At 42.2% G+C, this 144,179-nt stretch overlaps 1 protein-coding gene across 1 annotated transcript; it reads right to left on the reverse strand.

Annotated features, from left to right (window-relative positions):
* Positions 1-23,314: 23,314 nt before the first annotated feature.
* Positions 23,315-94,628, reverse strand: mapk8ip1b (mitogen-activated protein kinase 8 interacting protein 1b). Its single transcript, XM_060940705.1, has 13 exons — positions 94,383-94,628; positions 74,802-74,884; positions 63,228-63,339; positions 53,242-53,472; positions 42,413-42,494; positions 39,719-40,564; positions 36,203-36,278; positions 34,593-34,768; positions 34,315-34,418; positions 31,111-31,227; positions 28,752-28,822; positions 28,569-28,667; positions 23,315-23,463 (listed from the first exon to the last, which is right to left on the reverse strand). The coding sequence occupies exons 1-13, from the start codon at positions 94,626-94,628 to the stop codon at positions 23,391-23,393; spliced, it is 2,316 nt and encodes a 771-aa protein (XP_060796688.1). The 3' UTR covers positions 23,315-23,390.
* Positions 94,629-144,179: the final 49,551 nt, after the last annotated feature.

Below are 144,179 nucleotides of genomic sequence, written 5' to 3' on the forward strand. Positions count from 1 at the left end.
TTTTCTGTTTGAGAGGGACTGTACCGTATGTGTGTCTGAGATGCAGGATATCCTAATGCAAGTGCGTATTAAAGATTACAAAATACCAACAAAAGATTCATCCAGGAAAGACAGCAGAATCTACATCAGCTGGAGCAGTCTAATTAAATGACGAGTGATGGGACGAGGGACAGTGGTGAGATGAAGGCAGATGCTGGTGTGTGGTAACCCAAGTGAGCGACTGACTACATGTTTATGTTGTTACAGGTGGCGTGGTGGTGTAGTGGTTGGCACGGTCGCCTCACGGCGGGGTGGTTCCGGGTTTGAGCCCGGCGGCCGGCGGGGGCCTTTCTGTGTGGAGTTTGCATGTTCTCCCCATGTCTGCGTGGGTTTCCTCCGGGTGCTCCGGTTTCCCCCACAGTCCAAAGACATGCAGTTAGGTTAACATGGGGCGGCCTTGGGCTTAGGTGCCCTTGAGCGAGGTACCGAACCCCTGACTGCTCCCCGGGCGCTCTGGTGTGGCTGCCCACTGCTCTGAGTGTGTGCGTGTGTTCACTGCTTCAGATGGGTTAAATGCAGAGGATGAATTTCACTGTGCTTGAAGTGTGCATGTGACGAATAAAGGTTTCTTCTTCTTGTGCAGTAAAAAATGTGAAAAGTGAATGCTTGCCAAGGAGCTGCATATGAAAATGATTTATAATTGTCATAAGAGGTGACATCAGTCATGATTGTAGCTTCAGTATAATAAAGCTACTTTGCCATGGAGCTTGTTTTGTAGCGACAGATAGCTACACGCTTGTGTACAAACAGTAAAAACGTGTAAACTTCATAGAAATCCATTTACAAGCAACAGGAAGGTAAAGTTTGTTTGAGATTAGGGGCTAACTACAGGATTAAGCTGTTTAAGAGCATATTTTCTTTCTAGCAACCAAAAAAGCTCTTTTTTCATATCAAATAAGCTGTATACCTTTATAAGACATTAAGAGTGAAATTTCCCATTACCCAGACACGACTTGAAGTAACTAAACGTGCATAATTACAAACGTACTCTGCGGTATAATTAAAGGTCTAACAGTTCAATCTTTTGCATCTGTCTTAATGGAGACATGATCCGAACCCAAGCAGCAAGCAGAGGACCAGTCTGATATTACAAACAGGCTTTCTGTTCCTCGTAATGATGTGTTAGTGAAATGAAACAGATGTTATGGCTTTGAATTAAAACTTCTGCCCACATCCAGCATGCTTCCATAAAGGAGGACAAATGATCGCATGGCATTTCACTGGAACACTGTACACCAGAGAAAGTGGAAAAAGTCGCCTTGTTAAACATTTCACCCCCAAAATATTGTAATACACACAATGCTCCACTTATCCCTGAACTTTCTTCAGCTTCACACTGACAAAACAGAAATTTTAGTAATTGGCCCACAACAACACGGCAGCTCATGTGAAGCAGATCTTGGGCTCATTTTCACATCATATTAAACCTGTATCTAGGAGTTTAGGGGTGCTCTTTGACTCCAGCTTAAACTCTGAAACTCATGTTAATAAACTGGTGTTAATTGGGCTTTTATCAAAGAAGGTTAGAGCATCGTTAGATGTTAAAGGCCGACTTACAGAACAAGTCATACATGCTTTTATTACTTCACGCCTGGACTATTGTGACGCTTTATTTGCTACACTGAACAGCACTTCCATTGCTCGCCTCCAGTGGGTACAAAATGTTGCAGCCAGACTAATTATGAGATCAAGAATCCGTGAGAACATTACCCCAATCTTGGCTTCCCTTCACTGGCTACCAGTCAAATTCAGAATTCATTTAAATATTTTAATGATTACTTTTAAAGCTTTACATGGTTTGGCTCCAGAGTATCTGGCAGAATTATTAGTACCCTACCAAACAGCTAGACCCTGACAATCATCTGACCGAGGCTCATTTGCTGTTCCAAAGTCCAGACTAAAGACCAAAAGTGATGAAGCTTTCTCTGTAATGGCACCTAGACTTTGGAACAGCTTACCTCCAAGCATTAAATCAGCTGACATCAGGTGAAGCTTCAGACTCAGGTGAAGATTTAAAGGATGATACTTTAGTTCATGTTTGATTTGTATTCACAGATGTGTGATTTATTTTATAGACTTCACAATATTTCTGCTTTTCTTCTGTAACAATGCTAAACAGAAGAAGAAGAACAACTTTATTCATCACATGTACACTTGTGAAATTCCTCTCTGCATTTAACCCATCTGAAGCAGTGAACACACGCATGCACAGTGAGCACAGAGCAGTAGGCAGCCACGCTACAGCACCCGGGGAGTAGTTGGGGGTTAGGTGCCTTGCTCAAGGGCACTTCAACCCAAGGCCGCCCCATGTTAACCTAACCACATGTCTTTGGAGCGTGGGGGAAACCGGAGCACCCAGAAGAAACCCATGCAGACACGGGGAGAACATGCAAACTCCACACAGAAAGGCCCCCGTCAACCGCTGGGCTCAAACCCAGAACCTTCTTGCTGTGAGGCTAACCACTACATCACCGTACTGCCCAGTGTCTTGTTTACTTGTTAGCTACTTTACCTTGCAGCTCTAGCGTAAAAATAATAGAAGCAGTCCTCGGATACCAAAGATGCCTTGACTAATTGCATACAGTTGCAGTAATGAGAACAACGTGTAGGTTTCATTTGTGGCTGAACATTTATTTATTTATCTCTGTTCTGGTGAGGGTCAGGGAGCCTATCTACGGAACACTGGGCATGAGGTGAGAACACACCCTGGATAAGACACCAGTCCTTCACAAACACTCATTCAACCCTAGAGGGGATTTAGTGTAGCGAATCCACCTACTGGGATGTGGGAGGAAACCAGAGAACCTGATTGAACCCCACATGGACACGGAGAAGGAACATGAGAACTTATCACGGTGATGGTAACCTGAGCTCAGGATGGAACTGAGGACCCTGGAGCTGTAAGGCTGCAGCACTACCTGCTGACTTCATTCATGTGATAGCATATAAGGGGGCGTGGCCAGCATCAAATAGGAAGCTGACCCCAAATATTTTGCATTTTTTTCCTCCATAAAGTAATAAAATTGCTATGTTTTATATATTCCATATACTTATGATGCAAATATACAGAAAATATATCAAAATCAGCTCAAAGTTCAAATCTTGTGTGTCCACAGGAAGCGAATGGTCCGCAGTACACTAAGGAGTTGGCGTGTAATGATTTATCATGCATGTGATGCAAATTTGTGACGATTCAAATCTCATCTCATCTCATTATCTCTAGCCGCTTTATCCTTCTACAGGGTCGCAGGCAAGCTGGAGCCCATCCCAGCTGACTATGGGCGAAAGGCGGGGTACACCCTGGACAAGTCGCCAGGTCACCACAGGGCTGACACATAGACACAGACAACCATTCACACCTACGGTCAATTTTAGAGTCACCAGTTAACCTAACCTGCATGTCTTTGGACTGTGGGGGAAACCGGAGCACCCGGAGGAAACCCACGCGGACACGGGGAGAACATGCAAACTCCGCACAGAAAGGCCCTCGCCGGCCCTGGGGCTCGAACCCAGGACCTTCTTGCTGTGAGGCGACAGCGCTAACCACTACACCACCGTGCCGCCCCACGATTCAAATCGGTTAAATAATTAAAAAAAGTATCATGATGATTATCAGGCTGCATAATCTCTTAGTTTATGAGCTGTAATTGCATTGTTTAGGCAGCAGAAGGCACAATAACATACAACAGTGTGAATACACGTGACTTCACCAAAGGTGGAAGTAACACAGCTCTAATGCTACATAAATATACAAGAAAACAGATCTAAAATGGGAAAGAGCTGTTGTGTGATTGTGTACAAATAGATTTACCAAGAAATCTGAGCTCTCTCTCTTTTTACAGACTGCTGAAAGATAAAAAAGAGAAGCAAATAGAGGTAGAGCAAACGTTCAGAAAAGTTTATTAAGAAAAGGCCGATTTGTAATTAACTTTTTCATTTTTAATAAAAGGAATAATTTAGTTAATAGGATATTATATTTTCCTCCAACTTTACAAATGTGGGTAAATAACTATCATTGGTTATTAAGAAAATTAAACAGAAGTTTTATTTTTTTATTTAACAAAAGGAATATTTAAGTTGATAAAGAATAGAAGAATAAAATGTTGCATTTTTTGGGAATAAAATTTTCTTTATTTGATTTTTTTCTTCAAAAATCGAATCATAAACCCAATTTTGTGACACAAGTCAAATCATGAATTGGATGAATCATTACATGCCTTCTAGGGAGTATACAAAGCATGGGAACTTGAGACATACCTCCTTTTATACAGTGATGTTCTTAATAGAATGGCTGGTCTTATTTGTCTTAATTTTTGCATTTACACTCAGGAAAACAGTCGTTTGAAATGACAGAATTTTCTTGAATACTTAATTTCTCCTGTGCGTGCTCATTCAAACAATTTACAAACGTGTTCAATCCAGCCTGATAAACGAGGCCCATGGTTTGAATGGAATACTGTTGATGATTTGGAAGAATTTTCAAGGTTTGCTAATAAAATTTGATTTATTGATGCCACAAATAAATATGCAGTAAATAAAACATGTCAATGAGGATGAAAGTGGAAGTCTGAAGCCAATGAACAAAACATCCTGTTTCAAATTACCAAACATGCCATTAAAATAGTTTCAGTAATGTATCACAGGTTCTGTATTTTGTCTTATTAATGGGAAGAAAGCTTGGACAAAATGGAAGTTCAAAAACTAAGCCCCAGTGTACAGTATGTGCGTTAACTCTACGTGCCCTTTGTGTCCCATCCCTTTGGTCTGTGTGCTGTTTCAGCTTTTCATTTTTTTCAGCATATTTGTATGGCTGTACACTGGGTGATACATTTCAGGATTTTGAGTCAATCGCTGAATCACACTAAAGGCCACCTGATGTGTTTCTGACTCACAATAAACATAGCAAAGAACATGATGGCAGATTTTCTTTCTCATGATTTCATACAGCACGAACCTCTTCGACAGGGTTTTAGATGGTACTGATGGTACTGATGGTACTCTTAGCCCCTGACCAAGTGAACCAGTATGAGGATCGAGACCTCAAAACCCTTCCCTGATTCGCTCTGGATGAAGGCGTCTGCAAAATACCATAAAGTGTAGATGTAAATGTCTTGACTCTGATGAGTGTTTCAACACTATGAGATGTGATGCAGGTCTGTATTACGGTTCTGGTGTGAACTGTAGTTATGAGGTAGTCGATATTTATCCGTTTCATAATTATTCTTAACAAAGGCCGAATAAAGCGAGGTACAGCAGGCCCTCTGAGGCTCCTGAGTGACACCACTGACCTCTAGTGGCCAAGTAGGGACTAAATTTTTCTCCACAGTCGCACAACAAATTGTGTTGTAGCCACAATTTGAGCAAAAAGGATTTGCATTCCGTAAGATTACTATTCTTTTTTTTCATGATTATTTCTCAAGTCGTTAAGTAGGTCTGAATTTTTACTTCTTGTGCTCACCTGCCCATGTTCGCAAAGCTCCATCCCCAGGATCTAAAGTGGCTCCTAAAATAGAGTCTGCAAATTGACTGACAGGAGGCCTATATATATATATATATATACACACACACACACACACTGTACTGTGCAAGTCTTAGGCACCCTTTTTCCCATCCAAACTTTGTTATAGATTTCTATTGTATGACTTCTACTTTGGGGCGGCACGGTGGTGTAGTGGTTAGCGCTGTCGCCTCACAGCAAGAAGGTCCGGGTTCGAGCCCCGGGGCCGGCGAGGGCCTTTCTGTGCGGAGTTTGCATGTTCTCCCCGTGTCCGCGTGGGTTTCCTCCGGGTGCTCCGGTTTCCCCCACAGTCCAAAGACATGCAGGTTAGGTTAACTGGTGACTCTAAATTGAGCGTAGGTGTGAATGTGAGTGTGAATGGTTGTCTGTGTCTATGTGTCAGCCCTGTGATGACCTGGCGACTTGTCCAGGGTGTACCCCGCCTTTTGCCCGTAGTCAGCTGGGATAGGCTCCAGCTCGCCTGCGACCCTGTAGAACAGGATAAAGCGGCTAGAGATAATGAGATGAGATGAGATGAGACTTCTACATTATCTAGTCAATACAAAAACATTTTAGAGTCCAAAGGTTTGTTTTCCAGCACAAAATTAAATGTTACAGAAAAAAGAGTTTGTATCTGAGCAGCATATTCCATAAGAGAGCACTTTTCAGATTAAAAAAGAAAACCTAATGAAGGCTAGTGGAAATTTTTTGGTGCAAAATGAAGAAGCGAGTGTGACAGTCAAAGTGTCCAGAAGAACTGTGGCTGGTTCTGGAAGATGCTCAGGAAAACCTACAGATCATTTCCACATAAAACTGCACTCACTGGACCTGAGACGGATTTTTTTTTTTTTTAAAGCAGAGTCGTCTCACACCAAATATTGACTTTGCATTTATTCATTTATGATGCCTTATTGTTTATAGTATTGCTTTTTAATGTTGAAACATTAAATTTCATTTATTTTAAGCTGTTTTTGTTCTACATCATTTCTTTACATGTCCCTAAGACTTTTGCACAGGACCATATATGTCATGTTCTATATACCTTCAAGTACTTTGTACAAGTAAGAAATAAAAAAAAAAAAATCTGCTATTGCACCTTTAAAGTATTTCTTGCATTCCAAGTGTGCTGAAATAATAATCATAACATTACAGGCATTTAGCAGACGCTTTTATCCAGAGCGATGTACACCATACCCAGAGCAGCTTGGGGAGCACTAAGGGTTAGGTGCCTTGCTCAAGGGCACTACAGCCATTCCGGCTGGTCCAGGGATTTAAACCGGTGACCTTCTGGTCCCAAAACTGCTTCTCTAACCTTTATGTCATGGCTAAATGTATAATCATTATATGTTATATGTAACATGTACGTATGTATAATCATTCATTCATCAAAAACAAAAATGAATGGCTTTATGCTTTAAAAAAATGCAATGTATAATCAGTGAGTTCATGAATAATTGTTCCTTTTTTCAAAATACTTGGAAATGTCCATGCAGTGTGATTTGTTTTCTCCTTGTGCTGAATGTGTGAATGAATGTGCTGAAATAATAAAATAAGGATGTAATAATATCTATTATCTTTTTCGTGGGGGTAGCACGGTGGTGTAGTGGTTAGCGCTGTCGCCTCACAGCAAGAAGGTCCGGGTTCGAGCCCCGTGGCCGGCGAGGGCCTTTCTGTGCGGAGTTTGCATGTTCTCCCCGTGTCCGCGTGGGTTTCCTCCGGGTGCTCCGGTTTCCCCCACAGTCCAAAGACATGCAGGTTAGGTTAACTGGTGACTCTAAATTGAGCGTAGGTGTGAATGTGAGTGTGAATGGTTGTCTGTGTCTATGTGTCAGCCCTGTGATGACCTGGCGACTTGTCCAGGGTGAACCCCGCCTTTCGCCTGTAGTCAGCTGGGATAGGCTCCAGCTTGCCTGCGACCCTGTAGAACAGGATAAAGCGGCTAGAGATAATGAGATGAGATGAGATCTTTTTTGTGGTCCGATTTCCATCAAATCCTGAGCTCTGAGCGAGCGGGTCCGTATCCTATGGTATGGACCCCAGTTACGGACCTCTGGCGACTTGCTCGTTCACAACAACAACAAACGTAGCAATTTTTCTCAACATTTATTTTCGCATTTCTCAGGAGAATAGCATTAATTTTATAGCATGGATAGCGATAACGACAGTGTTCACAGCGAAAGCGAGTTTTACTACCCTGAGGAAGAAGAAATAAAAGAAAACATTTCAGGGGAAAGCTAAAAACCTGTAACTTGCTAACGCTGAGCAAAAACATGGCTAAATCCTGAATGACTCAATTTTGTATAAATGGGGACGACATAGGCAGCAAAATGTAGTTTTTTTTCCTGCTGTGGAAGTGCACTTGTATACCGAGGAGGAAGCAATTTGCATCACAGCCGTGAATAAGGATTCAAAATGGAGGCTCGGCTCAGTTTTCCCTTTTGGCCGCTCTCGTTTTCTGTTAGAATTTGGTAAAGAAAAAAAAAATATATTATTTACCGGGGCGGCACGGTGGTGTAGTGGTTAGCGCTGTCGCCTCACAGCAAGAAGGTTCGAGCCCCGTGGCCGGCGAGGGCCTTTCTGTGTGGAGTTTGCATGTTCTCCCCGTGTCCGCGTGGGTTTCCTCCGGGTGCTCCGTTTTCCCCCACAGTCCAAAGACATGCAGGTTAGGTTAACTGGTGACTCTAAATTGAGCGTAGGTGTGAATGTGAGTGTGAATGGTTGTCTGTGTCTATGTGTCAGCCCTGTGATGACCTGGCGACTTGTCCAGGGCAAGGACGCGTTATGCTAATGGGCTTCATGGGCAGCTGCCCAGGGCCTCGGCCAACTAGGGGGCCTCGGAGGTAGCGAGATCGGAAAATATGAAACTATATTTTCAGAAGTTTTGATCATATTGATAACATTTTTGATGCATTTCGCCACCCGTAAGGAAGCCCACCTTGTCCCGTCACATCAATCACCCGTCATTGTCAATATGATCACTGTCCACCATGTCTTCACACGCTACGCCAGCTTGAGTTCAATGATTTAATTAATGACTTTGCTTTCCAGAAAAGTAGGAAAGTGCCCTTGTAAGTTGACCCATGGCTGTCAAACTGAATGTGCAAAGCTGTGTGCCACTGCTGTTTGGGACATTACGTGTGTGAAAGGATGAAATGTTTCACACAGCCTAACATTTTGAGATTTATTTCTGAGAAGCAAGATATTTTTCTTTCTTTGTTATCGCTCTTTGTTTTCACAAGTTAAAAGTCACCTGGATTCCAAAGTGAAACGAACAGTTATATACCAAATGAATGTTCTTGTTCTGAATACTAAAGAAACTGTTGTAGGCCTCGGTTATGTTCTTGACATGTTGTTCATTGACTCACTCATTCAAAGGCTTCTTGAGGCTAAACTTTAGTTACCCAGGCTTGTTAACCGTGATGTCTGATGGATTTTTTCACCATGCAGTTGCCTGTTTCACCATTGCTTTTTCTCGATTAAATAGGTGTTGATGGATATAAAGTTTTATCGTTCAATAGCATTTCTAATTGTGCCACTGTCATTATTTAAGTTTCTGTGTCTAGTTAGACAGGCACGCCTGAGGGGGTGAATTTGCTGAGCGCAGTTGACAACAGGCGGGGGTGGGGCCTCGGGGGTGTGTCTGCCCAGGGCCTCGGCAAGGGTTAATGCGGCCCTGGTCCAGGGTGTACCCCGCCTGTTGCCCGTAGTCAGCTGGGATAGGCTCCAGCTTGCCTGTGACCCTGTAGAACAGGATAAAGTGGCTAGAGATAATGAGATGAGATGAGATATTATTTACCAGCTTAAGGTTGGTCCGTATGGTGAAATACCATGACCTCGGCCTTGAATACTGACCGAGGCCCAGAGGGCCTCGTTCAGTACTTTCAGGACCTTGGTCACGGTATTTCACCATACGGACCGACCTTAAGCTGGTAAATAACATATATTTCTCATGAGTGCATGTCTGGGCTCAGCTGTCTGTAGCCTGGAAGTAATTTAGCACTTTAGCTTTGGCAAGACTTTTCCTGTGAAAGATTTGATGATGTGTTGTTTTCTCGACATCACAATGTCTTTTTCTCATGATATCGAAATGCATCATGTGTGTTATCTGTTTTTATTTTCATCAGGGGCTGGGATCAGAGTTAGAATAACAGTGGGGCAGGTACTGTATTCAGCTCTCAGAGCCTGAACTCACATGACTGTGTTTGATGATGTTTTACCCCAGTGGCGTGCACAGATAGACACGAGGTGGTGCTCAAGCACCTGCCCCTCTGCCCTCTGTCCAAAAAAGTGCCCTTTTGAAATTTTTTTTTTACAGTTTACTGAGGCCAATGTCGACATGATCTTTTAGAAAAGCCGCGGCATTAAAAGCGTGTGTGAAAATAATGTCCCGATGTGTGCCCCCTCCGCACACACACCGGACCTCTGTCTCTCTTGCTCTGTCACGTGAACAAGCGTGCAGTGCATTCAATGTGAGGTTGCAGCAGCATAGCGTCCTGGAAGCCACGGCCTTGTCGTAGCGCAGACAACACATCGGGCAGTCAGTCAGTCAGCTCTTCCCCTGCCCCACCAGCCAGCTAACACATGAGTCGAGTGAAAATGTATTGTTTGCCCTCTAAGCCCAAGCTGTAATTATTTTGTCGTGAAGTAGCCCATCGCATACAGAAACAACTGCACATAAGTATTATATTTTTTGCTAGACCATTTTCAGATTTAGGAAAACAAAAATTTCTTTTTCTATTTTGTTCAACTAGAGATTCCTGGCAAAGTCAAACAGCCTTAATTTATTACATCAACATTAAGTGGTTGTTTTACACCTTTAAAAACTAAAACGGGTCAGTGGCGACCCGAACACAAGAGGAGGGTTAAATCTCAGACTTTTATAATAAGGTGTTCCACATGCGAAAAAGAGTGCCCTTTCCCCCCCAGAGCACTCCCCCCCCCAAAAAAAAAAAAAAATGTCTGTGCACGCCACTGCTTTACCCAAACTTTCCCCTTTCAGGATCAGTAAAGTGTGTGTGTGTGTGTGTGTGTTTCAGTGCTAGACAGTGTTCAGATTAGTGTCCACACTTGAGAAGACTCAGAAATCTACAGCTTGTCCATCATGGATACTGCAGTGAACCTGAACAGGTGAGCTGTTTCACTGCCAGCCAATCAGAAGGGCCGGGCCGTCTCCATGGTTACCGCGTGATGCTTGAGGCACGTGGCCTCAACGCTTTGGCTCACAAGACAAAAGCTGATGAAAGTTTTTTGGGGAAAAAAACAAACAAACCCAAACCCCGCCCTCACTGCGTGATCTCGGGAAAATCACGCGAGATCTCGAGAGAGAAAAGAAGCCTTTGTTCTGTTGAGATTACGCACGCGCACAAACAATAACAAACCGTCACATCTGGACTTCCGGAAATCCGGTGCTGTTTCCATAGTAACAGCGTCTCCTCAGGAAGTGTGGTGTCGCTGACGTGCTGAAGTTTTGTGTAAGGAAACGTTTATTTCACTTTTACAGAGAGTCTCAGGTGAAGGTTTTTCTACGCGGAAGCGGTTCATGATGGCGTTACAGGAGCTTTACAGCCCTCACTGCACAAACGGAAACGCCTCTAAATACACGCATCGGCCACGCCCTCAGAGGAACGCCAGAGCCGCGGATACAATTATCGACACCTTAGGCCCCGGTCACACCGCCCGAACTTTGCTGGAGCGTTCCTTGAACGGTAGGGAGGGGAGGGGAGGGGAGGGGAGGGGAGGGCCGAATTTCGACAACGCTCGTCACCGCGCACAAAATGGGGAAAAAAATCGAAAACACTGGCGTTGCTTTAGCGTTGGTTTAGCGGTGACGCGAGCGTTGGTATAGCGGCGTTCTGCGCATGCGGGCTTTGGCCCGGCGGGGGTATAAAGTTGGTTTAGCGGCATACCGCTTGTGACTCCGGAGCTGAACGGATCGTTTTGATACAAGTTCTGATAGATTTTTGATAGAAGCTCCACCATCAGCTTGTCATACAGTCCATGTTCAGGCCTTCTCAGTATCCACTGTCTGACCCACACAACTCTGTCTCTCCTTCTTCTCTCTCTTCTCCTTCTGTCAACAGCTTGTTGCAATCTGAGGAGGTTCTGATTCTGCTGCTGGACTAGTGCACCAATCATAGCAAGTCTCTCAGCATCCATGGTGATACAGTTTTACTGTAACTTTGAGCAAATTCGATATAGATGAGGTCTGAACTCAACGGCAGCTCGATTCCAAATGAGCTCCTGGTCCATTTCTCCCCGTATTTATAGCCAAATTCTGGTCCCGCTCCGACACCTCTATACCAACGCCAAACCAAAGTTCATCGCCGCCATGGATAGCTGCTTCAACGCCCGACACCGTTCCAGCAACCCCGTGTCCGCTCGTAAAACGCTTACAACCGCTCCACCGAAGTTTGTGCAACGTTTAATCGCCGCCCGGGCAACGCTGGCAAAGCAGCGGTGGTCCAGCGTTCAAGATTTCTGCGTTGGCCTAGCGGACCCAAGCGTCCATGAACTTGCGTCTAGCAGTGCCAAACTTTGACTGGGCGTTGGTGGAGCAGGGGTGAACTTTGCCGGGGTGGAAAATTGCCCCCTCCTCGCCGCTCGCAATATTTTGTGCAGCTCAAAACTTTCGGAGCGGTAGGAGGGCCCCTCGAGAAACATCAGCGGTGGCCGAGCGTATACGGCGTTGCTTTAACAGGGGCCAACTTTTGTTAAACGGTGGTGAATGGTTACGAGCGGTGATGAATTTTTTTCACCGCTCCAGCAAAGTTCGGGTGGTGTGACCGGGGCCTTAACGAGCTTTTGGCCGTTGCAAAAGTAGAAAAGACTTTCAATATGTAAATTGTGCCTGAATAATTACTCAAACTTCCACTGGGGGAAAAATGAGCTGATTCCTGATTACTTGGTGTATCAGATCACGTGACACCGTTCCACAATTATCAACACCTTTGTCCACAGTTATCCACACCGGTCTACAATTATCTACACCTTTGTCCACAGTTATTGACACCATTCCACAATTATCGACACCTTTGTCCACAGTTATCAACACCGTTCCACAATTATCGACACCTTAACGAGCTTTTGGCCGTTGCAAAAGTAGAAAAGACTTTCAGTATGTAAATTGTGCCTGAATAATTACTCAAACTTCCACTGGGGGAAAAAATGAGCTGATTCCTGATTACTTGGTGTATCAGATCACGTGACACTGTTCCACAATTATCAACACCTTTGTCCACAGTTATCGCCACCTTTGTCCACAGTTATCGACACCGTTCCACAATTATCGACACCCAAATGATTATTTATATAAAAAATAATAATAATTGGTATGTGGTGTTAATTTAACAAAACATAGTTTTTATTTAAAATTTGTTTTGCATAGTCATATTTAGTACAAAATATCTTTTATATACACTACCGTTCAAAAGTTTGGGGTCACCCAGACAATTTTGTGTTTTCCATGAAAAGTCACACTTTTATTTCCCACCATAAGTTGTAAAATGAATAGAAAATATAGTCGAGACATTTTTCTGGCCATTTTGAGCATTTAATCGACCCCACAAATGTGATGCTCCAGAAACTCAATCTGCTCAAAGGAAGGTCAGTTTTATAGCTTCTCTAAAGAGCTCAACTGTTTTCAGCTGTGCTAACATGATTGTACAAGGGTTTTCTAATCATCCATTAGCCTTCTGAGGCAATGAGCAAACACATTGTACCATTAGAACACTGGAGTGAGAGTTGCTGGAAATGGGCCTCTATACACCTATGGAGATATTGCACCAAAAACCACACATTTGCAGCTAGAATAGTCATTTACCACATTAGCAATGTATAGAGTGGATTTCTGATTAGTTTAAAGTGATCTTCATTGAAAAGAACAGTGCTTTTCTTTCAAAAATAAGGACATTTCAAAGTGACCCCAAACTTTTGAACGGTAGTGTAAATATATCGATGTCATTGTTTACATAAATGAGGAAGTAATTCTAATGTTTGTAAACAAATGAACTGATAATGTTTAACCTGCGTCAGAAAATCTTTTTGTTCCACTTTCTAAGTATTTTTGTCGATCACATTTTGTTAATCATTCATTGTTGTTGTACAACAACGAATGATTAACAAAATGATGAATTTCTAGTTTTGTAGTTTACCAATAAATATCAACAGGGAATTGACATTAAAACCACATGAACATCCAGGTCAAAGGTCACATCATTCCTCAAACCAGAATATAAAATGTCTACTGATATTGTAATATGTGGTAGAGATTTACAACAAACTGCAAAACAATATTTCAAACATGTAATTTTTTTTATATGTTAGGAATTTAATTCTGGTCGAATTCTGTTTATTGCAATCGGATTCCAAATACTCTATAAACATTCCATTCTGTTATGAATCAGAAAAAAATTATTACAAATCACAGCACTTTAATTTTTTTAAAGTACTTCGTCTACTTCAACAATGTTACACAGAGATCGATCCATAACAGTTGTAAATGTCCCTTAATCCCACAGGGTGTCGATAATGGTGGACACCGGTGAAAGTGATCACTATTATCGACACCTCACGTGATTCTCAAACGCACGTTTAGATACATAATGGTGGCTGTCAAATGAAAGAGTAAGAAACAAAGTAGGTTTTGATGAGGAGATCATGAAATATTGGTGAATTTGATCAGTAAAAACATGTCCATGATCTTTCCACCATGCTCACCTGCGATGATAACATCTGGGTTTTCCAAAAAATTGCTGATCGTGCTAAAAAAAATTCCATCTCAGGTAACGAGCTGCGTCACCCCCCGTTACCAACCGGGGTCTTCCAGTTGATTAATTAAGCAATAATAACTGCTGTAACTGAAACTCACCTTTGTAAAATTGTTTTTTATTGGTCAATCTGAAAAGGTGTCAATAATTATTATAATTCGATAGTTGTAGCCACCACTCTACTACAATTATTTATTTACTTATTTATTTAGGCTATTATTATTATTATTATTATCATCATCATCCATCCAGCCATCCATTATCTGTAGCCGCTTTATCCTTCTACAGGGTCGCAGGCGAGCTGGAGCCTATCCCAGCTGACTACGGGCGAAAGGCGGGGTACACCCTGGACAAGTCGCCAGGTCATCACAGGGCTGACACATAGACACAGACAACCATTCACACTCACATTCACACCTACGCTCAATTTAGAGTCACCAGTTAACCTAACCTGCATGTCTTTGGACTGTGGGGGAAACCGGAGCACCCGGAGGAAACCCACGCGGACACGGGGAGAACATGCAAACTCCGCACAGAAAGGCCCTCGCCGGCCACGGGGCTCGAACCCAGGACCTTCTTGCTGTGAGGCAACAGCGCTAACCACTACACCACCGTGCCACCTGTTATTATTATTATTATTGTTGTTATTGTTTTTGGTGGTTGTGGTATTATTGTTATTGTTGTTTTCACTATTGTTGTTGTTGTTGTTGTGTTCTGCTCACTCAGCTCCTCTACTGCCTCCTTCGAGCAGGTCAATACACGTGTCATAAAATTAAACTAATACTGAACGTGAAATGACGCTTTCTCCTGAATTTAATTTGAGATTTAAAAACAGAGAAGGGCGGCACGGTGGTGTAGTGGTTAGCGCTGTCGCCTCACAGCAAGAAGGTCCGGGTTCGAGCCCCGGGGCCGGCGAGGGCCTTTCTGTGCGGAGTTTGCATGTTCTCCCCGTGTCCGCGTGGGTTTCCTCCGGGTGCTCCGGTTTCCCCCACAGTCCAAAGACATGCAGGTTAGGTTAACTGGTGACTCTAAATTGAGCGTAGGTGTGAATGTGAGTGTGAATGGTTGTCTGTGTCTATGTGTCAGCCCTGTGATGACCTGGCGACTTGTCCAGGGTGTACCCCGCCTTTCGCCCGTAGTCAGCTGGGATAGGCTCCAGCTCGCCTGCGACCCTGTAGAAGGATAAAGCGGCTAGAGATAATGAGAGATGAGTAAAGTCACACAGACCTGTCTGAGGGTCTCTGTGTGCTTCAGTAAAAACAAACAAACAAAAAACATGATATTTACATGCCATGAAGATGTAATTATTGTTAAAGTTGAAAGTTTGATCTGAATGAGTTTCAGGGATATGAAATATGTTAAAATCACAGAACGGTCGGATTCAGTGTTCTAATCCCAAGCTCTTTTTGTGCTGATCGTGTTCGTTATATTGCTTATTATATAGGAATCATCCTGTCCGTCCATCTGTCCGTCCGTCTGTCCATCTGTCTTGTAAGCGCAACGCCTCCTAAACGGTTTGATGGATTTTGATGAAACTTTAAACAGTTGCAGTGTACCACCTGAAGATGTGCACGAAGGAGAATAATCCCGGTCTGATGTTTCAAAGGGGAGATAATTCATCTAGTTCCCTTACATATGGCAATATATATTGACAGGCTCATAAGCGGGGGGTATTCTATAGTGAGTTTACTCACAGTTCTAATTAAAGACAGGGTTTTGCTTTAAGAAATCTATTTAGCTATCAATCATTTATGAAATGTTCACGTACCAGTAAAGTGATCATTAGGAGTTTTATTCACATTTATTTTGCATATTAGTTATTAAAATTAGATGTTTGATGTGTAATGTATAATCCTAAAGCAGAAAATCCCAGTCGATCATTATTTATGGCGTTTTTTTTTTAACTCTGCCTTTCTGTGACATTGTGCTGCTGTAACATTCTCAAAATGATCACAGTTAGGTTTGGCGTGAGAACCACAGAACCACATCTTCATCGCACTGAAGTTCCTGGGCCATCATGTTGCTCAGAAGCAGCGCTTTTATCGGGTTGTTCCTGATCTTGGTTCTGATTGGAGGATCTCTGACTGCACCTGTTATAGAAAGGTAGGAGCTAATGACCATGTGGATTTACAGAGCAGTCAGGTGGAGTTAATGAATTTATTCTGTCAACGTGGGACAGAAACACACACACACACACACACACACACACACACACACTCACTCTGTCTACACTTATGGTACACATGGATAAAGTGTGTGATGTTCCTCTGTGTTGTAGAGAGATGGCTAATGAAACACCTCTGGACTTGTTGTTTGACCCAGAGCCTGTTAAGAATCATTTTACTCTGATGGACGGTGAGAATTTTCATCCATTTAATCCCTAATTACTTCTTTTTAGATGGACATACAGTGCCTTGCAAAAGTATTCACCCCCTTGGTGTTTGTCCTGTTTTGTCACATTACAAGCTGGAATTAAAATGGATTTTTGGAGGGTTAGCACCATTTGATTTACACAACATGCCGACCACTTTAAAGGTGCACATTGTTTTATTGTGACACAAACAATAATTAAGATGAAAAAAAACCCCAGAAATCTGGAGTGTGCATAGGTATTCACCCCCATAAAGTCAATACTTTGTAGAGCCACCTTTTGCTGCAATCACAGCTGCAAGTCTCTTGGGGTATGTCTCTGTTAGCTCAGCACATCTAGCCACTGGGATTGTTGCCCATTCCTCAAGGCAAAACTGCTCCAACTCCTTCAAGTTAGATGGGTTGCGTTGGTGTACAGCAATCTTCAAGTTATGCCACAGATTCTCAATTGGATTGAGGTCTGGGCTTTGATTAGGCCATTCCAAGACATTTAAATGTTTCCCTTTAAACCACTCCAGTGTAGCTTTAGCAGTATGTTTAGGGTCATTGTCCTGCTGGACCCTGAACCTTCATCCCAGTCTGAAACCTCTGGCTGACTCAAACAGGTTTTCCTCCAGAACTGCCCTGTATTTAGTGCCATCCATCTTTCCTTCAGTCCTGACCAGCTTTCCTCTCCCTGCAGATGAAAAACATCCCCACAGCATGATGCTGCCACCACCATGCTTCACTGTAGGAATGGTGTTCTCAGGGTGTTGGGTTTGTGCCACACATGGCGTTTCCCATGATGGCCAAAAAGTTCAGTTTTAGTCTCATCTGACCAGAGAATCTTCTTCCATGTGTTTGGGGAGTCTGCCACATGTGATTTCTTAGGCAATGCCTTTTTTTCTGGCCACTCTTCCATAAATCCCCACTCCGTGGAGTGTCCAGCTTAAAGTGGTCCTATGGACAGATACTCTCATCTCCGCTGTGGATCTTTGCAGCTCCTTCAGTGTTATCTTTGGTGTCTTTGTTGCGTCTCTGATTAATGCCCTCCTTGCCCGGTCTGTGAGTTTTGGTGGGCGGGGCCTTCTCTTGTCAGGTTTGTAGTGACGCCATATTCTTTCCATTTTGCTATAATGGATTTAATGGAGCTCCGTGGGATATTCAAAGTTTGGGATATTTTTTATAACCCAACCCTGATCTATACTTCTCCACAACTTTGTCTCTGACCTGTTTGGAGGTTCCTTGGTTTTCATGTTGCTTGCTTAGTAGTGTTGCAGAGTCAGGGTCCTTCCAGAACAGGTTGCTTTATACAGACATCATGTGACAGATCATGTGACACTTTGATTGCACACAGGTGGATCTTAATCAACTAATTATGTGACTTATGAAGTGAATTGGTTGGAGCAGCTCTTATTTAGGGGTTTCATACGAAAGGGGGTGAATACTTATGCACGCTCCAGATTTCTGTTTCTTCATCTTAATTATTGTTTGATTCATGTGTAAATAATGTTTAAGAAGTAAATGGTACCAACTTAAATGCTACAGCAGGCCATCACCTCTTTTTAGCGTGCATTCTCTTTTTCGTTGTTTTTCTGTTATTAGAACATATACACCAGTCCTTCAGTCCAAACTTTCTTTTTTCCTTATTTTATGGTCCATTTTCATTCTTATTTTTGTTTGATCACTTTAATGATTACACCCTGTGACTATGAAGGGTCCATGAGATTTGGAATGTAGCACAATTTTTTTTTTATATTATTAGTAGTGGTAGCAGTAGGTGGTGAAAGAGGAGAAGCAGTAACTGGAAAAGGAGGAGGAGATGTTGTAGGAGCAAGAGAAGTAGTAGTAGTCATAGTAGTAGGATGAGGACAAAGAGTAATACTTGTAGTCAGGGCTTTGAACCGGTTCAAGGAACGAAAACGAAAACCGGGAACTTTTTCTATTTCACATGGAACAGAAACGAAACCAGAAACTTTATTATTTTTTATGTTCCGGAACAGAAACGCTTATTAAAAATAATGGTAACCGGTTAATACCGGTTTTTATTTCGTTCCTCAAAGTTTCCGTAGCCTACAAATAAAAAAGTCATTCTTCTCCTGCGCAAGTTTCTATGACCCGCTGGGGTTCACTTCCTGTGTGACGTTCGCTGACTGAATGGAGAGAGCGGGAGGGTGGACTGCTATCACGTCTCCACGTCTTAAATAAGAGGTAAATATTGCAGTCTATCGTTATTCGAAAACGTCAATTTCAAACACGATATCAATATATTTGTCCACGTTAATGAGAGGCTCGCGAACATTAAATGACGTTAACCTCTGTTAGCCTATCAATGCATAGGGCCTGACTTGCCTTTGGTAACACACTAAACGAATTATTTCATTTTTGGCACTTTTTCTGTTTGTGTAGATGGGAAGACATACTGAGAATCCAAATCGCCAACATTTGAAATAATAATTGTTTTGAATTATTTCTTGTCTTATTTAATGAAGGTTGTAATAGAATTAGCCTACATTTGGCTTAAGCTGGATGAGACAGAGACATAATTTTATAGCCATTTGTTAAACAGCTGACAGGGAACGTAATTAACCGTTCCAGGAACGAAATTTTTTTGTTCTAACCGGTTCGGGAACGTCTATTTAATGGTGGAACCCAAAACCGGAAACGTTAAAATTCTGTTTCTGTTCGGAACGAACCAATAGGAAAAATTTCTGGTTCAAAGCCCTGCTTGTAGTAGTAGGTGAAAGAGAAGTAGCAGAAATAGGAATAGGAGGAGATGTAATATAAGTAGTAGTAGTAGTAGGAGGAGGAGAAGCAAGAGGAGTAGTAGTAGTAGGAGAGTAACCACTCAGTAATGGATGATAAACATATTGACAGCCTTTGATTGAGTTTTTATGTGTTCCAGATTATGGAGTGAGACCAGTTCCACCTCGTGTGCCATCGTACCTCCTCAGGGCGTGAGCTCGGCCTCGTCCAGCTTGGAGAGAAGATTAATTCTAGCGACAAAACCAGTTTCTCAAAAATGAGTCCTGATTACAGTACCACTCTCCATCAGAGGCAAAGCTTGACTCAGAACATGATATTAGAAATAAATGATAAATAACTAGTGTTCTGACTCTCACTTTTAACAGGCACACATTTCTTAACTGAATTAAAACACGTTCTGGTATGAATTTGAAATAATACCAGATTTAACTGAAAATTGTTTCGACCTCTTGTGTAAAAACTAAGAAAATGTACAATCTAAAATAAGCTATTACACTACCGTTCAAAAGTTTGGGGTCACTTTGAAATGTCCTTATTTTTGAAAGAAAAGCACTGTTCTTTTCAATGAAGATCACTTTAAACTAATCAGAAATCCACTCTATACATTGCTAATGTGGTAAATGACTATTCTAGCTGCAAATGTCTGGTTTTTGGTGCAATATCTCCATAGGTGTATAGAGGCCCATTTCCAGCAACTCTCACTCCAGTGTTCTAATGGTACAATGTGTTTGCTCATTGCCTCAGAAGGCTAATGGATGATTAGAAAACCCTTGTACAATCATGTTAGCACAGCTGAAAACAGTTGAGCTCTTTAGAGAAGCTATAAAACTGACCTTCCTTTGAGCAGATTGAGTTTCTGGAGCATCACATTTGTGGGGTCGATTAAATGCTCAAAATGGCCAGAAAAATGTCTCGACTAGATTTTCTATTCATTTTACAACTTATGGTGGTAAATAAAAGTGTGACTTTCCATGGAAAACACAAAATTGTCTGGGTGACCCCAAACTTTTGAACGGTAGTGTATGTAAAAGTGATTGGAGGGGCAGGAAAGTGAGGGTTTGGATCAGTCCACTGGCGCTGCTTTCACTGGCATAATAAATTCTGAAGGTGAAGGTAAGGATGAAGATGAGGGTTGGTGATTTTAGTCGTAGTCACAATTTAATTTGTTTTATACACAGCAGTCACCACAGAATGTTGTTTGAGATCAGTTGTAAATGTTGCTTTACATCAATGGGAGATTTTTAGGAGAACATTAAGAGAACAGAGAAAGCTTTGACTTGGTATTGTTTAATTCCAGAATAGAATTTACATTTCAGAAAGTATATTCAACTTTTACAAAACAACTAATTAATTCAGGAGTTCAAAGCTCTTACAGGTTTGGAGGACTTGCACGAAGCAGGCTTAAAATGAAAAACACCACTTTCTGAACTGAAAAGTCTCAAAGCAAATTTTTTAACGCAGATTAAATTATTTCAGAAAACTTTAGCGAACAATACACTGTGCAACAGATTATTACAGTGACACTGTGAGCATCATCATGTCAGTCTGATATATTCTCTTAGCCCTTGTAAAATCAGTGACAGATTTTATAGCTGTCCTAAAACACTCTTGTCTGACACTGCATGCAACGAGCCATCAGTCAATTAAACACACATTCGTCACCAGAAACATGATTAGGAAATCAAAAATGAAAAAGGCACTGTAGGAAATAAACCGATGACTCCTTATTGTGAAATGTGCTTCCTAGATCAGAGTTAATTCCCTTTAAACAGGAAGTTATTCATTTAATCAATTAAATATCACTCATTCGGCTCTACAAGCTCCTGCTCCGATTTAATATTCAATCAGGGCAACGTTCAGCCAAAAATAGCCACCAGTTTAGCCTTGTGTAAGCTTCATAGCTCGTTCATAAAACACCCACCTCCACTTTACAGGACATTTAAAATCACGAGTACCATTAGTCCATGAAACAGAGCCATCGAATTGCAGATAAACATCTTTATTGAAAGACATGAAATTAAAAGTTCCTTTCCGTTCTTAACTCACACAAGATGTGCACGACTCACCTGTATGAATTAAGAAAGGATAAAACTCGACGTGGTCTGGGTTTGGATGTGAAAACTAGAGAGACACTTTAACCCAAACCCTAATCATAACCCTTTGTACGGTACGTCATAGCCCTATATATGGTAAGTGTGCGACATCTCTGTCCGCTCACATCCAATCCCACAGGCTGCAGCGAGGCGTACTTTCTGGGACAAATTTTCCTTTTCGTCCATCTCCACCTCCTGCGCTAGAAGGACCTCATCTGCCTGACCTCTGCTAAACCTACAACTGACTGCAGGCTTGTGTCTAGATCTGTTCTGGAAGAAAACATGTTCAAATTCCCATTTCACACTTTGGAAATCTGAAAGCCATGCCTCACTTCATCTGCAGGTTGGTTTCTACTGCTGGTTCTTAGTTCTGTGACCCCTACTTTTAATCGATTTATAAATGTCATACAGCATCCGAAACAAGAACGAAGTGCGTCTGCAGTAATGATCACCTTGACAAAGCAGTCTGAGGTGTGATGATACAGACATGAGGTTTACACGCTGCTGAACTTCCTTTACTTGTTAGCTACAGTTGACCGACCACAACAGAAACCCTTAAGAATAAATGGACAAATTCATCATTAAATATCAAATTAAATAAAAAAAGCAGTCTATAGTTCAGAACAGCATCGCTATCTCTTACTGAACTTCTCGAATGCCAAGCAGGAGATGAGACGTCCGAGTCTGTAAGCAAGAACTGCTTTCAGTTATTAATCAGTAAATGTGATCTTTGTTTAAAATTGTACAAGTTTACAGAAAGTTTCGGGGTTTTTTTTCTCTCTAGATCATTGCGACATGTGATATCCACTGTGTCAGTGCGCTTCTGTATATTAAATCAATGAAGCTTAGTGTTGGCATCTGGAACACGGAAATACTGCAGAGGATGTGAAAGTTTGAGTTAATTCTGTGACGTACTTCATCATCGTTGACTTTTGTCCGATTAGCAGTGCATTTCAGACTAAAGTACCATATTTTCTGTGCAGCAGGCAGTTTTTCCTCAAAACCAGCACTTCAGTGCCCCCCGACTGTTCAAGTCCAGTGTAGTATTTGTCCCGTTAGTGTTGCTGTAGCGCAGTGCTGTGGTTTTCCTGGAAAACATCTGTAGCTCCATCTTTTCTAAGATGTCTTTACACTTCCTTGTTCACATCTGCGATCAGCCCAGTGCCAGCTGCAATTTCTGATAATGTTTCGATGGGGTTCTTTTGAATATTATTAGCACCAAACTAGTCTCAGTAGCCAGAATTTTTTTGTGGCTAAGAAACGCCTGCTTTCCAGAAGAGAAGTTTTGACATTATGAATAACTTGCCTTAATTATTCACCACTGTTTCAAACAAAACAGTAAGAACTTCAACCAGACACGAGCTGCGATTCTGTATTTTTCCTTTTTCAATTTGGTGATTATTTTGTATAAAGTTTTCCCATCTTTAACCAGTATCTGATAAGCCAATCAGACTTCATCCTTCAATATTCTGAAGCTTGTGGCCAAGAAAAAAAAGTATATAATAGTGTACTACAAGTTGCTTTCTTGTATAAACAACCGCCACTAAAAACCGTCTCATTACCTGGAGATTATGGTATGCTTTATATTCTGTAGGGGAAAAACTTCTGCACAGAACTACTGAGGTTTTCATTTTGTGAAATAAATGATCTTCGTGGAGTTTCTGTGACATTATTAATAGCAGTGAGGTACAAAATAATGTGTTTTACTCCAAGGTTAGCTCCATGTGATGATCGTGTTCTTCTAAAGCTCAGAGGCTATGGTTAAGATTCAGTCTCCACGAGCCTCCTCTGTGTTAGTGTTTCAGTTACGTTACTGCTTCATCCGTCATGCAAAATAATCCTCCTGTATATCTGTACACGGATCTGCAAGCAGAATTGTGTTTATTCCAGATAGATGTCTTCTGTAGGGCACGAAAACTCCACAAACTCTTTATAATACAGCTGGAACGCTTTCCTGTCAGACAAGAGAAAATCAGTGTTATGTATGCTGTAAAACACAGTGTATTCTGGGAATAATACTGTAATGGCAGTTAGTTACTGTATTCGGCCTCTTGGTAGCAAAGATGAACAGTCCAGTCAACATCGCAAAGAAGAAACTCCTAACAGGCAGCGAAAGGAAAAACGCAACTGTACCAGAATTGGTGGACGAGACGGAGCTACGCTAACAGCATAAATGCTAAAACAATTTAAAGGATATTTAAATGTAATCAGCAGAAATGGCTGGATTTATAAGCAACAGTCTGAATGGATAACTTTGTAAAGTTAATAACCGCGTGTCCTATCCTCAGTCCAGTTCATGTATGATAATAATAAACTGAAGTGAAATATACTGTATAACTATTGATTTTCTGACTTTTTATAGAGCTGAGCACTTTTATCTAAATATACCTTTATTACAGACAAAACCAAACAACAGGTTTGCCCAAATACTTACATGCAAATTGTGATGTCAATGTATGAATATGAAAGTCTACATCAGGGGTCGGGAACCTTTTTGGCTGAGAGAGCCATGAACGCCACATATTTTAAAATGCAATTCCGTGAGAGCCATACAATATGTTTAACACTAAATACAAGTAAATGTATGCATTTTATGTAAGACCAACACTTTTAAAGTACAATAAGTCTCTGAATTCTTTTTAATAACGTTGTTATGCTGTTGCTAACCAATGATAAATAAAGTACTTCTTACCATTAATGCGACTTCTGGTGCTGCATGGTTTTGCTGATGGCTTTGTAGTCTGGTTGATGCGTGGTGAGGTTAAGCTTCATGCAGGCGTTGAGACTTCCATCCGTTAAATGTGATCGTAGGTTGATCTTAATGTCCTTTAGATGTGAGAAAGACTGCTCACATGCATACATAGAGCCAAACATTGTCAGTACAGCAATACTCACACGCTGCAGTGACGGGAAGCGCGTTCCAAGTTTTGACAATCAGCTGGTTCGCGGGTTGAAGTTTTTTCATTTCTCCCCACTTGTGTTTGCTCGCCAACTCTGCTTGCTGTTGTGCAAGTCTTTCCAAATCTTCATTCAGTGACTTGAACTTATTCACCCACATGTGTGAGGCCTTCAGGTCAGCAGCTTGTAGCTCAAAATCTCTGACGGAGACACCGGGGATGTAACTCAGGTCGGTGCTGTCCACTGCACACTCGTGTGGATGGGTGATGAACTTAAAAAGACGAGTGCGCTCACGAAATTCTCCAAAGCGTGCTCTGAATGACTGCAGGAGATTAGAAGTGAAGCCCGCTAGCTGCAGGAGATCAAGATGTTGAGCAGGGTCACTTGCTGTGCATGCATCTTTAAACTCTCCCAGTTTTTCAAAGTGTAGTAAACGACCTGTTTCAATGTCGGCGATGAAGAGTTCCAGCTTGTTTTCAAATGCAAACACTGCTTGTTGAAGGGATAAGACTGTATTTCCAACGCCTTGCATTTTCACATTGAGCTGGTTCAGATGTTCAGTCATGTCCACGAGATAGTAGAACTTCAGGAGCCACTCAGTGTTAGCTAACTCAGGATGCTCGACGTTTTTCATTTCAAGAAAAGTCCGGATTTCGCTCAGACAAGCCGCGAAACGGCTGAGCACCTTCCCTCTTGACAACCAACGCACATTGCTGTGCAGAAGCAGACCAGGATAATTATTCCCAACTTCATCCAGCAGTGTTTTAAACTGGCGATCATTTAAAGCTCGGGCAACGATAAACTTGACCACCCGAATGACCAGCGACATCACTTCACCAAGCTGCTCGCCACACATCTGAGCACAAAGCGCCTCCTGATGTAGGATGCAGCGAAAACTTAGGATGGGTCTCTTTTCATGTTCACGACGAAGCGCTACGAATCCTCTGTTTTTCCCCACCATGCACGGAGCACCATCAGTACACACCGAAATAAGTTTATCCATCGGTAGATTTTTTTCTTTAGCGAACTCAGTGAAAGACTTGAATAAATCCTCCCCTCTTGTCCCTTTCATAGGCAAAACAGCAAGACTTTCCTCACGTAGTGTGTCACCGACAGCATACCTTGCAATCACACCGAACTGGGATAAATGGCTTACGTCTGTTGACTCATCCAAAGCGAGAGAAAAGAATGGTGCTGCATTTATGTCCTTCACTTGTGTTGCCTCAACTTGATTCGTCATCATGATGGTACGATCGTGAACAGTTCTTGCCGACAGAGGCATGTCTTTTATTCGTTTGATTATTTTGTCTTTATCCAAAAAGTCGTCAAAAAGTTCACTGGCAACATCAAGCATGAATGTTTTGGCATACTCCCCATCTGTGAATGGCTTTCTGTTTCTCACAATTGCTAAAGCACCAGCAAAGCTAGCCGAATTCCAGTCACCTTGTTGGGTCCAGACACGGAGTTGCTGCTGACTAGCTTGCACTCTGCACAGTAGCTCTTGACATGATTTCTTCCTGCTGTCCCCCGCTGGATATTTCTATGCAAATGTAATATGGCGTGTGTCGAAGTGCCGCTTTATATTCGACCGTTTCATCGATGCAATTTTATCATTGCGTATTAGACACACTGCAGAACCTGCTCTCTCCACAAAGGCGAATTCCTCTGTCCATTCCTGCTGAAAAGTACGATACTCCTCATCTTTTTTTCTTTTAGCCATCTTCTTCGTCAAAAGGGTTTCTGCAATTAGCTAGCTGACTACTTGAAAAGGAGGGAAGTTTACTTCCTGACCTCACAACGACCCATACGCATTATCCAATAAAAATAGAAATTTGGTGTTGTCCCGGAGGAGAGCTGTGATTGGCTCCAGCCACCCGCAACCATGAACATGAGCGGTAGAAAATGAATGGATTGAAATACATGAGAATGTTTTAAATTTTTTACGTTATTAAAGATTTGTCTGCGAGCATCAAAAGAGCCACATCTGGCTCGCGAGCCATAGGTTCCCGACCCCTGGTCAATATTCATTTTTTAATATAAAAGTTCACCGATTTAAATTTCCCCCTGTCAGGCTCATGAGTTCACCTTTCCCTGTCCTTTCCCTTTCAGTAAATGAGCTTCTCTAAAACAGGAGATCATCTTTACTGATTACGACTACTTACCCCATTTCTAGAAAAGTGGAGAGATTTTCCAAAATACAATAAAAGCAAAAATCTGTGATTTGTTAATTCACATGAACCTTTATTTAACTGACAAAAGAACAAAGAAAAGATTTTCAATAGTTTTACCGACCAACTTAATTATATTTTGTAAATGTAAATGAAGTTAGAATTTGATGCCTGCAACACACAAGAAAAAGTTGGGACAGAGGCATCATTACCGTTGTGTTACATCACCTTTGCTTTAATAACACTTTTTAAATCATATGGGATCTGAGGATACTAATTATTGCAGTTTTGCAATTGGAATTTTTGTCCATTTTTTCTTGATAAAGGACTTCAGCTGCTCGACAGCCCGTGGCCTCCGTTGTCGGATTCTCCTCTTCATGGTGCTCCATACATTCTCAATAGGAGACAGATCTGGACTGGCAGCAGGCCAGTCATGCACACGCACTCTATCTATGAAGCCACACTGTTGTAGCCCATGGAGAATGAGGCCTGGCACTGTCCTGCTCAAATAAGCATGAACTTCCCAGGAAGAGACATTGCCTTGATGAATGCATGTCGAAAAATCCTGGATCGATGGTACCTTCACACACTTTCTCACCCATGCTGATGCCTGGGTGCACTGATGCTCCCATACCATCACAGATGCTGGATTTTGCACCTTTCTCTGATAACAAACTGGATGATCATGTTCACATTTGGTACGGAGAGCTCAGCGTCGGGTTTTCCCAAAAACAAGCTGAAATGTGGACTCATCTGACCACAGTGCACATTTCCACTGTCTTTCAGTCCATCCGAGATGAGTTCATCTGGATGCAGCGGCAGACTGCGTGAAGTGACAATGGTTTTCTGAAGTCCTTCTGAAGCCATGTGGCTATATTTATCACATTAGCATGGCAGTTTCTCAGGCGGCGCCGCCTGAGCGCTCAAAAGGTCACACGCACGCAACAATAGTTTCCAACCTCGCCCTTTACGCACTGAGATGTCTCCGAATTCCCTGAATCTTTTCACAATATTATGTACTGTAGATTCTGAAATACCTCAAATCTTTCATTGAGAAATGTTCTTTTTGATTTGACTAACAATTCTCTCATGAATTTTGGCACAATGGGGTGAGCCTCGCCCCATCCTTGCTTGCAAAGACTGAGCCTTTGGTGCTGCTCCTTTTATACCCAGTCATGACACCCTCACCTGTTACTAATTAATGTGCTTATTGTGGAATCTTCCAAAATGGTGTTAGTTGAACATCCTATAAACGTTTCAGTCTTATTTTGCCTCTGTCCCAACTCCGTCCAGAGTGTGTTGCAGCATCAAATTCTAACTTCATTTATATTTACAAAATACAATTAAATTGGTCAGTAAAACTATTGAATTTTTCTTCTTTGTACTTTTGCCAGTTAAATTAAGGTTCACATGAATTAACAAATCCCAGATTTTTGTTTTTATTGCATTTTGGAAAATATTCCAACTTTTCTTGGGGAAAGCCATGCCTAATGGTTAGAGAAGCAGCTTTGGGATCATAAGGTGACTGGTTCAATTCCCTGGACCAGCAGGACTGGCTGAAGTGCCCTTGAGCAAAAGTACCGAACCCCCAATTGCTCCGGCAAGAGTGGTGGCGTACCCTGTGTCTGACTAGCCAAAGAAAAGCTGATGATACGATCATCAGTTTGGGTAGTGCCCGACTGAAACGAAACGAAATTAAACCAAACTTTTCTGGAAATGAGGTTCGTACATTTGGAATGGGTGAGGTTGTGTAAAATCTATTTTAATCCAAAGTACCACTTTAATATTAAACCCAATATTTCCACTCACAAAGTGAAATATAAACCAAACACACACATTCCAATTTCATTTTAGGTTCAAGGGAACACACTGTGTACCTTTTTTTAGGCAAAAGGTCACTTTAATGCACTGGAGCTATACGTAGATCCTCAAATAAATTGCTGAATCTTATTCCTCATAAAGTGTTAATGAGAAGCAGATAAAATGAACACACCCCACAGCCTCTGCCAGGGCCTTGGTGGAGTTTTCAGACACAAACACGTGGCAGGCGAATCGCTGATCTGCTGGATGTTTCGTGATGAAGCCAAAGTATCTGTCGGAAAGACGAGAAGTGAAATCACTCACTCTTCTTAAACTGAGTCTGGAAATGAAAGAGGATCAGAGGATATACTCTTACTTGTTGTTTTTCGGATGATAGCCACAGAACGAGATATTCTTCAACTGGAAGAAGTGAGTGCATTGACTACTCTGTGAATAATACACACACAGAGAACTTAACACACGGCAAAATATTTACAATAAATAAACAGATACACAGAATATTCCCGACTACTGTATACACTACCGTTCAAAAGTTTGGGGTCACTTTGAAATGTCCTTATTTTTGAAAGAAAAGCACTGTTCTTTTCAATGAAGATCACTTTAAACTAATCAGAAATCCACTCTATACATTGCTAATGTGGTAAATGACTATTCTAGCTGCAAATGTCTGGTTTTTGGTGCAATATCTCCATAGGTGTATAGAGGCCCATTTCCAGCAACTCTCACTCCAGTGTTCTAATGGTACAATGTGTTTGCTCATTGCCTCAGAAGGCTAATGGATGATTAGAAAACCCTTGTACAATCATGTTAGCACAGCTGAAAACAGTTGAGCTCTTTAGAGAAGCTATAAAACTGACCTTCCTTTGAGCAGATTGAGTTTCTGGAGCATCACATTTGTGGGGTCGATTAAATGCTCAAAATGGCCAGAAAAATGTCTCAACTAGATTTTCTATTCATTTTACAAATTATGGTGGTAAATAAAAGTGCGACTTTTCATGGAGAAAACAAAATTGTCTGGGTGACCCCAAACTTTTGAACGGTAGTGTAGATGAATCTCAGAACCAGATCTACAGTACGTCCAAAACTGTTATTTTATTGAAGATTGAAAAACAATAGTGATCAGTGTAGCGGTGTTGTCTTCATGTCTCTGTTCATGAAAATACCAATGCATTAGAAGACAAATGTAAATAAAGTAATTAACTTTTCATTTTGGAGCATGTGTATATACAGTTTGGGAAATACTTTATTAATATTCATTTTCTTTTTGAGCTACCAAAAAAAAACGTATTACGTACACGATTGTGTCGATTTTACATTGAAAATATAGGAAGACAGGCTTCCATACAGTGTCTGGGAAAACACCACTAGAGGGCCACACAGACACACAACAGGGGATAATGAAGGTTTTAAAAAAAAAAGCAATTTTTTTCCTTGTGAATGAAATACAAGTTTTGAGGATCACAGGATGGCTTTCAGACGACATCTGAGCCCTGGCGTCCCTTAGAATGTCATTAAAATGCAGAAAAGTTCACCAGAGTTGCTATATTATTATTATTATTATTCCTCCCAGGCGGCACGGTGGTGTAGTGGTTAGCGCTGTCGCCTCACAGCAAGAAGGTCCTGGGTTCGAGCCCCGTGGCCGGCGAGGGCCTTTCTGTGCGGAGTTTGCATGTTCTCCCCGTGTCCGTGTGGGTTTCCTCCGGGTGCTCCGGTTTCCCCCACAGTCCAAAGACATGCAGGTTAGGTTAACTGGTGACTCTAAATTGAGCGTAGGTGTGAATGTGAGTGTGAATGGTTGTCTGTGTCTATGTGTCAGCCCTGTGATGACCTGGCGACTTGTCCAGGGTGAACCCCGCCTTTCGCCCGCAGTCAGCTGGGATAGGCTCCAGCTTGCCTGCGACCCTGTAGAAGGATAAAGCGGCTACAGATAATGAGATGAGATGAGATTATTCCTCCCTCTTATGGAATTCACTATTTTCATGAACAGTGCAGCCCGTGTGAACATCTCCTTTAACGCTCCTGGTGCCTGGGTGTCAACTGACGTCTGTAAGGTGTTCATCATGCACTCGCTGTTTTAATGAAATGAAAGATTAATGTTCACTGGACAACAGGGTTTTACAGTGTAATTTGAAGCCATGCTCGATGTTTATTGGTCAGTGTGCTCTTGGACACACAGCTTCGTTTTGTGATGATGGGGCACCAACCTCATAACCAGCTGCCAATCAAGTAGTGCACTGGTAATAAACAAACTTTCATTTGTAAATATCAAACTGTACATACAACGTTCTGTTTGATTATTTGCATTAATTTCTGAAATTATTTGTTCATACGGCCAGCTAGCGGTCCCTTCATTCAGGGACAAAATGGCCGACGGTGCTAATGTTGACCTGATTTTAGGAGAATCTTTGGATGCCCATTTCTCATTATGAGGAGGAAGTTAAACAAGATGGCAAAACAGCGCACAAGATTTTAATTCAAAAGTCAGGGCGCGAAGAAAGGCCATTTTAGCTGTCTTGGTGAGGGAAAGTCGATCGTCTGTCTTTATTATTAGTCGGAGTCCCTGTGAACGAGCGAGAATATGCTAGAACATATGATGTTCATGTTACAGAGGTAGCAAACTGCCTTAACCTAATTGTCAAATGATATTTCTCAACCAGCACTCACATCTATAAGTGTACACGTCTGTGAATGAAATATGCAGTGTGTGTGTTTACTCTGTCGTATACTCCGTAGTCATCCTGCACTGTGAGTTTCACTCCTTTCATGTTGATTTCCAATATGCAGGATGAAGGGGGGTTATAATGCAGAGTCATCCTCCTGTTGTTGGCAACCTGACACACACACACACACCATTGTTACCATCTATGACAGTAAAACTGCACAGTGTTGCGTTATTTCTCATCGAAGGCCGTGGACTTCAGGTGAATTCATGAGCTGTTTTTTCACCGACTTCCATAACACGCGTTTGTATAAAACGGTGGCTCATTTACTGAAACTGAATTCCAGTTAGGGGTGGCACGGTGGTGTAGTGGTTAGCGCTGTCGCCTCACAGCAAGAAGGTCCGGGTTCGAGCCCCGTGGCCGGCGAGGGCCTTTCTGTGTGGAGTTTGCATGTTCTCCCCGTGTCCGCGTGGGTTTCCCCTACAGTCCAAAGACATGCAGGTTAGGTTAACTGGTGACTCTAAATTGACCGTAGGTGTGAATGTGAGTGTGAATGGTTGTCTGTGTCTATGTGTCAGCCCTGTGATGACCTGGCGACTTGTCCAGGGTGTACCCCGCCTTTCGCCCGTAGTCAGCTGGGATAGGCTCCAGCTTGCCTGCGACCCTGTAGAACAGGATAAAGCGGCTAGAGATAATGAGATGAGATGAATTCCAGTTAAGCGAAATGAAATGTGGAACAATTCTCTACCACATTCTCCTTCCCGACATCTGTAGTCCTTATGTATAAATGGGCATGGTGAACCAGAAGCAATCACTACTAATTATAATTAACATACACAGTCATAGCTTATAGCAATGATCAAACCAAAGACTGTTTTTCCATCCACAGTATTTACATCATAACACACTGCAGCTCTGCTATAACGAACCCTTTTACTATGAACTTGTGCAGATAAACTAAGTTTGTGTCCCCTGCCTTTAATGATGAGTCAGAGTCTCAAAAAAAAAATCTCTCACTGTGTCATGTCCATGCGTGTTGGCGCTTGGAGTGCGCAGCGCCATTAGGGCTAATTACAGTACCATGCACCTGTTCCGGATCAGAGCACAATCACAGCACGCCCTTATAAGGACTCTCTAAACACACAGACTTGGTGAAGTATACACGCTGTACCGAGTGTCTCATGTTACTAAGCCTTGTATCTGTGTATTGCCTTTCTGGTTTTGACTTTGTTTTGTGTGTGTATTTGGACTCCGCCTTTCGTCTTTGTCTCCGCCATTCTGTTCGTGCCTTGCGTGACCATTGCCTGTTTCACGACCCTGCCTTTGTCCAGTGTTTTTGAACTGTTTGCCTTCCTGTTTGTAAATAAACACTCTTCCTGCAATTACATCCATTATTCACCTGCTTTTAGACTTAAGTGCTGCATTTGACACGGTAGATCATTCCATACTGTTACATCGACTGGAGCACTGGGTTGGATTTACTGGTATAGTAATCAACTGGTTAAAATCTTACCTACAACAAAGATTTTTTTATGTGGCCATTGGAGGCCATAGTTCATCACCCGTGTCCTTGAACTGTGGGGTTCCCCAGGGCTCAATCCTGGGACCATTACTATTCAACCTTTATATGCTCCCACTTGGACAAATTATTAAGAATAACTCCATAAACTTCCATAGCTATGCAGATGACACTCAGCTTTACTTAGCTATGTCACCTAATGACTATGCCCCTCTTGAGTCTCTTCATAGATGCATTGACCAAATTAACAAATGGATGTCTCACAATTTTCTTCAGCTGAACGCTGATAAAACTGAAGCAATTATATTTGGCAAAAAGGAGGAAAGGCTTAGGATTGCCACTGTTCTTGAAACTAAGGGGCTTAAAGCAAAGGATACTGTCAAAAACCTTGGTGTCCTTATTGACAGCGAACTTAACTTCAACAGTCATATGAAAGTGGTGAAAAAGTCTGCATTCTATCACCTAAAAAACATTTCTAAACTCAGGGGTCTCATGTCAAAACATGATCTAGAAAAACTTATTCATGCTTTCATCTCCAGTAGGGTTGATTACTGCAATAGCCTTTTCACAGGTCTTCCAAAAAAGACCATCAAAGAGCTTCAACTAATCCAAAATGCAGCAGCAAGGGTTCTTACAAGAACAAAAAGGGTCGTCCATATCACTCCAATCCTAAGGTCTCTGCACTGGCTCCCAGTGAGCTATAGAATTGACTTTAAAGCACTAGTTCTTCTATTTAAAACATTAAATGGGATGGGACCCAGCTACCTACTGGATATGTTTCAATTATATGCACCAACTAGGTCTCTAAGATCACAAGAGAAAAACTTGCTAGTAATACCAGCTGTCAAAATGAAGTGTGGTGAAGCAGCCTTTAGTTGCTATGCTGCTAAGCTTTGGAACCAACTTCCAGATGAGATCAAAAATGCTCCTACTGTTGTTAGTTTTAAATCCAGGCTCAAGACAAAGCTGTTTTCAGATGCTTTCACTTGATTAATTTTTACCTAAAGTGTAATTAAGTTCCTTTAATATAATTTCTTTTAATTTTGATTTTAATGATTTTACTTTATTTTAATTTCTTTTTAATCTTGGATTTTAATGATTTTACTTTTACTTTAATTCTTTGTTACTGTTCTTATGCTTTTATTTTTTGTGAAGCACATTGAATTGCCTGTGTGTATGAAATGTGCTATACAAATAAACTTGCCTTGCTTACATGACACACTGAGCCATGTGCTCCTCTTCCCACCAGAGACAAACAATAAGTAAATCAAGTGGTGGTGTTTTTATACCCCCCACTGCACCCAGCGCCGTGGCATGACATAAATAACATCACCTGTGAGTTGCAACACAGGAATGAACCGAATGGTGAAGAATTAGAGAGAAAAAAAAAAAAACAGCGAGTGGGTGGACATTGACAACGATACACCGGTAACCTCCGCCATTTCCATAACAGACAAAGAAATCATCGGGATCCTTTAACTCAGTCAGTGAACTGCGATCGTGACTCAGAAGGAGAAATCTGTGATAAGGAGAATGTGCCTAATATATAATCTGAGTGCTTGGTGTAACAAGTGGGTCCATTTCAGCATTACAAACTTTTCAGTATACGGTAATGAACGACTTGGACGTCCTCCAAGGGGTTCGCTATCGCAGGGTTGCAGTTGAGAGAACTGCTGCAAAGCAGCAAAATGTCTGTAACAATAGTGAAAATCAGCTTTTATTGTGACTCTGGTACAAACCTTCTGCATGGCTGCACAGAGCACCTCGTTCCCTTTGTGGTACGGCACTTGGACAGAGCCGAGGAATTTCAGGCTGTACCTCTCCATCCAGTCTGCACTTCTCACTATCCATAGAGGAAAGAGAACAACAAGAGCCGTTACCATTCCAAACCAACGCCTGCATGGATGAGACGAATAAACCACCCGAACACATGGTGAAGTGTAGTATGTGTGGATTAATATTCAAAAAGCCTTCAATTTAATAATAAAAATACAATTCAGTGTATGGTTTTCTTCACCTTTTTTAATCTGCTCAGGCTCCTTGGTCACTTCAATGGCGTAGTACGCAGGAAATATCCCTCGGGCTCCGGTGCGCATGTTGTAGCCTTCGTACCAAAAATCATCTGCCTGAACCTCCACTAGTAAAGGATCATCCACCTCCAGCTCCAGCTCATCCTCATGACGGGGGACAAACCTATCATTAGGACACACAACCCTGATTCATAAGACATTAATAGGATTGATGGCATGAGACTGAGATTAAGAGAACATTAATAATCAGATTAATCAGCCTAGGACTAATAAGAGTAGCGTGTTACTCATATTAAAGGAAAACTGAAGGCAAATATTTTATGATCAAAATTCTATTTCTCATTTTATTAAATATCAGAATGCATTTTTGATCGCTATTTTGTTGCTGCTATAACAAGTTATGAGCATTTGAAATATGCTCTGTAATATATCAGTCCATGTGTCAAAGCGACGGCCGTAAACGAGGTTCGTTGAGACCTGTGCGAGACATCGTAGGACGGAAGTAAAACGTACAGCGGAAATCAAAGTGACCGACATCTGCCAACGTTGTCAAAAGACGCGCGCGCCCTCTTTCGAACGCTGATGTAATCAAGCCGGAAGTTTTGTTTGTTTTGATAGCAATCAGGAAAGTTTGAAAAAAAAGTAGGCACTACGTAATAGTAATTTAAACTTGTTTTTGTGCAATATTTCGTTTGGAAAACAGTTTTCAAAATGCCAGCACTGACACCTGGCTGACACTTCACGTTTCGAAGGCTCACACAAGTCTTGTGAAGATCGCGTGGATAAGCGACGCCTGCCGTGGACCAAACGAACTAAATTCAACATGGCTAAAAACCGAATAGGCCGATAAGTATCATATTTAATTGCAATTAGTTGCTAATACGAGTCACGACATCTTGGCTCTCTTGCGTCTTCGCAACTGCTTGTAGATGAACGACATGCACGCTCGTGGCTAATTAGTCCAATGTTGGAGTTGCATGGGTGACTGCATTTGCGGCAGGGGAAAATCGGCTCGACGGATGTTGAGAAGGCAGCTCTGACCTTCCTGCGTTGTCGCATTGCTTCATGGTTACTACGCTGTTGTCTCTTGTATGCTGAGGCTCCCCTGTAGACCACTGCACTCCATTTGCTCCCGTCTTTAGCCATTCCCTTTCATGCGTCAGGGTTGGTCTGGAGGTTCTTCATTGTGTCCTTGCACACATCTTTGTAGCATAATTTAAGGCATCCTCGATGATGATGTCCTCCAGCAAGAGCGCCAAACAGAAGCTGCTTGGGGATGCGAGTGGCGAGTCACAATATAAGGTTACTAAAACCGAAAACGTAATTGAATAACACGTTAATTAGGAAATAAAGCAAGTTTAAAAATGACTTCAGTTCTCCTTTAATAAGTACGACATGATTAGTAAATGATTAATAGGTTACCTAATATGATTACAATCATCGGGCGATAATAGAACATTTTATATTAAATCAGATAGGATTAGGATTGTGACAGCAAGGGGATTAATAGTTCACAAATACAATTAAAAAACACAACGTGCTCAGTAAGTACCACGCTATCTACCTTCAACCCCAAACGCTGCTTCCTTTCTCTTACCTGTAAACGGCCCGATGACTCTGATCTCTCTCTTCTCCATTAACAATGCATGAAAACAAACCAAAGGACTCTGAACCTGGAAAAATGGATACAGATTTACTCCATCATTCATAACCCTATGGTGTTGCCCTGCATTGTTCTGCAACGGCTGGAACATCAAGCACCAAGTACAACCCCGATTCCAAAAAAGTTGGGACAAAGTACAAATTGTAAATAAAAATGGAATGCAATGATGTGGAAGTTTCAAAATTCCATATTTTATTCAGAATAGAACATAGATGACATATCAAATGTTTAAACTGAGAAAATGTATCATTTAAAGAGAAAAATTAGGTGATTTTAAATTTCATGACAACAACACATCTCAAAAAAGTTGGGACAAGGCCACGTTTCCCACTGTGAGACATCCCCTTTTCTCTTTACAACAGTCTGTAAACGTCTGGGGACTGAGGAGACAAGTTGCTCAAGTTTAGGGATAGGAATGTTAACCCATTCTTGTCTAATGTAGGATTCTAGTTGCTCAACTGTCTTAGGTCTTTTTTGTCGTATCTTCCGTTTTATGATGCGCCAAATGTTTTCTATGGGTGAAAGATCTGGACTGCAGGCTGGCCAGTTCAGTACCCGGACCCTTCTTCTACGCAGCCATGATGCTGTAATTGATGCAGTATGTGGTTTGGCATTGTCATGTTGGAAAATGCAAGGTCTTCCCTGAAAGAGACGTCGTCTGGATGGGAGCACATGTTGCTCTAGAACCTGGATATACCTTTCAGCATTGATGGTGTCTTTCCAGATGTGTAAGCTGCCCATGCCACACGCATTAATTCAACCCCATACCATCAGAGATGCAGGCTTCTGAACTGAGCGCTGATGATAACTTGGGTCGTCCTTCTCCTCTTTAGTCCAAATGACACGGCGTCCCTGATTTCCATAAAGAACTTCAAATTTTGATTCGTCTGACCACAGAACAGTTTTCCACTTTGCCACAGTCCATTTTAAATGAGCCTTGGCCCAGAGAAGACGTCTGCGCTTCTGGATCATGTTTAGATACGGCTTCTTCTTTGAACTATAGAGTTTTAGCTGGCGACGGCGGATGGCACGGTGAATTGTGTTCACAGATAATGTTCTCTGGAAATATTCCTGAGCCCATTTTGTGATTTCCAATACAGAAGCATGCCTGTATGTGATGCAGTGCCGTCTAAGGGCCCGAAGATCACGGGCACCCAGTATGGTTTTCCGGCCTTGACCCTTACGCACAGAGATTCTTCCAGATTCTCTGAATCTTTTGATGATATTATGCACTGTAGATGATGATATGTTCAAACTCTTTGCAATTTTACACTGTCGAACTCCTTTCTGATATTGCTCCACTATTTGTCGGCGCAGAATTAGGGGGATTGGTGATCCTCTTCCCATCTTTACTTCTGAGAGCCGCTGCCACTCCAAGATGCTCTTTTTATACCCAGTCATGTTAATGACCTATTGCCAATTGACCTAATGAGTTGCAATTTGGTCCTCCAGCTGTTCCTTTTTTGTACCTTTAACTTTTCCAGCCTCTTATTGTCCCTGTCCCAACTTTTTTGGAATCGGGGTTGTATATGACTTAACTAACGTATTTGTAACATGGCAAACAGATTCTGATAATGGACAAAGTAAATAAATCCATTAAACAAGTATTTAGGATGTCAGACCTTTGCTTACGATGATTAGCGTAATCCCCAAAATTAGGGATGCATCAATACCACTTTATTAGACCAAGTACGAGTAAACTTTTTTTTCTTCAAAACTAATACAGAAATGAATAACCTACATAATATTAAGCATGGAACATTTTATTTAGTTGGTTTCTCCATGCATTGGTTTTACAGTTGGTTTAACAGTTTCTCTGAATGCTCGCTTCACCACTTGACACTCAGAAATACATTTGTGTGTGCATAATTCATGGCATTTTAATCACCATGCTCACTAGTACAGCTCTAAATGATCTATTAAAGGTACTACTTAAACAGTGGTTTGTCAGGTTACTTGTAGGAAGATGCTACAGTACTTCCTCTTGCAAGTTTCAGAGCAGACCTTGATTGCCATTATTAATAGTGAAATACATTCAGATCACTGTCACTTTTTCTGTAATCAAATTTCTCACTGATTATAAAATACTACTATTGATCTGTAAAGCAGTGAATGGTCTTTTGCTTCAGTACCTGAGCGAACATCTGGTCCTTTATGACCCACCACGCCTACTTGGATCAAAAGGTGAAGGCTACATCAGGGGGCGGAGTCCCCACAGTTATGGAAAAGCCTTCCAAGTAGTGTTCGGGACTCAGACGCAGTCTCCGCGTTTAAGTCTCAGCTGAAAACATCTGTTTAGTCAAGCCTTTTGTTAATACTGTTTATGAGGTAAAGGTGTAGATCTGGAGGGTCCTCAGACAGTGTGTTTTGGTAAACTGGGATGTATGGATGCTGTCAGCCCCCCACTCACTCGAGTTTGTTGACAGTGTAGTGGCTGCTGCTTTATGTCCTGGGTGTCATGTCTGTGTTACCTTCTGGCTCTCCCCTTTTAGTTATGCTGTCATAGTTAGTTTTGCCGGAGTCCCTGCTTGTACTCAGTGCAAAATGTATACTGTTCCTAACCATTAGGGGACACTGGGCATACCGAACAACCTGTGTTTTCTTTCTCTCTCTCTCCCCATCTGTACCTCTCTGTTGAGTTACACATCAATCCTGAGACACCAGTGATTCTGACTTCTTCTGCTCCTCGGACCTGCCTGATCCATCCTGATGCCCTATGTTTGGCTGGAGTCTCATCACGTCGCTCCTGTGGAGGACGGCCCCATATGGACAGTCGAAAGACACACTTGGAAGATGCTCTGGACGCTTACAGTTTTGCTATGATGGTTTAGGACTACAATCACCATGATAACTTTAGGACTGCAGTTGTCATGAACAGTTTTACACTCAAGTCTCCATCAATGAACAGTTTATAACTTCAACAGAATAGACTTCATGCTAAAACTAGAAAAAAATTTCCTGGTTACACAGTCATACATTGTGACTCTGTAGGACACGGTTACAGAAGCAAGTTATTTATAAATCACGCTATCTGTTATCACCCAGATGAGGATGGGTTCCCTTTAGAGTCTGGTTCCTTTCGAGGTTTCTTTCTCATGTCATTTGAGGGAGTTTTTCCTCACCATTGTCACCTCAGGCTTGCTCATGATGGATAAATAAATTTATTCGGGATAAAATTAGTTCATAGTTTTAAAGTCTTTATTTTTCTGTCAAGCTGTTTTGCGACAATGTCTGTTGTTAAAAGTGCTATACAAATAAACGGACTTGACCTCTTGACATCCGTTCATTAGCAGCAAACGTAGAAACACTAGACTTACAGGACGCAGAATGATGTGGTACTTGCATATTGGTATCGGAGCATTTTTTATAGGAGTAAGAGTACAACTAATTGTGAATAGTATCTGACCGTTACGCTAGACCAGCATCCCTACACAAAACAATAGCACTTACTGGAAGAGCGTGATCGTCCATTCAAAAAGACGTTGAGGAACTTTCTTGAAAATGGGATATCTGCCTCAGGTGTGGAATCTTCCGATAAGCAAGCAGTGGCTTCCCTCCTGGCTCCGCCCATTCTTGCCCCTCTGGCACCATGCACTTCATCTAGATCCACTTCCTCGTCCTCGAATTCCTCACCATATGGTGAGGAAACGCAGTTATCGTAGACCGTGGCTGAGTCGCTGTCATCGCTGTAACTGTGAAAGCACTCCTTCAGGCTCACAAGCTCCAGCTGCGCATCTTCATCCACCACAAGCGTGTATTTAACCGAATCGTATGAGAGTCCATTTGAAGAAATCCTAGTTTCCTGTTCGTCTTCTTCCTCCACTTCTTCTTCTTTCCTTCCTCTTCTCCTGAGTTCTGCACTTCCTCGGCTGTTTCTTCTTCTCCTACTCCTGAGATCAAGTGATGCAGAGGCTGCCACACAGGATGCGTAAGATGGTGGAGGCTCTTCCTCTTCTTCCTCCATGATGGCTGCATTTGCCTTTTGGTAAAGTGGAGGATGATAAGGGGGCGGGGCCTCACCGTCAGTGATGATTGACATGCGGCCTGGTCTATCAGGAGTCAGGTAAATCTCCTCAGTAGCTTCTACGCACACATCCGTGTGATATCGAATGCGGTCACGATGCCCTGACTGCTCACAGGCACTAGCTTTAATGGGCGGGGCTACAGATGGAGCAGCCTGTCTGGGAGGGGCTGGCCGTTTGGTGGGCGTGTCTGTTGAGGTGCCACAGTCTTTCGTTTCGGTTTTGATTTTGTCCTCGTCGCTCAGGCAGATGTGCTCACGAGGTGCCAGATCGCCTGAAAAGCACACACATGAAACAGCAACAATCACATCATCATGGTCAATATGGCTAAAGGGTTAAATTATGATAGTATTTTATGATATTCTGATGATATTTTCAAGATGCACGTTATCGTATGTGGTTTTGCTGAAGCTCAAGTCAGAAGTACTTTTACACAAAGCAAAAATATTTAACAAGTAACAAGAGAAAAAAGGAACATGTCTCCCGTCCCCAGTGGAAAATGCCTATGCGAGTCTGTGCATCAGTGTTTACTTAACTTCCTCTCTTTTCCTTTTGTCTCATGGACAATACAGGCCAATAGATGATGAGCTGCTAAACTCAGGCTGATGAATCAGCATTGTTCCGCTTGTTTACTAAGTCCGTCTGCATGAGAACCAGTCACGCAATTGCTCGAGAGAATAACTATTGTGCAGGATTTTATTGTTTTGTGCTGTTTCTGACACGTCCGTTTTCTCCAGTGAACGTTACACTGAGTGGTGCGACACTGCATGATGATGGACGACACTGAAGCAGGAAGGAAAGAAAGAATTTGTGGAATGAAAGTTGCACAGTAATCCCCGTCAGCTCACTGATTCATGGCGTCCTACACTTGAGAACCCTAGCACCATAAAGCGACGCAAAACAGTCCAAAGCAGATTACGAGCTCAATTCTGATCCGCATATGACATCATTCAGGCGTCCGTTTTGCCCACACTGGCTTGATATAGGTGTTTGATGTAAGCCATTTTGATAGCGACCTTGACTTTGGGTTTCAACTACATAATATTTATCCAAAGGTTAGCTAGCTTACTAGGATTCAGATTACCCAATAAAATTGTTTAGCGACCTTGATGTTTCCTACCGGACATGAAAACTGGCCATTTTGCTCAGTTCATGAGCATGGCACTCCCAATACAACACCACAAGAATTAATAATTCTTTACACCATGTCTCTCAGGATGTTTCACTGAGTTTAGGTAGATGGTTTATTAAAATGCTAACGTTTTATAGCATGTAGGTAAAACCTGTACTGTACGCTACCGTTCAAAAGTTTGGGGTCACTTTGAAATGTCCTTATTTTTGAAAGAAAAGCACTGTTCTTTTCAATGCAGATCACTTTAAACTCATCAGAAATCCACTCTATACATTGCTAATGTGGTAAATGACTATTCTAGCTGCAAATGTCTGGTTTTTGGTGCAATATCTCCATAGGTGTATAGAGGCCCATTTCCAGCAACTCTCACTCCAGTGTTCTAATGGTACAATGTGTTTGCTCATTGCCTCAGAAGGCTAATGGATGATTAGAAAACCCTTGTACAATCATGTTAGCACAGCTGAAAACAGTTTAGCTCTTTAGAGAAGCTATAAAACTGACCTTCCTTTGAGCAGATTGAGTTTCTGGAGCATCACATTTGTGGGGTCGATTAAATGCTCAAAATGGCCAGAAAAATGTCTCGACTATATTTTCTATTCATTTTACAACTTATGGTGGGAAATAAAAGTGTGACTTTTCATGGAAAACACAAAATTGTCTGGGTGACCCCAAACTTTTGAATGGTCGTGTATGTGAAGCATTGTGTCAAGCTGAAAAGGAAGAAATGTAGTGTGACGTGATACGATACGATCCATTGTCAAAATTCACAGTGATGCGTGTTGTCTAATGGATTTAGGTTTACTAGCTGGTTTAACGAACATTCGGTCCCATAAACACCATTGCAGACGCCTCACCATCATCTGTTCATCGTAGACACTTCACCAATTCGCTACACAGGCCACAGTGAACATGACCTGGAGCTGTATGTGAACAGTAGCTCGACAGTAATGAGCATGATCACAATGATGATGGACAGACAGAAGAACTCACCTGTTTTTTGCGGTGAGGTGGAGTGAGAGACTTTCTCCTGCCAGCTGTACTTCTTTCCAAACGAGTTGTTGTTCAGTGTGTCCTACCGTATGTGTCAGAGAGAGAGAGAGAGAGAGAGAGAGAGAGAGGGGAGGATCAGTAGGGGGAAATGGAGCAAGAGCACAATCCTGATTGGTGTGTGTATGAAGAGAAGGAAATGAGAACAGAAAAAAAAAAAAAGTTCCTGAAGGTTCAGTGCTAAATGAGCATGACACGCCCAATACAATCATACAATATCGCATTACTTAGAGCTTCAATGCATTTTTCTGACAGCGACCAGGATTTTTCGTCTCTAAAATCTTTAGTCCCTATTACATAACCCCCCCCCCAAAGCTCCCTGGAGCCCCCGTGTGTGTTGGGCAGGAAGCCTTTGTCTCGCCTGTGCAACGTGTAGCGCATTCATTAGAGACTGGACTTGTCTCCTGTCTCTCTCTCTCACACACACACACACACACACACCATTGCTCTCTTTACATTCCCCTCTCTGTCATTCTTCCTCTACACCCATAACAGAGGGCCAATTGTCGACATCTTTGGCACACAGAATCATGCTGCCCTCCACATTTCACGTCTGTCTTAATTTCCCATCAGCCACACTAAAACATCTTCTCAAAATGAAACACCTTAAAAACAACCTGATGCCCTGAAACACCCTAAAATCTCCAATACAGATACCCCGAACACACCCTCAAATAAAGACGACAAAAAACAAACAAACAAACAAACAAACAAGCAAAAAATTATATACATATCATACATGGCTTTTACACCATAGCTGATTTCGGATATTTGGCGATATTATCTATTAACAGACATTTTTTAAAAATCTACGATATCTTTTCCCAAGGGCAACACAGTGGTGTAGTGGTTAGCGCTGTTGCCTCACAGCAAGAAGGTCTGGGTTCGAGCCCCATGGCCGGCGAGGGCCTTTCTGTGTGGAGTTTGCATGTTCTCCCCGTGTCCGCGTGGGTTTCCTCCGGGTGCTCCGGTTTCCCCCACAGTCCAAAGACATGCAGGTTAGGTTAACTGGTGACTCTAAATTGAGCGTAGGTGTGAATGTGAGTGTGAATGGTTGTCTGTGTCTATGTGTCAGCCCTGTGATGACCTGGCGACTTGTCCAGGGTGTACCCCACCTTTCACCCGTAGTCAGCTGGGATAGGCTCCAGCTTGCCTGCGACCCTGTAGAACAGGATAAAGCGGCTAGAGATAATGAGATCTTTTCCCAAGGTAAAAATATGTGAACTCTTGTTTTCAGTATCTGTCGTGACCCTCATGTGCCACAATAACTGCAACTAAACTTTTGCAGTAACTGTGGATCAAATCCCGTACATCAGCTTGGAGGAGTTTTATTCCAGTCCTCCGTACGGAACAGCTTCAACTCTGGGATGGTGGTGTTTCTCCTCACATGAACTGCTCACACATTTCTGTCAGATTAAGGTCAGGACTTTGACTTGGCCATTCCAAAAAGCATTAACTTTATTCTTCTTTAACCATTCTTTGCTGGAATGACTTGTGTGCTTAGGGTCGTTATCTTGCTGCATGACCCACCTTCTCTTGAGATTCAGTTCATGGACAGATGTCCTGACATTTTCCTTTAGAATTCGCTGGTATAATTCAGAATTCGTTGTTACATCAATGATGGCAAGCCGTCCTGGCCCAGATGCAGCAAAACAGGCCCAAACCATGATACTACCACCACCATGTTTCACAGATGGGATAAGGTTCTTATGCTGGAATGCAGTGTTTTCCTTTCTCCAAACATAACGGTTCTCATTTAAACCAAAAAGTTCTATTTTGGTTTCATCCGTCCACAAAACACTTTTCCAGTAGCCTTCTGGCTTTTCCACATGATCTTTATGAAAGTGTATTTGTGCAGCAATGTTCTTTTTGGAGAGCAGTGGCTTTCTTCTTCCAACCCTACCATTGTCAGGACGGTGTGATGCTGTTACCAAGTGTTTTATTCCTCTTATACCACAGCACTCTTCCAATGCAAATATGTTTATTTATTAAAGAATCACATCATACTTTTTATCTGTTTATAGTTACAGTTAACATTGTGGAACATCTGTGAAACAAGTACAGTGGTGCTTGAAAGTTTGTGAACCCTATAGAATTTTCTATATTTCTGCATAAATATGACCTAAAACATCATCAGATTTTCACACAAGTCCTAAAAGTAGATAAAGAGAACCCAGTTAAACAAATCAGACAAAAATATTATACTTGGTAATTTATTTATTGAGGAAAACAATCCAGTATTATATATCTGTGAGTGGCAAAAGTATGTGAACTTCTAGGATTAACAGTTAATTTGAAGGTGAAATTAGAGTCAGGTGTTTTCAATCAATGGGATGACAATCAGGTGTGAGTGGGCACCCTGTTTTATTTAAAGAACAGGGATCTATCAAAGTCTGATCTTCACAACACATGTTTGTGGAAGTGCATCATGGCACGAACAAAGGAGATTTCTGAGGACCTCAGAAAAAGCGTTGTTGATGCTCATCAGGCTGGAAAAGGTTACAAAACCATCTCTAAAGAGTTTGGACTCCACCAATCCACAGTCAGACAGATTGTGTACAAATGGAGGAAATTCAAGACCATTGTTACCCTCCCCAGGAGTGGTTGACCAACAAAGATCACTCCAAGAGCAAGGCGTGTAATAGTTGGCAAGGTTGCAAAGGACCCCAGGGTAACTTCTAAGCAACTGAAGGCTTCTCTCACATTGGCTAATGTTAATGTTCATGAGTCCACCATCAGGAGAACACTGAACAACAATGGTGTGCATGGCAGGGTTGCAAGGAGAAAGCCACTGCTCTCCAAAAAGAACATTGCTGCTCGTCTGCAGTTTGCTAAAGATCATGTGGACAAGCCAGAAGGCTACTGGAAAAATGTTTTGTGGACGGATGAAACCAAAATAGAACTTTTTGGTTTAAATGAGAAGCGTTATGTTTGGAGAAAGGAAAACACTGCATTCCAGCATAAGAACCTTATCCCATCTGTGAAACATGGTGGTGGCAGTATCATGGTTTGGGCCTGTTTTGCTGCATCTGGGCCAGGACGGCTTGCCATCATTGATGGAACAATGAATTCTGAATTATACCAGCAAATTCTAAAGGAAAATGTCAGGACATCTGTCCATGAACTGAATCTCAAGAGAAGGTGGGTCATGCAGCAAGACAACGACCCTAAGCACACAAGTCATTCTACCAAAGAATGGTTAAAGAAGAATAAAGTTAATGTTTTGGAATGGCCAAGTCAAAGTCCTGACCTTAATCCGATGGAAATGTTGTGGAAGGACCTGAAGCGAGCAGTTCATGTGAGGAAACCCACCAACATTCCAGAGTTGAAGCTGTTCTGTACGGAGGAACGGGCTAAAATTCCTCCAAGACGGTGTGCAGGACTGATCAACAGTTACCACAAACGTTTAGTTGCAGTTATTGCTGCACAAGGGGGTCACACCAGATACTGAAAGCAAAGGTTCATATACTTTTGCCACTCACAGATATGTAATATTGGATCATTTTCATTCAATAAATAAATGACCAAGTACAATATTTTTGTCTCATTTGTTTAACTGGGTTCTCTTTATCTACTTTTAGGACTTGTGTGAAAATCTGATGATGTTTTAGGCCATATTTATTCAGAAATATAGAAAATTCTAAAGGGTTCACAAACTTTCAAGCACCACTGTAAATAATGCAGTGCGTCATGATGGAGCACATCGCATGGCACATCACAGGGTGCGTTTCTGGGAGGGGAGAGGAAACTGGAGAACTCAGCCATAATGATCAATCTGCAAATGCATTTAATGTATGTCCTTGGCTTGAGCTGACTCACTCTCACTGGTGTCAAGAAGAGTGATGATCGTAATAGTGGTATGTCGCCATGGCAACAGTGTCTATGAGGTGGTGAGGCAACTTGTGAGGGTGAGAAAATAATTCAACCAAGTGTACACCTCTCCCATTCTTCTATCTGTAGAATTACAGAGTTCTACATTTCCAGAGGTGTGGTGGTTCAATGGGAAACTCTTATAAAATACAGCAGCATGTACAGCGCCCTCCCGAATTACTGGCACCCTTCATGGAAATGAGCAATATTTCACATTTTAACACTTACAGTGCCTTGCAAAAGTATTCATCCCCCTTGGTGTTTGTCCTGTTTTGTCGCATTACAAGCTGGAATTAAAATGGATTTTTGGAGGGTTAGCACCATTTGATTTACACAAGATGCCGACCACTTTAAAGGTGCACAATGTTGTTTTATTGTGACACAAACAATAATTAAGATGAAAAAACAGAAATCTGGAGTGTGCATAAGTATTCAGCCCCTTTCGTATGAAACCCCTAAATAAGAGCTGCTCCAACCAATTCACTTCATAAGTCACATAATTAGTTGATTAAGATCCACCTGTGTGCAATCAAAGTGTCACATGATCTGTCACATGATGTCTGTATAAATCAACCTGTTCTGGAAGGACCCTGACTCTGCAACACTACTAAGCAAGCAACATGAAAACCAAGGAGCCTCCAAACAGGTCAGAGACAAAGTTGTGGAGAAGTATAGATCAGGGTTGGGTTATAAAAAATATCCCAAACTTTGAATATCCCACAGAGCTCCATTAAATCCATTATAGCAAAATGGAAAGAATATGGCACCACTACAAACCTGACAAGAGAAGGCCCCACCCACCAAAACTCACAGACCGGGCAAAGAGGGCATTAATCAGAGATGCAACAAAGACACCAAAGATAACACTTTAAGCCGTACACTCCACAGAGTGGGCGGGGCTTTATGGAAGAGTGGCCAGAAAAACGTCATTGCTTAAGGAATCACGTTTGGAGTTTTCCCAACAGCATGTGGCAGACTCCCCAAACACATGGAAGATGATTCTCTGGTTAGATGAGACTAACATTGAAGTTTTTGGCCATCATGGGAAACGCCATGTGTGGTGCAAACCCAACACCCTGAGAACACCATTCCTACAGTGAAGGATGGTGGTGGCAGCATTATGCTGTGGGGATGTTTTTCATCTGCAGAGACAGGAAAGCTGGTCAGGACTGAAGGAAAGATGGATGGCACTAAATACAGGGCAGTTCTGGAGGAAAACCTGTTTGAGTCGGCCAGAGGTTTGAGACTGGGATGAAGGTTCACATTCCAGCAGGACAATGACCCTAAACATACTGCTAAAGCTACACTGGAGTGGTTTAAAGGGAAACATTTAAATGTCTTGGAATGGCCGAATCAAAGCCCAAACCTCAATCCAATTGAGAATCTGTGGCATAACTTGAAGATTGCTGTACACCAACGCAAACCATCTAACTTGAAGGAGTTGGAGCAGTTTTGCCTTGAGGAATGGGCAGAAATCCCAGTGGCTAGATGTGTTAAGCCAATAGAGACACACCCCAAGAGACTTGCAGCTGTGATTGCAGCAAAAGGTGGCTCTACAAAGTATTGACTTTTTTTTTGGGGGGGGGGGGGGGGGATACTTGTGCACACTCCAGATTTCTGTTTTTTCATCTTGTCTCACAATAAAAATAAATAAATAAATAAAAAGTGCACCTTCGAAGTGGTCAGCATGTTGTGTAAATCAAATGGTGCTAACCCCCAAAAATCCATTTTAATTCCAGCTTGTAATGCAACAAAACAGGACAAACACCGGGGGGGGGGGGGGGGGGGGGAATACTTTTGCAAGACACTGTATTAAAAGAATAATGTGCAATAAGTAACATTTTGAAATATATTATACATGTCACCATGGAGAAAAGACGTTATTCTGAATAACTTCAGTGAGGTGTGGTCTCTTTCAGGACGACCCCGCCCTCATCCACAGGGTATGAGGCCCTACTGAGTGGTCTGAGTGAGGAGTATGAAAATGATGTGATACGCTTTCGCCTTCACAGTCAATTGAATTCAGTTCTATTTTTAAATGATGGGACATTGTCCATAAGTGGTCTGGAAAACCTCCATTCTTGTTTCTCAAGCTGTGGATGTCAGAAGCAGATGATGAATATTTCAGTTTTGTGATATATAATCTTGTGATGTTTTCATTAAATATATATAAATAAAAATCACTGTTGTACCTACACAGCGCTCCCAGCATTATCCACGCAGAAGTAACGTCTACGCTGCTGTGATGTCATGCCAATTTTATCTATCGATTACGAAATCATTCATAATCAGTGCATGTGGCAAATTCTGTCACACTTTCAATGAGCAGTTTTTAATATGTAATGGAAAAATATTGTTGATGAAGGTATTGCTAAAATGTACACATTTACATGAATCAGTATCTGTGCATCACAAAATATAAGGTACAGGCAAACACCGAGGCTTAACACCACATACTGAGAGTTATTCTTAACTGATCTTTAACCCAGATTAGAGGATAGAGTAGATCCAATTATAAACACACACACAGAGCCAGGCTTGTAGTACTCAAGTCCAGGACTTGGACTCAAGTCTGACCCGTGCCCTAATTTTAAGGACTCGTGACTTGACTTGGACTTGCGCACTGATGACTCGGACTCATGGATTAACTGCATTCGGACTCGTAAATTGGAGACGAGGACTCGGATTTTTTCTTTATTTTTTGTAACCTGCCTTAATAATTTGATATATGATATTTATATCTACATTAATTTTTGTACTCATTTCATGTAAGAGTGTCACACCTGCGTGCCTTGGCACGTACATCAGACTGACTCTTGGGCGCGCTCCGGACAGCGCATGCGCCAAGTGGACTCTCGCACGCGCGCCATAAATGACTCACACCTGCACAGGATTAAGGCGCAATCAGCGCACATTTATAACAACTGTGAAAACATTCTTACTTTGCGAAGTATTGAGCTGCGTTGCTAACACGTTACCAAGCCTCATTTCCTTGTTTGGGTTCCTGATCCCTGATTTCCTGTTTCTCGTCTTTGATCCTGCCGAGTCTACAATAGCCTGTTTGGGCCTCCATCGCCTGTTTTACGATTTTGCCTGCCATTCTGGATTGTTTACCGTCTTCACTTGTATTAATAAACACACCTTCTGCACTTCCATCCGTCTCCCAACCACCTCTGACAGAATACTTCACACTCCCTGATAAAGAGAAGCACAGTCACCTGTTCATACACCATGTTCAGGATCAAACTCATGATAATGGCGCTGAAACAGACACCGTCACATGGTGCAGTTGGAGTCTTGTTCTTGGATGTGACTCGGATCAATAGTGGACTCAACTCAATTTTTTTTAATGACTTGGACCTGAACACAGGGGACTCAAGACTGGACTCAGACTCGAAGTTTAGTGACTCGACTACAACACTACACACAGCCATATTAAGCATCTGAGTTTCAGATTTAGATCCGGGAGAAAATTTATTCAATCCACAGTGCTCCAGACTAATGAACCATTAAACACGCATTTAAGCCATTATGATCATCCTCACTCATGTGTCACAAGCGCAGACCACCACACTGGCAAGTACATGTGGTGATCTGGAGCTCAATCACCCTGATATTTCATTCTCATTATTATCTCTAGCCGCATTATCCTGTTCTACAGGGTCGCAGGCAAGCTGGAGCCTATCCCAGCTGACTACGGGCGAAAGGTGGGGTACACCCTGGACAAGTCACCAGGTCATCACAGGGCTGACACATAGACACAGACAACCATTCACACTCACATTCACACCTACGGTCAATTTAGAATCACCAGTTAACCTAACCTGCATGTCTTTGGACTGTGGGGGAAACCGGAGCACCCGGAGGAAACCCACGCGGACACGGGGAGAACATGCAAACTCCACACAGAAAGGCCCTCGCCGGCCACGGGGCTCGAACCCAGGACCTTCTTGCTGTGAGGCGACAGCGCTAACCACTACACCCCTGATATTTCAGATCAACAAAAATCCTGACATGGAGATGGTTATGAGATTCCTCAAAGAACGTCACATAACATAAAATCAAGCTATGTGACATGTAACGTGTGTGTAACTTTTCCAACACCTTCTGACCAGCTACTTCTAGCGACTCTTCTGAGTGAGTATGTACATCGTGTAAACTGTCTCAAAGCACAGCTTTAGGCTTTACTGATGGCAATTAGATTACAGCCTTTAACCAGTAAATAGGGGTGCCCCTGTCACCACCCCTTCCACATGCCCATACAGGTGTTCTCTATAGCTTTAAAGTGTCAAAAACACAGACTAGGTGTATTATCACAGCACTACACTATACACTTCTGATGCCTTCATTAATAAAGCTTTTATAAACATCTCATACCAGCGGCATATTCCAAAATACAATGTCTTGCAAAAGTATTCCCCCCCCCTTGGTGTTTGTCCTGTTTTGTTGCATTACAAGCTGGAATTAAAATGGATTTTTGGGGGATTGGCACCATTTGATTTACACAACATGCCGACCACTTTAAAGGTGCACATTGTTGTTTTATTGTGACACAAACAATAATTTAGATGAAAAACAGAAATCTGGAGTGTGCATTCACCCCCCCCAAAGTCAAAAGTACGTAGAGCCACCTTTTGCTGCAATTATAGCTGCAAGTCTCTTGGGGTATGTCTCTATGAGCTTAGCACATCTAGCCACTGGGATTTCTGCCCATTCCTCAAGGCAAAACTGCTCCAACTCGTTCAAGTTAGATGGGTTGCGTTGGTGTACAGCAATCTTCAAGTTATGCCACAGATTCTCAATTGGATTGAGGTCTGGGCTTTGATTAGGTCATTCCAAGACATTTAAATGTTTCCCTTTAAACCACTCCAGTGTAGCTTTAGCAGTATGTTTAGGGTCATTGTCCTGCTGGAACATGAACCTTCATCCCAGTCTCAAACCTCTGGCTGACTCCAACAGGTTTTCCTCCAGAATTGCCCTGTATTTAGTGCCATCCATCTTTCCTTCAGTCCTGACCGGCTTTCCTGTCCCTGCAGATGAAAAACATCCCCACAGCATGATGCTGCCACCACCATGCTTCACTGTAGGAATGGTGTTCTCAGGGTGTTGGGTTTGTGCTACACATGGCGTTTCCCATGATGGCCAAAAAGATCAGTTTTAGTCTCACCTGACCAGAGAATCTTCTTCCATGTGTTTGGGGAGTCTGCCACATGCTGTTGGGCAAACTCCAAATGTGTTTTCTTCAGCAATTACTTTTTTCTGGCCACTCTTCCATAAAGCCCCACCTACTTTGTGGAGTGTATGGCTTAAAGTGGTCCTATGGACAGATACTCCCATCTCCGCTGTGGATCTTTGCAGCTCCTTCAGTGTTATCTTTGGTGTCTTTGTTGCATCTCTGATTAATGCCCTCCTTGCCCGGTCTGTGAGTTTTGGTGGGCGGGGCCTTCTCTTGTCAGGTTTGTAGTGGTGCCATATTCTTTCCATTTTGCTATAATGGATTTAATGGAGCTCCGTGGGAAATTCAAAGTTTGGGATATTTTTTATAACCCAACCCTGATCTATACTTCTCCACAACTTTGTCTCTGACCTGTTTGGAGGCTCCTTGGTTTTCATGTTGCTTGCTTAGTCGTGTTGCAGAGTCAGGGTCCTTCCAGAACAGGTTGATTTATACAGACATCATGTGACAGATCATGTGACACTGATTGCACTCAGGTGGATCTTAATCAACTAATTATGTGACTTATGAAGTGAATTGGTTGGAGCAGCTCTTATTTAGGGGTTTCATACGAAAGGGGGTGAATACTTATGCACACTCCAGATTTCTGTTTTTTCATCTTAATTATTGTTTGTGTCACAATAAAACAACAATTTGCACCTTTAAAGTTGCAGGCATGTTGTGTAATTAAAATGGTGCCAACCCTCCAAAAATCCATTTTAACTGCAGCTTGTAATGCGGATGAATACTTTTGCAAGACACTATAAACATGTGTATATCTTGTGTTAGCTGATCTCTCTCGGTTAGCTGGCTGATGCACTACACAGTGTGATGCAGGAGCCCGAGACCTACATCCAGTTCACTTCCTCATGCATGACACAGATCGGTTTTATTTATTTTTATTATTTTTAGGGCAGCACGTGTCACATCCAGCACACAAATCCAGCCCAGACATTACACATCCCACACACTTGATTCCTGACTGCACCTACTTCCTGTTGAATCCTCATTTAATCCTGTTCACTTCTCCTGTGCGTATTGTTACCACTATGACTCTTGCTTTTGTTCTTTGGTATGATCCTTCGATGCTCTGTATGCCTGACCCACTGACCCCGCTTTCATTTTGATTATGATTTTGTCTGCTGAATTGCATTTTTAATTAAAAAGACAAGATTAATGCAGACATCCACCTGCCTCTGGTTCACAACCCTCAACCACAAGAACAATTGGTAAAATATGCTTCATGGCCTAACAAATTACCAAAATAACGGCATTACATCAGCCAGGATGACTATTACACACACACACACACACACACACACACACACCAATATCATCTAAATTCTTCATAGAGTCTGTTCAATTCAAACAGGACAAAGACAATAATAACCTGCATCTACTGCAAACAACAGACCCCATTGTGTGTGTGTGTGTGTGTGTGTGTGTGTGATGTCACACTACAGTTCCAAGGAGTGCAATCTCCTCCATCACCATCTAGAGCAGACTATAACTCACTCACTCACACACAAGCTATGTGGTTAAAAACAGACTTTATATACACACATTATATATATATATATATATATATATATATATATATATATCATACAATACAAAAACATTCCTACACACACACACACACACACACACACACACGTTCTCAGGCTCTGACGCTCTGTCGCTGTACCTGTGTGCGGGGCACCTGTGGGAACAGGTTGAGCGTGGTGGGCCGTTTGGGTCGGTATGTGTCCATGGTGTACGTATCCTTGGAGCGTGTGCTCGTGGTGTGTGTGTCACCAGTGTGTGTTCCCTCTGCTCCGTTGATCATCTCCAAGGGAAGCGTCTCTGAGCAGACATGCCCCACTGCGCCTGGCTCCACCTTCCGAGCAACACTACTGGATGGCCGCACCATATGACCCTGAAGTGATTGGAGGAGGAGAGAGAGGCAACTTAATCAGGCAGAGAGACAGTGGGAGTAATTATAGAAAATCACACATTAGTAAGACACAGGAGGTGTGTGTGTGTGTGTGTGTGTGTGTGTGAGAGAGCAGTGATTGACTACTGACGTGTGCTGAGCCTCTAAAACACTTCAAGGTTTATTATCATGTTAATTCTGTGTGAAATGTGTCATGCCGACATTCATTATTGACATGAATAAATGCATTTCTACCAATTGTACTGAACTGTCATTATGAAAAGGTCACTGCATTGGTTTTAAAGCAAACAAGTGGCCCACCTTCTGGCTGAATCTGTACCACACTATCTGACCAAAAGTATACGGACACCTGACCATCACGTCACTCGTATGTCCTGGTTGAATATCTCATAACAGATTTATTCCCCCTTTCCTCTTATAAGCAGCTCTACTCTTCTCTTCTGAGCAGGCTTTCCACTAGATTTTGGGGCGTGGCTGCAGGGATGTGTGTTCATTCGGTTCAGCTACGAGAGCATTAATGAGATCAGACTCCGATGTTGGGATGTTGAAGAAGCTCCAGTTCATCCCAAAGATGTTCAGTGGGGTTGAGTTCAGTCAGGGCTCAGTGCAGGAGACTCCAGTTCTTCCACTCCAACCTTCACACACCGGAGCTCACTTTGTGCCCTGGAACATCGTCATGCTGGAACAGGCTTGGGTTCCTTAAGTCCAATGAAGGAAAACTGTAAAGCTACAATAAAACAGACAGGCATTCTATACAAGTGTGCGCTTCAGACTTCATGGGAACAGTTTGAGGAAGAACCACACGAGTGCGACAGTCAGGGGTGCACTTACTTATGGCCACAGTGTATGTGTTACGGAAATGAATGACATCAGAATGATTATTACTACTGTTTTAACTCAAAAAACACCTTTTTTGTTCCTTTTCAAGATTTCAGTACATTATAAATTCTTTGTGGTTAAAATGATAAAGATGGGAATAAACAGAGCTGTGTGTAGACCTCTCTCTGGCGCTCCCCGTTATTTCCTCCTTCTCATTTCCATTTTATTTAGTTACTGCTTCGTACAGAACATTTCATCTCCAGCTATAGGTGGAAACATGGCTCTAAAGCTGCTGGCTGCAAAAACACCCTCTGTCCAAGTTTCTCTCCCTTTCGTCTTTCTATTCACGCCTTGTCCCTTTAAGAGAGATCCTGAGCCTGTTGCCAGGCAACTAACTGGAGATGGGGCTGAGTGGCACAGCATGACCCCAACACACACACACACACACACACACGCACCAAATTATAGCTCTGCAATAAATAAAAAAAAAATCCACAGGAGGAAAAAAATATATATATATATATTCACGATCAGCATTACTAAGAACAGACACCGAGCTGAATATAAAACTTTTTAATATCTCGGAGATAATATTCTCTAACCTACTCATACACCTGCATGTGGAGAGACTAGAAAGTTAACTCGATGACTGAGTTTGCAGTTTGGTATCTTTATGGCGAGTGTGTATGGTTGTTGTGCTAAAGAGTACGAAATAAGAAAATGTAAAAAGTTTTGAATTCACTTCTTCTATGGCCTAATATGAACAATATAATAACAAAAAGCTAAAAATCATATCCAACAGCAAAGAACCAATGGAAACAGATAACAGGAAACAAAGGATAGACAACAACAAAAACTTAACACAAAGCTGAAATCTAATCCAGTAACATTTTAAAGCAGATACGCAGAGCCATGGCCTCACTTTTTGTTTATAAATGCCTTGAGACCTCAAGAATGGCACAGGAATAGTTTTAAGCGTTAACAATAAATCTAATATAGTGAGTTTTACAACCCCGATTCCAAAAAAGTTGGGACAAAGTACAAATTGTAAATAAAAACAGAATGCAATGATGTGGAAGTTTCAAAATTCCATATTTTATTCAGAATAGAACATAGATGACATATCAAATGTTTAAACTGAGAAAATGTATCATTTAAAGAGAAAAATTAGGTGATTTTAAATTTCATGACAACAACACATCTCAAAAAAGTTGGGACAAGGCCATGTTTCCCACTGTGAGACATCCCCTTTTCTCTTTACAACAGTCTGTAAACGTCTGGGGACTGAGGAGACAAGTTGCTCAAGTTTAGGGATAGGAATGTTAACCCATTCTTGTCTAATGTAGGATTCTAGTTGCTCAACTGTCTTAGGTCTTTTTTGTCGTATCTTCTGTTTTATGATGCGCCAAATGTTTTCTATGGGTGAAAGATCTGGACTGCAGGCTGGCCAGTTCAGTACCCGGACCCTTCTTCTATGCAGCCATGATGCTGTAATTGATGCAGTATGTGGTTTGGCATTGTCATGTTGAAAAATGCAAGGTCTTCCCTGAAAGAGACGTCGTCTGGATGGGAGCATATGTTGCTCTAGAACCTGGATATACCTTTCAGCATTGATGGTGTCTTTCCAGATGTGTAAGCTGCCCATGCCACACGCACTAATGCAACCCCATACCATCAGAGATGCAGGCTTCTGAACTGAGTGCTGATGACTTGGGTCGTCCTTCTCCTCTTTAGTCCGTATGACACGGCGTCCCTGATTTCCATAAAGAACTTCAATTTTTGATTCGTCTGACCACAGAACAGTTTTCCACTTTGCCACAGTCCATTTTAAATGAGCCTTGGCCCAGAGAAGACGTCTGCGCTTCTGGATCATGTTTAGATACGGCTTCTTCTTTGAACTATAGCGTTTTAGCTGGCAACGGCAGATGGCACGGTGAATTGTGTTCACAGATAATGTTCTCTGGAAATATTCCTGAGCCCATTTTGTGATTTCCAATACAGAAGCATGCCTGTATGTGATGCAGTGCCGTCTAAGGGCCCGAAGATCACGGGCACCCAGTATGGTTTTCCGGCCTTGACCCTTACGCACAGAGATTCTTCCAGATTCTCTGAATCTTTCGATGATATTATGCACTGTAGATGATGATATGTTCAAACTCTTTGCAATTTTACACTGTCGAACTCCTTTCTGATATTGCTCCACTATTTGTCGGCGCAGAATTAGGGGGATTGGTGATCCTCTTCCCATCTTTACTTCTGAGAGCCGCTGCCACTCCAAGATGCTCTTTTTATACCCAGTCATGTTAATGACCTATTGCCAATTGACCTAATGAGTTGCAATTTGGTCCTCCAGCTGTTCCTTTTTTGTACCTTTAACTTTTCCAGCCTCTTATTGCCCCTGTCCCAACTTTTTTGAGATGTGTTGCTGTCATGAAATTTCAAAATGTCTCACTTTCGGCATGTTGTCTATGTTCTATTGTGAATAGAATATCAGTTTTTGAGATTTGTAAATTATTGCATTCCATTTTTATTTACAATTTGTACTTTGTCCCAACTGTTTTGGAATCGGGGTTGTACGATTAAAGTGATTTATATAGGTAGCGGTCTGAGTGAATGATCTTGACATCTGTGACATCACAGCAGGAAGTCTATCGGTCTCTCATCACCATTACCGCTATACTAAAACACCGATCCTCCATTTTGAGCTAATTTATCGCCATGCTACGTAGATGTGTTGCTGGCAGGTGCAGCAACACGATAGAAGGTGGATTTATGTTGCATTCATGGTCCAAGAATGTTCAAACTGCAAAGATTTGAACGTGTTTTGCGAGAAGTTCACGGGCACATTGGGCGCCTATGAAGTGGTCTCTCCTCTGCTCTGCACATTTTACTGAAGACTCGTACGAGACCTCTGATCTGTTAAAGAGCGTTGGCTATAAGCCTGGATTGAAAGAGGGTGCAGTACCAACAATTAAAGGAAAAGAAAACTACAAGAAAAGGAAAGTAAGTTCAGTTGCACCGGTTCTCCTGGAATGTGAGCCGAGGGTTGTTGCTAAACCCCGGGACGGAACGTGAGACATATCGCTCGGGCAGTGACCTCCCTGCAGTTGTTGCTAAAACTGGTGACAACCTGTCCCATCCCAGGTTTTAGTAATTGCTTGAGCCGAGCAGTAATGGTGGAGTACTCAGTATGGAGAAAATGGAGAATGAGCTGACCAGCTGTCTGATTTCTTCGCTGGATATGCTCACCTCAGCAGCAATATGTCGCCCTTATGTGGATGAAGCAAATGAATGGAGAACTGAACGAACAACTGAAAGTCAGATTGTTTCAAAACAATCGGCCACAAGATCGGCCTTCAAGAAGCGAGAACACAGACGGGTAAGATGCGACTCTCATTTGGATACAAAACAACAACACTTGTTTACCTGCATTTAGATTAATGCATGTAACTTGTATTGTGTGTTTAAGTTAGCGGTATAAGATTATTTAATTTGCTTCAGAATGTGATTGTCTCAGTTCATCTGATTATTTAATGAGCCTTTTACGTTTTATCAGTGAAAATGCATGCATGTACATGTATGTTGCATAAGTTATGACACCTATCCTGTTTTAATGAAAGTCAACCCACAATCAGTGAAGTCAAATCAGTCTTAGTTGAGCAAGTCGGTAACGCTATTTCTTACTTTTCACCAGAAATTATTTATATGACTTTGGTCTATAGCTGTAAAAGGCCTCGGCCTTAAAACCGGTTCCCGCAGTGACGTCACGCACTCAGGGCTGGCTGGCTCAGCGGGGCGGCTCCAATCACAACTTTGCGGTCGATTTTAACTCTCAAAAATATATACGTATATTTTTAAAATTCCTATTTATGCAGCATACAAGAGTCAAGGATGGAGATACTATCCACTCAGAAATGTATTTAAAAATAAAGGTTCTGCGTATCTGCTTTAATGTTCCACATCTCCGTGACCTTGGCTTCTGAAGTCACATGAAATGTTTCCCATAGGAATGATACCTCAGTGATGAGTAAGAATCTAATGATAAATATAAGTTGACAGGAGCTTTAATATCTAATAAGAGATAATGTAATGTAGTGTTCTTTCTTTGACAGAGTGATCAGGTATCACGTTACTCTGTGATAATGGCTGATTATTAAAATGATGCACTTGGGGCACACCTGCTGACCATAGAAACCATTAAACTCTCTCACTCACTCACTCACTCACTCACTCACACACACACACACACACACACACACACACTTACACTTGACTGGAAGTAATTTTATAACCTTAAAAACCACACAGTAATGTAGAGACCTGCAGGTCAACATCAACACTAGTATTAGCTTGTTTTTGCTTCCTGTGAAATAATCTGAATAACACTCCTTCATAGTGTATCAGACAACAGACAAAGCTGGATAATACTGTGTTATGATCTATACTAGTGCGCTCTATAAACATATTTAGATTTGTGCATAATGTTATAATAGTGTACTACTAAATACAATGGGGCAAAAAAGTATTTAGTCAGCCACCAATTGCGCAAGTTCTCCCACTTAAAAAGATGAGAGAGGCCTGTAATTTTCATCATAGGTACACTTCAACTATGAGAGACAGAATGGGGGGAAAGAATCCAGGAAATCACATTGTAGGATTTTTAATGAATTAATTGGTAAATTCCTCAGTAAAATAAGTATTTGGTCACCTACAAACAAGCAAGATTTCTGGCTCTCACAGACCTGTAACTTCTTCTTTAAGAGGCTCCTCTGTCCTCCACTCGTTACCTGTATTAATGGCACCTGTTTGAACTCGTTATCAGTATAAAAGACACCTGTCCACAACCTCAGTCAGTCACACTACAAACTCCACTATGGCCAAGACCAAAGAGCTGTCAAAGGACACCAGAAACAACATTGTAGACCTGCACCAGGCTGGGAAGACTGAATCTGCAATAGGTAAGCAGCTTGGTGTGAAGAAATCAACTGTGGGAGCAATTATTAGAAAATGGAAGACATACAAGACCACTGATAATCTCCCTCAATCTGGGGCTCCACGCAAGATCTCACCCCGTGGGGTCAAAATGATCACAAGAACGGTGAGCAAAAATCCCAGAACCACACGGGGGGACCTAGCGAATGACCTGCAGAGAGCTGGGACCAAAATAACAAAGGCTACCATCAGTAACACACTACGCCGCCAGGGACTCAAATCCTGCAGTGCCAGACGTGTCCCCCTGCTTAAGCCAGTACATGTCCAGGCCCGTCTGAAGTTTGCTAGAGAGCATTTGGATGATCCAGAAGAGGACTGGGAGAATGTCATATGGTCAGATGAAACCAAAATAGAACTTTTGGGTAAAAACTCAACTTGTCGTGTTTGGAGGAGAAAGAATGCTTAGTTGCATCCAAAGAACACCACACGTACTGTGAAGCATGGGGGTGGAAACATCATGCTTTGGGTCTGTTTTTCTGCAAAGGGACCAGGACGACTGATCCGTGTAAAGGAAAGAATGAATGGGGCCATGTATCGTGAGATTTTGAGTGAAAACCTCCTTCCATCAGCAAGGGCATTGAAGATGAAACGTGGCTGGGTCTTTCAGCATGACAATGATCCCAAACACACCGCCCGGGTAATGAAGGAGTGGCTTCGTAAGAAGCATTTCAAGGTCCTGGAGTGGCCTAGCCAGTCTCCAGATCTCAACCCCATAGAAAATCTTTGGAGGGAGTTGAAAGTCCGTGTTGCCCAGCGACAGCCCCAAAACATCACTGCTCTAGAGGAGATCTGCATGGAGGAATGGGCCAAAATACCAGCAACAGTGTGTGAAAACCTTGTGAAGACTTACAGAAAACGTTTGACCTCTGTCATTGCCAACAAAGGGTATATAACAAAGTATTGAGATGAACTTTTGTTATTGACCAAATACTTATTTTCCACCATAATTTGCAAATAAATTCTTTAAAAATCAGACAGACAATGTGATTTTCTGGATTTTTTCCCCCCCATTCTGTCTCTCATAGTTGAAGTGTACCTATGATGAAAATTACAGGCCTCTCTCATCTTTTTAAGTGGGAGAACTTGCACAATTGGTGACTGACTAAATACTTTTTTGCCCCACTGTATGTTCCATATTACATACATATATTTAATAAAAATTATTGTATCGAGCGGCACGATATCATTCGTTTCTCCGCTTTCCCTTTACAGACAAATGGACAGATCGATGATCATTAGGGCAACGTTATAACTATCGTTTAGCAGGAGGATCAGGTTTACCCAAGAGACACATTTAGAAACAATTGCATGAGCACATCCGTACAGACGTGACTTCTGTGTGCATGGAGTGTTTCATATTTAATGATGTTTAAATGACATTACCGCAGGTATAAATATGCCAAGGCACTATACAGGAGTGGCTCTAATCGTGTGTGTGTGTGTGTGTGTGTGTGTGTGTGTGTGTGTGTAAAAAAGAGAGAAAGAGAAAATTTTCATATCGTTACCTCTCCAGCAGTAGCTATATGATAGCTAACTAACCCAGCTCATTACCAAGCTTGCTAGTGTTAAGTGATGACTCTGGTGATGACCATGATCGCAAATGTAAAAACCCTGCATTAGTTGACCTTTACTGGATCATGAAATGAATCTTCAGAACTTCCTGAGCAGCCCAGTTTATCCTCACAACACTGTTGTTCCTCATCAGAGCATTCAACAAAATACACAAGCATTTACACTAAAATGAGACATTTGGACGGAAAGAAAAAGATGGAAAAACACAGTCGATAAGAGGAACCTTTATTTCCATAGCAGCTGAGAATTTTTTTTTTTTTTTACACACTCCCACCTCCACTGTGCGTCAGAGCTGAAAACACACACACACACACACCTTTTCCGGTTGGTGACATTTTAGCAGAAATCACTCCATATTTTAAACATCTGTAAATACTGTACTGCATTGTTTTTCAGTGGAGGAGCTGTAATGTTCACTTACCTGTAATTGGCCTGGATTTATAATTACAGATGAAAAGTCAGGGGGCGATTTTGTTTCTAACATACAGTGCAATGAAAAAGTATTTGCCCCCTTCCTGGCTTCTGTTTTTGTATAGGTCACGTTTTTTTCAGACCAACAAAATATCAATGGCAACCTCAGTAAACACAAAACACACAGTTTTTCATTGATTGAAAAAAAAAAAAAGTAATCCAATACCAACTGGCCCTGTGTGAAAAAGTAATTACCCCGTTAAGTGAGTCTAAACATCAGTTAAATAGGATCATTCCAGCAGTGTGAAGTAGACTAAACAAGCAGCTCGCTATGCAACGATCAAAAGGAATTCCTTTTGATCCCCGAGATCGAGATGCTGAACCTTTTCTGCTCCTCAGACCTGCCTGATCCATCCTGATGCCCTACGTCTGGCTGGAGTCTCATCACATTGCTCCTGTGGAGGATGGCTCCACGAAAGTCGCACTTGGAAGACGCGCTGGACTCTTACAGTAATGTTTTTATGGCTGAGGACTACAGTTGACTTGCTAACTTTAGGACTGCAGTTGTCATGAACAGTTTTACACTCAAGTTTCCATCAATGAAGAGTTTATAACTTCAACACAACGTGTTAAAACTATAATAATTTCCTGGTTTCACAGTAGTACTTTGTGACTATATAGGACACAGTTATAGAAGCATGTTTTTTATAATCATGTTGTCTATCATCACCCAAATGAGGATGGGTTCCCTTCTGAGTCTGGTTCCTCTCAAGGTTTCTTCCTCGTGTCGTCTGAGGGAGTTTTTCCTCACCACCGTCGCCACAGGCTTGCTCATTGGGGATAAAATTAGCTCATGTTTAAAGCCTTTAATGCTCTGTAAAGCTGCTTTGTGACAATGTCTATTGTTAAACGCGCTATACAAATAAACGTAACTTGAATTCCAGAAAAGATGAGAAATTTTTTTTAAGTATATCAAAAAGGGTTGCAAAATTATTTTTAAGGCTCTGGATGTCCAGCTTACTACAGTGAATGCCATTATCTCCAAATACAGAAAACTTGAAAACAGCAGTGAATCTTCCCAGAAATGTCCGACCAATTGATGTTCCACAGATGACTCATGCAGGAAGTCACACCAGAACCCAAACAAACATATAAGGGGCTTCAGGCCACGCTCACCTCAGATAAGACCAAAGTTTATGATTCTATCATGAGAAAGAGAGCGGCCAAAAAATGGCATCCATCGGACAGTTACAAGGACAAAGAGGAACATACAGATTTGTCTCACATTTGCCAAAAACCCCTTGATGACCCCCAAGTCTTTTGGGATGATGTTCTGTGGAATGATGAGTCGAAAGTGGAACTTATTGCAAGACATAGCTCCTGTTACATCTGGTGAAAAGCTAACATTCCACAATAAGAGCATGATACTAACAGTGAAACATGGTGGTGGTGGTGTGATGGTATGGGGATGTTTTGCTGCTTCAGGGCCTGGGTGACTCGCCGTAACTGATGGAATGATACGAGTAAGTTCTGCTCTCTACCAGAAAATCCTAAATGAGAATGTCTGGTCTAAAGCTCAAACACAAGAGAGAGTTACGCAGCAAGACAACTGAACCAAAGCACAAGCGAAGGTCCACCTCTGAAATGATCAAAAAACAAAATTACAGTTTTGGCATGGCTAAACCCTGAACCCCATTGAGATGCTGTGGGAGGACCTTGAGCAATTCATGTCTGAAAGTCCTCCAATGTGGCTGAATTAAAATAATCCTGCAAAGAAGAGTAGAACAAAGTTCCTCCATAGCAACAGGACAGATCAGAAGCTTTTGGTTACAGTTGATGCTGCTAAAGATGGCTCTGTGTGTGTGTGTGTGTGTGTGTGTGTGTGTGTGTGTGTAGATCAGCAGCTTGAGTAACAGACCGATAACTATGAGATTTTCTCGTACCTTGATGTCGAAGCCATTGCAGTTCAGGCTGAGACCTCGCTCGTCTGTGATCTCTGTGATTTCTGACAAGTCCTCATCCTCAAATTCATTTAAACTTATGTCATGGGTCAACCTGAAAAATATAAAAACACGCATCAGTTTATGAGGAGACGAGAACTGGGTAATGCCATGTGATTGTTGGCCAGTCATGTGATTTCTACATTCTGTGACAGACAACTAAAACACAAACCTTTCCTGTCCATAAAACCAGACTTTTCCCAGTAATGTATACACTGACACTCCTACAAATGATATAGAATGTTTTCTGTAATTGTCTTCAAAGGGCCGAGACTGTGAACATTTTCTGTTTTCATGGTTTTCAGACCAATGAGAAGCAACAGCATAAAAATCTGTACATAGTATAGTTTCCTCTGTTCAGTAGTCATAACACGGCTCGAAATTCGCGGTGGTCCGGTCGCCCGAGGCGACTTAATTTGTCATTTGGCGGGTAATTCCTGTCACTAGCCAGCCCGGCTGGCTAGTTGAAAAAATATATATATATATATATATATATATATATATATATATATATATATATATATATATATATATATGAAGCGAAGATTCAGACACACCGTCAACTCAAGCCGCCACATATTAAGCGCATGCCGTGTCTGTGTTAATCGATGTGTTTATCGGCAGGACGGAAAATACCGAAGAATTCCGAATCATATCATGTACGAGTCAGGCTGTCGTTTTTTTCACTACTTCACTACTGCGCATGCATATAACGCATCTCATTGAATATCGCGGTAATCACATTATCAAATTCAATAGATGTAGCCACATCATCGCTTACATCTGCCAAAGCTACGTTGTGATGTGGAAATTTCTGAAAGGTGTACAGAAACCAGGGCTTTGAACCGGTTCAAGGAACGAAAACGAAAACCGGGAACTTTTTCTATTTCACATGGAACAGAAACGAAACCAGAAACTTTATTATTTTTTATGTTCCGGAACAGAAACGCTTATTAAAAATAATGGTAACCGGTTAATACCGGTTTTTATTTCGTTCCTCAAAGTTTCCGTAGCCTACAAATAAAGCCATTCTTCTCCTGCACAAGTTTCTATGACCCGCTGGGGTTCACTTCCTGTGTGACGTTCGCTGATTGAATGGAGAGAGCGGGAGGGTGGACTACTATCACGTCTCCACGTGATAAAGTGAGTAATTGCATTACTGAGTGTCTGAGCAAAGAACAGCCTGAACGTTGCAACCTCCCTATTGGCTGTTTGTAAAAATGTATTAGTTGTTGCCCTTCCCACGGGAATCATCGCGGGCTCGAGAGACGAGACCTGACGAGTTAGTTCGTTGGTAGCAGAACAAAATGTCTGGACACAAATCGGGTTTTCAGAAAAGGAAAGAAAATAAACGGAGGGTCGAAAATACAAAAAAGGAGGCAGAAAATGCAAAACGAGTTTTAAGGTAGGACAAATGGTTACTTTTCTGAGGCAGCCCACCGTGGCTGCAGGCTTTCAGTTGTCATTGAATGGTTACTTTTCTGAGGCAGCCCGCCGTGGCTGCCTGCAGGCTTATTTATTATAGCCCATTTAGTTAAAATAGTTGATATAAAATGTTTATAGTTATAGTTATGTGATGGTTGTCCTGATTTAGACTGGTGTTTTCTTTTTTTTTTGGGGGGGGGGGGGGTTTGCGCGATGTTGCACCCGGGTCCAGATTAGGGCAGAACCGGCCCTGGCTACATTTCAGCTGTAGTTTGTTTTATGTATGTACTTGCATAGATGTGTACTTGGTCTTCGCGGCGCGGTGACATCATGCGGTAGCCCTCTATAGGGCCTGACTAGCCTTTGGTAACACACTAAACGAATTCTCTTTCATTTTTGGCACTTTTTCTGTTTGTGTAGATGGGAAGACATACTGAGAATCCAAATCGCCAACATTTGAAATAATAATAGTTTTGAATTATTTCTTGTCTTATTTAATGAAGGTTGTAATAGAATTAGCCTACATTTGGCTTAAGCTGGATGAGACAGAGACATAATTTTATAGCCATTTGTTAAACAGCTGACAGGGAACGTAATTAACCGTTCCGGGAACGAAATTTTTTTGTTCTAACCGGTTCGGGAACGTCTATTTAATGGTGGAACCCAAAACTGGAAACGTTAAAATTCCGTTTCTGTTCGGAACGAACCAATAGGAAAAAAATTCTGCTTCAAAGCCCTGACAGAAACCGCCAGAGACAGGGACAAAGCGACCTCGGTCTGAAGAGGAGAAAAAGGCCGCCGATAAAGCGTACGAGAAGCAGAAACGACAAAGGACTTCTAAGTAAGCGTGGGAGCAGGGTAGGCCTCGGCTGCGATACGATTTTTATGAAATAATTAATTTTTTTCAAGTTGATTCCTAGTCAATATGAAGCTCCGAATGCTTTCTCTCTCATAAACGGTTAAATACAGAAAGCATGTTGGACATATTTTGGGTGCTATAGTCATGATAGTAAGTAGATTTGCTTTCAATACTCATACACCAAGTTTTCCAATAGATTATTATTTGTTGATATTATATTATGGTGCTCTGTGTTGTTCTCATTTATGTATTTAACAACAGTATCAAAATACTCGGATCTTGAAATAAATGCACATTAGTCATGAACAATGGGAACGACTCTCTTTTGCATTATTTTTGACAGAAGTAAAATTCATACATGAACAAATTTTGGCGAGTTGATTTTCTGTTTGGCGAGTTACTTTGGAAGGGAACTAGCCCGGCTGGCTGGTGAAAAGATATATGAATTTCTAGGCCTGCATAAAACTCTTTTTTTTTTTCCATGATATTTACATTGAACCAGAGATCTTATTTAAAATGTTCAGCTGAATAATTGAAAATCAACATACATTACAAGATTGAATATGCATTTTTCCATTTCGACCGAGGCCTATAGTTGAAATGTTTTTCTAAGAACAATAATGACAAAGTTAATGCCCATGCATAAATGTTTTTAAAAACACACAAAAACCCCACACATTTCCCTTGAGAAAACAGGAAAATTCAGCCCAAGTGCACTCAGCCTATTCAGGACTTTATTAAACGTCATGAGGCTGGATGAGAAAATGACAAGATATGAAGAGCTTATGAAGCTTTGCACAAAGTTTATAAGTTCCACCTGTGAGTCTGGGAAGGGATTTAAGATGATTTCCAAAATACTGTAAATCAATCATTCCAATGTCCAAAACATCTACAAGTGAAGTGGATTTAAAACCACTGCCAACTTGTCCAGGTCAGGCCACCTCAGCAAATTTAACCTGAGTGCAGGCTCCATGATGCTAAAAGAAGTTTCTAAAAGCCCCAGAATTTCAGCACAGGATCTGCAGGTAACTCTTGCCACTGTTGATGCCAAAGTCTGCCATTAGAAAGAGACTGCACAAATTGGACCAACATGGGACATGGGCCAGGAAAAAGATTCTGCTGTCAGAAAAGAACATTTAAGAGGAAAATAATGTTTAATGGGGTGGTCATAGGACCTTCTCACAATGGTGATCACACTCTCGATCTAATACCAACACTCAGATTAAATACAGAAAAAACAGTCACACTTCCACAGTCTGAAGCTTCCTCAGATCATTATCTCATCTCATTTAAAATGTGCATTAGTAATAATATGCCCCTTGCCACAGTATCACATTAAATGTGCATTCACTTCAACTACTGCACAAAGTTTTATGAATAGTCTCCCATAGTTATTGTCATGTCAGCATGCTTGCTGCGCCTCGAGCTGTTACACGCATCTGTGTACTAATTATTACATGCACCTGTCCCTGATCAGAGCACAATCATGGTGTGCATAAAAGGACTCCTCTATACAGCAAGACTTTGCGACGTATACACGGTAGTACCCCGTGCTATCTAGCCTTGTTCTATGTTACTCTGGTGACCAACTCCGTTTTCGGTTTTGTTTTTCACGACTCCATCTTTGCCTCATGCCTTCGTATATCATTTGCACACCTGTAAATAAAACCCCTTCCTGTGATTACATCTGTCTGCAACCACCTTTACTGACGGTTATCAACTTTGATTGGCTCACCGTCAGACCCCACAGAACTTGATCAGGCAACTAGCTCCACTTAAAAGAAAAATAATTAGAAAGGAAAAATAACTAGCACCCTGGCATAACAATTACTCTTGCACCTTAAAACAGACCACTCAAAAATTAGAACATAAATGGCATCAAACACAATTGGTAGTGTTCAAATTAGCACGGAAGGAGAGCCTCCTAAAGTATGGAAACGTTCTTAGTGCTGCTAGATCAACATCTCTCTCCACCCTAATGGAGGCTAACAAAAAGAATCCTAGATTCTTATTTAATAGTGTCACAAAATTAACTCGGAAAAAGACCACTACAAACACACGCACACCTGCCATTAAGTCATATATATGTCATATAACTAACCCTGTAGATAACAGTATAACTGTATCAGATCAGCAATTAGAATTTTTTACTCCCCTTAGAGAGACTGAATTAATTTCACAAATTTCCTCATCAAAATCAATCAACCTGTGCATCAGATGTGTTACCTACACATTTCTTCAAACAGGTAATACCAAAAACAATTGTAACTCTTCTAAAAATAATCAATTCTTCTCTTAGCAGTGGCTATGTACCTAGCCTAAATCCTTTAAATTAGCAGTTATCAAACCCCTGATTAAAAAAAAAAAAGCCATGAACTTCTCAGCTGTCCAACTATAGACGAATATCAACTCTACCCTTTATCATGAAATGTATCAGTCAGGATTTAGACCTCATCATAGCACAGTGGCAGCACTGGTTAAAGTAGTAAATGACCTACTGTTGGTGTCTGATCAGGGCTGTGTCTCCCTGCTTGTGTTGCTTGACCCGAGTGCAACTTTTGAAACCGCTGATCATTCCATTCTTCTGGATAGACTAGAAAATGTTGTGGGAGTTAAGGGAACGGCCCTCTCCTGGCTCAGGTCTTATTTAAATGATTGTTATCAGTTCGTTGATGTACGGTAAATGGTGACTTTTCTTCAGATATGAAGGTAAAGTTTGGTGTTCCACAAGGTTCTGTCTTAGGCCCACTGCTTTTTTCTTTATATATGCTACCTCTGGGTAAAGTTATTCATAAGCATGGTATTGGCTTCCACTATTATGCTGATGAGACACAGTTGTATGTTTCTGCAAAGCCAGATGAGACACACCAACTTAATAAAATCAAGGAAAGTGTAAAATGACAGACACCTGCTGCTTATTAATTTCCTTCTACATAATTCAAACAGTTTGGCTATGATGGTTCGAACTACGATGGACAATTTTCAGACTGCAATTGCCATGAACAGTCTTGCACTCAGGTCTCCATCAGCAAATAGTTAATAACTTTATCAAAGTTGACTTCATGTTAAAACTATAATGAATTTCCTGGTTACATGATTGCATTATTCACACACACACACACACACACACACACACACACACACACACACACACACCTTAGGGTTCTAAATAGACCAAGATATCAGTAGAGTAACACTAGTCATAATGGCCAGGGGTTCTGGGGCTGCCTTAGGCCCCCAAAAGCTCATGGGTTCTACATTCTCAGAGATGCATTCTAGTATATTTCCTGGCACTTGCAGGCCTCCCTGAAAGTCACTCTTTTTTTGGTAATATTAATAAGATTTTTTTTTGCCACAAGTTGCTGTGATTTTAGTCAAAAACAGACTTAATAATAATAATAATAATAATAATAATAATAATAAAGCTATATTAGTGACATATTTATGGAATAAGAATAAAACAACCAGTTGATGTTCACCAAGTGTCAGCTTTATTTTCAGCTTCAGCCATTCAATTACAATACATGACTATCCAGATCTAATGCATATCATACCTTCCCCTATGGATCATTACTCTGATGGTTTCAATGCACTGTGCTGTGTCATTAAAAAATAAATAAATAAATAAATTGTCAGAGACCAGCACGTATTACGTGCATTGCATGTAAGCACCTTTGAACACGGATGGCACTTTACCAAGAATACAGCATAAGGAAGGAGGCAAACCGGACTATGATCAGTGACGATCTCCACACGGAACTACTTGGGCAGCTATGCACTGGGCACTTAAGTGGACGGGGAGTGGAGTACGTCTGAACGTAGAACATTCGCATAGCGGCGCGCTGTCACCACTGCGTGGGGATAACGAGAAAATTAAACAAAAGACCACATTTTCAAGATTGACAAGTCTTTTTATTAGCGTAGCAGCAACTTTTACAGGCTTGTAGGCAATATTGTGGGCGTAGCAGGAAGGAAACATTGGCCTGATACGCTGAAAAGGCGTTTTCCCCCCCCCAGTCACTGTCGCCTTCTGCCTGGCTCATTAGGGATACATTTTTATAATTCACATATGCAAAATATATATCTGGAGTTTGTATATTTCTGTAAAGCTGCTTTGCAACAACATCCATTGTTAAAAAGTGCTATACAATTAAAACTGAACTGAAATGCTGTAGTGGGATTTGAAACAGACTGGACATATAAGAAACATTGCACAGTTGAAAGAAGTCTACATAGAAGAGTGGGCAAAGATATCGCCCAGTAGATGTCAGAGACTGGAATAGGAAACACCTATACCAGTCCTATAAAGTCTAAAAGCCTCGAAGGTTGTTTCTGCCAAATGAAGCAAGCCCAGTGAATCCAGAGTGCATTTTTAAAAAAAAACTATTTCTTCATTTAAATTTTTTTTTAAATAAATGACTGCATAGTTGGCGGCACGGTGGTGTAGTGGTTAGCGCTGTCGCCTCACAGCAAGAAGGTCCGGGTTCGAGCCCCGTGGCCGGCGAGGGCCTTTCTGTGCGGAGTTTGCATGTTCTCCCCGTGTCCGCGTGGGTTTCCTCCGGGTGCTCCGGTTTCCCCCACGGTCCAAAGACATGCAGGTTAGGTTAACTGGTGACTCTAAATTGACCGTAGGTGTGAATGTGAATGGTTGCCTGTGTCTATTGCCGCTTTTCCACTACAAACGCGGCTGAGTCGGGCTGAGCCGTGCCGTGCTGAGTCGGGCTGAGCGGGGCTGTTGGAGTTGCATTTCGACTACAACCGCGCTGAACCGTGCTGGCTGGAAGTGGGTGGACACATTGGGTGGAGTTAGCGAAAGTGGGTGGACATCAGGTGATGTCGTTAAGCAGCGCAAACAGTGACATCAGTGAGCTTTTAAGCGGTAGTCTCACGACCCGGATAGTAAACAATAAACATGGAGGACATGGAGTCGTTAGTGTTGCTGGTCTTGGTGCTGTGGCTTGTTGTCACCGACAACGCGGACAGATACTGGCAAGAGCGTATAGATGAGGCGAGGCGCATAAGGCTTCAGAAATTCTCGTAATTCTTCTCCTTCCGGGTTTGCGGTGTTTACAGATCTTAGCGCGCTCGCGGGGCGTGTGTGGGCATGTGAGGACACTCCTCCTCACCAATCAGTGCACAGGGGAGTGTCTGCTCACGCCCCCAGCCTCACTCGGCACGGTTTGGCTCGCTTCCGCCCCACTCCAAAACGGTGCGAGTTTTAGGGGCTAAGCAGGGCTGAAGCGAGCTGAGTCGTGCTGGTTTTTGGTAGTCGAAACGCGAGCCGTGTCGGGCTGAAGGGAGCTGAAGTGAGCTGGAAAAGGGCCATATGTGTCAGCCCTGCGATGACCTGGCGACTTGTCCAGGGTGTACCCCGCCTTTCGCCTGTAGTCAGCTGGGATAGGCTCCAGCTTGCCTGCGACCCTGTAGAACAGGATAAAGCGGCTACAGATAATGAGATGAGATGAGACTGCATAGTCAAATTTCCATCGTTTTCCATTCCATAATGGTTACCTACATATACTGTTTAACTGAAGATTCAATACTTGTCCACTTAATGTGTCCACTTATGCTAAAATGACTTGTGTACACAACTGTATATATACGCTGTATTTCCCTCTCTACGGCTTCTTTGGGAACAGACCCAAAGACTGACCCTGGTATTTTGCGACAAATTTAATAGGGTTGCCTGGCATGCACTTTGTAATTTTGACTGAACCAACCATAAATGGCATCAGCCAAGGATCAAATTGGCTGAGAGTGCCCTACTGCCATGAATGTGGTTTCAATTAACCTCATCACAGGGGTGGTCAGACAACAACAGACTGTTGCTGTTGACTTCAGTGACCGATCCAATTCATGCAACATTAGTGTGTTGCCTGGGCAGACCATGAATGTGGTAATCTCAAACATCTTTTTTCAGAAGGAAATGTGAGCATCTATACTCTATGCTTGAGCAGTGTGCATGGGCCTGCATGCCTCCAAGACCAAGAAGATGGTGCTAGACTTCAGGAGGGAGAAGCAGAAGATCAACTACATACCACTCAGGATCTATGGAACCCCAATAGAGAAAGTGAGCAGCTACAGGTACCTTGGAGTTCACATCTCTGAGAACCTGACTTGGACTACATGCATCTTCACCCTGGTGAAGAAGGCAAGATGGCATTTATATCACCTCAAATGGCTGAGAAAATTCAAGATCTCAATGCTGCAGAAATTCTCACACCATCACAGTAGAGCTTGTGCTCTCTGGAAGCATCCCTGCTAGGTAGGGCAACTGCAGCTCTCTCGACAGGAAAGCTCTTCACAAAGTGATCCGGTGTGCTGAACACATTACCAGGACAGCACTGCCCTGCCTCCAGGACATCTACACCAGGTGGTGCAATTCCAGGGCATATCATTAAGGACATTCACCAGCCCAACCACAAACTGTTTCAGTGGTTACCTTCTGGTAAGTGACTCTGCTCCATCATGGCCAAGACAAAGAGGCTGAGGAGGAGTTTCTTTCCCCAGGCCAAACAAACTATGAACATTTATTAACCTTGTTAAGCTACATAACGCACATCCCAGACCTATTTTACACACTGCCCCTCCTTGCAGCTCAGCACCTTCATAAAGCAAACCGTTTCATACACTGTACTTATTTTATAGCCAAGGCCTTTTCTACTGGAGTCACATGAAACAACTCATTTGGCACTGAGTGTTGTCCCTCTGTGTCAAATCTAACACTAGCCATTGCAATATTGAGGTTGGCTATTATGGCCAATCTAAAGCCTTTATTTGTCCCCCTTAGCCTGTGAGCTTGTGGAAGCTAATTCAGATTCGCTCCTGGCCATTGCCGCAGAGACCAATGACAGCTCGGCTACTGGACTCAAAGAGCCTTCCAGATGCAACCACATGCGTATATGATATCCTCATCTTGTTCATATGAGAACCAGGAGGAAAATTCAGGTTCAGATCTTTGTCAGATGCTCTGATGACAGCCATGAACTCTGTATGTGTGGCTTCTGCTTCAACATCATAGCTTTCAGCTGAGCTATATCTGATGCTAGTCCATCCATCCACCATGACAAATACTCGGAGCTCTATTCTGGTCTTTATCCATTATTATCCCTGCTTATTTACAGCTAACGAGTGTGTCATGTCTCCACTGGCATCGCTACACATTCTGAGCATGAAATGTCTGTGCTGACAACTGCCTCTGTGAGATGATAAGGCACTAAATACAGAACTGATGCTTATCTATAGATACCAGACAGCTTAGACATGGTCCAAATGAGTACGAGTCCTGCATTATGACGTTTACCTTCCTTTTTTTGACTCGAGCTCTGTATAGTCAGTTTGGCAATTCTCTGACTCACCACCAAGTGCAAAATTCTGAGGGCAACCTAGTCAGAAATGCAGCTTCAAAGAAAAGCATGGCAGTGCTACTCAGTAGTCGACTGTAACTGGATGAATTACTGAGCAAAACCCAGCTGCTGATGATCGGGTGATGAAGTAGGGTTGAATGGTTGAAGCTACAGCCAGCAACCCAAAGTCGATAACCAGTGAGGGTTTGCTGATGGATGTAAAGGGTAACCTCGATCAGCGTGGGTAGGGGAACAAATAGAGGGGATTCACTCCAGCCAATATATGCGAGTTAGTGACGATCACTAACTTTGGAATTCAGCATTATGGGTGTAGACGCATGGGGGCAACCTCTCTGCTATAATTGCAAGGCAAGCACTGTACAGATCGATCCTGCATAGCTGACTAAAGATCTTTATGAAATTAATATGAGACTGTCGCCAACTTTGGAGGGCAGGTTCACCTGTAATCACAAACTGTTACACAGATGCCCAACATGTGCACTGAGGCAAGAAGAGTAAACTAAAGTATTTATGATGGCATTTTATACATTTATACAGTGCGTCTCGATGCACATAAGGTTTTGAAACTCCACCCCTCATGGTTAGGATAACTAAAAAAAGAAATATTAGCATGTGACTAATGCAGGGGCCACATCAGCATTTTTGTGAGCCTGTGAAGGGCCAAAAGCTATTCATTTTTTTTCTGTATTAATCATCTATTCTAATGATTAACACTAATAACCAGCTTTGAAAGTAAAGCTGTCCTTATCTCCCACCTCCCATTTTTGTGCTCCATCAGTTTTTTTTTTTTAAACACTTATGTAACTCACTACACTGGCTGATATATTTTGGGATTTGGAGTTACTCACTGAACTCACACGAAAGAGCAACACCCTGCATGTTTCTGAACCATTTTTAGATCTGGGTCTGATTTACATCAAACGTAGCAGAAAGAGCTTGATTTTCAGCAGCGTTTCAGCACTGTGAGATGTGAGCCCACGCACTGTGCAGCGACACGGCAGGATATACGAGGTCGTTACGCTACATGTCTTCTGTGAATTCTAGATGTTGCGAGTCTAGCGTGAAAATACTAAGTAGTGTATATAGTAATAATATTTTCGCAAATTTGCGTGGGCTATATTTCGACCATGCTTTAAGTTTGACATGTGTCCTACTTATAATATGCTAATATTAAAATCAAAATCTCACAAAAATGAAAACAGAATATTCAGTATTTAAAAACATTTCCGAAACAAATAGGTGGAGAATTCTATATCGAGTTACATCCTAAGGCGGCTTGGGATTTTTTGACTTGACACGCAGTTTTTGGTGGGGTTTTTTTTTCGCATGCACAACTTTAGCGTCCAAGATTTTTGTCAACATCATGAAAGTCAATACATGAGAAATGAAACAGACCTGCTTGAACACACACTCATGCTACTGACAAGTTACGCAGCAACTAACCTACATGTGTTTCTGCAGCAAGACTGACCTTGTTCCCAAGAGAACTACTGCAGTTTGATAATTTTCTGCAGTTACGTAAAATGTTTGTATTAAATACTAAAAAGAGTTCAAAGCAATAATTTTATATACTGAAATATCAGCACATTTCAGCGCAAGATATCCAAAGCAAAAATAATCTAACGATGAATATTTAATATGAAACTTTAATCATAGGAAGGGTTGAGTGCCGTGAGCAGTTTCTTTCCCCTCAGAGATGAAACCAAAGCCACTGACACCTGTCACCTCTAGTGCAACTCTCTCTCTCTCACACACACACACAAGGTTACTCTCAGTCAAGGGCATCCCTCAGCGATGCTAGAAAAACAGTGTGTTGCTGCCATTACACACACACACACACATACACACACACAGCCTCGTCTGTACCATTTCTCCCACTGATCCTCCATCCATCCCTCTCCTCTGTCTCCAGCTCTGTCGTTCATGCTGTGCAGCAGTGTAGTGAAAGACTGATGTGAAGAGAAATCAGAGAAACGCAAGCATCTTGCTAGCTGCTAATCCAAACCATGGCGCAAAACACAGTGTGCTTCCTTTAACTATTATATAATCTCCTCTCGCTCTGTCCGATTTGTGACTGCAGCATCTTTCTCCCCCCCCTTTCTCTGTGTGTGTGTCTCTCTCTCTCTCTCTCTCTCTCTCTGTCAGTCTCTCTGCTCTCCATTTGTCAAAACAAAGTGCTTACGATTAATGATCCAGCTCCGGTCACCTTTCCTTTCCTCTCTCTCCCCTCCCATCCCTCTCTCTGAATCATGTGGAGGGCAATCTTTGAGGGCAAGTGGAGCAGCTCAACAAGATGATGGCAACATGGTTGTGCATGTGTTCATATTCTATTAAGCATTTCACTACCCTGTTTCCCTGAGGAATGACAGAGAGAGGAAAAAAAAAAAAGATAAAGCAATTACTGAAGATGAACGATTGGATCTGTAAACCAGATGAAAGCACTTTGGCTTCATTGGCCTTTTAGATACACACAAGACAAAATTTTTGCCCACATATTGTTCTTGATTAAAGTGAAACATTTAATGAAGGTCTACTGAATATAATTGGAAAATCGATGCAGTTGGTAAATGTAAAATAAGTACTCACTTCTAATTTGTTTGATTCGACAGAATATACACACTTGAAAAAGCTGCCAATAGCACAAGACAATTTCAAGCTTGAAACGAGTACATTTAACTAGAAATAAAAAGTTTATCAGGGCAGCATGGTGGTGTAGTGGTTAGCGCTGTCGCCTCACAGCAAGAAGGTCCGGGTTTGAGCCCCGTGGCCGGCGAGGGCCTTTCTGTGTGGAGTTTGCATGTTCTCCCCGTGTCCGCGTGGGTTTCCTCCGGGTGCTCCGGTTTCCCCCACAGTCCAAAGACATGCAGGTTAGGTTAACTGGTGACTCTAAATTGACCGTAGGTGTGAATGTGAGTGTGAATGGTTGTCTGGGAAGGGATTCATCTCATGTTATTATCTGTAGCCGCTTTATCCTTCTACAGGGTTGCAGGCAAGCTGGAGCCTATCCCAGCTGACTACGGGCGAAAGGCGGGGTTCACCCTGGACAAGTCGCCAGGTCATCACAGGGCTGACACATAGACACAGACAACCATTCACACTCACATTCACACCTACGGTCAATTTAGAGTCACCAGTTAACCTAACCGGCATGTCTTTGGACTGTGGGGGAAACCGGAGCACCCGGAGGAAACCCACGCGGACACGGGGAGAACATGCAAACTCCACACAGAAAGGCCCTCGCCGGCCACGGGGCTCGAACCCAGGACCTTCTTGCTGTGAGGCGACAGCGCTAACCACTACATCACCGTGCCGCCTGCATATAATCAATATATTTTTATTCCCAACATATTTTTTGGACTGAAAACTTGCAAAATCTTACACAAGAAACTTGGTACTCATGAAGATCTTAGAATTTCAGAAAAACGTTCGTATCCTACTTGTCCTCCTGTGTGTGTGAGAAAATTGTATGTAAGACTAACTAATGTAAATCTCGATTAATCGGCTTCAAATCATGTAAATCACAAATTACTGCACTTATGTAAGGTTTATGCTGTCAACTTTAAATATATTGCGTATTTTTTGTTACACACACACACCTTTTGTGAAACCCAATAGTTTCATGTTAAAAGTCCTTTAGTTAACACCTTTAAATATTATAAAAGCAAAAGCCATAAATTAAGACAAATAATTAATACCTGATAACATTCCTGGTCGTGTCCTGAGAGACTGTGCCGAGGAGCTCACAGATGTCTTTACAGACATCTTCAACATCTTGTTGAGCCAGGCTGTTGTCCCCACGTGCCTCAAAACCACCACCATCATCCCGGTCCCGAAGAAGCCGTCTCCCTCCTGCTTCAATGACTACTGCCCTGTCGCACTCACTCCCATCCTCATGAAGTGCTTCAAGCAGCTAGTCATGAGGCATATCAAGTCTGCCCTCCCCCTGCCCTGGACCCTTTCCAGTTTGCACATCAGTCCAACCGTTCGACCGATGACGCCATCTCCACTGCCCTCCACTCAGCCCTCACCCACCTGGAGACAAAAGACTCATATGTCAGAATGCTGTTCATAGACTTTAGCTCAGCATACAACACAATCATTCCTCAGCAGCTCATTCATAAACTGGACCAGCTGGGACTCAACACCTCCCTGTGCAACTGGCTGTTGGACTTCCTGACGGGGAGACCACAGTCTGTACGGGTCGGCAGCAACTCCTCCAGCACCATCACATTGAACACGGTGGCCCCCCAAGGATGTGTGCTGAGCCCCCTCCTCTTCACTCTGCTGACCCACGACTGCACACCAACATCCAGCTCAAATCTCTTCATCAAGTTTGCGGATGACACGACTGTGGTGGGTCTCATCAACAATGGCGATGAGACAATCTACAGGAGTGAGGTGAGCCACTTGGCCATGTGGTGCAAGGACAACAATCTCTGCCTGAACGTGGAGAAGACGAAGGAGATTGTTGTGGACTTCAGGAGAGAGCACACCCAGCATGCTCCACTATCTATCGACGGTGCTGCAGTGGAGAGGGTGAGCAGCACCAAGTTTCTGGGTGTGCACATCTCTGAAGACCTGTCCTGGAACAACAACACCGCATCACTGGCCAAAAAAGCCCAACAGCATCTGTACTTCCTCCACAAACTGAGGAGAGCAAGAGCCCCGGCCCCCATCATGCACACTTTCTACAGAGGCACCATCGAGAACATCCTGACCAGCTGCATCACCGTGTGGTACGGCACCTGCACCGTGTCCTGCTGCAAGTCTCTGCAGCGCATCGTGAGAGCAGCTGAGAGGATCATTGGTGTCTCTCTCCCTTCTCTAATGGATATTTATAACTCCCGCCTCACCCGAAAAGCCATCAGGATTGCAGGTGACCCCACCCACCCATCTCACAGCCTCTTCAGCCTGCTGCCGTCGGGGAGGAGACTGCGGAGTCTCCGGGCCAAAACCAGCAGGCTCAAGAACAGTTTCTTTCACCAGGCGGTCAGGAGGCTCAACTCCTTCCCTGTTCTGCCCCTCCTCCCCCCTCTGCCACAGATTCTGCCCGCACTCCCCCTGCCCCCACTTCAGCATCTGACATGTCACCCTCAGAGTCCCCCCCCCCCCCCCAACACACACACATCTCATCGTTCATTAACGCACTGAACTCAGGGACCGCACAACTCACTTTACCTCGCTCATTTGCACTATTCCGCACTACCTCACCTTAACAGCTGCTAGTTTGTTTATACTGCTTATTTCATGTTTACCTGCTATACCTCAAGTGCCCTTGACTGTTTATTTATTTGCATCAATTTACATATTTTATATATATATATATACACACACACACACACACACACACACACACACGAGTGTTTAGTCTATGTCTAGTTCTTATCTAGAGTGTTTATACTGTTTATATTGTTTGTTTTTTCAATTATTCTATTTTTATTTATTGCATTGCCTGTTTGCACCGTGGGTCAGAGAGGACTGATATTTCATCTGTGCTGTATGTCGAGCATGTATAGCATATTTGACAATCAAGTTGACTTGACTTGAAATATGACATCATTGAATATATTCAATGATGAATGTGACTGTACAAAAGGAAGATGGTGTATAAATCAGTTCCATTTGCCGCTGCATCTTCTTTTAATACTCTGTACAACACTTTTTTTTTTTTAAAGAGTCAGCACTAAAGGCCAATTTATACTTCCATGTTGAATCTACACCGTAGCCTGACATGCTCCTCTCCAGGAATGTGACTGGTCTATTTGGTAGCATCACATTTCCAGCCGCGCCTTGTTCTCCTCGAAAATCATAAATGTACTATCACAATATTGTGTTTATATAAAAAGGTGTGAGGCTCTATAGTGGCTGTAGATCATGAATCTTGCATCTAATCCTGTGGATATAAACGATATGATGTTATCTTTGTGCCTCGTTCCTGAGTGCGCAGTGGGACTTTCGCTTTGAGTCGCTCATCCTGCTGAACGCAAACGAATTAAACCACTTCAGGAATGTTTTCAGTGTGAATTTACCTGGTTTAGAATTAATCGTACGAGGTTAAGGGATTCATCTCATCTCATTATCTCTAGCCGCTTTATCCTGTTCTACAGGGTGGCAGGCAAGCTGGAGCCTATCCCAGCTGACTACGGGCGAAAGGCGGGGTACACCCTGGACAAGTCGCCAGGTCATCACAGGGCGACACATAGACACAGACAACCATTCACACTCACATTCACACCTACGCTCAATTTAGAGTCACCAGTTAACCTAACCTGCATGTCTTTGGACTGTGGGGGAAACCGGAGCACCCGGAGGAAACCCACGCGGACACGGGGAGAACATGCAAACTCCACACAGAAAGGCCCTCGCCGGCCACGGGGCTCGAACCCAGACCTTCTTACTGTGAGGCGACAGCGCTAACCACTACACCACCGTGCCGCCAGGTTAAGGGATTATTAACGTCAATTATTTCTACAGTGAAACAGAAATAGCATTCTGCTCTTCTTCTGTGTGTAAAAGCAGTCAGGTCTGGTGTTTTTCATGCGACAGCCGCTCAGAGCAGACGTGCAAGTATGAATACTTCACCCAAAGAGAGCATTGACACAATCTATGGCATAGATTCTACGAAGTAGTACAAATCGGCCTTAAGTGACCAATCAGGTGGGATTCAGGCTGCATCCGCTCTCTGTGGACACAGGTCCTTCTCACATTAGAGGTCTTTTTCCCTTCAGCCTTCCACCATTCAAACACACCATTTAAAAGATAAAGAAAAAAGGAGCAATGTAGTTAGAATTCAGCATTTTCCTTCTACTCATGACAGGAAAAGCAAACTGTATCGAATGAAGCATTTGGGTTCACAGAGTTTACCAAAGTCACCCGTAGTTCAAAAGCTGACCTCAAAGTTCTCTTCATCTGAAGAACGTCCTGTAAATTCACTTGTTTACTAAATACCATGGGCGGCACGGTGGTGTAGTGGTTAGCGCTGTTGCCTCACAGCAAGAAGGTCCGGGTTCGAGCCCCGTGGCCAGCGAGGGCCTTTCTGTGTGGAGTTTGCATGTTCTCCCCGTGTCCGCGTGGGTTTCCTCCGGGTGCTCCGGTTTCCCCCACAGTCCAAAGACATGCAGGTTAGGTTAACTGGTGACTCTAAATTGAGCGTAGGTGTGAATGTGAGTGTGAATGGTTGTCTGTGTCTATGTGTCAGCCCTGTGATGACCTGGTGACTTGTCCAGGGTGTACCCCGCCTTTCGCCCGTAGTCAGCTGGGATAGGCTCCAGCTCGCCTGCGACCCTGTAGAAGGATAAAGCGGCTAGAGATAATGAGATGAGATGAGACTAAATACCATTGAGAAATGTCTTTAAAGGGAGTACGGTGTCACTAAAACCGTTTTGTGAGTATTTCTCACTGATGTTGCGCTTCCCTGACAAGTTACGCAGTGTGTTCTTCTCTTGCTCTTCTGTTTTACTCGTGCCTGGTATGTTGTTTTCACACTTGAGTCAGTTATGCCTCGGTCACAACTGGCCGTACGTGCTCCTACGGCCAGTCTACGTGCAAAAAACGCAAGAAACGCACGGAGGGCGCGCGTGTGACGTGCTGATTTTCGAGCCGTAGACCGGCCGCAGAGGTTCTTTGTCATGTCAAACAAACTCTACAGGCGCTTAAGTTTTTTTCAGGTTGCAAGACAAACTTACGGCCAACGTGCGTCTTTCTCCAGGAACAAAAAAAAAAAAAAACGCAGCGATTTGGGAAACGCCAAAAATCGCACGGCCAAAAAATCGTACGTCCGGTTGTGACCTAGGCTTTAGTGAACCGGTTATCTGATTCAGTTATCCGATGTTTAATGATGTGCAGTTTTTCAATTGTTCATTTTAAAACCAACTCTAATCTTTTGTTCAGCACTCATCCTCATCTCATCTCATTATCTGTAGCCGCTTTATCCTTCTACAGGGTCGCAGGCAAGCTGGAGCCTATCCCAGCTGACTACGGGCGAAAGGACACCCTGGACAAGTCGCCAGGTCATCACAGGGCTGACACATAGACACAGACAACCATTCACACTCACATTCACACCTACGCTCAATTTAGAGTCACCAGTTAACCTAACCTGCATGTCTTTGGACTGTGGGGGAAACCGGAGCACCCGGAGGAAACCCACGCGGACACGGGGAGAACATGCAAACTCCACACAGAAAGGCCCTCGCCGGCCCCGGGGCTCGAACCCAGGACCTTCTTGCTGTGAGGCGACAGCGCTAACCACTACACCACTGTGCCGCCCACTCTCATCCTGACTCACAAAATCATTTCCTCAGTAGATGTCTATGTCAGATTAGGACAGCTGTATCACATGTCTGAGACGTTAGCTAGTTAGTTTGATAGCTAATAGCTTGCTGTTTCAGTACAAACAGCTGAAATAAATACAAAATGTATATAGCGACAGATGGATTACTGTGACTGATATTAAGTCTCCCTCCTGCTGTCATGGCTGTTAAAAGTTTTAGATTAACTCGATTCAACTTGAGAAATACACTCATGGGTCAGTTTATTAGGAACACATGTACATCTGCTCATTAATGCAATGCAATCCAATCTGCCAGTCACGTGGCAGCAGCGCAATACATCAAATCCTGCAGATACAGGTGCCAGACACCCACTTAACTATAAGCAAAATCACAACAACAATTTTATTCATCACACGTACGCTTGTGAAATTCCTCTCTGCATTTAACCCATCTGAAGCAGTGAACACACACATGAGCAATGAGCACACACACATTCCCAGAGCAGTAGGCAGCCATGCTAACAGCACCCGGGAGCAGTCGGGGGTTCGGTACCTTGCTCAAGGGCACTTCAGCCCAAGGCCGCCCCATGTTAATCTAACAGCATGTCTTTGGACTGTGGGGGAAACCGGAGCACCTGGAGGAGACCCACGCAGACATGGGGAGAACATGCAAACTCCACACAGAAAGGCTCCCGTCGGTTTCTGGGCTCAAATCCAGAACCTTCTTGACGTGAGGCGACAGTGCTAACCACCACACCATCATGCTGCCCATGAAAAGTTTAATTTCTTTTAAACTTATTGTGCAAAGCCAGAAAGCAGCAGAACAATATGCTACATTCACAGTCTGAGAAGTATCCAACTACTGCCTAGTTTTCAGTCAGTGATTTTAACTTGTAATGCTGTGCTCTTAGTTGTGGTAGAATTACACACAAAGGTGGACAAATTAGTAGCCCAGGCCCCTGGGACAAGAAAGTTGTGTGTCTGGGCTATTAGCGTTTTATTTTCTCCTCCATTCCATAACCATATAAAGAAAAAAAACCTACTCGCTATTGAATTTCACAAAACAAAAGTACATTTAAATAAAGTGTATTTCACAGTTGTGCAACACACCTCGATGCTGTAAATATAGTGTATGCAACTGATCCTGAATACCACCACCTGCTGCTCTACACACATAGTAATAGTCAACGTCATCTAACTCTCCTGCTGGCAAAATACATAATCACCTCATGGTTAAATGCTGCCCTGATGTTTTATCAATGTGTGTCATCAGATGCTATCCCTGATGAAAAACCTCACAGGTTCTTTAAGGATCCATGAGGACTGTCAAAGACCTGCCAAAGATCCTTAAAGATGAAGATTTTTATAGGATCCTAAAAGGATCTTAGAAAGATCTTCAGATGCAAAATCATTCGTAAAGATCCTCAAGGATTTGACAAAATTATTTTAAGGATCCTGCAAAGATCCTCATAATGAACCCCGCAAAGATCTTTGCAAGGATCCTTTAAGATCCTCAAGGATTCAACAAGGTTCTTTCAAAGATATTACAAGGATCCTGTTAAGATCTTTGGTAGGATCCTTGAGGATTTGATGGGGATCTTTGTGAAAGTCTTCACAAGATCTTTGCAAGGATCCTGCAAGATCCTCAAGGATTCAACAAGGATCTTTCAAAGATCTTAAGATCTTTGCTAGGATCTTTGAGGATGTGATCAGGATCTTTGTCAAAACCTTCACAAGATCTTAGCAATGTTCCTCCAAGATCCTCAAAAATTTAACAAGGATCCTTCCATGATCTTAAAAGGATCCTTTTCAAGCTCTTATAAAAGACTAACTGGAATCGTCAAGGATTTAATCATTATCTTGTAAGGATCCTTGTCAAGGTCTCTATGAAATCTTTGTTAGGATCCTTTAAGATGCTCGAGGATCTAATGAGGATCTTTCAATTTTTTTTAAATGATCCTAATTCAACGGAATTGGCAAGGATGGAAATAGATTGAAACTTACATAATTATGATTCATAAGAATTGGAAAAGGATATACCATGGAATCCTGAATAGCCAACATCTTAAAAGGATCTTTGAAAGAATCATGATTTTCAAGATTTCAAAGATCTTGAAAGGATCTTAAGGATTTCATTAAGTTCTTTTGGGATATTTTCAAAATCTTCAGAAGCATCTCAAGATCAAGAAAGCAGTGGAAATCAAGTCTGTGGTACATGGATCTTACAAAATACAGTGGAACCCGTCTGAAGTGAACTTATGGACACAGTAATGCTTTCCATAGCCGGAGCGGTTTGCTTTTAGGGACTGTTCTCATGAGTGATGGCCTAAAAGTGCAAAGTTGGCCTCTCACAAGAACTAGCAAACAAGATGTGCGTAAATACAAAAACTCTGAAATATCCTTGGTGAAAATCTTTCAAGGATCTTCAAGGAGCCATAAAGTTTTGTGAGGGTCTTTGAGGATCTCAACAAAAGATCCTCAAGAGATTTTGAAGGATCTTCATAATTCTTGGCAAGATCTTCAAGGATCTACAAAGATCTTTTAACTTCTTGCCAAGATCTTCAAGGATCTACAAGACTCTTCAAAGTTCTTTTCAAGGTCTTCAAGGATCTTTAGAATTCTTGTCAAGATCTTCAAGGATCCTAAACAAAAAAAATCACATTCAATTCCAAACAAAATTCTTTATTGACACTATCATAACATATCATGAACACAAAGTTACGGTGAACATTCAGGAAAAAGCAAACGGATGGCAACATTACTGTGTCCTCATCAATCTTTTTGCTTTTTCCTGAATGTTATTTATTACAGTGCTCAGCGTACATGAGTTGAAAAGTAACATTTTAAACAATATCTCAATGACACAAACAATTTCCAAAATGTTGACAAGACAAAGTTTAATATAACATCTGTTTAACTTATAATGGAAAAGTAAGGTTAATAATATAAACTTAGATTACACATGTTTCAGTTTTACTCAAATTAGGGTGGTGCAAAAACGAGTACACCCCACAACAAAAACTGCTACATCTACAGGCAGTACTTTGTATGGCCTCCATGATTTTTAATGACAGCACCAAGTCTTCTAGGCATGGAATGAACAAGTTGGCGACATTTTGCAACATCAATATTTTTCCATTCTTCAACAATGACCTCTTTTAGTGACTGGATGGAGAGTGATGCTCAACTTGTCTCTTCAGAATTCCCCAAAGAAAATAATTTCTTTACACCACAAAGGTGAAGGCTACAAGAAGATCAGCAAAGCTTTACTTATCAGTCAGAATACTGTAGCAAAAGTGGTACAAAAATTTAAGATGGAACTGCAACCATCTCACAGAGACGTCCAGGTCGTCCACGGAAGTTAACACCTCGACAGGAGCGTCTTCCGATGAGAAGGGTTGAAGAAAATCGGCATGCAAGTTCACTGCAGTTATCTACAGAAGTAGAAAGCCAAACTGGGGTGACTATTTCCTGTGACAAAATATGGTGTACACTGCAGAGGAATGGCATGCATGGATGCCATCCACGAAAGAAGCCTCTCCTAAAGCCCAGGCACAAAAAAGCCCGCCTAGAGTTTGCCAGGGCCCATGCTGACAAAGATGAAGACTACTGGGACTCTATACTCTGGAGTCATGAGACCAAGATAAATGTTTTTGGAACTGATGGCTTCAAAACTGTATGGCGTCGCAGAGGTGAGGAATACAAAGAAAAATGCATGGTGCCTACAGTGAAACATGGTGGTGGCAGCGTCCTTATGTGGGGCTGCATGAGTGCTGCTGGTGTCAGGGAGCTGCATTTCATTGATGGCATCATGAATTCACAGATGTATTGCTCTATACTGAAAGAGAAGATGCTACCATCACTCCATGCCCTTGGTCGTTGTGCACTTTTCCAACATGACTAAACACACACCTAAAGCCACTGTTGGATTTCTGAAGAAGAACAGGGTGAAAGTGATTCAGTGGCCAAGTATGTCTCCTGATCTGAACCCAATCGAACACCTGTGGGGAATTCTGAAGAGACAAGTTGAGCGTCACTCTCCATCCAGCATCCAGTCACTAAAAGAGGTCGTTGTTGAAGAATGGAAAAAGATTGATGTTGCAAAATGTCGTCAACTTGTTCATTCCGTGCCTAGAAGACTTGGTGCTGTCATTAAAAATCATGGAGGCCATACAAAGTACTAGATGTAGTAGTTTTTGTTTTGGGGTGTACTTATTTTTACACCACCCTAATTTGAGTAAAATTGAAAAAAATGTGTAATCTAAGTTATATTATTAACCTTACTTTCATGTTATAAGTTAAACAGATATTATATTAAACTTTGTCTTTTCAACATTTTGGAAATTGCGTTCACTGAGATATTGTTTAAAATGCTACTTTTCAAAGGGGGTGTACTCATTTATGCTGAGCACTGTAAATAAGGCAGCTAGCTCTACATGTATATGTATGCAGTATGTACCTACAGTGGTGCTTGAAAGTTTGTGAACCCTTTAGAATTTTCTATATTTCTGCATAAATATGACCTAAAACATCATCAGATTTTCACACAAGTCCTAAAAGTAGATAAAGAGAAACCAGTTAAACAAATGAGACAAAAATATTATACTTGCTCATTTATTTATTGAGGAAAATGATCCAATATTGCACATCTGTGAGTGGCAAAAGTATGTGAACCTTTGCTTTCAGTATCTGGTGTGACCCCCTTGTGCAGCAATAACTGCAACTAAACGTTTGCGGTAACTGTTGATCAGTCCTGCACACCGGCTTGGAGGAATTTTAGCCCGTTCCTCCGTACAGAACAGCTTCAACTCTGGGATGTTGGTGGGTTTCCTCACATGAACTGCTCGCTTCAGGTCCTTCCACAACATTTCCATTGGATTAAAGTCAGGACTTTGACTTGGCCATTCCAAAACATTAACTTTATTCTTCTTTAACCATTCTTTGGTAGAACGACTTGTGTGCTTAGGATTGTCTTGCTGCATGACCCACCTTCTCTTGAGATTCAGTTCATGGACAGATGTCCTGACATTTTCCTTTAGAATTCACTGGTATAATTCAAAATTCATTGTTCCATCAATGATAACAAGCAGTCCTGGCCCAGATGCAGCAAAACAGGCCCAAACCATGATACTACCACCACCATGTTTCACAGATGGGATAAGGTTCTTATGCTGGAATGCAGTGTTTTCCTTTCTCCAAACATAATGCTTCTCATTTAAACCAAAAAGTTCTATTTTGGTCTCATCCGTCCACAAAACATTTTTCCAATAGCCTTCTGGCTTGTCCACATGATCTTTAGCAAAGTGCAGACAAGCAGCAATGTTCTTTTTGGAGAGCAGTGGCTTTCTCCTTGCAACCCTGCCACGCACACCATTGTTGTTCAGTGTTCTCCTGATGGTGGACTCATGAACATTAACATTAGCCAATGTGAGAAAGGCCTTCAGTTGCTTAGAAGCTACCCTGGGGTCCTTTGTGACCTCGCTGACTATTACACGCCTTGCTCTTGGAGTGATCTTTGTTGGTCGACCACTCCTGGGGAGGGTAACAATGGTCTTGAATTTCCTCCATTTGTACACAATCTGTCTGACTGTGGATTGGTGGAGTCCAAACTCTTTAGAGATGGTTTTGTAACCTTTTCCAGCCTGATGAGCATCAACAACGCTTTTTCTGAGGTCCTCAGAAATCTCCTTTGTCCGTGCCATGATACACTTCCACAAACATGTGTTGTGAAGATCAGACTTTGATAGATCCCTGTTCTTTAAATAAAACAGGGTGCCCACTCACACCTGATTGTCATCCCACTGATTCAAAACACCGGACTCTAATTTCACCTTCAAATTAACTGCTAATCCTAGAGGTTCACATACTTTTGCCACTCACAGATATGTAATATTGGATCATTTTCCTCAATAAATAAATGACCAAGTATAATAATTTTGTCTCATTTGTTTAACTGGGTTCTCTTTATCTACTTTTAGGACTTGTGTGAAAATCTGATGTTGTTTTAGGTCATATTTATGCAGAAATATAGAAAATTCTAAAGGGTTCACAAACTTTCAAGCACCACTGTATCTACTTTTTTTTTTAAAATTAGTATATGTGATGGAATGGGAACACACTCATATTGCTGTGGAATAAAAAAAAAAAAAAAAAAAACAGGAACATTTGCTGATCCTGCAGAGAAATCTGCATAAGAGGATCAGAACAGATGCCCAGGTTTGGGTGGAGGCCAAGGGCATGGAGTGCACTTAAAAGAGGGGGACTGTTGGTGTATTATTAGAGTAAGTCTGCAGTCCAGTGGGAATTAATATTACATTTCAGTGTGGCACTCTGCAGAAACAATCCTGCGTGTTATTTCTCACTGTGCTGTCCTGTAATGGAAAACTAACTGGGAGCATTCATTAAAGCTAAACCCAACTCAGTGAAGGCGCTCTAAATTTGGATAAATATAGCTAGCAGTGAATCAGATACGTCTTTGCGGGTTGCTCTCTGCAGTCACCAAGTTGCATGTGCATTCATTTTTAGTTACTAAGCATGCTGTAATGTACATTTGCCAAGTTCCTTGAAAGAGATTTCCCACAAAATGTATTTTCCCCTTAACCCAAATGTCACCCAGGAAATGTCTGTTGTCCAACATTTGCTTCTTTAGTTTTGAACTGAATCTATGAGGCTAACAGGTAAATGTCTAGCTCGCTAAAATATTTCCCATAATATATGCTTAATTCTGTCCATATGCTTCATACAACCATGAGAATGTACAAAATTTATTTTTGACAAACTATTTTGTTCAACATCAGGGATAGTCTATGCCCTCACATCTTCTCAGGGAGTTTTCTTTGCCACCTTTGCCTTGCTCATTAAGTGTAAATTTATACATTTAAAATTTAGGTCCAGAATTTACAGTATATATTTCTGCAAAGCTGCATTGTGAAATTGTCTGTTGTTAAAAGAGCAACACAAGTAAAATTGATTTGAGTTGAACTGAATATTTACAGGTGGCACGGTGGTGTAGTGGTTAGCACTGTCGCCTCACAGCAAGAAGGTCCTGGGTTCGAGCCCCGTGGCCGACGAGGGCCTTTCTGTGTGGAGTTTGCATGTTCTCCCCGTGTCCGCGTGGGTTTCCTCCGGGTGCTCCGGTTTCCCCCACAGTCCAAAGACATGCAGGTTAGGTTAACTGGTGACTCTAAATTGACCGTAGGTGTGAATGTGAGTGTGAATGGTTGTCTGTGTCTATGTGTCAGCCCTGTGATGACCTGGCGACTTGTCCAGGGTGTACCCCGCCTTTCGCCCGTAGTCAGCTGGGATAGGCTCCAGCTCGCCTGCGACTCTGTAGAAGGATAAAGCAGCTAGAGATAATGAGATGAGATGAATATTTACAATTTAAACATGGAACGAGATTATCATCCACATAACTATTTTCTTTTTATGCCTCCGCCACTGTAAGGTGCAGGAGGCATTATGTTTTCGGGTTGTCCATCCGTCCGTCCCGAAACCTTGTGAACGCGATATCTCAAAGGCTAATGAAAGGAATTTCACCAAACTTTCACCATTTGTGCACTTTGGGACAAACATGAACTGATTAAATTTTGAGGTCAAAAGGTCTAAGGTCAAGGTCACTGTGAGGTCAAATGTCTGTCTGAAAACCTTGTGAAAATATCTCCAAGGCTGATACAAGTAATTTCACCAGGTCAAGATTACTGTGAGGTCAAATGTCCATCCCTAAATCACAACTTAATAAGGCGTGTAGTCTACCGGGCGGAGGCATCCCCATCGACACCGTTGGCGTCAAGTTCTATCTAGTTAATAATAAAAAAACTGTCCTAAAATCAAAAGACACATTGGCAGGTTTAAGCAGCATTACTGAAGAACAGGGTTCAGTGTGAATGGGATTTATGCAAAGGAATTTGGCGAAATAGATTTCCAATATTTGCTAGTCCTTTAAAAAAAAAGTCTGAGAACGTGGTTTATTGACCTTAAAATTCCCACAGATTGCCCACATTATGAAATGTTCTCTATTTTCTGTAATAAATATGCATTTACATGAGCCAGAAAGGCCAAATTATGGAACAGGGATATCATGTGTACTGTATACTGTACAGCCATTACAATGTGCTGCATGTTTATTTGGTTGTAAACATATGTGCATTCCAATCCAGCACGCTTTTTAAACTTTCATGGGAACAAAATGATGGGTTTGTGCACAAGAAGCACACATCAACAATCCTTCAAGACCTGACAGATTTGAGCTCATCCTTTAAAAAAAAAAAAGGTCCTGGGATTAGGATTATCTTCCCAATATTTTGTGTGAATCATGTTGCGCATCCTCCTCCTCCTCCTCCAGGATGTAATGTAGGATTATAGATGATGTTTTAATGGTTGTATAAATACAGTACAACTGATCAGAACATGCACAAGACTCTCAGGTGTGTGTTTGCTTGTGTTCTGCACCATTCAGCAACATTTACAATTAAACAGGTAAATGCAGTGTCTGAGATTTTCAGTGATATTGTGATAAACAAATTATTGCCCAATTATTAGTTTTGAGACTTAAGCATGTATTTAGGATCTAAATTCTTCATTATTCCCACTTTACACTTTAGAAATCGGTCCAGTTCTATCAACAAGCATCCTGCTCTCCTTCCCAACAAACAGCAACAACACCAAGGCGGCTCTGTTTACAGAATAATCAGAAGATGAAGGAAGGCGGAAGGAAACCGCTGCTATTTTGTATCGCACTTTATTTCTTACCGAGAAGCGGCGGCGGCGGCTCTGGGCTGTGTGACCCGGGAGGACTGTGCAGGACTCGGGCTGCTCCTCTGCTCTCTCTCCGCCATTTCTTCTTCCGCCTCCTTTTCCATTCATCAGCAGCTTCAGCAGGAGAAACAGCGCGCTGTGATGCTGCGATAAGGCCGGAGGGAGGGGCTCGGGTCCCGGCCACTCGGCTGCAGATACCCGATACCGATACCATCGATATCTTTATACCGATGACACGGTTTACCGATGGAAGTCCTGTAGATACCGACACTGATACTTTGAAAAAGGAGTTTGTTTTTATTCACACCAATGTGAAAATAAAGAAATATATACCTGTAGAGCGGCGGCCACAATTATCGACACCTTAACGATCTTTTGGCCACTGCAAAAGTTGAAAAGACTTTCAATACGTATCTCATTATCTCTAGCCGCTTTATCCTGTTCTACAGGGTCGCAGGCGAGCTGGAGCCTATCCCAGCTGACTACGAGCAAAAGGTGGGGTACACCCTGGACAAGTCGCCAGGTCATCATACGGCTGACACATAGACACAGACAACCATTCACACTCACATTCACACCTACGCTCAATTTAGAGTCACCGGTTAACCTAACCTGCATGTCTTTGGACTGTGGGGGAAACCGGAGCACCTGGAGGAAACCCACGCGGACACGGGGAGAACATGCAAACTCCACACAGAAAGGCCCTCGCCAGCCACGGGGCTCGAACCCGGACCTTCTTGCTGTGAGGCAACAGCGCTAACCATTACACCTCCGTGCCGCCCTCAAAATAATCTCATCTCATTATCTCTAGCCGCTTTATCCTGTTCTACAGGGTCGCAGGTGAGCTGGAGCCTATCCCAGCTGACTACGGGCGAAAGGCGGGGTTCACCCTGGACAAGTCACCAGGTCATCACAGGGCTGACACATAGACACAGACAACCATTCACACTCACATTCACACCTACGCTCAATTTAGAGTCACCAGTTAACCTAACCTGCATGTCTTTGGACTGTGGGGGAAACCGGAGCACCCGGAGGAAACCCACGCGGACACGGGGAGAACATGCAAACTCCGCACAGAAAGGTCCTTGCCGGCCACAGGGCTCGAACCCGGACCTTCTTGCTGTGAGGCGACAGCGCTAACCACTATACCGCTGTGCCTCCCTCAAAATAATAAATAAATAAATAAATAAAATCAGTGTCTCCGATTGATAACAATGAAAGTGTCAATTAATATGTGCTAATGTGGTTACTTTTTATAACAATACTTATGGTTTGTTAATTCTGAGGTTTATGTTATAGTTATTATTAGTTAAGAGAACCTTAAAGGGTCCAGCTCATCCTTCCCAGAATCCAATTCGTCGTTTTTTTATCCCCCACTGGTTGAAAGGCCCAAAGGTGGATTATGTCGTGGCGATTCCCATCCATCCGTCCATCCATCTGTCCATCCCGGGAAGGGCGCTCACCTTCTGAAATCAACTACTCCCACAATTTTTGGAGGAATTTCACGAAACTTGGCAGGATTCTTTGTTATATGTCAGTAGTACGCATATTGTAATTTCGTCCAATTGGGTCACATTTTACCAGAATTACAGCCCTTGATTAACAAAATTATACTTTGACAATTTCATGAGAGTGTGTTTTCCTTCTGAAATCAGCTCCTCTCACAATCTCATCTCATTATCTGTAGCCGCTTTATCCTGTTCTACAGGGTTGCAGGCAAGCTGGAGCCTATCCCAGCTGACTACGGGCGAAAGGCGGGGTTCACCCTGGACAAGTCGCCAGGTCATCACAGGGCTGACACATAGACAACCATTCACACTCACATTCAAGTCAAGTCAAGTTGATTGTCAAATATGCTATACATGCTCGACATACAGCACAGATGAAATTTCAGTCCTCTCTGGCCCACGGTGCAAACAGGCAATGCAATAAATAAAAATAGAATAATTGAAAAAACAAACAAACAATATAAACAGTATAAACACTCTAGATAAGAACTAGACAGACTAAGCACTCAAACAAACAATATAAACAGTATAAACACTAGATAAGAACTAGACATAGACTAAACACTCAGACAATATAAACACAAGATAACACGACTGTGGTGGGTCTCATCAACAATGGCGATGAGACAATCTACAGGAGTGAGGTGAGCCGCTTGGCCATGTGGTGCAAGAACAACAATCTCCGTCTGAACGTGGAGAAGACGAAGGAGAATTCACACCTACGGTCAATTTAGAGTCACCAGTTAACCTAACCTGCATGTCTTTGGACTGTGGGGGAAACCGGAGCACCCGGAGGAAACCCACGCGGACACGGGGAGAACATGCAAACTCCGCACAGAAAGGCCCTCACCGGCCACGGGGCTCGAACCCGGACCTTCTTGCTGTGAGGCGACAGCGCTAACCACTACACCACCATGCCACCCATAATGTTTAACCTGCATCAGAAAATATTTTTGTCCCACTTTCTAAGTATTTTCGTAGATCACATTTTGTTAATCATTCGTTGTTTGTATTAATTTCTAGTTTTGTAGTTTACCAATAAATATCAACAGGCAATTGAGATTGTAACCAAATGAACATCCAGGTCAAAGGTCACGTCATTCCTCAAACCAAAATATAAAATGTCTACTGATATTGTAATATGTGGTAGATATTTACAACGAGCTGCAAAAAAAAAAAAAAAATTCTGATTGGAATAGACAAATCTGAATATTTCAAACGTAATTTTTTAATGCTAGGAATTTAATTCTGGTTTAATTCTATTTATTACAATCGGATTCCAAATACTCTATAAACATTCCATTCTGTTATGAATCAGAAAAAAAAATATTATAAATCACAGCACTTTTTTTTTTAAGTACTTCGTCTACTTCAACAATGTTACACAAAGATCGATCCATAACAGTTGTAAATATCCATTAATCCCACAGGGTGTCGATAATGGTGGACACCGGTGAAAGTGATCACTATTATCGACACCTCACATGATTTCTCAAACGCACGTTTAGATACAAAATGGCGACTGTCAAATGAAAGAATAAGAAACAAAGTAGGTTTCGACGAAGAGATCATGAAATATTGGTGAATTTGATCAGTAAAAACATGTCCATGATCTTTCCACCATGCTTACCTGTGATGATAACATCCAGGTTTTCCGAAAAATTGCTGATCGTGCTAAAAAAATTCCATCTCAGGTAACGAGCTGTGTCATCAGACGACAAGATCAGAGGGCGGGGGGTCTTCCAGTTGATTGATTAACCAATAATAACTGTTGTAACTGAAACTCACCTTTGTAAAATCTGAAAAGGTGTCGATAATTATGGACTGTCGATAATTGTAGCCGCCACTCTATTTGATCTATAATAATAATAATAATAATAATAATAATAATAACTGTTGCCAGGCAAAACAAACCTCGCCCGGTCGCACTTATAATGAATATAAAGGAAGATATTGCAAAAAAAATCAGTCCCCTATGGGTCCATATGGCTCCTGCTTATAAATAAAATAGTTTTCTGATCCCATGTCCATATAGTAAATACAGCATACGTATATATTTACTCTATAAGGCAGCAGTGACAAAAATCAAGCGTAATCCAAAAATGAACAATTTAAAAATTCACAGAAGTAAAATATACCAAGTCTTTCTCTTTCGTATATCATCTGATGGCCAACTCAGTGTCATGCAGCCACGCCCTCATCTCTGGTCCTAAGTCGAAGAGACCAGCTTCTGAGGGTGGGCTGTATAGGGGGCAGCCGGTGATTATGTGCTCGGCAGTCTGTTCAGGTTCGCCACACTCGCATGCCGCACTGTCCGATAGGCCCCACTTCTTCAAAAATTACTTGAAGCATCTGACCCCAGTGCATAGATGGTTCAGCGAGGTCCACAGGTGGCGTGGCAGATCTTCTCCTTTTACACTGCCTCCTGGGTCCCTGATGTGTTGTTGGATGCAAGAGGGCCCAGTCGTCTCCCACATCTGTTTCCAGGATGCTGCCAGCCAGGCATCTCTGAACAAGTCCTCAGGGATAGACTGTAGCATCTCTTGTGCTGTCTTGTTGTAGGGATGGCGAGACTTGAGCCTGCCTGGTGGAGCTGGTGTTATTGTGGCTTTGTGCAGGATGTGCTAGTCGTACTTCCAGGCTTTTCTTGCCAGGGTGAGGGTAGCTGCATCCCATCGGAGTCTGGCTGGGGCAGACACAGGGGTGGGTTTCAGACAACCAGTTACTATCCAGAGGGCGCTGTTGATGGCAGTATCTACCTTGTTCATGTGTGGACAGGGTACTCCAGGCAGGGGCACAGTATTCGGCTATGGGTAGGTCAAGGGCTTCCGTGGATATGCGAAGGGTCTGGGGGGAAGCTCCCCAAGTCGAACCCGCCAGATGGCGGATGAGCGAGACCCTTGCTGTTACCTTGGCCTTCACTTCATCCAGGTGTTGTTTATAGGACAGTGTCCGATCCAAGCATACACCAAGGTACTTGGGGGCTTGCTGGAACTCCAGGCGGTTGTTGCCAACATACACATCCAGTTCCCTTCTTACTTCCCGATTGTTGAGATGATATGCTGCAGACACTGTCTTGCCCACACTGAGCTGAAGGTGCCACTTCTGAAGGTAGTCTGCCAGGATACCCATGTCTCGGTCGAGACCATCTTCCATCGCCTTCCATGTTGGGCGTTGAAGCATGATGGCTAAATCATCCGCATAGCCGTACTTGGTAGATATTATATCCGGCAGGTTGTGAATGTACCGTAGATGTTGAACAACATTGGTGAGAGGACGGAGCCTTGTGGGACATCGTTTTTCAGCCTTCTGAGCCTGCTGGTCTGGCCATCGCTGGTCTGTAGGATAAAGCTACAGTTCAATAGCATCTCCATGATGAACCTCACCACGTGCTGGCCCGGGATTGTCCTCAACAGTTTCAAATGTAGTCCACGGTGCCACACAGTGTCATAGGCGGCTGTCAGGTCCAGGAATACTACTCCAGCTTTCTTGTTATCCTGAAAGCTGTCTTCAATGTCCTGAGTGAGTAGGGTTACCTGATCCATTGTTGACCTACCTCGGTGGAAGCCGGCTTGTTCCGGTGGGAGTTGTGGGTCCACCACTGGCTCAATGCGGCTGCGAATCAGCCTCTCCAGGATCTTATATGGGACACAGAGCAGAGAGATGGGCCTGTAGGACTTCGGATCTTCAGCGGGTTTGTCTGGCTTTGGCAAGGCTATGATGGAAGCATGGCACCAAGTCTTTGGAAGCTTGGACCTCCGAAAGCATGCTGAGAAGAACAAGCATAGCCAGCAAGATGTTCTTTCACTTTGGTGTATGACAAACTCTGGGTGGATATTGTCTCGACCTGGTGACTTGCCCGGCTTCAGCTTGTTAATTGCTGCACTTAGTTCGGCTGCTGTGAAGTCTCCTGAGAGGTTGGCATCGACGCTGGCTGCCCTGGAGAGAGACGATACCCCACACAAGATCAGTCATGTAAAGTTTTTGTCTGCATCTGGGAAGCAGCCATTTTTCAGGAGCTGGGAAGCAATAGCATCTGCTGTCACTTGACACCTGCGGGGTGTTGTTTTTCTCCCTGAGAGCAGGTTGATGGTCTGCCATGCCTTCCGGCTAGAGTGGGTGAAGTCGATAGATTCCACTACTTCAGTCCACCTAGTCCTTCGGGTGTCGTCCAGCTTCTGCAGTAAGGTTGTTGCTGTTGTGTCCATTTCATCCCTAGAGCTCACCTGCTGGTGTTGGCGCAGCAGGCAGCTGCACTCCTCATCCCAGCCTGGGATGTAGTTCTTGTTGTAGCCACGCAGGATGTTGTGCTTTGCTGCCCTTAGAAGGACTTTACAGTAAGCGACGTATGCAGCATCCACATCAGCTGCTTCTGGGTCCAGCAGACCAGGAGTTCTTCTTTCCGTTTCTGCCATAAACAACTGCCAGTTCACCTTCCTGAAATTCCATCTCCTAACTGGTTTGCCAGCTACCAGCTGTACCAGCGATGGTACTTTGATGATGGATGGTCGGTGGTGTGAACGAGGGAACCTGTCCAAGACACGTCTCTCCAGTTTCAGGTCATTACTGCGGCGTATGGCGAAGGCCAGGTCTGGGTTGGTGTAAGAGTTCGAGCGTGCAGAAAAGAAGCTTGGGGGCTCTTTTGGGTCAAAGAGCAGCAGTGCTTCAATGTTAGAAGCCCACTCACTCAGCGCTTCACCATCAAGTGATGTGTGGTTGTTGAAGTCACCTGCATAGATGGTGGGAGCAGGCACAGGTGGAAGTGATGATACAGTCAGCGCTGTTGGTGGGGGCTTGTATACATTCACAACAGATGTTTCTTGGATTTTGGTGACCAGCCACTCAATGTTGCAGCCAGGTGGAGAGTGGCTGGTGGCTGACCAACTTCATCCTTCCCAGACAAAGGTTGCCATTCCATGCGTCTTGCTGTGGATGGACCCAGCGAGGAGGAACCCAGACAGCTTGAGGTTGTCATCAGAAACCCAGTGTGTCTCTTGCAGGATAACAACTGCCACTTTATTGGAATCGGCAAGATGACTTCGAATTTGGCAATGGTAAGGCCCTCGACGTTGAGTTGGAGCACTGACAGGTCTTGGTTTTCGACGGTGGGGGTATCTGCCCATCCTAAGGAGGACATTCTCTGCCTTGGTCTTGACCTTGGCTTGTACCTTGGTCTGTCAGCTCGATGATTCTTCGGTGACATTAGTTTCATGAGTTGGTCTTGCACCATTTCTCACTACTCGCAGGGGAGGCCACGTGGAGGCTGTCATCTTCTCTCCCATATACCAAGTGTCTGTACTTTATATTATTCTACTCTTACCTCTTACAGTTTTCGAAACTGAAGCCTCCGAACCGAGGCTGACGTACACTCACCATGACCCAAACTCTTATTTCCCGGAAATGGCCCGGGGCTAGAGATCAGTGGAACACTCTTTCCCTCTGTAATAAGCATAAACATGTCTGAAAGTGAATTCTTTATTCTAGTCCATTTATTTCGAATGGTGAACCGAATTATATACACTCACCAATCATTTTAATCGGAACACGTGTATGTGCATGCGCAGTGTGTGACTGTTACACTCTTACATTCTTACAGCATGATGACATAGTGGCTAGTGCCTCTATATGAGGCAATAGCCGCAACAAAAACAATTTTGACCTTTTTGGTGACCAGAGGTGGAAAGAGTACTAAAATATTATACTCAAGTACAAGTACTGTTACTCTGATGAAATTTTACTTAAGTACAAGTAAAGTTACCAGACAAAAAAATCTACTCAAGTAAAAGTAAAAAGTAGATCATTTAAAATGTACTTTGAGTAAAAGTAAAACATTACTTTTAACAATGGGTGTTTTCTGCCTCCATTGTGTTGTGCAAAAATGAAAAAGAAGAGGAAACAAATATATATGTACATCTCAACCCAGATGTTTTATTTAAAGGAAGTGTATCAAATTGAATGCTTAGGATAATGCTGCATTAAAACTGAGACAAACAAAAAAGGTCAATACACACAGTCATGTCGTTTACATCGCCCTGACCACACACAAAGCATTGTACACGAAATATGAAAGTGAAATGTTGCACCGAAATCTCGTAGCTTGCCTGTGTGCACTGTGTGTTATTGAACAATTCAATTCAAACATTATTTGTTTTGCTTAGTATTCCTTTCTGGCCTGTTGGATGTAGAATGGTAGGAGGACTGATCACGTCAGGTTGGCGAGCTAACTTGCTTGCATGATTAGCCAACCGAATAACAGACTAGTTACCGTTATGTTACAGTGCCAACAGGTTGCTACTTCAACATTAGCAATGTCATCCACTATTTTTGGAATATAACCAGCCTATTGTCGGTTTTACTATGGAAAGGAAGCATTATGAATGATGCCAATGACAATACTTACCTCAACATGCTTGCGCAGATTAGACGTCGAATTTTTGTATGGCGCAATGGTTGTCTTCTTGGGCACACATAATCTGCATTGCATAATGAAACTGTCACCCCTTTTCTCTACGAAGCTGAAGTGATCACGTATGTAGGGCCAGGGGTGCACTTCATTACTGGAAGAAATTGCGTTTTCTGCAGGGTCGTCCACCACAGGTTCCTCGGTCTCCTCCATGTCCGCAGGGGCGCTTTATCAACACCCGTGGCCCAGGGGCTAGGCCCCTCATAGGCTACCTGTCAACCCTACCCTTACCGTTGGCCAGGAAAACACTCTTATTTTATTTGCAATACGTGTCAAGCATTTACAGTGTAAGCGCGTAATTAGCCTAGAAGCCTACGATAGGTTACGTTTGGCTCAGCGTAGCTGTGCAAGGCCCATGCTCACATCGCTCAACACATCCGACCACAGAGGGAGAGAAGAACGCGCGCATTATCATTACAGAGCCGGTTCTGATTATTACCACGGACAGGACAGTGATACTGCGTAACTTTCACGCAGGGGCATGGCCAGAGATAACCACACAAGCGCGCGTGCGCTATAATGTAGACCTATGTGTTGTAAACATAAAACACACACACCTACAGACAAGTCCTTTTAAAAAATAAAATACATAAAAATAGCTCGGCGGCATGAAAACAAACATTCACTGCAAGTCAAGGTACTTGGCTCGGCGGCCACATGAAACGTAAACACCATGGACAGCGGCCAAACTCATAACTCTACAGACCAAAATACACGAAACCAAGTCCTACTAGGGTCTATTTTACCGATCTATGTTCAAGCATCATGCAAGTCTTCCTTCTCCTTGAATAAGACCATGCATTCAACTGCCTTTTTAACATGACTGCATCGAAATACCATTTGCAACAATATTTCACGCACTCCATCAAGAAAAAAGTTAAACATGATGAACATGGGCATACTGTTTTGAGCATACGATTTTTTAAAAAGAAACTAGCTACATCAAAGTCCTTTAATAAACCCATCCTTTAGCGCAAATGAGCTTAACCTAGTTCAAAGCATGACGCTAGCAGTAGCTGCATAAGGCAAAATCGTGGGCCTTTCGTCAACAACAAGCCACGGCGGGCAAACATTAATAATCAAGCGTCCTTACCTTAAAACGCTGTCTTGACCACAGAACTTCTCAAGTATTTCACTTAAATCCACACGGGTTAACAACACACCCAACACAGCTAGCGAGAAATGTGGATCTGCGCTAGCTTTGTATTGCTATTCCCCTCAGTATGCTTACTCTGTCTGCTGCCCGAACTGTGAACATTATAGCCTACAATCTTTTCATCAATTTCTTCAGTAGATGCCGTTTTAGACATTTTATTATCCCCATCAAAATATGCTATTATACTAACAGGATTATAACTCAAATCACACGACACGTATTCAAATCACAGCTGATTTATTTTACTGTTGGACAGATCATAGCATATCTAGCCTAGCTGCACACAGCCTAGCTGCTGGTAGGCTGATAACTGATAAGTAGCTGATATTCTGAACAGATTGGTGATCCTTACCTTAAAAAAGTCTGTGACTTTAGGCAATGATTCTATCATTACCTGCATCTCTCTCTTTTTTCCTTTTATGCGCCCCGCTAACATGTGAACGCTTCATCTTTCAAAGCCTCTAAATTTGTGTCTCTGTAGTCTGCAGTCTTTGGCGCGCTTTCGTGCGTGACGTTACATTTTGTTACATTTTATTCTGGTCCAGTTGTGGGTGTTCGTTTTGCGAACCACATCCACCATGTCTCTTACAGCAGGCTACTGTGCGCTCATTTATTTCTAACCTTATTTCTATCCGTACATTAATGTAGGCCCACGATTCCGACAGTTTATTATTTTATTAATATTACAAGGCCCCTGATTGGCTGTGGCCCAGGGGCTTGAGCCCCCCCCCCCCCCCCCCCCCCCCCCAAAGCACCGGTGCATGTCCGCCATCGTCTGTGTGAGACTCGTGCGCGCGACAACTGTCCTTCCCGTGATTCATTTCCAGAACGCATTTCCCCTTCTCCGTTTTAGCCTTTATTTATTTATTTATTTTTACTCAGTAACGGTTGTGATGTAAAATGTACCGAAGTACACTACTTAAAAGAAAACATACTTAAGTAAAAGTAAAAGTACACTCTTTAAAAATTACTTGAAAAAGTATAAGTACACAAAAAAGCTACTCAAGTACAGTAACGCGAGTAATGTAATTCATTACTTTCCACCTCTGTTGGTGACCTTGACCGGATGACCCTGAAGATGTTGGAGGTTCTATTTGAAACCAATGCCCATCGAGCCTGAAAGTTTCATGAAGGTTGATCCAGCTGTTTTCCCATAATATCGTTAACAAAAAAACAAAGACACCCAACCCAAAACAATACCTCATCCCCTGGTGGACTCCATCCAGGCAATAGGGCGGCACGGTGGTGTAGTGGTTAGCACTGTTACAGCAAGAAGGTCCTGGGTTTGAGCCCAGCAGCCAGTGAAGGCCTTTCTGTGTGGAGTTTGCATGTTCTCCCCGTGTCTGTGTGGGTTTCTTCTGGGTGCGCAGGTTTCCCCCACAGTCCAAAGACATGCACGTTAGGATAATTGGTAGCTCTAAATTGACTGGAGGTGTGAATGTGAGTGTGAATGGTTGTGTGTCTCTGTGTGTCAGCCCTGCAATGACCTGGCAACTTGTCCAGGGTGTACCCCGCCTCTCACCCATAGTCAGCTGGGATAGGCTCCAGCTTGCCTGCGACCCTGCACAGGATAAGTGGTTACAGATAATGAATGGATGGATGGATAATAATAATTTGAGAAGCATCAATATGCAAAGAAAAATGTGACTTGATCTTCAGCAAGAGACACCCATTGTATTTTGTGAAAAAGAGTACACTAGGACTTTTCTGGCATCTTAAACTCTATTATTACACCCAGGGTACAATGTCGGGGGGGGGGGGGGGGGGTTCAGGTACGAGCTGAGATGTGGTGAGTATCCTTGGAAAGACGCTCCAAGGGGGATCTTGGTCTGTGTGTAATCTGATAAGAAAGTACCACAGCAAGATAGAGAGACATTCATCTCATTATCTCTAGCCACTTTATCCTGTTCTACAGGGTCGCAGGCAAGCTGGAGCCTATCCCAGCTGACTATGGGTGAAAGGCGGGGTACACCCTGGACAAGTCGCCAGGTCATCACAGGGCTGACACATAGACACAGACAACCATTCACACTCACATTCACACCTACGCTCAATTTAGAGTCACCAGTTAACCTAACCTGCATGTTTTTGGACTGTGGGGGAAACCGGAGCACCCGGAGGAAACCCACGCGGACACGGGGAGAACATGCAAACTCCGCATAGAGAGGCCCTCGCCGGCCACGGGGCTCGAACCCGGACCTTCTTACCACAGCAAGATACTTCTCAGTAAGTAGGATTTAGTACAATGCCCAGCATGCATTTGCAGAATTCAGTACAATGTCTGCTATTCACTTGCAAATACATAACACAACGAGAATTTCTTGAGTTGTACCCCCTCAACATCTGAGTAATTTTATTGCTATTGAAGTAGAAAATAAAATGCCTAGTGTGCACTGGCATCTGAAAGTAGTGTTATTGGGATATTGTGATGTCCAAGACTGGTATAATAAAGACTACTACTATTTGATTGATTCATGTATAAGGTAAAATTTGCAAGTGTTTGTGTGTGAATAAATAATAGCCGAGGAAAAGGATACAGTATAGCAACAGAGAGAGAGAGAGAGAGAGAAGGTTTTGTTTTTACACTCCCAAGTTGTCTCTATCCATCCATCCATCCATTATCTGTAACCACTTATCCTGTACAGGGTCGCGGGCTAGAGCCTATCCCAAATGACTATGGGTGAGAGGCGGGGTACACCCTGGACAAGTTGCCAAGTCATCGCAGAGCCACAGGTATGGATATAATTCAAAATGTTTGAGAAATGTTGATTGTTTTCTTTGTAACATGTTCTGAAGTTTAATTATAATAATTCTTACAAGTAACAAATAACATCCATCCATCAATCCATCCATTATCTGTAGCCGCTTATCCTGTCCTACAGGGTCGCAGGCAAGCTGGAGCCTATCCCAGCTGATGGGCGAGAGGCGGGGTACACCCTGGACAAGTCACCAGGTCATCTCAGGTAACAAATAACATACAGTTAGGTCCATACATATTTGGATACTGACACAAATTTTGTTTTTTTTTAACCTGTTTACTGAAACATATTCAAGTTATAGTTATATAATGGACATGGACATAAAGTCCAGACTTTCAGCTTTCATTTGAGGGTATCCACATTAAAATTGGATGAAGGGTTTAGGAGTTTCAGCTCCTTAACATGTGCCACCCTGTTTTTAAAGGGACCAAAAGTAATTGGACAATTGACTCAAAGGCTATTTCATGGGCAGGTGCGGGCAATTCCTTCGTTATGTCATTCTCAATTAAGCAGATAAAAGGCCTGGAGTTGATTTGAGGTGTGGTGCTTGCATTTGGAAGATTTTGCTGTGAAGAAAACATGCGGTCAAAGGAGCTCTCCATGCAGGTGAAACAAGCCATCCTTAAGCTGCGAAAACAGAAAAAACCCATCCGAGAAATTGCTACAATATTAGGAGTGGCAAAATCTACAGTTTGGTACATCCTGAGAAAGAAAGAAAGCACTGGTGAACTCATCAGTGCAAAAAGACCTGGACACCCACAGAAGACAACAGTAGTGGATGATCGCAGAATAATTTCCATGGTGAAGAGAAACCCCTTCACAACAGCCAACCAAGTGAACAACACTCTCCAGGAGGTAGACGTATCAATATCCAAATCCAGAGGTGGAAAAACTGGATTGACAAAGTAAAAGTCCTGCTTAGGTTTTCCTTCTGCCTGTGCTCTCAACACAGGTGATTTCACCAATTAGCTCATCAACCTGGCTTAGGGGATGTGGTAATTAGGATCAGCTGGTTCATTGAATTGGCTGGAGCAAAAATGTGGCAGGGTTTTTACTTTCTGCACCTGGGTTTTTCCACCTCTGTCCAAATCTACCATAAAGAGAAGACTGCATGAAAGTAAATACAGAGGGTTCACTGCACGGTGCAAGCCACTCATAAGCCTCAAGAATAAAAAGGCTAGATTGGACTTTGCTAAAAAACATCTAAAAAAGCCAGCACAGTTCTGGAAGAACATTCTTTGGACAGATGAAACCAAGATCAACCTCTACCAGAATGATGGAAAGAAAAAAGTATGGCGAAGGTGTGGTACAGCTCATGATCCAAAGCATACCACATCATCTGTAAAACACAGCGGAGGCAGTGTGATGGCTTGGGCATGCATGGCTGCCAGTGGCACTGGGTCACTAGTGTTTATTGATGATGTGGCACAGGACAGAAGCAGCCGGATGAATTCTGAGGTATTCAGAGACATACTGTGTGCTCAAATGCAGCCAAACTGATTGGTCAGCGTTTCATAATACAGATGGATAATGACCCAAAACATAAAGCCAAAGCAACCCAGGAGTTTATTAAAGCAAAGAAGTGGAATATTCTTGAATGGCCAAGTCAGTCACCTGATCTCAACCCAACTGAGCAGCATTTCACTTGTTAAAGACTAAACTTCAGACAGAAAGGCCCACAAACAAATAGCAACTGAAAACCGCTGCAGTAAAGGCCTGGCAGAGCATTAAAAAGGAAGAAACACAGCGTCTGGTGATGTCCATGAGTTCAAGACTTCAGGCAGTCATTGCCAACAAAGGGTTTTCAACCAAGTATTAGAAATGAACATTTTATTTACAATTATTTAATTTGTCCAATTACTTTTGAGCCCCTGAAATGAAGGGATTGTGTTTAAAAAAATGCTTTAGTTCCTCACATTTTTATGCAATCATTTTGTTCAACCCACTGAATTAAAACTGAAAGTCTGAACTTCAACTGCATCTGAATTGTTTTGTTCACAATTCATTGTGGTAATGTACAGAACCAAAATTAGAAAAATGTTGCCTCTGTCCAAATATTTATGGACCTAACTGTACATAATTAAAGCTGCTAGCGGCCTTGACGGGCCCTCACACATGTGGTTCCGCAACCCAGGACATCCCACCACCCAACAAAACAGTCACATGTCATATATTCATCAAATGTTCAAAGGTGATGTGCATGTTGCAAATGCCATGATTGCTTGATGGATGAGAGATAGACAGACAAAGACTAAGTGCGTGTGTGTGTTTCTGTGTGAAAATGTACATTTATATATGTACAAAACTATACATGTGTCTCCTCCTTATCTCTATCTCACGCTGTAATCTTGTCATCTTAGCTTTCCTGTGTCTGCAGTGTGTGTGTGTGTGTGTGTGTGTACATGCAGAGTTTTCATATGTCTGCAACAAAATGCACAATGATGGCAGGTCACTAATATATAGATTTAGGCACTGCCTAAAAGCGGAGCTCCCATCTGTTTCTGGGTTGGAGAATTTTCTTATGTCCTAGACAGTCTCTTTTGTTTTATTTCTTTACTGGCTAGCACTGGCCACTAGGCGGTGTGTCTCATCTCATCTCATCTCATCTCATCTCATCTCATCTCATCTCATTATCTCTAGCCGCTTTATCCTTCTACAGGGTCGCAGGCAAGCTGGAGCCTATCCCAGCTGACTACGGGCGAAAGGCGGGGTACACCCTGGACAAGTCGCCAGGTCATCACAGGGCTTAGGCGGTGTGTATGACTGGTAATTACTAACACTGGCCATTAGGCGGTGCGTATGACTGGTAATTACTAACACTGGCCACTAGGCGGTGTATATGACTGGTAATTACTAACACTGGCCACTAGGCGGTGTGTCTCATCTCATCTCATCTCATTATCTCTAGCCGCTTTATCCTTCTACAGGGTCGCAGGCAAGCTGGAGCCTATCCCAGCTGACTACGGGCGAAAGGCGGGGTACAACCTGGACAAGTCGCCAGGTCATCACAGGGCTAGGCGGTGTGTATGACTGGTAATTACTAACACTGGCCATTAGGCGGCGTGCATGACTGGTAATTACTAACACTGGCCACTAGGTGGTGTGTATGACTGGTAATTACTAACACTGGCCACTAGGCGGTGCGTATGACTGGTAATTACTAACACTGGCCATTAGGCGGCGTGCATGACTGTAATTACTAACACTGGCCACTAGGCGGTGCGTATGACTGGTAATTACTAACACTGGCCATTAGGCGGCGTGCATGACTGTAATTACTAACACTGGCCACTAGGCAGTGCGTATGACTGGTAATTACTAACACTGGCCATTAGGCGGCGTGCATGACTGTAATTACTAACACTGGCCACTAGGCGGTGTGTATGACTGGTAATTACTAACACTGGCCATTAGGCGGCGTGCATGACTGGTAATTACTAACACTGGCCACTAGGCGGCGTGCATGACTGGTAATTACTAACACTGACCACTAGGCGATGTGTATGACTGGTAATTACTAACACTGACCACTAGGCGGTGTGTATGACTGGTAATTACTAACACTGGCCACTAGGTGGTGTGTATGACTGGTAATTACTAATACTGGCTACTAGGCGGTGTGTATGACTGGTAATTACTAAGACTGACCACTAGGCGGTGTGTATGACTGGTGGTACACGTACACAGACAAACCACAAATGGGTTTACCATTTTTTCTTAGGTATGGTGCTCCGCTGGAGCGCCACTATTATTGTGTGTGTGTGTGTGTGTGTGTGTCTGTTTGTCAGAGGGTGGGAGAGAGAGAGAGAGAGAGAGAGAGAGAATGTGTGTGTGAAAGAGAGTGTGCTCATAGATGTTGCGTGTGCATGTGAGTGCATACTTGTGAGAGTGTGTATGCATAAATATGCATATGACTGAGAGTGTGTGTATGAGTATGCACAGAATTGTATGTTATATCATCAGACTCATGATATCCAATATTATGTAAAGTTTCAGATCAATCCATCAATGAATTGAACATTTTTTCCCCATTTCCTGCTTGGCCAGATGGTGGCGCTGTGCTAGGCATCTGAATTACACATGTGAATATCATCACAATCATAATACACAATATTTTGTAAAGTGTCAGATCAATCAGTTAAGGCATTGCCAATTTCTGGCACATTTCCTGCTTGGCCAGGTGGTGGCGCTATAACAGGCAGGCCCATTGGGCGTCAGGTTATCATAATCATAATATCTATTGAAGTAAGAAGTGTCCAACCATACAGTCAATGCACTGTGGCTTTCTGACATGTTTCCTGTTTATGTGGTAAGATATTAAAATCATAAGGCCATTTCAACATATTACAAGATATCAAAAATCCTTTCGCAATTTAATATCAGCAACATCTTGGCATCACGTATAACAAATTTCACATGAATCTCATGAACCGTCTAGGAGGAGCATGTTAAAATTCATCATGTGTCAAAACACACATATTCAAAACCCTATTCTTTCCTTGGCCAGTTGGTGGTGCTATACCAGACAGGCCCATAACAGCTAAAGAGAATCAGAATCATATTACAAGATATCAAGTTCAACATTCAGCAATATCTTGACATATTATGTGTTATAATATTTCAACATATGACAACATATCAAAAATCCCTTAGCAATTCAACTTCAGCAATATCTTAGCATCATGTTTGCCAAGTTTGACATGAATTTGATGAACCGTCGAGGAGGAGTACGTTAAAAATGACCATGTGTAATTTCACTCCAAATGGCCTTATGACATCATCATTCCAAAGTTCTACCCATTAATTTCAATGGGAAATGGAAAAAGGGGCGCTACGAAGTCCCTGGGCCATAAGTCTGTGGCTGAGTAGCGAGGACAGTGACTGATGTGTGTATCAAATTTCATGAGTTTTCGTGCATGGGAAATGCCTCAAATAAGGCCAAACACAGCAGAATAATAATAATAATAAGAAGAGGAATCCTTCGAAAAACAATAGGGTCTTGCACCGGTGCTTGGGCCAGAATAAATAGCACACTTTGAGAAACATCACAGCCAAAGTAGAATACAAATTACTTCTTTATCCAAAACACAAGTCAGCCAAAGCAAATTGGTGTCTTAAGTTTATGTCTGCAAAATCCTGTCAAAACTACCTGCTTTTCAAGTTTGTCCAATATGTCAAAAACACTTGCATACAGTGGTGCTTGAAAGTTTGTGAACCCTTTAGAATTTTCTATATTTCTGCATAAATATGACCTAAAACATCATCAGATTTTCACACAAGTCCTAAAAGTAGATAAAGAGAACCCAGTTAAACAAATGAGACAAAAATATTATACTTGGTCACTTATTTATTGAGGAAAATGATCCAATATTACATATCTGTGAGTGGCAAAAGTATCTGAACCTTTGCTTTCAGTATCTGGTGTGACCCCCTTGTGCAGCAATAACTGCAACTAAACGTTTGTGGTAACTGTTGATCAGTCCTGCACACCGGCTTGGAGGAATTTTAGCCCATTCCTCTGTACAGAACAGCTTCAACTCTGGGATGTTGGTGGGTTTCCTCACATGAACTGCTTGCTTCAGGTCCTTCCACAACATTTCCATTGGATTAAGGTCAGGACTTTGACTTGGCCATTCCAAAACATTAACTTTATTTTTCTTTAACCATTCTTTGGTAGAACGACTTGTGTGCTTAGGGTCATTGTCTTGCTGCATAACCCACCTTCTCTTGAGATTCAGTTCATGGACAGATGTCCTGACATTTTCCTTTAGAATTCGCTGGTATAATTCAGAATTCATTGTTCCATCAATGATGGCAAGTCGTCCTGGCCCAGATGCAGCAAAACAGGCCCCAACCATGATGCTACCACCACCATGTTTCACAGATGGGATAAGGTTCTTATGCTGGAATGCAGTGTTTTCCTTTCTCCAACCATAACGCTTCTCATTTAAACCAAAAAGTTCTATTTTGGTCTCATCCGTCCACAAAACATTTTTCCAATAGCCATCTGGCTTGTCCACGTGATCTTTAGCAAACTGCAGACGAGCAACAATGTTCTTTTTGGAGAGCAGTGGCTTTCTCCTTGCAACCCTGCCATGCGCACCATTGTTGTTCAGTGTTCTCCTGATGGTGGACTCATGAACATTAACATTAGCCAACGTAAGAGTTGCTTAGAAGTTACCCTGGGGTCCTTTGTGACCTCGCCGACTATTACACGCCTTGCTCTTGGAGTGATCTTTGTTGGTCGACCACTCCTGGGGAGGGTAACAATGGTTTTGAATTTCCTCCATTTGTACACAATCTGTCTGACTGTGGATTGGTGGAGTCCAAACTCTTTAGAGATGGTTTTGTAACCTTTTCCAGCCTGATGAGCATCAACAATGCTTTTTCTGAGGTCCTCAGAAATCTCTTTTGTTCGTGCCATGATACACTTCCACAAACATGTGTTGTGAAGATCAGACTTTGATAGATCCCTGTTCTGTAAATAAAACAGGGTGCCCACTCACACCTGATTGTCATCCCATTGATTGAAAACACCTGACTCTAATTTCACCTTCAAATTAACTGCTAATCCTAGAGGTTCACATACTTTTGCCACTGACAGATATGTAACATTGGCTCATTTTCCTCAATAAATAAATGACCAAGTATAATATTTTTGTCTCATTTGTTTAACTGTATGTGGTTTCTGATACTGTATGAAACATACTTAGCTAAAAAATGGACAAAAAGACACCAGTTGTAAGGGCCACCAGGAAGTCAAATTTACTTTGTATAATTTGATACTTCCTGGCTGACAGGAAGGCAGTGACTGTGTACTGTACATTTAATATTTGACTGAACTTTGCCTTTGAATTTGCACAGATGTGTACATTTGCATGGGACACATTCTAATCGAATTAAATACAATGAGTAAACAGTAAGATTTCATACATCCTGATGATGTAATCATTGATTAATTTTTGGCCTAAAAGTCACAAGTATTCTGTGGCAAGCCTTGAAAATTGCTCTTCACCAAAGGTCTCCATTCAATCTGACAGAGCTTGGGCAATTTCTCCAAGAAGAATGGGCAAAATATCAGGATCCAGATGTGCAAAGTTGAGGGAGACATATCTCAGAAGACTCGCAGCCGTAATTGCAGCCAGTGGTGGGGTTTATTTATTCATGGCCAAGTACTGACCTATGGGGTCAATTTACATTTATTATACAGTACAAGCAAGAAATGTCTGCTTTTGTTTGTTTGCTTGCTTTTTAATTAACATCTGTATCACCAAACATCTGTTTGCACCTCAGACGCATTGTATTGTGTAAACACCCAATTAAATTAACCTCGAAGCCTCACGCAGTTGTTTTGATTTAAGTCCAGAATCAGAATCAGAATCAGATTTACTGGCCAAGGACATCAACACACACACACACACACACACAAGGCTGGAACCAAACGTCGGTGAAGATGGCAACCACCATCAGCACTCAGGGAGGACAGGTGAGGGAGTACACCTCCTATCTGCTCCAACTTTAAGTAAATAAAAATAAATAAATAAATAAATAAAGACCACACCAGTATAGAAACCGATAAATAAAGCTATAGTTTCTGGTTCTTCGGTCAGCGGGTTTACTTCCTCAACTGTGCCCAACAAGTCCCACCTCCTTCACTCGGATTGGCTAGTCTTATTCCGCTCCAGTGCTCTGGTTGGTTCGTTGTCAATTTCCGCAAGTATTGCACAAATCAGCAGAATTGGACGGAATGCGGGTGGGGAAAACAGTTACTCTTGTAGCGCCGTTAGCTCGACAGCTAACCCACAGCAGCAGATGACTGGTCTCTCGGTGAACCACGTGATAACTCACTGTCCAATCCGCGCTGCACAGACGAGTGACGCCATCTGGCCGCCATATTACCACGCACACTGCAGTCACTGAAAAGGAAGTAGCTGCTGTCCTCTGGGACATGGCGATCCAAACTGACAAAGAGATTGTGGCAAACAGACCAGATATTGTCGTGAAAGACAAGAAGGAGAGAACTTGTCTGCTCATCAACATGTCTATCCCCACAGAAAGAAACACCTCCTTGCAAACAACAGGAAAAACTCTAGAAATAGAGAGAATGTGGGTCATGAGACAATACCGGTGATCATAGGTGCTCTTGGGCTCGTCAAGAAGAGGATGGAAAAGTGCACCAGCAGAATCCTCAGGAACATCAGGATGGAAGAGCTTCAGAAGATCCTCCTCCTTGGAGCTGCTCACATACTCAGGAGCAGCGTTTCTCAACCTTTTTTCAGTCATGGCACCCTTCAGAAGTATGCAAACTCTCAAGGCACCCCCATATAAAATATACGCAGTCACGCTGACCATACGCTGACCCCAGCAGTGACGTTGTGACGTGGGAAAGGGGGTCGTGAGACAAATTTTGATGATGCATGAGGTGGCGATGATCTGCATTAGTGTAACTATCGTTTTTTTGGAATTTTAATTCATTTTATTTATTTCAATGTTAGAATGTATAATTTTTTGACGGCACCCCTAACGAAGCCAGACGGCACCCTGGTTGAGAAAGGCTGCTCAGGAGAACCTTATTCATCAAGTTGTCCATCACACCCTTATGATTGCCCCAAGTTCGAGGGATGAGCTCGGCTCCATAAGAGCTGGACTTCAAGGAAATAAATAAATGAAATCTGCAGTAATCTTTCTGAATGTACAACCCCGATTCCAAAAAAGTTGGGACAAAGTACAAATTGTAAATAAAAACGGAATGCAATAATTTACAAATCTCAAAAACTGATATTATATTCACAATAGAACATAGACAACATATCAAATGTCGAAAGTGAGACATTTTGAAATTTCATGCCAAATATTGGCTCATTTGAAATTTCATGACAGCAACACATCTCAAAAAAGTTGGGACAGGGGCAATAAGAGGCTGGAAAAGTTAAAGGTACAAAAAAGGAACAGCTGGAGGACCAAATTGCAACTCATTAGGTCAATTGGCAATAGGTCATTAACATGACTGGGTATAAAAAGAGCATCTTGGAGTGGCAGCGGCTCTCAGAAGTAAAGATGGGAAGAGGATCACCAATCCCCCTAATTCTGCGCCGACAAATAGTGGAGCAATATCAGAAAGGAGTTCGACAGTGTAAAATTGCAAAGAGTTTGAACATATCATCATCTACAGTGCATAAAATCATCAAAAGATTCAGAGAATCTGGAAGAATCTCTGTGCGTAAGGGTCAAGGCTGGAAAACCATACTGGGTGCCCGTGATCTTTGGGCCCTTAGACGGCACTGCATCACATACAGGCATGCTTCTGTATTGGAAATCACAAAATGGGCTCAGGAATATTTCCAGAGAACATTATCTGTGAACACAATTCACCATGCCATCAGCCGTTGCCAGCTAAAACTCTATAGTTCAAAGAAGAAGCCGTATCTAAACATGATCCAGAAGCGCAGACGTCTTCTCTGGGCCAAGGCTCATTTAAAATGGACTGTGGCAAAATGGAAAACTGTTCTGTGGTCAGACGAATCAAAATTTGAAGTTCTTTATAGAAATCAGGGACGCCGTGTCATTCGGACTAAAGAGGAGAAGGACGACCTGAGTTGTTATCAGCGCTCAGTTCAGAAGCCTGCATCTCTGATGGTATGGGGTTGCATTAGTGCGTGTGGCATGGGCAGCTTACACATCTGGAAAGACACCATCAATGCTGAAAGGTATATCCAGGTTCTAGAGCAACATATGCTCCCATCCAGATGACGTCTCTTTCAGGGAAGACCTTGCATTTTCCAACATGACAATGCCAAACCACATACTGCATCAATTACAGCATCATGGCTGCGTAGAAGAAGGGTCTGGGTACTGAACTGGCCAGACTGCAGTCCAGATCTTTCACCCATAGAAAACATTTGGCGCATCATAAAACGGAAGATACAACAAAAAAGACCTAAGACAGTTGAGCAACTAGAATCCTACATTAGACAAGAATGGGTTAACATTCCTATCCCTAAACTTGAGCAACTTGTCTCCTCAGTCCCCAGACGTTTACAGACTGTTGTAAAGAGAAAAGGGGATGTCTCACAGTGGGAAACATGGCCTTGTCCCAACTTTTTTGAGATGTGTTGTTGTCATGAAATTTAAAATCACCTAATTTTTCTCTTTAAATGATACATTTTCTCAGTTTAAACATTTGATATATCATCTATGTTCTATTCTGAATAAAATATGGAATTTTGAAACTTCCACATCATTGCATTCCATTTTTATTTACAATTTGTACTTTGTCCCAACTTTTTTGGAATCGGGGTTGTATCCATGATGATAAAATGTATTGAATACTGTAAATTATGGTTAAAACACAAACACCCCCACAAAAGTCAACCATTCACATGCTGACATACACACATATGCACGTGTGTATAAATAATATATCCAGTTTGTGATTTTTTTTTCTCAATAATTACCTGAATAACATGCCCAGTTTTGTGTAGCTTCCTTGGCAGAGATCTGGGGTGGGTTTCCCAAAAGCATCGTAGCACAAAGATCATCATTAAATGGTAGAGCAAGCATCACAATGAACACTCTCTCGCCTAGTTAAGATGCTCTTAGCATTAAGAGGCTTTTGGGAAACCCACCCCTGACCAGACCAATCTAATGTGCGCGGTAATATGGTGACCAGATGGCTTCAACCGGACTGGCCAATGAGCTATCCAGATATTTTACGTAGAGATCAGTGCAGCAGATTATTATACATTCTACTGTTACAGGACTAACGCCTGATCAGTATATTTATTTGATTTGATTTATACGCCAAAATAAATTGTATGATTACACTCCAAGAATATCAATAATACAAGAAAAAAAAATCAAATGTCAAAGTGACATACAATACGATTAAAATCCTGAGAGGCTTGTTCTATCCCAAGAAACAAGAAACCATAAATACTTCAGACAGCACTGGGAATGGAACATGGTGAACATATATTCATATATTATCAAAGCAGTGTGTGAATCAAAGCCCCGTGGGCGGCACGGTGGTGTAGTGGTTAGCACGGTCGCCTCACAGCAAGAAGGTTCCGGGTTCGAACCCAGCGGCTGGCGAGGGCCTTTCTGTGTGAAGTTTGCATGTTCTCCCCATGTCCGCATGGGTTTCCTCCGGGTGCTCCGGTTTCCCCCACAGTCCAAAGACATGCAGTTAGGTTAACGTGGGGCGGCCTTGGGCTGAGGTGCCCTTGAGCAAGGTACCAAACCCCTGACTGCTCCCTGACTGCTCCCTGGGTGCTCTGGTGTGGCTGCCCACTGCTCTAAGTGTACATGTGTGTTCACTGCTTCAGATGGGTTAAATGCAGAGGATGAATTTCACTGTGCTTGAAGTGTGCATGTGACGAATGGGTCAGTCATGTAGATTTAAGTTTAGATTTAAAGAGAGAAGCAGAAGTGATGCATTTAATTGAAGGAGGCAGTTTGTTCCATTCTTTTGGTCCAGACATTTTAATAGTTTATAAAGACAGATTGGACCAATAACATGATCAGTATAAGTTATTTATCTATCATCTAGTTTGATATCGATGAACATTGGATTGTTTAGTAAAAATCGGTTTGATAATTTTATCGTAAGTGGTCATTATGACAGAAGAATTTGTGTAACAAAATAAGAGACGTATTGATTTAACTTAAGCAGCGGAAGAACGTTAAATTCCTGAAATAAAGGCTGTGTATGAGCCAGTTTATCAGAAAAAGTTATAACCCTCGTAACCCATTTCTGTAATACAGTGTTTCTCAAACTTTTTCAGACCAAGGACCACTTTGTCCCAAAAAAAAATTTCAGGGACCACCTGTCAACCCCCCCCCCCCCCCCCCCCCGGCCCCACACAACACACACACACACACACACACACACAGACCATACAGAGATGTGTAGTATTAGGTGTTTTTAATTGAAAAAATTATGGTTAACTAAATACATTAAAGGCCTATCCATTCCATATCCTCCGTGGTTTTTAAAGGCAAAAGTATGGAGGTTTAAAATTCAGCACACAGTTAATCAGAACATTTCATATCAATAGTTCAAAATTGTTCAAAATTAGGAGGAACATGAATGAACTGAAATGAACAAAAACAATTTTAGATTTAACAGATTACACTTAATAATTCTTAATCCCTTTAATGATTTTAACCGCCTCGTCCAGAACTGTTTTCAGACATTGTGGCATTTTCTTCACTGCCAGCTGCTCCCGGTGAATACAGCAGTGTGATGCTGCGGCAAATGGAGCAACTGCGCGTACGCGTGCAACCAGGCCTTTGTGTTTTGCGGTCATTGCAGTGGCACCATCAGTGCAAATACCAACACACCTGTTCCAGTCCAGGCCACTCTGACAAATGAAGGCATTCAAACAGTCAAAAATCGCCTCCCCTGTGGTGTTCGTTTGTAGGGATTCACAAAAAAGAAAGTCATCGTGTACAGCCCCGTCATATATATATATCTCACGTAACATAAAAGGTTTGCCTCATTGCCGATGTCCGTTGACTCGTCCAGTTGGAGAGAAAAAAGTGGACTCTGGCGGACCCGTGAAATCAGCTGATTTTTCACATCTTCGGCCATTACTACTATGCGCTGTTGGACGGTGTCAGTGGAGAGTGGTACTTTTTAAATTTCATTGCTTGCTTTTTCTCCCAGCATTATCTTATTCATTAATTTCGCGGAGGGTTTAATCAAGGTCTGGGCAATAGAATAAGGTTGGCCAGTTTTTGCGATGAGCTCACATACCATAAAAGAGGCTTCTGTGGCCTTGGCATTTTCTCCGGGGGCGAAGTACTGCTTCGTGTCCTTTCGCGGTCCGTGTACTTTTTCATTCATTCATTATTCTATTTTGGAAGTCACATGAGAAATGAAAAAGGACTAATTTATGAATTTTCTTGTGTATGACTTGTGAAATGGAATCCAGAGCCATGTTTTGATGTATTTTTAGTTATTGAAAATGAGTCATTGAACAGCAGAAAAAGGGAAAAAGCAATTTTGAAAAATGCCGTTCTGCATTGCGTTTTAGTTTATTTAGAACTTAGGTTTTGGGTGACCTGGAAGCCTAAGCTTGTTGGCGGGTTGGGAGCGTTATGGTTTGTTTATTCTCATCTGCATGACATGGCGTCTTTGGAGGCATATTCCGACTTAATTTGTGAAATGTTGCGAAGGCATCACGTAGATTCACCCGTTTAGGGCCTTTGAAGAGCATGTACTGCATAGCATCCATGATCCATGAACTCGCTGGAGGTCGAGCTATCGTCGTCGTCGTGTGTTGTAAGTGAGACATGAGTGAGCGTGAGCCAGGTGGTGTAATTTACTTCCGGGTGAAATATACAACCCCGATTCCAAAAAAGTTGGGACAAAGTACAAATTGTAAATAAAAACGGAATGCAATGATGTGGAAGTTTCAAAATTCCATATTTTATTCAGAATAGAACATAGATGACATATCAAATGTTTAAACTGAGAAAATTTATCATTTAAAGAGAAAAATTAGGTGATTTTAAATTTCATGACAACAACACATCTCAAAAAGGTTGGGACAAGGCCATGTTTCCCACTGTGAGACATCCCCTTTTCTCTTTACAACAGTCTGTAAACGTCTGGGGACTGAGGAGACAAGTTGCTCAAGTTTAGGGATAGGAATGTTAACCCATTCTTGTCTAATGTAGGATTCTAGTTGCTCAACTGTCTTAGGTCTTTTTTGTCGTATCTTTCGTTTTATGATGCGCCAAATGTTTTCTATGGGTGAAAGATCTGGACTGCGGGCTGGCCAGTTCAGTACCCGGACCCTTCTTCTACGTAGCCATGATGCTGTAATTGATGCAGTATGTGGTTTGGCATTGTCATGTTGGAAAATGCAAGGTCTTCCCTGAAAGAGACGTCGTCTGGATGGGAGCATATGTTGCTCTGGAACCTGGATATACCTTTCAGCATTGATGGTGTCTTTCCAGATGTGTAAGCTGCCCATGCCACACGCACTAATGCAACTCCATACCATCAGAGATGCAGGCTTCTGAACTGAGCGCTGATGATAACTTGGGTCGTCCTTCTCTTCTTTAGTTCGAAGGACACGGCGTCCCTGATTTCCATAAAGAACTTCAAATTTTGATTCGTCTAACCACAGAACAGTTTTCCACTTTGCCACAGTCCATTTTAAATGAGCCTTGGCCCAGAGAAGATATCTGCGCTTCTGGATCATGTTTAGATACGGCTTCTTCTTTGAACTATAGAGTTTTAGCTGGCAACGGTGGATGGCACGGTGAATTGTGTTCACAGATAATGTTCTCTGGAAATATTCCTGAGCCCATTTTGTGATTTCCAATACAGAAGCATGCCTGTATGTGATGCAGTGCTGTCTAAGGGCCCGAAGATCACGGGCACCCAGTATGGTTTTCCGGCCTTGACCCTTACGCACAGAGATTCTTCCAGATTCTCTGAATCTTTTGATGATATTATGCACTGTAGATGATGATATGTTCAAACTCTTTGCAATTTTACACTGTCGAACTCCTTTCTGATATTGCTCCACTATTTGTCGGTGCAGAATTAGGGGGATTGGTGATCCTCTTCCCATCTTTACTTCTGAGAGCCGCTGCCACTCCAAGATGCTCTTTTTATACCCAGTCATGTTAATGACCTATTGCCAATTGGCCTAATGAGTTGCAATTTGGTCCTCCAGCTGTTCCTTTTTTGTACCTTTAACTTTTCCAGCCTCTGTCCCAACTTTTTTGAGATGTGTTGCTGTCATGAAATTTCAAATGAGCCAATATTTGGCATGAAATTTCAAAATGTCTCATCTCATCTCATTAGCCGCTTTATCCTTCTACAGGGTTGCAGGCGAGCTGGAGCCTATCCCAGCTGACTACGGGCGAAAGGTGGGGTACACCCTGGACAAGTCGCCAGGTCATCACAGGGCTGACACATAGACACAGACAACCATTCACACTCACATTCACACCTACGCTCAATTTAGAGTCACCAGTTAACCTAACCTGCATGTCTTTGGACTGTGGGGGAAACCGGAGCACCCGGAGGAAACCCATGCGGACACGGGGAGAACATGCAAACTCCACACAGAAAGGCCCTCGCCGGCCCCAGGGCTCGAACCCAGGACCTTCTTGCTGTGAGGCGACAGCGCTAACCACTACACCACCGTGCCGCCTCAAAATGTCTCACTTTCGACATTTGATATGTTGTCTATGTTCTATTGTGAATACAATATCAGTTTTTGAGATTTGTAAATTATTGCATTCCGTTTTTATTTACAATTTGTACTTTGTCCCAACTTTTTTGGAATCGGGGTTGTAGGATCAGTCAAATGAAATTCAATAAAGGAACAAATGAATATTACAAAATAAGAAAACGATCAGAAATGTTGTCCACTTTTCTAATACTACTATTTGATGATATCAATACATTTCAAAAACAAAATAGAGCCATTTCTGCTTGTATTGTTTTAAAAAAATCACCAAGCTGCACCCTTTTTTAAATTTCATCTTTCATTCCAAAATAGAATAATGAATGAACGAAAAAGTACACGGACCTTTCGCATATGGCATTTAAGTTCCTCACATTTTCTCTTGAAAAATGCTAACGGTTTGCTAAGGCATTCTTTGTGTTTCGTCTCAATGTGGCGCTTGAGTTTTGCTGGCTTCATTGCCTCGTTGGCTAAAATCTCATAGCACAGGACACAGTGGGGATTGGGATCTTCAGAATCCCCCAGTCCAGAAAAATCCCAACTTTAGATATTCATTGTGGTATTTTCTTTACACCTTTGCCGTTGGTTTAGTCTGCCGAGCTTGTTTTTCTTGTTCTTCCTGTGTTGGGGACTCAGTGCTAACTGAATCTTCTTTTCTTTGTATTTTCTCCTTATTGATGCTTGTGTCAGTAGTGTCAGGTTTTTTCCTCTTAACTGAACCTGTCAGCCACTTCTCCATCCTTGTTTCACTTTCAGTAAATTAAAAAAAAAATCGCCACGAACACGAGCTAGTTAGGATTAGCCTATTATATGTTCAGAATGTTCGTTTGCTTGTTTTCAGGTCTGCCTGCCTGTTTGCCTGTGAGGCAGAGATTTGTGAGGCGACTGTTGCCTAGAGACGAGAGGCGGAATAAGAGCACGTGCACACTACAAGTTTTATGTGGTACAAATTGAGATGCAGAACGCTTTTTAAATAATAATAATGATGAAATTACAGGCCTGTTTGATTGCCGTTAAAAACAAGATTGGATAAATTTAACTTTCTAATAATGTTACAAAGCATACGCTAGCTTATCTTGAAAACGCTGACTACATTTGTAGATCACCTCGCGGACCACTTGAGGTCTCTCGCAGACCACACTTTGCGAAACACTGCTGTAATATAATGAATGGATTCAAATGAAATATATATGTATTTCCCCACAAAACATTACAATACTTTAAGTAAGGAAAAACCAAAGAGTAATACAATATAAACAATGTCTTCTTATTCAAGGAACTTTTGATATGATTGATGAGTCCAATATTTCTAGATACCTTATTGCATATACATTAATGTGTGCTTTCCAATTTAATTGATCATTGATATAGAGGCCCAGAAAATTAGAACAGTGTACTAGTTCAATTTCAGTACCTAAAATAGATAACATACAGTGGTGCTTGAAAGTTTGTGAACCCTTTAGAATTTTCTATATTTCTGCATAAATATGACCTAAAACATCGTCAGATTTTCACACAAGTCCGAAAAGTAGATAAAGAGAACCCAATTAAACAAATGAGACAAAGTTATTATACTTGGTCATTTATTTATTGAGGAAAATGAGCCAATATTACATATCTGTGAGTGGCAAAAGTATGTGAACCTCTAGGATTAGCAGTTAATTTGAAGGTGAAATTAGAGTCAGGTGTTTTGAATCAATGGGATGACGATCAGGTGTGAGTGGGCACCCTGTTTTATTTAAAGAACAGGTATCTATCAAAATCTGATCTTCACAACACATGTTTGTGGAAGTGTATCATGGCACGAACAAAGGAGATTTCTGAGGACCTCAGAAAAAGTGTTGTTGATGCTCATCAGGCTGGAAAAGGTTACAAAACCATCTCTAAAGAGTTTGGACTCCACCAATCCACAGTCAGACAGATTGTGTACAAATGGAGGAAATTCAAGACCATTGTTACCCTCCCCAGGAGTGGTCGACCAACAAAGATCACTCCAAGAGCAAGGCGTGTAATAGTTGGCGAAGTCACAAAGGACCCCAGGGTAACTTCTAAGCAACTGAAGGCCTCCCTCACATTGGCTAATGTTAATGTTCATGAGTCCACCATCAGGAGAACACTGAACAACAATGGTGTGCATGGCAGGGTTGCAAGGAGAAAACCACTGCTCTCTAAAAAGAACATTGCTGCTCATCTGCAGTTTGCTAAAGATCACGTGGACAAGCCAGAAGAAGGCTACTGGAAAAATGTTTTGTGGATGGATGAGACCAAAATAGAACTTTTTGGTTTAAATGAGAAGCGTTATGTTTGGAGACAGGAAAACATTGCATTCCAGCATAAGAACCTTATCCCATCTGTGAAACATGGTGGTGGTAGTATCATGGTTTGGGCCTGTTTTGCTGCATCTGGGCCAGGACGGCTTGCATCATTGATGGAACAATGAATTGTGAATTATACCAGCAAATTCTAAAGGAAAATGTCAGGACATCTGTCCATGAACTGACTCTCAAGAGAAAGTGGGTCATGCAGCAAGACAACGACCCTAAGCACGCAAGTCGTTCTACCAAAGAATGGTTAAAGAAGAATAAAGTTAATGTTTTGGAATGGCCAAGCCAAAGTCCTGACCTTAATCCAATCGAAATGTTGTGGAAGGACCTGAAGCGAGCAGTTCATGTGACGAAACCCACCGACATCCCAGAGTTGAAGCTGTTCTGTATGGAGGAACGGGCTAAAATTCCTCCAAGCCGGTGTGCAGGACTGATCAACAGTTACCGGAAACATTTAGTTGCAGTTATTGCTGCACAAGGGGGTCACACCACATACTGAAAGCAAAGGTTCACATACTTTTGCCACTCACAGATATGTAATATTGGATCATTTTCCTCAATAAATAAATGACCAAGTATAATATTTTTGTCTCATTTGTTTAACTGGGTTCTCTTTATCTACTTTTAGGACTTGTGTGAAAATCTGATGTTGTTTTAGGTCATAGTTATGCAAAAATATAGAAAATTCTAAAGGGTTCACAAACTTTCAAGCACCAATGTAGGTATACTAATTGAACGTCTTTGAGTGTTAGGCTTAATAATAATACATTTCATTTTCTTGACATTCAACGATAAACAATTGCAACAAAACCACATGTGTAACTTCTGATGTTCAATGGTTATAATATTGATAACTTCACCGAGATCACTGGAAGAAAAAAAAACCCACTAGTACCATCAGCAAATAGAATAATTTTCAAGATATTAGTTATGTTACTTATGTTTTTTTATATACAAAAGACAAAGAATTGGTCCAAGAACTGAGCCTTGTGGTACTCCATGGATTACAGGCTTCGCATCAGATAATACACCCTTATAAATAAATAAATAAAAATTGTGAATTGTTTGATAAATAGCTGGAAAACCATATATTAGTTTGGCCACAGAGGCCATAATGATTAAGTTTAGAGAGCAAAATTGTATGATTAACGGTATCAAAAGCCTTGGATAAATCAAGAAAAGAAATGATGCCATATAACTTAGATTCTTTGGCTGATATAAGAGTATCATACAAAGCTGTAGCTGCTAAAGCAGTGGAATGATTGGCTCTAAACCCATATTGCACATTAGATAAAATATTATTAGTTTCCAAAAGTACAAGTATTTGACAAACAACAAGTTTCTCCAATTTTCACTCAAGCAAGATAACACTGAAATTGGTCTATAGTTAGGGACACAAGATGAATCATAAGATTTGAATATTGGTCTAACTTTAGCTTTCTTATAAAGATCGTAGACAGTCCCACTGAATAAGGAACAGTTCATGATACAGACTAGTGGAATCAAAATAAAATCAGAAACAAATTTGAGCACAAACACACGGATATCAGCTAGCCCAGGCACACTAGATTTAAGGCTCATCATTATTTGCTTCACATTGACAGGCATTACAAGCAAGAATTCAAAATTTTCCTGAATTGGTGTCCCTAAATAATCAGTGAAAGATGATTGAGTTGCCGGTATTTGAGAATCAAAATTAGAAGGAACTGAACTAAAGTAAAAATTTAATTTGCTAGCTATTGTTACACATACACTCAAGCACAGACTTAAGCACACAGTGGAATTTAACCTCTGCATTTAACCCATCTGAAGCAGTGAACACACACAAGCACACACACAAATGAGCAATGAGCACACATACATACCCAGAGCAGTGGGCAGCTATGCTACAGCGCCCAGGGAGTAGTTGTGGGTTAGGTGCCTTGCTCAAGGGCACTTCAGCCCAATCTCAGGCCATGGTTGCCCCATGTTAACCTAACCACGTGTGTTTGAACTGTGCGAGAAACTGGAGCACCCAGAGGAAACCCACGCAGACACGGGCAGAGCATGCAAACTCCACACAGAAAGGCCCCCGTCAACTGCTGAGCTTGAACCCAGAACCTTCTTGCTGTGAGGTGACAGTGCTAACCACTACACCACCATGCTGCCCAATACGATGTAAACAGAGAATATAAACAGCTGAGTTGCTCCAAGTGACCACTAACTGACATCATTGCATACACCACTATCACAGGAAGCCCATCTGATATTCTAAAAAATATATTTTTCTCGACAACTATTTGGTATCTGAAAATGGAAGTTTTATTTTTGAAATCTATGACTAATTTACATAAAATAAGTTTGAAAATTGGAGTTTGCCTGTTCTCCCCGTGTCTGCGTGGGTTTCCTCTGGGTGCTCCGGTTTCCCTCCACAGTCCAAAGACATGCAGGTTAGGCTAATTGGTGGCTCTAAATTGAGCGTAGGTGTGAATGTGAGTGTGAATGGTTGTTTGTCTATGTGTCAACCCTGTGATGACCTGGCGACTTGTCCAGGGTGTACCCTGCCTCTCGCCCATAGTCAGCTGGGATAGGCTCCAGCTTGCCCGCGACCCTGCACAGGATAAGCAGTTATGGATAATGGATGGATGGATTGATGGAAGTTTGAAAATCACTCTGCTGGAAGATCCCTTTAACATTTGCATGTCGCTGGTGAACATTTAACGGTTTAAATTGCTATACAAATGAGAGAGAGAACTGTGTCCATAATGCCTGACACATGATCAGCAGCAGTGCTCCTGGCATTCACATGATACTCCATTGGTACTAAGTCGCCCAGTGTGTGCTGAGAAAACATTCCCCACACCATCACACTACCCCCACCAGCAAATGTAACTTTCAAATGGATAATGGACATTAATATGTATAGAAATAGAGTGATTTAAAATGAGCCAGCACTCGTTACAAAAAAACTGTTTTAAGTCAATTCAAGTTTATTTGTATAGCACTTTTAACAACAGACATTGTCGCAAAGCAGCTTTACAGAAAATGAAAGACTTTAAACATGAGCTAATTTTATCCCTAATTTCAAGCCTGTGGCGACAGTGGCAAGGAAAAACTCCCTCAGATGACATGAGGAAGAAACCTTGAGAGGAATCAGCCTCAAAAGGGAACCCATCCTCATTTGGGTGATAACAGACAACATGATTATAAATAACTCACTTCTATAACTGTGTCCTATACAGTATAGTCGCAAACTACAACTGTGTAACCAGGAAGTTCATTATAGTTTTAGCATGAAGTCTGTTTTGTTGAAATTATCAACTGTTCATTGATGGAGACTTGAGTGTAAAACTGTTCATGACAACTGCAATCCTAAGGCTATCATTTTGATTGTAGTCCTTAGCCATCATAGCAAAACCGTAAGTGTCCAGAGCCATCTTCCAAGTGCAACTTTTGACTGTCCACATGGGGCCATCCTCCACAGGAGCAAAGTGATGAGACTCCAGCCAGAAGTAGTGCCTCAGGATGGATCAGGCAGGTCCGAAGAACAGAAGAGGTCAGAATCACTGGTATCTCAGGATTGACATGTAACTCAACAGAGAGAGACAGACAGAGGGAAGAGACGGGGGCACAGGTTGTTAGGTATGCTTAGTATCACCTAATGGGTAATAACAGTATACATTTTGTGCTGAATGCAAGCAGGGACTTTGGTAAGACTGACTATAAGAACATAACTAAAAGGGAGAGCCAGAAGATAACACAGACATGAAGGAGTCCTAGAACATAAAGCAGCCAGCCACTCCACAATCAACAAACCCGATTGAGCGAGTGGGTGGGAGTGGGTGGGCATCTGTACATCCCAGTTTACCAAAACATTCTATGCCTGAGGACCCTCCAGATCTACTCCTTTACCTAATAAAAAGCTATTAACAAAAGACTTGACTAAAAAGATATGTTTTCAACCTAGACTTAAAGATTGAGACTGTGTCTGAGTCCCAAACACTACTTGAAAGGCTGTTCCATAACTGTGGGATTTTATAAGAAAAGGCTCTGCCCCCTGATGTAGCCTTCATTAAATGAAGTACTGACAGATACCCTGCACCTTTTGATCTAAGTAGGCATGTCAGGTCATAAAGGACCAGAAGTTCAATCTGGTACTGTGGTGCGAGACCATTCAGTGCTTTTAAAGTCAAAAGTAGTATTTTATAATCAATGTGAAATTTGATTGGGAGCCAATGCAGTGTAAGATAAGGGTGATGTGGTCATATCTTCTAGTTTTAGTAAGGACTCTTGCTGCTGCATTTTGAACTAATTAGAGCTTGTTTATACATCTATTGGAACATCCAGACAGTAAAACATTTATAAATACATTGCACATTATTTCATTTGTAAGCAGCAGGCACAGATGGACGCTCATATGACACAGCAGCAGCAGAATAGATGCAGCCTCAAGTCCAGGGACTGGATCAGCATCAGAGTTGTGCAGGTCTGTGGTGCATGAACATGACACTTCAACTTTCAAAGTGTCATTTGAATGTGTAGAGGCTCATTCCATGCCAACTTTCCCCAGGGCATGTCATGGATTTAAAAAAAAAAAGTTGATTAGTTGAGGTTCCACGATCTTTCCGCTGCCATATTAGAAAAAAGATGTCATAGACAGGTACAGGATGTGAATGAATGTATCAAGAGAATCTTAAAAAGTAAGAACAAAAAGTTTAAATGGACATTTTTGCCAATAGACATTGAGCTCAGTTAAATGAACAAGGTGTAAATATTTGCCTCCAGTTGAATATTTTCCACTTCACAGTAAAAAGTTTTCCAACAGTATCATCTACAGTAAGTGTTGGAAATTGAATTCCTTTTTCTTTTCCAGGCAAAGTTGGCTAAGAACTATGGCATGATGCGCATGAACCCATACTGTAGAATTCGGCTCGGCTACACTGTGTACGAAACACCTACAGCACATAATGGAGCCAAAAACCCATGCTGGAAGAAAGAGGTTCAGTGCTTTTTGCCTCCTGCAGTCAACTCCTTCTTCTTGGAAATATTTGATGAGGTTGAGTTGATCATATCAACTTTAACGACAGTTACAGATCTAACATTAGCTAGCTAGCATTGTGTCTTGATGTTTGTCTTTTGATTGCTGGGGAAACATCTATTTAACTGTAGGTGTTTTACTGTTTCTCATTAATATAACTTTTGTTATTTTGAGATAAAGAGACAAGTCTAGATCTCAAGTTAGTGGAACTGAAAAAAATTCAGTAGAAATAATCATTATTGCAACAACAAAGAGGTTAATAGTACTTATAAATTTTCATATTACAACAATTACCTTTTACCCTGAACTGAAATATTATTTTTGGACATTAAATGTCATTCAGGATTCAGCTTTGTCACTTAATTTACTTGCACATAATAGCTAGCTTCTCAACTTTGCCATATTAATACACCAGGAGTTTTTAACAAAGGGCAGACCAAAAAAAAGAACACTTTTTTTTTTCATGACCAATCCAAAATTTTGTGTCAGTGGTCTGTAAATGAAAACTAGCCATCGCAAATATTACATTTACCACAACTTTATATTTTATGTAGTTATGACTATTTATGGGCATGTATTGTTAAGGAAATCACAATTACACAGGTATTTTATACTTTAGTACATGCATATTATATTACATATTAGAAAACACCATTAGCAGTCAACATGAGTATGTATCCTGAGACAGTTCACATCACCGTGGGGGACTTCAACCATGCTGATTTAAAAGCAGTGCTTTCTAACTTCCGTCACCTTCGGAGAAAGACCATGGCACCTTTGATGAAAGACCACCCAATTTTTAAGGTGATCAAAAGTATGGGAACAGATGTTTCATGTTGCCCAGGTGCACCCTGTTAGATTGGCTATTTAAGCAATTAATAGCTCTGAATGTTTACTCTTTGCTTGAGCTCTGGGTTTCACCTGTGAAGGCTGTATTCATTGTTAAAAAGGACAAACCAACATGAAGAGCAGAGAGCTGTCTAGTGAGATGAGGGGAAAAGAAAGCCATGCTGAAGCAGAGAAAAGAGGGGAAATCCATAAGTCATTGCACAAGCATTAGTCACAGCCAATACAATATAAAAACCACTGTTTTCACTGCATTAACAGCCAGGCATCAAACAGGTTGACTTAAAAAACAGCAGTAGTGACTGACAGAAGCATTGTGAGAGCTGTGAAGAAAAACACAAAAACAACAGTCAGTGGCGTACATAACAGTCAAATTTGTTTATTACCACTAATATTTTGAGGCAGTTTAGGAAACGACAATCTCATCTCATCTTATCTCATCTCATCTCATTATCTCTAGCCGCTTTATCCTGTTCTACAGGGTCGCAGGCAAGCTGGAGCCCATCCCAGCTGACCAGGGGCGAAAGGCGGGGTACACCCTGGACAAGTCGCCAGGTCATCACAGGGCTGACACATAGACACAGACAACCATTCACACTCACATTCACACCTACGGTCAATTTAGAGTCACCAGTTAACCTAACCTGCATGTCTTTGGACTGTGGGGGAAACCGGAGCACCCGGAGGAAACCCACGCGGACACGGGGAGAACATGCAAACTCCGCACAGAAAGGCCCTCGCCGGCCACGGGGCTCGAACCCGGACCTTCTTGCTGTGAGGCGACAGCGCTAACCACTACACCACCGTGCCGCCCCGGAAACGACAATCTGAAAGCAAATTCAATTTCATAAAAACCTCCAAATATGGCATAAATCAGCAGCAGTTCCTCTTCTGTCAGCCCTTAAAGGTAGTGGTGTATTTGGAAATGTCCACAATGAAAACAGAACACTTTGATTTTAAACTAGAACCATTTCCCAGAACATACTGATCCTCAGCTTTCCTCATGTCTTTTTATTAAAAAAAAAAGTAGATAAAATAAGCATTCTGACACAAACTCCTTTATTCTTTACTGTTGTTTTTAGAGGGCATTTTCCAGGGATGATCGCATCGCCTGGACTCATGTGAGTATTCCAGAGAGTTTGAGGGAAGGCAGTGTAGTTGACAAGTGGTGCAGCCTGAGTGGAAGACAAGGAGATGATCAAGAAGGCATGATCAACCTTATCATGTTCTACACCGTGAGTCTGAGCTGAAACACACACACACACACACACACACACACACAGAGTACCATTAGAGCTGTCATTGCAGCATTTCCTGGTGTGTTGTAATCTGGGGAAATAGTCCTGACATCTTGCTGTAAACCGTTTTGGCCTGTCATATAGAGAAGTGAGTCACTCACCTGTAATTTTGTTGATAGCTTCATGCAGTGTGTTTATTGTCACACATGGTCGGTGGGGATAATCAGAAGGATAAGTCCTCATGTTTTCTATCACTTAATCCTTTAGTTTTATGAATATCCTACTATCTTCAAACACACATTATGTGCTTTTTTGTAAATAAGAAATAAACTATAGATTTATAGCAAATGCAAAACATGTTTATGAACAAATACATGGTTCAGCAAGTGTTGCTTTCAAAACAGACGATGAGCATTAATATGTAAAGAAATAAAGAGCGATTTTAAATGGGTCATCACTTTTTACAAAAATACCTGTTTTACAAATACATTGCACATTATTTCATTTGTGAGCAGCAGGTACAGATGGGCTCTCATACGGCGCAGCAGCAGCAGAATGAAGGCAGCCTGAACTCCTGCGGCCAGATCAGAATCAGTGTAGTGCAAGTATGTGGTGCACAGACATGACACTTCAACTTTCAAAATGTCATGCGCATGTGTAGAGGCTCATTCCATGTCAACTCATCCAGAATTCAGAACTTTTCTCAGTACACATCATGGATGTTTTTGAAAAAATTCACGTATAAAAATCCGAAAGCCCTACTCCAAATAATTTTTAATTATGACTCTTGGCCCTCTGAGTGTCATATAAAGGAGGTGAGGGATGGATGTAATTGCTTGGAGAGTATTTATTTTTTAACAAGCAGGTAAACAGATCCAAAACAAATAAATACAGGGTTGTAAACTGGGCAATGGTCGAGCGAGGCACAAACCAAGCATCAGAGGAAATGTGAAGGGCAATGTAGAGAAACAACAAATGAGTCAGAAACCAGGAAAGCAACGCAGTACAAAGCTTGATGACATGAGACACTAGTACAGTGCATATAATTCACAAAGTCTCTGTGTTGTAAGAGTTCTTATAAGTGCGTGCTGTGATTGCACTCTAATCTGGGACAGGTGCATGGTAATTAGTCCTAATGGCACTGCACACATCTTGCCTGCACGCTCAGAGCACCCTCTAGGATATTTTATGAAAACCTTAAAACCTCCTTGGTCAGCCCCAGGGATGCGGACCTGGAGTTGGACGAAGTCCCCTCTGAGCTCCTCTCTGGCTCAGGAAGGACTTGGCACTGAAACATGGGCTTAGTCAGAGGTTTGAGTTCTGGTTGGGCTTTGAATGGGAGCTTGGAGACAGGTGGAGGCTTTGGGTCAGGCTTGGACTTGGACTGGGCTGTGGATTCAGGTGGAGGCTCAGGCAAGGGTTTTGGATGTTGGTTTGAGCACAGTCATGGGCTCAGGCATAGACTTGAACATGCACTCAGGTACAGATTTGGGCTTCAGCTCAGGCATAGACTTGGGCTTGAGCATGGGCATGGACCCTGGCATCAGCATGGGCATGGACTCAGCATGGGCATGGACTCAGGCATGGACATGGGCTTGAGCCTGGGCTTGTACTATGGCTTAAACTTTGACCTTGCTATGGACATGGACTTGGACTCGCTTAGGCTCTGGCATTGGTGTGTGTTCCAGCATGAGCATGGGCAAGGGCTCTGGTATCAGTTTAGTTCAGTTCAGATTTTGCCATATGTATGATAACACAGAGTCAACTTACAATGAAATGTGTTAGACAAGATAAGAACCAGAAACAAGTCACTCAGCATTGGACATTTAACAGTATAGCAATAAAAAAAAAGATTAAAAGTCCTAAATATAAAAATGGAAGTAAAATTAAAGTAAAAATAGAAATAGAAATGAATTAAGAGATGTGCACACATTGTGGGGAGGGGGGTGTAATGTATTGCACATAGAAGAAAGTGAAGTGTGCGAGTACCAGTAATTTCACATTGTTGAAGATGAATTACAGTAAGTACTTACCATGTACAGAGTTATGTGATATGTTGATAAATATGTAAACAGAGTCTTGTGATATGTTGGTAAACATGTGATGTGATATGGTAAACAGTAAAAGTGAAAAGGTGCAGTCGATCCAGTGCAGTGTAGAATATACAGTGCCATGCGGAATGATTAAGTGTTAGAGTTAAGAACTCTGATGGCCTGATAATAAAAGCTGTTCTTGAGTCTGGTAATCTATGCAGTATAGCTTCTGTATCGCCTGCCAGACAGTCACAGGGAAAACAGCTGTCGTGTTGGGTGACGGTGGTCCTCTGTGATGTTCACACCGAGGAATTTGAAGCTGCTGACCCTTTTGACCTCAACTTTGTTGAGATAGATGGGCCAACATGTCCTCCCTTGCTGTCTCCTGTAGTCCACTAGCATCTCCTTAGTTTTACTGATGTTGAGAGAGAGGTTGTTGTCCTGGCACCAGCTGGTTAATACCTTCACTTCCTCTCTGTATGCCATCTCATCATTGTCTGTAATGAGGCCCAAGATGGTTGTGTCATCAGCAAACTTAATGATGATGTTGGAGCTGTATTTAGCAGTACAGTCATGAGTGAACAAGGAGTACAAGAGGGGACTGAACATACAGCCTTGTGGTGCACCCATGTTCAGGATCAGCAAGGATGAAGTGTGGCTACCGAGTCTCACTGCCTGGGGTCTGCCTGTCAGAAAGTTAAAGATCCATCTGCAAATGGACATCCCCAGTCCAAGATCATCGAGCTTTGAGACAAGTTTTGAAGGGATAACGGTGTTGAATGCTGAACTGTAATCAACGAAGAGCATTCTCAAATATGTATTCCCTTTATCCAGCTGGGTGAGTGCAGTGTGTGTTGCCAAGGTGATAGCATCTTCTGTGGCCCTGTTCGATCTGTAGGCAAACTGAAGAGGATCTAAGGTGTCAGAGAGGGAAGAGCAGATGTGAGTTTTTACCAACCACTTGAAGCATTTCATGATGACTGATATCAATGCAATGGGGCGGTAGTCATTCAGACAGGTGATCTCTGTTTTCTTAAGGACAGGAATGATGGTGGATGCCTTGAGGGGGGTGGGGACTACAGACTGTCAGGTTGAAGATCTTAGTGAAAACTTCTGCCAGCTGGTCAGTGCAAGCCCTGAGAGCTGTCAGAGGTGTTCACTAAAATCTTCAACCTCTCCCTGAGACAGTCTGTGGTCTCCATCTCCCTCAAGGCATCCACCATTATTCCTGTCCCTAAAAAAACAGGTCACCTGTCTGATGACCTGCCTGACAGGCAGGGCTTCATGCTCAGACATGGGCTCAGAGATGGGCATAGGCTTAGGCATAGACTCAGGCATGGACCTGCACTTGAGCATGGGCATGGACTCAGGTGTCAGCATGGGCATGGACTCAGGCATGGACCTGGACTTGAGCATGGGCATGGACTTTGGTGACAGCATAGGTGGAGCTTCGTGCTCAGACAAGACTTAGGCATGGGCATGGGCTCTGGCTTTCTAGCATGGGCACATTCGTAAGGCGAGACATAATTATCTGTATCGATGAGCATGTAGGGCCACCAGTATTTGGCCCTGAGGAGCTGGTACATGCCCTTAATGCCTAAATGACCTGTGGCTAGTGAGGTGTGAGCTCATGAGATTACACAGTCTCTGAAACCAGGCAGTGGACCGATGGCCTCATCCTTGCTGAAGCCTGGTGGCGGAGTGATGATCTCATCCTCGCTGAAGCCTGGTGGCAGTGTGATGGTCTCATCTTCTCTGAAGCCAGGTGGTGGAGCAACAACATCTTCGAAGCCAAGCAGCAGAGCAACGACATCTTAGAAGCCAAGCAGAGGAGTGAAGAACTTGTCCTCACTGAAGCCTGGAGTGAAGGCCTCCTCATCTGCCACTGTATCAGCCTTACAGGTATCAGCCCCACCCCCCTAAAAAATTTTTCCAGGGATCGTTCCCTCTCTGACTCTGGCATGGAGTGGCATTTCTCAGTATGCCTGCTCTCTTCCATGACATCCATTTTGAAGGTGAAGTATTCTGTCATGTAAAGGAGGTGAGCTGTAATTGCTGGAAGAGTGTTTATTGATAAACAGGCAGGCAAACAAATCCAAAATGTTAAACAAAGGCAGAGTCGTAAAACGGGCAATGATCAAGCGAGGCACAGATGGAGCATCCTATGAAAGGTGAAGGGCAATATAGAGCAAGAACAAATGTGTGTCAAAAACCAGGAAATCAACACAAAGTACAAGGTTTGGTCACGTGAGACATTATGCACAGTGCGTATACTTTGCAAAGTCTGTGTGTTATGAGAGTCCTTATAAGGGTTTGCTGTGATTATGCTCTAATCTGGAACAGCTGCATAGTTGTTAGTCCTAATGGCACTGCACGCATTGTCTGTGGGAGTGTGCACTGCACACTAAGAGCACCAACGTGCATGGACGTGACACTGAGCTAAATTTCATCATCTTTGTGATTATTTTTGTGTGTATCCTAAGCCTAACCGATTGCTTATTTTTCACTGGATTGGGCTGAAATTTATACTGAATATCCAAGAAAATTCTCAAGATAATTTGCAACGTGTTCTTGTAAATAGTTGTTGCTGATTGTTTTACAGTAATCAATTTATTAAAAATATTTTTCCCCAAATGAAGAATAATTCATTTTCAAAAATTAATATCTCCACTAATTTTCACTTTCTTTCCTCATTTCAAGCCATTTTAATGAACATTCAACTGTGCATTTCTTGAGCATGTTACTAACATACATCACTGACAATGTTTACATTATTTATTTTCACATTGTCCGATAAGTCCAGTACTGGAAATAACTTCTGCAAAATGTGTTACGTCTTAGTTTGTCGATTTATGTGTACTATATCTTTCATTGCACATGCAGTGAGGAGAGACACAGTTTTGTTCTGCTGTGCATTACTTGTTGTATGGTGTAAATGACAAAGTTCACTTTGACTTTGACTTTCTTGCAACCAAATTTTCATTTCCATTCAGTGGTTTTATTTCATTGGTAGATATTTGTACTATGCTGACTTCAAAGTCTTCTGCCTCTGTGTGATTATCTATTGAGCCTCTTTTTCATTGATTTAGTGAAAGACAAAATCTGCATTTCATGCTCATCAAAAGCAAGTTCAGATGTTTACTTTAGTACCATCAAGCTTGCCAAGTCTACGTAAGAATCCATAGTAACTGAGCACAAGGTTAAACCTGACAGGAAGTTGATGAATGAAAAGGGAAGTACTTTTAGATGCTCTAAAAATGCTCCGTCCTTTTTTTTGAATGGGAAATATTTTTGCACAAGGTGTAGCTCACCTTTGTGTATTGCTTATTGTTCTCAGTGGAGCTGTTGTTCCTGCTGCTTTCAGGTCATCCTGCAGCTCTTTTCAAATGAATGTTGTGAAAGTTTATGTGGTGCACCTTTTCGCAGATGATTAGTTGAGGTTCTATGATCCTTCCACCCTCATATTAGATAAAGGTCTACAAGACAGATACAGAATGAGAATGAATGTATCAAGAGAATCTAAAAAAGTTTTTAAAAATTTTAAATTGACCATTAGACATTGAGTCAGATTAAATGGACAAAGTGTTTACCTCCTGTTGAATGTTTTCTGCTTAGCAATAAACAGTTTTCTTTTAAACAGTAGCGCTATACGTTTGTGATGAGAAATTTACATACAGTGACATGAATGTCATCTTGGATATGAATGTCATGGCAATATTTGGGCTTTCAGTAATTTCTTTGAACTGTTCTTTTTCTGTAGCATAATGTACAGCATACAGCTTTAATAAAAAAAAAAAACACTAGAATTTGGTGCACAAGTTTTAATTTTCTTTGGGTTTTCTGGAATCAACACAGGGTCAAAATTATACATACAGGGTCACAAATTTACATATACACACTTAGATCATTAATTCCAAGGTGCTGAAATGTCCAAAATGTCTTATCTTGCCAAGGCCTCTTAACTTCCTGTTAGTGATTATGATTGACTGCGGCTGGTAGCTTCTCTGCCTTCATAAAAAGGGTTTGTTTACAGCACTCATTGGCTTGACCAACACACAATACAATGGGAATGTCCAAGGAGCTCAGAGCAGATCTGAGAAAGAGGATCGCAGTTGTACACAACTCTGGAATGTCTCTTGGAGCCATTTCTAAACAACTGCACATTCCAAGATCAGTTCAAAGAAATTACTGAAAGCCCAAATATTGCCATGACATTAATATCCAAGATTACATTCACATCACTGTATGTAAACTTCTGACCACAACTGTATGTCTTCTACAGTACGTGTTGGAAATGGAATTCCTCTTTCTTTTCCAGGCAAAGTTGGTGAAGAACTATGGCATGACGCGCATGGACCCATACTGTAGAATTCGGCTCGGCAACACTGTGTATGACACACCTACAGCACACAATGGAGCCAAAAACCCATGCTGGAACACAAGCTTTCAATGCCCTTTGTCTCCTGCAGTCAACTCCTTCTACCTGGAAATCTTTGATGAGGTTTGTTTGAATGTATCAAGTACATTTAAAATTATCTTTTATCCTGGTCTGAAATATAATTTATAGATTTCAGCTGCCATTCAGGATTCAGCTTTGTCACTTCCTTTACTTGCACTCAATTGCTTTCTCAGCTTTGCAATATTAATACACCAGTGGGGTTTTTTTGTTTGTTTTTTTTAACATAGGGCAGGCCTAAAAAAAAGAAAGATTGTTTTTAAGAGCAATCCAAAATTTTTTGTCAGTGGTCTGGAAGTGAAAACTAGATGTCACAAATATTACATTTACCATAACACTATATTTTATGTAGGTATGACTATTTATGGACATGTACTGGGGAGAAAATCACAATTACACAGGTATTTTATACTAGGCTATAGTACAGAGGTATATTGTCTAATATAACAGATATAAATGTTCCCCTCTGAAAGTATTGGAATGAGGCCAATTCTTTTGTTTTTGCTATACACTGAAAACATTTGGGTTTGAGCTAAGAAGATGAAAGCTGAAATTCTAATCTGTCATCTTGTATTAATTTCCTGATTTCCTAGATGTGTTAAACAACATAGAACATGGCACCTTCAGTGATAGACCACCCAATTTTAAGGTGATCAAAAGTATTGGAACAGGTCTTTCTCATTGCCCAGATGCACCCTGTTAGATTGGCCATTTAAACAATTAATAGCTCTGAATGTTTACTCTTGGTTTGAGCCCTGGGTTTCACTTCTGAAGACTGCATTTATTGTTAAATCAGAGAGCTAATGGCTGTACTCATCACTGCTGTATATATTCCACTGAATGCTAACATTAGCTGTCACACTTCCAGGCTCACCCTCCGTCTGCCTCAACCCTCAGGACATCATTTCCCGTAATCCCCCTCACACACCAGTTATTACCACGTGCACACCGTCGACCAATCGAACCACTTCGTAAAAGTGGTCCACCTGAATTCTAATCACCATCACCTGTACCTTTTGTTTGTGTCTGTATTTATACCCCTTTGTCTGTCTTGTCCTTTGCGCAGTATTGTCTTCACTTCTTGTAAGCCTACTGAGCATTATTATATCGATTGTTTCTCCGTGTATGACCCTTTTTGCCCTCCGTTTTTTCCCGTTTTGCCTAGCCCTTGTGTTTTGATTGCCCGTTTCTCTTGATTCCCGGTTTCTTGATTATTGCCTGTTTTTCTGACTATGATTTGCCTAGCCCTTGTGTTCTGATTGCCCATATCTCTTGACTCCCAGTTTTTCGACTATTGCCTGTTTTTTGACCACAATTTGTCTAGCCCCTGTTACTGTTTGGGATTCCTCGGTTTTGACCTGGCCTGGCTTTTGTACATTGATTTCGGATTGTCGTTCTTTCATTAAAGCTTTGTTTTCATTTTACATCCGCGAGCGTCTGGTTTGTCACAGCTGCGTTGCATTAGCACTGCTCTTGCCCTGCTGCATGACACAATAAGCAAACAACAACAGACTCATCCAGATGGGGTGCACATCATTGCTGGGGACTTTAATCAAGTGTGCATAAGGACTGTGCTTCCTAAATTTGTACAATATGTACAGTGTGCCACGAGGGGGTAGAACACACTGGACCATGTCTATTCCAACTTAAAGCAAGCATACAGAGCAGTACCTCTTCCACACCTGGGCCTGTCAGACCACCTTTCACTACTACTCCTGCCAGCTTACACCCCACTCAGGAAACAGACTAAGCCTGACATTAGGATTATTAAAACCTGGCCAGGGGAAGCTCTTGCTCAGCTGCAGGACTGCTTTGCACACATAGACTGCTTTGCACACACATATGTTTGAACATCAGGACTTGGAAGCATACACAGAGACTGTTTTGCTCTATATAAAAACCTGCACTGATAATGTAATGGTTGATAAACGCATCCAGGTCTATCTCAACCTTAAACCCTGGATGACTAGGGAGGTACGGTCTCTGTTGAAAGCACGCAACTCTGCCTTCAGGTCAGGTGACAGGGCTCAGTACAGTGTGGCAAGAGCTGACCTAAGGAGAGGCATTAAAGCAGCCAAGGAGGACTACAAGAGGAAAATAGAGGACCACCTAATACACAACAACCCAAAACAGGTGTAGCAGAGATTTCAGCAGATCACCAACTATAAGGGCAGTTCACTTGTGACTGTTAATGCTGACCCCTCATTGGCAGAAGAACTTTATTTATTTTCCTGGTTTGACACAACATTGCCATACTCAGTCACACTGCACTGTCTACCATGCCTTTCACACTCACTCTCCAGGACCACCAAGTGAGATGTGTGCTCAAGACGGTGAACCAAAAGAAAGCTGCTGGACCAGACAGAGTACTCGGCAAGGTACTCAAAGCTTGTGTTGACCAGCTCTCAGGGGTCTTTACAAAGATTTTCAATCTTTCCCTGTCACTAGCCACAGTCCCATCCTGCTTAAAATTAGCTACTGTTATCCCTGTCCCCAGGAAGCAAACCATTAACAGTCTTAATGACTACAGACCAATAGCTCTCACATCAGTGGTAATAAAATACTTTGAAAAAGTGGTGGCACAGCACATCAAAGACTGTCTCCCTCCAACTTTCCACCCTTACCATTTTGCATACAGAGCAAACAGAGCCACTGAGGATGCCATCAACACAGCCCTCCACACTGCACTGAGCCACCTGGATCACCCCGGCATCTATATAAGGTTGCTCTTTATCCATTACAGCTCAGCTTTCAACACAATCATCCCTGGCAGACTAGTGGAAAAGCTGTACAATCTCGATTTTCCCCCATCCACTTGTGCATGGATAAAAGACTTTCTCACCAACCACCCTCAGACTGTTAAAATCAGTTGTCACAGCTCCTCCACCATCACACTCAGCACTGGTTCCCCACAAGGCTGTGTTCTGAGCGCCCTCGTCTACACTTTATACACCTATGACTACATTCCCTTCCATGCCTCAAAGATCATCATCAAATTCGTGGACGACACCACAGTGGTCGGTCTCATTATGGGAGCTGATGAGTCAGCGTATAGGAACAAGGTCCAGGAGCTGTCTGTATGGTGTGCAAATAACAACCTGGCACTGAACACCAACAAAACCAAGGAGATGGTTATCGACTTCAGGAGACACAGAGATGAACCTCATAAATGGGGTAGAAGTGGAAAGGGTCTCAACCTTCAAGTTCCTGGGGACAATGATTTCAAAAGACCTTTCTTGGTTGGTAAACACTCAGGCAGTGGTTAAGGAGTCCCAGCAGCGACTGCACTTCCTGAGGCTGCTATAGAAAGCCAAACTAAATGAGGATCTGCTAGTGACATTCTACTGCTCCACTGTATAGACTGTGCTGGCATACTGCATCACAGTATGGTATGCTGGCTGCTTAGCAGCAGACAGAAGAGCCCTCCAGAAGGTAATCAAAACAGCAGAGAAAATGATTGGCTGTCCCCTGCCTTCTCTGGAAACCATCTCCAACTCATAGTGCCTGAGCAAAGCCAGCAACACCAACAAGGACAATTCTCACCCTGGTCACAAACTGTTTGCTCTCCTGCCCTCAGGGAGGTGCTACAGGAGCTTGAAAAGCAAAACAAACAGACTCAAAAACAGTTTCTTTTCCTGGGCCATGAGAAATGTGAATGCTGCAAACACATGACTTATGACCTCATACATTAAGTGCAATAACAAAACTGTGCAATAACTTATCACTTAATATTTTTTATTATTGGTTTTATGTTTGTCTTATAAATTTTGTCTGTCTCATTTATAAATGTGTTTTTTTTTATTTTTTAAAACCATTATCAAATGAAGCACTTCAATTTCGTTGTACTGTGTACAATGACAATAAAAGCATTCTAATTCCAATTCTAAAAAGGATAAATCAACATGAAGACCAGAGAGCTGTCTTATGGGGGAAAAGTAAGCCATGTTGAAGCAGAGAAAAGAGGGGAAATCCATCAGAGCTATTGCACAAGCATTAGTCACAGCCAATACAACTAAGAAACCACTGTTTTCACAGCAATAAGAACCAGACATTAAACAGGTCAACTAAAACAGCATGAATGGATGACAGAAAAATTGTGAGAGCTGTGAAGAAAAACACAAAAACAACAGTCAGTGATGTACATTACAGTCATTGAATTAACTTGTTCATTACCACCAATACTTTGAGGCAGTTCAGGAAAATACAACTTAAAAGCAAGTTCATTCAGTTTCAGAAAAAGTCCAAATATGGCACAAGTTAGCAGTAGAGCGGCGGCTACAATTATCAACACCTTAATGATCTTTTGGCCATTGCAAAAGTAGAAAAGACTTTCAATACGTAAATTGTGCATGAATAATTACTCAAATTTCCACTGGAAAAAAATGAGTTGATTTCCGATTACTTAGCGTATCAGATCACGTGACACTGTTCTACAATTATCAACACCTTTGTCCACAATTATCAACACCGTTCCACAATTATCGACATCCAGATGATTATTTATACCGTAAAAAATAATTGGTATGTGTTATTAAATTAACAAAACATAGTTTTTATTTAAAATTTGTTTTACATAGACATATTTAATACAAAATATCTTTCATATAAATATATGGATGTCTGTGTTTTACGTAAATGAGGAAATAATTCTAATGTTTGTAAACAAATGAACTGATAATGTTTAACCTGTGTCAGAAAATCTTTTTGTACCACTTTCTAAGTATTTTCGTAGATCACATTTTGTTAATCATTTGTTGTTGTTTGTATTAATTTCTAGTTTTGTAATTTACCAGTAAATGTCAGGCAATTGACATTGTAACCACATGAAAATCCAGGTCAAAGATCACATGTCATTCCTCGAACCAAACCTTCATATTTTTACATCTAAAAATATAAAATGTCTACTGACATTGTAATATGTAGTAGATATTTACAACAAACTGAAATATTTTATTTATATATATAATAAAATCTCCTTCTCACCCCCGGCGGGGGGGTGGTATCCATGTCATCCTCAAGCTCGGGTCCTCTACCAGAGGCCTGGGAGTTTGAGGGTTCTGCGCAGTATCTTCGATGTTCCTAGGACTGCGCTCTTCTGGACTGAGGCTTCAGATGTTGTTCCTGGGATTTGCTGGAGCCACTCTCCCAGTTTGGGGGTTACTGCCGCAAGTGCCCCCACTACCACGGGGACCACGCAACCCTTGACCTTCCACATCCGTTCCAGCTGCTCTTTCAACCCTTGATACTTCTCAAGTTTCTCATGTTCCTTCTTCCTGATGTTGGCGTCAGCTGGGATCGCCACATCTATCACCACCACCCTCTTCTGCTCTTTGTCCACCACCACTATGTCCGGTTGGTTAGCCAGGATCTGTTTGTCAGTCTGGAAGCTGAAGTCCCACAGAATCTTGGCCCTATTGTTCTCAGCCACCTTCTGTGGTATGGCCCATTGGGACTTGGGTATTTCTATTCCATACTGGTTGCAGATGTTCCTGTATACTATCCCAGCCACTTGGTTGTGCCTCTCCATGTACGCTGATCCAGCTAGCATCTTACACCCTGCTACTATGTGCTGGACTGTTTCAGGGGCTTCTTTGCACAGTCTGCATCTTGGGTCTGATCTACTCTGGTAGATCCTGGCCTCTATGGCTCTTGTGCTTATGGCCTGTTCTTGTGCTGCCATGATTAGTGCCTCTGTGCTGTCTGTCAGTCCTGCATTATCCAGCCACTGGTAGGATTTCTTGATATCAGCCACTTCCTCTATCTGACGGTGGTACATGCCATGTAGGGGTTTGTCTCTCCAGGTTGTCTGTTCCTCCTCCTCCTCTGCACTCTCATCAGGGTTCTGCTGCCTGAGACATTCACTTAGCAGTTCATCCTTTGGGGCCATCTTTCTGATGTATTCTCGGATTTTCGATGTTTCATCCTGGACCGTGGTCTTGACGCTCACTAGCCCTCGGCCTCCCTCTTTCCGCTTAGTGTATAGTCTCAGGGTGCTGGACTTGGGGTGGAACCCTCCATGCATGGTGAGGAGCTTTCTAGTCTTGATATCTGTGGCTTCTATCTCCTCCTTTGGCCAGTTTATGATACCAGCGGGGTATCTGATGACTGGTAGTGCGTACATGTTGATGGCTCGGACCTTGTTTTTACCATTCAGCTGACTTTTCAGGACCTGCCTTACTCTCTGGAGGTATTTGGCTGTGGTTGACTTCCTTGTGGCCTCTTCATGGTTTCCATTAGCCTGTGGGATGCCAAGGTACTTGTAGCTGTCTTGGATATCACCTATGTTGCCCTCTGGTAGGTCAATCCCTTCAGTCCGGATCATCTTGCCTCTCTTTGAGACCATCCGGCCACACTTGTCCAATCCGAATGACATCCCTATGTCATCGCTGTAGATCCGGGTGGTGTGGATCAGCGAGTCTATTTCTCGCTCATTCCTGGCATACAGCTTGATGTCATCCATGTAGAGCAGGTGGCTGATTGTTGCCCCACTACGGAATCGGTACCCGTAGCCGCTCTTCGTGATGATCTGACTGAGGGGGTTCAGGCCTATGCAGAACAGCAGTGGTGATAGCGCATCTCCTTGGTATATGCCGCACTTGATGTTGACTTGGGCAATGGGTTTTGAGTTGGCCTCTAGGGTTGTCTTCCACATTTCCATTGAGTTCTGTATGAAAGTCCTTAGGTTCCTGTTGATCTTATACAGTTCCAGACATTCCAGTATCCATGTGTGTGGCATTGAGTCGTAGGCTTTCTTGTAGTCAATCCAGGCAGTGCACAGGTTGGTCTGTCTCTTCTTACAGTCTCGGGCGACTGTTCTATCGGCCAGTAGCTGGTGCTTGGCTCCTCTGGTGTTACTGCCAATTCCTTTCTGTGCCTCGCTCATGTATTGAGCCACATGCTTACTCATTTTTGCCGCAATGATGCCTGACAGGGCCTTCCATGTTGTGCAGAGACAGGTAATTGGCCGGTAGTTGGATGGGATGGGTCCCTTCTGGGGGTCCTTCATGATTAGGACTGTCCTGCCTTGGGTTAGCCATTCTGGGTGGGTTCCATCCCTCAGCAGCTGGTTCATCTGTGCTGCTAGGCGTTCATGGAGTGCAGTTAGCTTCTTCAGCCAGTACGTATGGATCATATCGGGGCCTGGTGCTGTCCAGCTCTTCATCTTTGACACTCTTTCTTGGACGTCTGCCATTGAGATGGTTACTGGTTCTTGTTCTGGGAGGTTGCTGTGGTCAGCTCTTAGGTCCACTAACCATTGGGCATCGGTGTTGTGTGATGCCTTTCTTTCCCATATGTCTTTCCAGTATTTTTCCACCTCAGCTCTTGGTGGGTCTGACTGGTTGTTGTTCCCCTGCCATTGAGAGTACACCTTGGCTGGTTCAGTGGAGAACAGCTTGTTTATTCTCCTGGCCTCTCCTTCCTTGGTGTATCTCCTCAACCGGGTGGCCAGAGCTGTTAGTCGCTGTTTGGCAGTTTCGAGTGCCTCTGGTATGGAGAGTGAGTTGTACTTCCTGGGCGCCCCTTTATTCACCATGTTCCCTTTCTGTAGTTCAGCTAGCTGGCTAACTTCTCTCCTTGCTGCCTTTATCTTGGCCTCTAATCGTCTCTTCCATGGTGGATACTGTTTGTTATGTCCCGAGCCCACCTTGTGTCCAAGCATCTCCATGATTACTGTTGCTGTACTGTGTATCAGCTTGTTGGTCTCAGTGATGGTTCTTGTGGAGATTGTCTTCAGCATTCACATCTACTAGTAGATCTTCTGAAGGTACTTGGCAACTCGGCTTCGGTATTCGTCGGGGGCTCCAGGTTTCCAGTTGGGTCACGATCTTCCTTCTCAGGTCAGCAGCTCTTGTGTTGAGGCTGTTAGCTGTTGGGGCTTGGTACCCAATCTCTGGTTGTGGGGATGATGACATCTCCCCGCTGACCTGTCTTCCTGGCTCCCCCTTGCCGTAGCATCGTTGTTGTATTTCATTAATCTCTAGTTGTGATAGCAGATTTCGATTATGGATGTTGGAACACTGGGCTAATAGCTGTTTCTTTGTTAGCCTTGATTGTGGGTTTTGAAGTATCCAATGGTCCCACATTCTCTGCATGTATCCCCTCTCTCTGGGATTGCTTGTATAGTAGCATTCCAGCAAATCCGTATTTTCTGTCCTCGTCCATTGATGTCTTATTCCAGTAGCCCATTTCTCATCAGTTTGCCCTGGTTCCCTAGCAACTGACGCAGACCTTGTTGACCCGGGCGACGTCTGAGCCGGTATGACTCTATCAGTTATGTTTTCACTCATTCCTGAGGTAGGCTGATATATCATGAGGGGTTTTTGCCTAAGGACCCTTACTGGATGATGTTTTGCCCCGATCGGGATTCGAACCCCGATCTCCTGCGTCGTAGTCAGTGAGCATTACCACTGTACTATCTGTGCTGCTAGGCGTTCATGGAGTGCAGTTAGCTTCTTCAGCCAGTACGTATGGATCATATCGGGGCCTGGTGCTGTCCAGCTCTTCATCTTTGACACTCTTTCTTGGACGTCTGCCATTGAGATGGTTACTGGTTCTTGTTCTGGGAGGTTGCTGTGGTCAGCTCTTAGGTCCACTAACCATTGGGCATCGGTGTTGTGTGATGCCTTTCATTCCCATATGTCTTTCCAGTATTTTTCCACCTCAGCTCTTGGTGGGTCTGACCGGTTGTTGTTCCCCTGCCATTGAGAGTACACCTTGGCTGGTTCAGTGGAGAACAGCTTGTTTATTCTCCTGGCCTCTCCTTCCTTGGTGTATCTCCTCAACCGGGTGGCCAGAGCTGTTAGTCGCTGTTTGGCAGTTTCGAGTGCCTCTGGTATGGAGAGTGAGTTGTACTTCCTGGGTGCCCCTTTATTCACCATGTTCCCTTTCTGTAGTTCAGCTAGCTGGCTAACTGTATGTATATATATATATATATATATATATATATATATAATCCTAAATATATATATAATCCTAAATATATATATATATATATATATATATATATATATATATATATATATATATATATATAAAATCCTAAATGGAATAGAAAAATCTGAATATTTCAAGCATGTAATGTTTTATATGCTAGGTGTCAGATGCAGTAGGTGGATGTATGTACAGAAGTGATTTATTTACAAAGGTGAATATATACAAGAGTGAAATCAGACACACAGGCAAACAGTCCAAATTGGCAGGCTAAATCCAAAACGTTAAACATGCAAAGGGTCGGGCAAGGCGCAAACGGGATATCAGAGACAAATTGAGAACGAGAACGAGAAATAGGAACAACACTCAGGAAACCAGAAACACGGGGACTAAGGCTCGGTAATGCGTACTGACATAGCGTAATACTTTGCAGTGATACTGCATCTGAACAGTCCTTAAATAGGTGCACATCTGGCTCCTTAAATAAGTTCAGGTGCACGTCATCAACAGCGCGCGTGCTGGAGTCCGCTCGATGTGCACGCGCCATAGCGCACAGGACTGACACTAGCAATTTAATTCTGGTCTAATTCTATTTATTGCAATCCAATCCCAAATACTCTATAAGAAGTCCATTCTATTATGAACAAAAATATAATTATAAATCACAGCACTTTTATTTTTTTTAAGTACTTCATCAACTTGAACAATGTTACACAAATATCAATACATAACAGTTGTAAATGTCACTTAATTCCACAGGGTGTCGATAATGGTGGACACCAGTGAAAGTGATCACTATTATCGACACCTCACGTGACTTCTCAAATGTGCGTTTAGATACAAAATGGCGACTGTCAAATGAAAGGGTAAGAAACAAAGTAGGCTTCGACGAGGAGATCGTGAAATATCGGTGAATTTGATCAGTAAAAACATGTCCATGATCTTTCCACCATGCTTACCTGCGATGATAACGTCCGGGTTTTCCATCTCAGGTAACAAGCTGTGTCATCAGACGACAAGATTAAAGGGCAAGGGTGGTCTTCCGGTTGATTAATTAACCAATAATAACTGTTGTATCTGAAACTCAGCTTTGTAAAATTTTTATTATTGGTAAATCTGAAAAGGTGTCGATAATTGTAGCCGCCGCTCCAGTTCCTCTTCTTGTGTCCACAATGAAAACAGAATACTTTGATTATAAACTAGATTATCAAGGCTTTCCTCATGCCTAAAAAAAAAAAACAAACAAAGTGGGCAGCCATGAATTTCTTTATTCCATGTTGTTGTTTTTAGAGGGCATTTTCCATGGATGATCGCATCGCTTGGACCTATGTGACTATCCCAGAGAGTTTGAGGGAAGGCAGTGTAGTTGACGAGTGGTACAGCCTGAGTGGAAGACGAGACAATAAAGAAGGCATGATTAACTTGGTCATGTCCTACTTTGTGAGTTTGAGCTTAAACACACACACACACACACACACACACACACACACACACACACACACACACACACTTTGTTCTTCTTAAAAAATGTATAGGAAATTACAAAACATAAGAGATGAGAAATAAGAATACATGACATTACAATTCATTGTCTCATTACACTTTTCTCAGAGTTCCATGAGTAAGGGCGGGTCCCTTTAGAGCGGTCATTGCAGCATTTACTGGTGTCTTGCAATCGGGGGAAATATTCCTGACATCTTGCTGTAAACTGTTTTAACCTGTCATACAGAGAAATGAGTTAGTCACCTGTAATTCTGTTGATGGCTTCATGCAGTGTATTTGTTGTCACACATGGTCAGTGGGGATAAAGAGAAGAATAAGTCATCATGTTTTCTATCACTTAATTATTTAGTTTTACGAATATCCTACTGTCCTCAAGCACTCATGACATGCTTTTTGCAAATAAGAACTATAGATTTTTCAGAATCAGAATCATGTTTATTGGCCAAGTATGTTGACACACACAAGGACTTTGTTCTGGCCAGTTGGTGTCTCTCTTGCAATACAGGAGAAGATGGGGGGAAAATTGTGAATATATGCAAGTTATGTATATGTAATATCAGAAAAATGTATATATGCAATGTACAATGTGGACAATATAGACATTACACAATATAATTATTTGATATGCAATCAACAATAACTATTATACATAATATACAGTAGGGTAAGTCCAAGTCAAAAAGACCCAATATATAGAAAACTGGTTGCAGCAATATTTTTATATTAATGGTGAAAGTTACTGATGAAAATATATGTAAATCTAAATTAG

This window comes from Neoarius graeffei, chromosome 15 (genome assembly GCF_027579695.1).
Source record: "Neoarius graeffei isolate fNeoGra1 chromosome 15, fNeoGra1.pri, whole genome shotgun sequence".
NCBI classification, from domain to species: domain Eukaryota; kingdom Metazoa; phylum Chordata; class Actinopteri; order Siluriformes; family Ariidae; genus Neoarius; species Neoarius graeffei.

Excerpts from the sequence above, each read along its gene's own strand:
- mapk8ip1b (XM_060940705.1), bottom strand. The coding sequence starts at position 94,628 with ATGGAAGATGGTCTCGACCGAGACATGGGTATCCTGGCAGACTACCTT. Across the intron at positions 63,340-74,801 it reads GAGGATCAGTGGGAGAAATG|GTTGACCCATGACATAAGTT; the intron begins GTACAGACGAGG and ends TATATTTTTCAG. Across the intron at positions 23,464-28,568 it reads GCCCTGGCAGAGGCTGTGGG|GAAAGCGTTCCAGCTGTATT; the intron begins GTGTGTTCATTT and ends CTTGTCTGACAG.